Source organism: Lacerta agilis, chromosome 9 (assembly GCF_009819535.1).
Source record: "Lacerta agilis isolate rLacAgi1 chromosome 9, rLacAgi1.pri, whole genome shotgun sequence".
Classification (NCBI taxonomy): domain Eukaryota; kingdom Metazoa; phylum Chordata; class Lepidosauria; order Squamata; family Lacertidae; genus Lacerta; species Lacerta agilis.
In genome coordinates this window covers 21,639,356-21,778,674 of record NC_046320.1, presented here as the reverse complement: position 1 = coordinate 21,778,674, position 139,319 = coordinate 21,639,356, and the positions used below count along the sequence as shown (strand labels likewise).

At 44.2% G+C, this 139,319-nt stretch overlaps 2 protein-coding genes and 1 pseudogene across 2 annotated transcripts; 2 read left to right on the top strand and 1 right to left on the bottom strand.

Moving 5' to 3' along the window:
- Nucleotides 1–22,479: 22,479 nt before the first annotated feature.
- On the top strand, nt 22,480–26,772 carry GSX2 (GS homeobox 2). Its single transcript, XM_033159931.1, has 2 exons — nt 22,480–23,143; nt 26,405–26,772. The coding sequence occupies exons 1-2, from the start codon at nt 22,615–22,617 to the stop codon at nt 26,740–26,742; spliced, it is 867 nt and encodes a 288-aa protein (XP_033015822.1). The 5' UTR covers nt 22,480–22,614; the 3' UTR covers nt 26,743–26,772.
- A 45,528-nt stretch (nt 26,773–72,300) lies between these two features.
- Nucleotides 72,301–124,447, top strand: PDGFRA (platelet derived growth factor receptor alpha). Its single transcript, XM_033159933.1, is given in 24 exon segments — nt 72,301–72,500; nt 88,990–89,050; nt 89,795–90,109; nt 95,962–96,228; nt 98,021–98,151; nt 100,038–100,209; nt 100,302–100,491; nt 101,771–101,886; nt 104,951–105,074; nt 105,526–105,719; nt 107,302–107,396; nt 107,492–107,624; nt 110,535–110,639; nt 113,287–113,397; nt 114,101–114,157; nt 114,160–114,253; nt 115,221–115,396; nt 118,159–118,268; nt 118,539–118,661; nt 119,553–119,664; nt 120,389–120,488; nt 121,687–121,792; nt 122,379–122,614; nt 124,237–124,447. Coding segments are annotated over 23 exon segments (3,273 nt in total). The 5' UTR covers nt 72,301–72,500; nt 88,990–88,992; the 3' UTR covers nt 124,385–124,447.
- LOC117053525 lies at nt 85,131–85,249 on the bottom strand (annotated as a pseudogene).
- Nucleotides 124,448–139,319: the final 14,872 nt, after the last annotated feature.

Below are 139,319 nucleotides of genomic sequence, written 5' to 3'. Positions count from 1 at the left end.
GCCTGAAGTAGGATCGGTCGGCTTGTTTACTGTGGTCGGCCTCGGCTACGAAGCCTTGGGTGCTAGGGGGAAAGGAGGCCCAGGGGACTCTTTGGAACTTCTCATTGGTCAACAAATAAAACATATGCCTGAGCTGGCTGGCAAGTTAGTCTTAGCCTTGCAGCTGGAGGCCCATTCTTGTGGTGGGTCTCTAGGGTTGACACTTTTGTTCTGGAAAAATAAAGAGGTTTGGGGGCGGAGATTCCCCTCCCCCAAAAAGTGATTTCAAAGCAATACATGACAATCTATTGCAGCCTAACAGGATGGCCCCTCAGGAATTTGTCACACATGTACACATGAGTTTGTAGATCTCTGTTCTTGGTCACGACCTTCCACACATCCTTTCAAACACATGCATTTGGAGAGGATCCCTAACTTGGCATACAGAGAGAGAAAAGCTCAACAACTTTGGCTAACCCCCCTCCCCCAAAAAAGCTCAACAATTCTAGCAATAATTGATTTCTTAATTTTGAGTTCCAAGGAAATAGGGGTCATCTGATACATGGGCGCATCTTATATACAGAAAAATATGTCAGCTTAAGATTGAGCATGTTAAGGGTAATATGGCTGTATATGTAGTTGCTGTCGATAAGATTTACTTCCGAGTAGTTAGCTAGTTTAGGCTTACAACCTTACACTGCAATCACAGCTCCCTAACCAGGTTTGTCCAGAAGCTAGTAACATTGAGCTGAATGGGACTAAATGTCAAACAGCATTTAAGGTTGCTATCTAAACCATACTTGGTGGAGAGAAACCCACATTTGACACTGGGGCTTGTTTCTCAGCAGACATGTGCATAGAATCAGGTTGCACAGCTACAATGCTATGCACACTCATTGGAGAGCAAGTCACACAACAGCACAAAAGGTAAAGGGACCCCTGACCATTAGGTCCAGTCATGGACAACTCTGGCATTGAAGTGCTCATCTCACTTTACTGGCCGAGGGAACCGTTGTACAGCTTCCGTGTCATGTGGCCAGCATGACTAAGCCGCTTCTGGCGAACCAGAGCACCGCATGGAAGCACTGTTTACCTTCCCGCCGGAGCGGGGATTCAGCATGTTTTTACATGAGTAGAATGTGTGCTTTTATTTAAAATGCATCTCTGGGTTATTTGTGGGGCATAGGAATTTGTTCATTTCCCCCCCCCAAAAAAAAAAAATATAGTCCGGCCCACCACATGGTCTGAGGGACGGTAGACTGGCCCACAGCTGAAAAAGGTTGCTGCTGACCCCTGCCCTAGGCTTAGTGGTTTAGACCACAGCGCCACCCATGTCCCGCCACACAGCAGCATACTACAGAGTAAAAATGGGACTGCCAAGGTGGGTGCTTACTTCTTGGGAGTAAGACCAGCTGAATGCAGTAGAACTTGCTTTTGAATGAACATATATGGAAGCAAAGTGAAAACAAAGTGGTGTTTTCACTCCCAATCGAAGACATGCCTGTGCTTTCCTTAGCTGCTTGTGTGCCATGGGTAGCTTTCCCAACAATGCCTTTGGCTATTGCTATTGCATCAAACTGTATCTGTGATGTTACCAATGGTCACACAGTATCCACAGCCTAACTGCCCTCTCAAGTGGAAGTGGCCAGTTCTTCAGTGGTGTTTGATAATGTTGTTCCCTTTGTTTTCAGGAAGCATCACATTTCTTCCTGTTATGGAATAGCTGGCCTGCTTCAGACATCTTGATAATATTGCATGGGGTAAGGATGGAGGTAGCTGCAACGACAGCAGGTGGGTTGCTGTCAGTGGCATCACAGGGCTTACCTGTGCAGCTGCCATGGGTGCTGCATATGTTGTGCAAGGGAAAAAGGAGAGAGCAAAGAATTGTGTGCTTACATTTCCAGATTCAACAATACTCAGCAGTCCTAAGTATACAGCCTTGTGTTGTTTTATATGATAGTGCAGTCCAAAAACATTTAAACCAGGCATAGGCAACCTCGGCCCTCCAGATGTTTTGGGACTACAACTCCCATGATCCCTAGCTAACAGGACCAGTGGTCAGGGATGATGGGAATTGTAGTCCCAAAACATCTGGAGGGCCGAGGTTCCCTATGCCTGTTTAAACAAACAAAAAGTCTCCTTTTTATTTCAGTGGTTTGGATTTCATGATCAGTTTTTCCTTTGTGGCCTTTTGTTTGCAAGTATCATATGATTAATACCAATAGGAAATACATTATTTCCAATGAATCGGGGAGGGACAGAGCGAGAAAGCAAAGGATAAATAGCCCCTTCTCCAAACCATAATTATAAAAGCATTATAAAGAATCAGGCCTTCTAGCTTAATGACCGCTAAAACCATGGATGGCTGCAGCTGGATGCTACTCTGAAGGACCACATGATACAACTCATTATTGAGGGTAGAATCCCTTAATCCAGAAAGAATTTGTAACATGCCGGACTTAAGGAACTTCTTGTGTTCCGCATTCTACTCTGCCAAGAAAAACTCTTGGATGCTTTTGAGCATTTCATAGACTTTTCTCTTTCTCTCAACCCTTCATTAAAACAAGGTATGTATGTGGTCAATTGTTTTATACTTTCCTCCTAATATAAGACAACTGTAATCTTGCCTTCTTTGTTTGTGATCATCACTCCATAAATATTAGGCATTTACAGTTGGTTAAATAGAAATGCGGCTGGCGCTGTGGGTTAAACCACAGAGCCTAGGGCTTGCTGATCAGAAAGTCGGCGGTTCGAATCCCCGTGACGGGGTGAGCTCCTGTTGCTTGGTCCCAGCTCCTGCCCACCTAGCAGTTCGAAAGCACGTCAAAGTGCAAGTAGATAAATAGGTACCGCTCCAGCGGGAAGGTAAACGGCGTTTCTGTGCGCTGCTCTGGTTCACCAGAAGCGGCTTAGTCATGCTAGCCGCATGATCCGGAAGCTGTACGCCGGTTCCCTCGGCCAGTAACGCGAGATGAGTGCCGCAACCCCAGAGTCGGACACGACTGGACCTAATTAATGGTCAGGGGTCCCTTTACCTTTACCTAAATCAGGGGTCTGCAACCTTTAAGACCAAAAGAGCCACTTGGACCCGTTTCCGAAGGGGAAAAAAAACCTGGGAGCCGCAAAACCATTGCGACATTTAAAACAAATATAACACTGCATTTTATTTTTAAAAATCCTATTTAAATAAAAAAAAAATCCTATTTAAATAAAAAAAATCCTATTTAAATAAAAAAATCTGATTTAAATAAAAAAAAATCCTATTTAAATAAAAAAAATCTGAATTAAATAAAAAAAATCCATTAAAAAAATCATTCATTTTTATCCACCCTGGGGACCACTACCAGGTCACAGCCTGATCCAAGGTGGGTTGCAACAGCATACAAATATTTGATTTGTTGTTTTTTTTTTAAATGAGTCCTCAACTGCACACTTGTGTTAAATATTTGTCCCATGTCTAATTGAAGACTGCTGGCTTTTACAATAATCTTAGTGTCTTTTACTCTTAATATTTCAGACCAGAGGCTATGTTCACCTCTTCCAACCTCCTCTCTTGCTAAATAAAGCACAGAATTGCACCAGAGAAGCCTGTGATGTTTGTGCTGACTTGCATACAGGTGGCTGTAGTAGTTCGTAGTGTTCAAACCTTTTTAGGGGAGTTCCCTGCCCCCTTAATGACAATGGCAATAGATTTTGCACATGAACACAGATCCAAGTTAGGACTCCTCTCTTCCACGCCAACAGGTGCTTTGTCAAGGCTCCCCTAACACACACTCAGGACAGAGGAAAAACTGCAAAACGTCCCGGCCTTGCTCCGGGGCGGAGAGAGACGCGCGCCCGCAAGAGCGCGGTCTGATGCGAGCGGAACCAGGAGCGAAGGAGGCAGCGGCAGGGAAACAGGCGCCGCTTCCTCGACCATTTTTAAAAAGAGGGCTTCCCCCCTCGCACTCGCCTGCCACCCGCCGCCCCTGGCCCAGCCCACAGCTGCCTACCTCGTCGTCGCCTCAACGCAGCAGCCAGCAGCCTTCCGAGAGGAACCGCGGCCAGCCCGCCCCCGCGGTCCCACGACCCAGCCGAGGAGTCCTGGCCTCCAGTGCCCGTGCGGGCACGCGTCTGAAGGCCCCCTTCCTGCCCCCATCCTGTCCCGCCTCCCAGGTGCCTCTGGATGCCGCGGGGTCCCACATAGCTGCCGACCCCGGAGCTCCCCTGTCCGCCCCAAGGCCGCCTCCCACGCTAGGAAGACTCCTGGAGCTGGGCAGGGTTGGTCCCGCCAGGCAGGCTTGGGGGGGCGGCCTCTCCCATGGACGCCTGCTTCGGAGGCGGGGTCTTCAAAGTTCCCCCTCCCGCTCGCCCAGCTCCATCTCTTCCCGAAGGAGCGCGCGCGCCTCAGGTGCGCTCCCCGCCAGAGCCCTCAGCTGAGCTGCGCCACCTCTACTGCGTCCCCACCGCCTCCGAGCCCCGCTGCCCCGCTGTTCAAGGCCAGGTGATCCTGGGTACGCCCCTGAGCAGCGCCCTCAGCCTCCGGAGGGCGGGCCGCCAGCCAGCTGGAGGGCGGTCGCTTCTGCTGGCCAGCTGGAGAAGTGGGCGGGCGTATCTGCCCCGGAGACCCAGAGCCACGGCAGCCGTGTAAAAGAGCCGCATGCGGCTCCGGAGCCGCAGGTTGCTGACCCCCGACCTAAATAGAGAACACCTGTATAGGGTGCTTGTCTAAAATTCCATCTGTAACACCAAGGGAAGTCTATGGAGGGGGGTAGGGGATGTATGCTTATTTTCTTATGTGGTTTATGTTAATGGGTTATGCTGATTAAATTGTAAAATTCAATTTTAAAAATCTTTTAAAAATAAAAAATAAAATTCCATCTCTAACACTAACTAATACCGGTAAATCTTCAGGAGTGGCATTATATACCCCAATATACAGAGCAGCTTTTCCTTGTATAAATAGTATCCCTTTAATAAACCAACAATCTTAGTTAAAGTTCTTCCTGGTGTCCATCTCACACCATAGCCTACTGTACCAGCTATGAGGAGGTTTTGAAAGGATTCTGAGTAAACTGGTGGCAGCGGAAAATTAAAGAAGCACAGATACCTAAACTTGTGTTTATACAAGTGAAGCTGAGGGAACTGGTTTCCCCGACATTGAGGTTTGCCTGAAATGATTATAATTATAATTCATTTACTACATATTATGTTAAGTGCATGCTTTGATGTGCCTGCTTACAGCTGGCCACTGTTGTTGTTTATTAAGCAAAAGCAGCTGCAGGAGCGTGCACACACTCCTCCAAATGTAGATCCAAGACTGGGGAGAGATGTGTGCGTTTCCTTTACCTTCTCTGCACTGATTTTCTACCTCACCTGCAAAGCTAGCCCACAGGTGTGGGGAACCTTTGGCCCAGATGTTGCTGAACTACAACTCATCTGATCAACACTAGCAAGCATGATCAGGGGGGTGATGGTTGTTTTAGTTTGGCAATGTTTGGGTGGTTAAAGTTGAGGTAAACAGGCAGCTACTTCAGGTGGTAAATGACTGGGGGTAGGGAGAGGCAGCAAGGTGCTTTTTTCAGGGGGTACTCAATGGTACACAGTACCGGCACGTCCAGTGGTGTAGGAGGGGGGACAGGGCACCCCATGTTCCACCCTGGAGGGAGTGACACTCTGGGCGCCCCGCCACCCCTGGCACGACACCCAAGCCAGCGGCTCAGCGTGCGCTTTGCTATTTCCGGCTCGGGCGGAGGTGAGGGGCAGGTTCGCCCCTCGCCTCCACCCGAGCTGGAAATAGCAAAGCGTGCACCGAGCAGGTTAGCCATTGGTGCGCACTTTGCTGCTTGGGCTGTGGGCGCCGCTCTGCTCTTTTGCTTCATTCCTTCCCACTCAGGCTACGGGCGGAGGGGAGGGGCGGGCTTCTCTTGGGCTGCTGACGCCCCTCCCTGGCTCGCCTCTGCTCTGTAGCGCACATGCGCAGCGTCACTACACATGCGTCGAACGTAATGACATATGCGTCGTATGTAGCAACATTGGGCATGCGCGCTACAGAGTGACGCCGCCCCAGGTAGCGAAGCGGCTTCCTCCGCCCCTGGGCACGTCTTCTTCTGTTGTGACACTTACTGTAACAACTTCATGGTGAGTACCGGCACCTATTTTTCGGGGGAGGGAGCACTGCTATTGGACGATAACATTGTGTATAGTATACAACCTTCCCTTTCCTTGCCAAACTAGCCTGCTGCCCTCAAGTGCATTGGAGAAAGCTGTCCAATCACCAGCGTGGTTGGATTCTGTGCATGGAATAGAAGAAGAGTTTGGATTTGATATCCCGCTTTATCACTACCCTAAAGAGTCTCAAAGCGGCTAACAATCTCCTTTCCCTTCCTCCCCATCAACAAACACTCTGTGAGGTAAGTGAGGCTGAGAGACTTCAGAGAAGTGTGACTAGCCCAAGGTCATCCAGCAGCTGCATGTGGAGGAGCAGGGAATCAAACCCGGTTCGCCAGATTACGAGTCCACTGCTCTTAACCACTACACCACACTGGCATAGGAGTGTGGGAGCATCTTTCTTTCACCTCAGCAGCTGCTAGGTGCCCCCAGATGTCCTGTTTTTCCTGCATATAACAAAAAAAATATTTGCTTCTAGGTAACAAAGGCTGCCTAAATAGTTCAAAGAAAACTGTACTGATGTAGCACATGTCAATGTACTGAATGCCTTTTCTTAAAAAATAAAAGAAAAAGTTTGTTCATTTTAGCATACATAGCTCCTGTCAGCTGGAAAAGCCCAGAACTATGCATTCCCCCAATGAATTTGCCTGTCAAATCACTATGATAAGTTATAATATCCTAACATCTTTTCCTTTAATTATTGTGGCAGATTTTGATCAAGAGAAAATAACAAAAGACAGCTAGTTTCAAAACAGTCAAAACATTCCCATCTATTATGTTTTCATAGGCTTTCTTATTGTCTGTTAATGTTTGGAAATACAAACATACCTGCAGTCTGTTAATCTAATCCATTTTGGTTCACCAATGAACACCTTTCCAGAGACAGCAAATAAAATTATTCTACACATATGGAAATCTATATTTTTCCTATAGATTTGTTTTAATAAAAACTTTATTAATTTTCAAGCCAATGTTCCATAGTTAATCTACAACATACAGTACATCCAAATTACATGCACAAAGCCCAAACAGATGTGAGATAAATTAATTGGGTCTTTCTTTTTTATGTTCAGCTAGTACTCAATATACCACCGGCATACATTCTTGCATTTCACCATAGCGATCCATATAAATCCAGAGGTATCCAGTTGTTCCTTCTCCTGTTCACAAAATATTAAATTTCCTTCAAACTCTACTGCATTTTATTGTCCTTTAGCCTCTTGAAATTTTCAATACCAAGTTCTCTGGAATGCCTATATTTCATACTAGTTTCCATAATTTGAGATACAAAAAAGGCGAATGGAATGAAAATCTTTCCTTAATTACTACCAACAAGTAAATTAGCATCTTCTTTGTGCAAGATCTTCATTTTCTCCTTCAGAAATTGATAACAGTGCTGGTTTTGGGTTCTTCCTAAAAGTTTGAATAGTTCACATTTATTAAATATGGCACTCCCACTATAAGGGAAAGTACCATAAATCCCAACTGCTTCATAGCCTTTTCAATTAGACTTTCCCTCTGTATTCAGCCCTCTGGACTGAATAGGTTATGAAACCCACTGATGCTATCAGGGCAGGACTTGTGGGCAGAGTCCAAGGTCCTACACAACAGCAGTGTTGGCTGGTGCCCATTGGGGGACAAAGAGTAAGTGGAGTCATCCTCTCCTTTGATGAGGTCTACAAGGGCAACACTGAAACTAAGCAGGAGGAAGGTGCCCCCTCAACCCCTTGGACTGAGTTTAAGTAAGAAACAGTGGGGAGCTGGCTGAGGACAGGCAGAGCATTACCCTCAACTGCTAACAGAATGATGAAGAGGTGCCCCCCCCCCCGATGCAGCAAGACTTTTGAAGAACAACCACATTTTGAAGTAAGCAAAGTAATACACATTGCCACCTAAAGGAGGACAACCCTTTCTCCCTTTTATCACCTAGCCGCACCCTGAGTGATAATGTAGCACTTGGGATTTATCCTTATAGCTACCATAAGGTAAAGGTAAAGGAACCCCTGACCATTAGGTCCAGTCATGTCCAACTCTGGGGTTGCAGCACTCATCTCGCATTACTGGCCGAGGGAGCCGGCGTACAGCCTCCGGGTCATGTGGCCAGCATGACTAAGCTGCTTCTGGCGAACCAGAGCAGCGCACGGAAATGCCGTTTACCTTTCCACTGGAGCAGTACCTATTTATCTACTTGCACTTTGACATGCTTTCAAACTGCTAGGTTGGCAGGAGCTGGGACCGAGCAACGGGAGCTCACCCCGTCATGGAGATTTGAACCGCCGACCTGATTGGCAAGCCCTAGGCTTTGTGGTTTAACCCACAGCATCACCTGCTAACCATAATAGGGCTTAATTTCCATAAAGTAGAGGGTGGGAGAAGATAAGCTTTTTCAATCCTCATTTTGAAATGGGGGTTCACTGTGTGGCTATTCAAATGGACATTTTACACCAAGGTAGGCAACCTAAGGCCTGGGGGCTGGATGCAGCCCAATTGCATCCGGCCCTTGGACGGTCCAGGAATCAGCGTGTTTTTACATGAGTAGAATATGTCCTTTTATTTAAAATGCATCTCTGGGTTATTTGTGGGGCATAGGAATTCATTCATCCCCCCCAAAAAAATATAGTCTGGCCCACCACATGATCTGAGGGATGGTGGACTGGCCCACGGCTGAAAAAGGTTGCTGACCCCAAAGGCATTTTAAATTATTGCTCAAGCTGAAGTCTGGCGCTACTGGACACAAACAATTTCCCCATCCTTACTTATTTTCAAGAGGGGGAAATCACCCTACCTTTTTATGCTTTTGTATCATTCAAGGTAGCCTATATAAATCAAAATTACAATCACACAATAAAACCACACCCACCCATTGTGAAGACATTGTAATTTGGGGAAATGTTCCCCTTTAAATAGGAAAATGGGAGGTGCACATTCAAACAGATGTGCACACGCTAATGTGTACATGAGTTGTGCAGATCTCAGTTTTCCATGTGCATTCACACAAGTGCTTTCAGCTGAACTCTGTCTCAGTGTTTCCCATCCACACTAGGGGGTGGCGCTTGACAGGATGTGTTTGCACGTAAAGGACAAGATGGAACATTTCAGTACCTCAGCATGGGGCCAAATAGAAGCCCCCTAGCACCACCTTCTGAAAAGAGCCCTGTGAGGGAAACCACTATATGACTGTTCTCCCAGCTCACAGAGTGAGCCCAGAAAGATACCACAGCCAATGGGAATCGACATGGTCACACTTCCCTGCCCTCTTCCAATGGAGATCACCCATGAGGTTATTTCTGTGCCATAACCACAATGATTTGTTTTTAGATCATCTGCCTCATCCAAGTGAGTCCAGAATTGGACAGTCACTACTCACTTGAGTATGTCTGACTGAGTATATTTGAGATTGTGTGGTTCCATGGTGGCCATTTTAAGGAGCAACTGCACCACTCCTAGCTTCAGAAGGTAATTGGAACCACTCCCTTTCTAAATGGGGCATTAATTACTTCCATAAAGAGCTGGCCCATAAAGAAGGCTGATCGCCGAAGAATAGATGCGTTTGAATTATGGTGCTGGAGGAGACTTGAGAAGATCAAACCTATCCATTCTGAAGGAAATCAGGCCTGAGTGCTCACTGGAAGGACAGATCCTGAAGCTGAGGCTCCAATACTTTGGTCACCTCATGAGAAGAGAAGACTCCCTGAAAAAGACCCTGATGTTGAGAAAGATTGAGGGCACAAGAAGAAGAGGACGACAGAGGATGAGATGGTTGGACAGTGTTCTTGAAGCTACCAACATGAGTCTGACCAAACTACGGGAGGCAGTGGAAGACAGGAGTACCTGGCGTACTCTGGTCCATGGGGTCACAAAGAGTTGGACACGACTAAACGACTGAACAACAACAATTACTTCCTGGAGCTACCAAGTCAACAGGGCCAGCACTATAATGAGCCAAGAGGAGGAGGGTGCTTCAGTGGCAGAATGAGAAGGGCAGCAGATCTGGATCAGGGTCCTAGCTCACTTCCTTGCTGGAGAGGCAATCTGCTGCTACAAAATGTCTCACCAAACAGCACACCTTATCTCTCTGGCACCCATTGCCTCATGGAAGAGCAAGCTCTAAGTCTATCCCCATTGCAGCTGCTGACTTGGGAGTAGCCAGGATTTTTGTTAAGGAGGACAGGCCTTTGTTAGAGGGGGCAGACTCTCAGATTTGTATTGATTTTTATTGATTAGGGAGGCAGCCACTAGAAGGACAGATCCTGAGGTTGAGGCTCCAGTACTTTGGCCACCTCATGAGAAGAGAAGACCCCCTAGAAAAGACCCTGATGTTGGGAAAGATGGAGGGCACAAGGAGAAGGGGACGACAGAGGATGAGATGGTTGGACAATGTTCCCGAAGCTACTAACATGAGTTTGGCCAAATTGCGAGGGGCAGTGAAGGATAGGCGTGCCTGGCGTGCTCTGGTCCATGGGGTCACGAAGAGTAGGACACGACTGAACGACTGAACAACAACAACAACAACAACACGCCCCTCACTAGCATAGCCCCTCACTAGCATAGCTAGGGAGCTGCAGGGGGGCACGTACTAGGAGGCCACTCACAACAGGAGTAGCACTTGCCCGTGGGGGGGGGGCTGTAGTGCTCCTGAGCCACGGATCTCTCCTGGGAGTGACGCAGTGGCTCAGGTGCCTGCAGGCACCGCGCCACCCGAAAAGGAGGCCTGGGACTCGCGTCTACCCACCACCTCCCCCTCAGCCACCCTGCAGCTGATGGGGAGGCAGCAGGCAGAGCAGGCTCTATGCAGGCTCCGGCTCCGTGCAGTGTGCCCTGCCTGGTTCACTGTGCCCCATAGACAGCTTGCCCCGCCCCCTGGCTAGCTGCTCCCCCTTGGCTATGCCCATGGCTGCTGGTGCATTCTAAACTGCAAATAAATAAATTGAGTATGCATGCACAAAGCAGGACACCACTGGCTTTTCTTCCATCTCCCCTCTGTGCGCTTGTGCAAATGGCATTCTTGCACTGCCTATACTAGCATTTCCTCTTCTTTTGTTTTTGCTGTTGTATCACACTGTTTACTCATTAAGTTTGTGATCCACACAGACCCCTAGATCCTTTCCACGTGTACTATTAGTATGCCAGGTGCCCCACCGTCTTATATTTGTGCAGCTGGTTCTTCGGGCCTAAGTGCAGAACCTTACATTTGTCCCTATTGTTGTTAGTTTGGGCCCAGTTCTCCAGTTCCTTTTTCTGTAGCTATTTTCCCCAGGAGATAAGTGGATGGGGGTTGGGGAACCTGTGCCCCCCCCTTTTCCTCCATAACTTTTATTTAATTTTTCTGTTTTACATTTTAGAATATTCATTTAAACAACCTTAAAATATCAATGACTTCCCTTCTTCTCTTTCCATGGTTCATTTTGCATAACACAAATCCCTGCATATTTTATCTAAACTAAACCATTCAGTAATCCATTATTACAACCATCAATACTTATTTACACTGTTGAATTTCTCTTTATGCTGCCCACGTTTTCAAGTACACACAATTTCCCCCCCCCCCATATATTCAATAAACAGTTTTCAATCTTCTTTAAACATATGTTCTTCTTGTTCTCTTATTCTGTATGTTAAATCTGTAAAACTGTGCATATTCTGTCAACTTAAGCTGCTACTCTTCTTTGGTTGGGACCTTGCTCGTTTCCCATTTTGGGCTAACAAAACACAGGCCGCAGTAGTGGCATACATAAATAACCTTTTTTGACGCCTGGGAATTTCTGTCTGAATTATCTCCAACAAAAAGGACTCTGTGGTTTTTTTTGGGGGGGAAGTACTTTTTTCTAATTCATTATAAATTATTTCCCAATTCTCTTTTATCCCTTTTACAGGTTCACAACATATGATAGAATATACCCTCAGTCTCACTGTATATCCAGCACTCATCTGATTCAGTCTTATACATCTTAGCAAGGGGAACCTGTGGCCCGCTCAGTGATGTTGGACTACACCTCCCATCATCCCTGATCGTTGGCCATGCTGGCAGGGGATGATGGGAAATGGAGTCCGATAAGCTCTGGAAGGCCATACGTTTGCCATCGCTGTCCTAAATCATGTAGATTAAGTTTGGAAACCACTGGTGTGTGAGTGTGAATGGTGTGTGTGTGTGATTGAGAGAGAGAAATGTTGGTGCATGTTGTTTCTTTATGGTGTGGTGGGGAGAGAACTTGTTTTTCCACCCACCTCCAGCAACCCATCCTTACTAACAATCAGGATCTTTACAAAGTCTTTTTTGAAAATAATAATAGGGGGGGTGAGAGAGAGAGAGATGGGGGAGGAGGACCTCTTGCTCCGCTTTCTGCTGAATGAACTTCTTAGTTCCTCTAATGCAGTGGGCCTTTTGATGTGCTACAAAGCGCGTTACGCCCCAAGATTGTCTCTTCGGTCTGATCGACAAAACGCTGGGCTTCTGCATCAAGGGCTGCGAATGAAATGGACAGCGGGGCTGTCGAAACTCCCACGCTTGCTTGAACCCACTGGGACAATTCGCTACAATTTCCCCGTGTGTGTGTGTGTGTGTTTAAAGTTTCCAGAAGTGAACCAGGAGAAATGGAGGGCGGGGGGGGGGGTGGAGTGCAAAGGAAAATAAAAAGGGGGCAGAAATTAGGATTCCCCCCCCCCGCGCGCTGCCCCGACTCCCCGCCCAAATCCTTGGCAACATTAAACTAACCAACTCTTTCCTCTGGGATGACGGTCTTGTACCTTTCAGCCTCTAAAAATGTTGCTTCTCTATGAAGTCAAAATTTATGATTATTCAAATGTTGGGAGGTGGGGGCAGGTGGGGGGGGAAAAGAGAGTGAGAAGACTTTGAAAAGAGAGGAAGAAAGCGAGAAAATTAATATTGCAGCTGTTCTTCTGATTAATGAGAGATAATTGCTCTTGAAAAGTCACCCCTGTGGCATTTTGTTGTCTCCTGGATCTTTGTTCTTTTCCCCACTATTATTGAGGACTTTCTTGAAGACTAAGCGGTTCTTTTCAATTTTTGGTATTCAGAAAGTGTTGCTTGGTTACGGAGAATGGAGAGATCTGGGGCTATATTGGGTAAGATGTGCCACAGGCAGGAATATCACAATGCCACGCTCGGGAGAAAAAGGATGGATACAAGTTAACGATGCGCTTTCAATAAAACATTCATAGGCTTGTTCACGCTTTTAGAATGGCCTCATTAAGGGGAGCTGGGGCAAGCCCCGGCTTCTGTTTGCCTTTGCTTATGCACACACACACACACACACACACACACACACACCCCAGCGCTTGCTTTGGGAACTTTTCGAGGAAAGCGAAAGATAACGTGAAAAGGAAAGCTTACATTCTTCTGGCGCTCACGCGATGGTCCTCTTTGCCGTTCCAAACCAGCGAGCAATGGTGGGTAGGGCGCATCAGGTTTTGCCTAGAGAGCAGCTTGGGTTTCCGGGACTGAGATAAGCGCGCGCACTTTGCATTTGGAAACTGGAGAGTTTCGCAAAGTCACTGACTGAACTCATTCGGGTGACGTTAGAAAGCTCCCTCACCCTCAAACCAGTGAAGGACCCGAGGGCTTGACTTTCAAAAACTCCTCGCCAACTCTAAAAGGGAGACACCCACCCAGAGAGTCTTAAGTGCGCATAGTGTGGGAAGTTAAGTCCTATTCTGCATTCTGTGGGTTTTTTTCCTATGCAGAGTTAGATGCGCCTCTAAGGCGATGGAGAGCCTAACAGCTTTAGGTTGGGTTCAACGGGACCACAAGGGAACTTCTATAGCGAGGATCGATCCCACAAGTAGGACTTGGAAACTGAACAGAGGAAGAAGGGTATTTGGAAGTAAATTGGAACCGCGGTCAAGGGGGGAGCTATTAATCTATGCTCGCTCGAAACCCCATTGAATATTTATGCACAATACTGCCATCCTCTACAAATTTACCAGGGCAAGTAAGGCCTGTTGGATCTCAGATTATTTTACTTCTGAACAGGCATGATTCGGACCTCCAGCGTCGTGGGGAAGGGAGACACGGTTGCTCCAGTTTAATCCCATGAGCTTCGGGAATTCTTCTGGAAGACTAAATACAGGATCATGTTGGCTTGCCACTTAGACTCTTCAGCCCACGGACAGGAATCTCCTACGGATGTTTATTAATTCAGAAGTAAGCACCATTGAGTTCAATGGTCCTTAATCCGTGCGTTTAGGACTGTATACTTACTTCGAAAAAAAGCCTTGTTTCGTTCAAGTGAGCTACTAGCCCAGAGTTATGTTGTTGCTCCGATCGCTTTGCGAAACTCCGTGATAAGCAAACACGCCCGTAAACTGGGTTTCAGATTTCTTTATTTATGCATAGAGGCGGTATATTTTGGATACTTAAAAATAAAAAATAAAAAGCAAACCCAAACCAAGCTTCCATTGTTTGATAGCAAAACAAGACTAGGAATACACACGTCTCCAATCCTAAAAGTTGCAGGGAAGAAAGGCAGGGGTGGGTGGGTGTTGTCTCTGATGTTCTTTTTGAACAGCGCTGGCTTTAAAAAAAAAAGTTTTTTAAAAGGGGGGCAATTTTGTTACATTCCCATTTGTTACACTGTCTTGAACTAAAAGCAGACAAAGCTATACTCTGTCACCCCGAGCAGAATGAAGGGAATCAAAGGATTTTCCCTTAAAAGGACTAATTTTCTCCTTGAATTATGAAAGTAATGGCAAGGTAACAGCCCGCGCTCTGTACCCAACCGCTTAATACCTTCTAAATCCTTCCACGTGGCTCGACTAGTCGTGGCAATTAGAGCTCATTATAGGCTCATAAGAGCTCTCATTTCGGGGATTACTTAATGGACAATGAAATTTTATCGGACAGAATTATTGAAAAATAAAATTGTAACGAGGTCGATGTGATGCGGGCGCACGCCTTGCATTCATTCCGCCTGGGTTGGGATATCTTTGCTTTTCAAGTCGCTGTGTTTTTATTTGCTCTCTCGTCTCCCTTCTCGCTGCACTCGGTTTGTTAGAACAATTACAGGTTCAAATGCTGATCGGGATTCTTGCTGCCTCCAAGCAGGAGGGCATTTCCAGGCTGACAGGGCCAGCAGCCTGATCACACACCCTCGAATTCGCTTCTTACACGGACGTAGCTCCCATATTCAAGTTCCTCTCTAAAGGCTGCCCCAAAGGGGTCTGTTCCCAAGTGAGGTCCAGGGTAGAAGGAGGGTTGTCAGGCCCTTAGCTGGAGCTGCTCTTGTGCAGAAACGGAACAATCCAACCCGTCTCTCTACGTCGAGTTTTTGAGGCACAGTGCGTCGAAAGCGCAGGAGCTCAGCTAGGAGAGGGGGAAAGTTTGTTGCTTTATCTGGAATCAATGGGACCTGCTTTCAACTAAAACCAGAGCTGCAGGGAACCTGGTCCCCTGCATACTTTCAAATAATGTTCTCAATAATACTAAGTTTCTAGTCCACTCTTAGTCTTGGCTAATGGAGTCACTGAATCGGGTCGTATGCTGAAACGCGCAAGCGATATTTCCATCCAGAAGTTCACAAGCTCCAGTTTTCTAGCCAGTGAAGGAAGTTGTGCAAAAATGGCTTGCAGTCATTCATTCACGCAGGCATCCCCTAATTGGATACAGTTTTGAAAGGTTTACCTGAAAGAATTGGGGTTTCCTATAAAGCCTCCTAAATGCAGGTGTGTGTGCCTACTAAAAACAAGCTTACCTGTCTTGTACTATTCAGCCCTCCTATAGCTACTCTTAATTAACCCCCACTGGTTTCAAGGGAACTTGAGTGCGCCTGTGCATATAGCCTTGCTAGTTTCATGGCCCAACAATAAATTCTTTCACACAAGCCCCATTGAAACACCGCTGCCTTCTTTACCACATTGGAAGACAGTGAAGTGGCAAATCACATCCTCCGCTTCCCCTGTTAATGAGCAAAACATTGGAGAGACTTCACCTCTTCTCGGCTTACATATCAGACCGCCCAAGTTCCCTAAATATAATTAGTCGAGACTAATCCACAACATACTTTTAAAGCACTCTCATGCCATGGCCATGGAGAATTCTGGGAATTGTAGTTTGTTCAGGGCGCTGACCTCATAGAGCTGCAATTCCCAGCACCCTCAACTACAGTTCCCCGGGATTCTCCACAACTGTCAGAGAGGTATAATAGTGCTTTACATGTACAGTGTGGATGTGACATAAGACTGCGGGCACGCCACATTTAAAGTACACCATTACTCACAAAGAATTCTGAGATGAAGGGTGCTGGGAAATGTAGTTCTGTGTGGGGTTTGTGAACTAAAACTACAGTTCCCAGGGTTTTGCGGGGGTGAAGTCATGTGTATTAAATGTAAGGCGTGTTTGCAGCCTAAGACCCATTCAACTACTGTAGTTGGATTTCAGCTTCTCGTTGGAACGCCCTCCCATCAGATGTCAAGGAGATAAAGAACTACACAACTTTTAAAAGACATCTGAAGGCAGCCCTGTATAGGGAAGTTTTTAATGTTTTAAGTTTCATTATGTTTTTATATTTTGCTGGAGGCCCAGCCAGATGGGTGGGGTAATAACAACAACAACAACAACAACAACAACAACCAACCAACCAACCAACCAACCAACCAAGGCTATCCTTGTCATGTTTTCTGAGAGGTAAACCCCACTCCGCTCAAAGGAGTTGGTTCCACGGAATGCACTTCGCAGTCCAGGCCTACATTTGTGAAAGGGCACCATTCTTTGCATGTTTACTCGGAAGTATATATCCTACTGTGTTCAATGGGGCTTACTCACTACTAGGAAGGATGCTTAGGGTTGCATTGCAGCCTTCGTCCCTACAGAAAAGGTGTCTGAGATTATACGTAGTTTTAGCGATTTCCAAGCACAACTGTGCTTATGCAGAGGTCTGGACAGAGGGTGGTGAGCAACCTCAAGTTGTCGAGGTTAGTTAGCGTGTTGGACCAGAGTTCGAATCCCAACTTGTCCTCGAAACTCATCGGGTGACCTTGGGCCAGCCACCAGCTCTCCACCTCCCAGGGTTGTTGTGAGGGCGTTCTTGAGAAGGGGGAGTCGCCTGCAGCCGGCACATCCTTGGTGGAAAGGCTGGCTAGAAATGCAGGCATGCATAAATGAAAACAAAGAGTCCAGCAACATCCGGACAGCAGCAAGCACCCCTCCTTGAGCAATCCATTGCAAAGGTTCCTTAAAGGAGGACCAGGAACCTTGACCCAAGGACTAAAATCAGGTGGCAATCCGCTGTGCGCTGCTGGGAATAGAGCCCCCTTTTACCCAATGGACCTTCCTCCTAAGGATCGGACGACATCTCGAATGAAGCTTTGTCTGAGGCTTCTCTTTTTCGCCTTCTTTGGAAATGCGGCGTTCTTGTCCAGTCCACTCCTGTTTCCTTTTGCTCTTTCCACAACCACCACCACCACCAGCAGCAGGCAGCAGCAGCAAGGCCTCGGCAGCGCTGACCTGCCTCTCCCTTGGTTGCCTAATTGTTGTCACAAGACCTTGGATTAGCACATTTCTGGAATAGCTGCCTGTTTACCCTCCAGAGACCCCACCGTCCAGTAAACACTTTCTAATTGAATCCTAATCGCATTCGAATAGCGGCATCGCGGGTCTCAGCTGCAATTCATAAAACTTTAATTGCCACCCATAAATCCTCCTCAGACGAGGAAGGAGACTCCCGACGACCCGGCGATCCTTCCCTTTAGATGACGCGACGGCAAGCAAGCAAGCAAGCAAGGCACGCCGACGGCCGCAGAGGTGGCTATCGCAGCTTCCAGACAGGGACTAGCCTAATCTGTGGAGCTGCTGTCCCCAACGTGGCGCCCTCGGGATCTTTCGGAATACAGCTCCCATAATCCCTGATCCATCGGCCAGGCTGACTAGGGGTCCAAAAAAACCTGGCGGGCGCCACGTTGGGAAAGGGGGTAACCGGGGCAGCCTTTTGTTAGCCCTGTGCTGTACGGGGATATTACTTGAGGTTGGGGTGGTGGTGTTAAAATCCAGATAGCCCATATATAATTTGATCCCATTCACAGTAGCCAGACAGTAACGTGGTTTTAACAAAAATGGCGCACCTGAAAAATGAACCAAAGCATTATGGTGGCACAAACTTTTGTGGACTGCAGTCTACTTATTCAGATGTAGGCCTATGGACTGTTATTCCGAGCTACAGCTCTCTGTGTGTGTTTGTTTGTTCGTGTGTTTGTGTGTGTGTGTGTGTGTGTGTGTCGTCGTGTACTCACACACATAAGGGGACTGGCAGGGCAGAATAACATCTGCATGCAACTGATAAAAATGGACTATAGTCTTTAATCCACGAAAGCTTACACCATAATGCATTGGTTCGTTTTTAAGATGCTACAAGATTCTTCGCTGATTTTGCTGCAAATTTAAGAGATGGGTATAAAGAGAAATTTGAGAAGAGCTGAAGAAATCGACCTGCAGAAATGCCAGCTTTTTCCTCACCCAGTAAGCGCATCGTTTCTTCTCTTTCTGTCTTTCTGTCAAAGCAACTGGTCCCTTCATTGTACACGTCAATGTCATCGACGGACCTCATAGGTTCACATCCTATCTTTCTGTCCACTACTATACCTTCCAAGAGAGGATACAATCCCATGTACCTGAAGATGCAGACTCTAGTTCACGAAAACTCAATATGAATATGTTAGTGCCGCCCACAAGAATCTTTGTTGCGGGTTTTCTTCGCTGCTTGAGTTGCTATCCCACGCCTTGCTTGCATTGCCCATTGCATGTTGTACCTGTGGCTGCGAGTCGACGTTCATTTCTCTTCCTTAGGCTTGAATACAACCGAAGAATCCGTTATTGTCTGGAGTGGGAGGGAAGGTTGAGTATGGAAGATCCGCGAACCCACCTCGCAAGGGAGGAGGAATCGGCTGGTATGGATGCTGAGCTGCCATCGAACTTAATGGATCCACCACCACCAGTCCAGAACAAGGAACCCGATGGAAAAAAGACGGACCCTAAATTCGGTTAATTACGTCTTTGTCAACCCCTCTGAATAGCTCTCTGAGTCCCTGAAGCTGTAGTCCTTATAATACTTACTTGGGAGTAAGTCCCATTGTATATAGGTATGTACTGTATAGGAATGCGGTACTGAGTGAAATCCATACCAATTTTTAAGCGATGGGGTAGGAGAAAGGAATCAGTCTCCTTAAATTAGGAGACTGGTTGAGATTATACCTGTTTTTTCAATCCGTGTTAGTTTAAGTGTCTTGTGATTCACCTTTTAAAGCTACCGGTTGTCTCCAAAACACACACAGCTGATTTCTTCCTTCTCTCTCATAATATCCTTCCCTCTATGTACTCGGACAAATGGGCCACTGAATTCAGTGGAAGTGACTCCTGAGTAAGTGTGCACAGGATTGCAGCTCGATAGTTTCTCCTCCACTCCACTTCGGGTTGTGGGGGTTACATGTTCATGGTTTTATTGGTGCTTTCAATGGCAATTTGTCGACTTCTGCCGGCCCCAAGTTGAGTGGAACTGGATGGGCAGCTCTCGCCTCAAGAAGGCTGCAACAATCTCCCCTCCATTAACTCTATAAGCCGCTTCTTAAACTCCCATAAAACAGGTCATTGGGAAATCCCGTAATATGCTGCGAAGTGTCTCTGGCCGTCCTCTAATGAAATCTGAAATGCTCAGGAATCAGCGAGCGCGCCTTTTCGCCATTTAGCCAATTTCCCTCGGCCTGATCGCCTCGGCGAACTTGGTGGAGATCAAAGCATCCTTCGGGCCGGCGTTTTCTCTTTGCATTAAGGCTTCGGAGTGAAGCCCCGCAACGATCGCCAAAGTTTGACTTGAAAGTCTTCCGTTTTGGCCCAGAAGCATCCAGAGGAGTTTTAAGCCTTTGTGCCTTCAACTAATTGCCAATTTGACAAAATCCACCGCTTTCTTTCTTTTAAAAGGAAAGCTTCTAGAACCAACTCTGAGGTTTACTTTGAAGTAAGGCTGAAATCCTAAATGACTGGGGGAAATAAGTCGTCCCACTGAATTCACTGAGGATCCTTAGGCTACAGTCCTAGGCACACCTACCTGGGAATTACTACCAAAGTAAACTCGCATAGGATCGGACAGTTTAGGGTTGCACTGCAGGAAGCTTCAGTTTCAACAGGTCTCCTCCAGACAAGTAGGCTTGGTTTGCAATCATAGGCGCATTTGCCCGGACCTGAATTTCACAGGATCGTGCCGCAAGTCTGCCTCACTCTTCCAACCAATATCACGTCTGCACACTGTTGACCAAGTCCCACTGAGTTCAATGACACTTGGGCGCACTGAGTTAAGTGTGCTTTGGATTGCATCCTGACTTGGCTCTCGGGTTCCCAGTATCGCTTTACAGAGGATTTAAAGCAAAGCAATGGGGGGGGGGTAGTCTTCAAGGATATGTGGAATGTCAGCAAATGTATAGAATCAGCTCCCCACCACCACCACCTTTTAAATGCACCTAAAACAAGAAACAGACGTAAGTGGCTGGGGTGTAAATCGTAAGAAGAGCAGGTGGTGTCTGCAGCAAGAGTTGCGCTCCTCTTTAAAAGAGTGCTCTTTATTCTGTAATCTTCCTCCTCCCATTCGCGCTAAACTCGCTTCTCAAACTACTATCAATACATTATACGACCATTCTATGCAAGCTTATTCGGAGTCGTAGGGCTGTTCAGTGAGACTTACTCCGCAGCAAACGTGTTGCAGAGTAAGGATATTGCTATACACGTTTACTGGAAAGGAAATCGCACTGAATATTATGGGACAATGCGCATAGGACTGCAGTCAGAGGCACTCAGTCATGAATAGCATAGAAGTACTACCAAATGAAAGGTGGAGCACTGGCATTTTGGAGGACCTGGAAGTAAATTCAATTCATACTTATAGTAGGAGGGGATAAATGTACAAACAAGCACACATACACAGAGAGAGCGCGCAAGTGCGATCGTGACCTCGTTTAAAAATTAGAAAGCAAGGGTTTAAAATACTAAAACCAGCTTCATTTTATGCAGGGAGGAGCGCTATGTAATTCTGCAAGGCGGCGTTTTGAAGTTACATAGTTGGGGTTATGGCAGCAAAAAGTTATCGCTACATTTAACACAGTATTTTGTGTTCAGTGGAAACGCCAGAGCCGGTAACTGAGCAAGCAAACCCGATCCTATGCGGTTTAATAGGGAAGCAAATCCCTCGGAGCTCAGACGAGCTTTCTTCCACGTTAAGTATGGATCGTAAGACCAGAGATTTCTACTTAAGTATGGATCGTTAAGACGCGAAGCGAAGAACATGAAGCAACAGTTAGAAGCGCCTTCCATTAGGGTCCATGGGAGCCAATGCTCAGAGCAGAGCGCAGGAGAGGAGAGCTGCGCAGGAGCTGGGCTCTATGTTAAAACCCTAGAAAAGGCGGGCTCGTTGCCTCCCATTCTGCCCCCTCCAGTAGCGGAGCCTGGGCAGAACCCCAGAGCCCCACTCAGCAGAAGGAGCAGAACGGGCCCCAAACGAAGCAGGGCACCTGGCTAACATCTTTTGAACTAATAAAACATAAATCTCAAGGCAGGGTGGTCGTGGTGGTAGGCTGGACCACTAAGCCTAATGTCTAACATTTCCTAACTGCTCCCCTGGAAAAAAGAGACTCTTCTGGAGGAAGAGTCCCGTTGCACATGACAGTCGCAGCGGCAGGAGCTCTGCCTTGGACACCTGCGAGGGCTTACAGAGGCTGAAAGAGAACAAAACGAGAATGGAAGATGAAGGACGAGTGAAAATGGGAATCGAATGGATATAATGCTGGGTCCTATAAGGGAGCTAACGGTTGTTGTGTTGAAACAAAGTTGGCCCACCAAGACGCAGAGGTAATAGGACTTCTTTTTTTAGGGCTGCGAACTGGAAACTTGTAACCTGCGCCCAAGCAGTTTGTTGTTTTTGCCTGCCGACTGAATCTGGTGATGGAGGAGGACGAAGAAGAAAGAAGAAGAATAGCCGGCAGCTCTGGAGTCCCTATGAAATGAACGAAACGCACACGCGCTTCTTGCCAAGCAAGCTCCCCTCCTTTCTCTGCCTTCTTCCCCCCGCCCCCCAAGGCGGTGGTGGTGGTGGGGAGAGCTTCTCTTCTGAAAGGGCTCCCAAATAGGATGCCCGAGGAGCCTCAGATGCGCGTCGATTTCCAGGCATCACGTGTTAAATAGTTGCTATAAATCCCCCACACCCGCAGTAGAGGGGGCGGGGGAGAGATCCAGGGGAGGTCTAGAGAGAAGGAAAGGGGGGTTGGTTGGTGGTGGTTTTTTTGGTTTGTTTTTTTCAGACCAGCCCTCTCCAGAGCCCCCCTTTGTTCCGCTCTCAGACTTAAGCACCTTCCGGGCTCGCCCAAGGGCTTTTGCAGAGGCGACTCGGCCCCAGGAGGACCGGCTCCGCAGAGCGCACGGAGAGAGCGCACAGAGCGAGAGAGCGCCACCGGCAGTCACTGCCAGCCAGCCAGCCCGCTGGTCTCCGATCCTCAACCATGTCTCGCTCGTTCTATGTGGATTCGCTCATCATCAAGGACCCGGCTCGGCCGGCTCCCTCGTTGCCGGATCACCACCACCCGCCCCCCGGGCAGGACTTCCTCATCCCGCTGGGCGTGCCGTCGCCGCTGGTCATGTCGGTGGCGGGCGGGCCGGCGTGCCCGTCGCGCAAGAACGGCGCTTTCTGCGTGTGCCCGCTGTGTGTCACCTCGCACCTGCACGCCTCTTCCCGGGCGGGCGCGGCAGGAGGAGCCGGAGGAGGAGCGGGCGCCGCTGCCACCATCCCGCTCCTCAAGGGCCACTTCCCTCCCGCTGCTGCCGGCGAGGGCCAGTATTGCCCCCGCCTGAGCCATGCCCAGCAGCAGCCAGCCCCGCAGCAGCAGCAGCAGCAGCAGCAGCAAGCCGGCTCGGTGGCCTCCGCAGCGGCGGCGGCAGTAGCGGCAGCTCACGCCCTGGGCCACCCACCTGTCTGCGCAGCGGCCGCCTACAGCATGAGCGACCCCCGGCGATTCCACTGCCTCGGCATGGGTAGGAGCATCCTCCGCCACGTCCCGCCTTTGGGACTGGGAGGTGGTGGGATCCAGGGGGCTACGGGGAGGAGGTGGTTGAAAGGAAAGCTGGGACAGGTCCAGTAACAGGTCGGCTCTCCAGATAAGGCGGAGTCCAAAGCCGGTCCTTCTGCAGCCCTTCGTTTCCGGAGTGGCTCCGGATCGTGTTCGCACCGGTTGGTGCCGAAAGAGTTAAGCGGGGAGAGGAGACCCCTCTGGGGGTTTCACCTGTGTGAGTCCCCAACCTGAAGGAGTCGTTCTGTAATCAGTTCAACCGGTAGAGCATGAGATCTTTGCTCTCAAGCATAGCTGTCAACTTTTCCCTTTTCTTGAGAGGAATCCTATTCGGAATAAGGGAATTTCCCTTAAAAAGGGGGAAAAGTTGACAGCTATGCTCTCAAGGTCGTAGGTTCTAGCCCCACGTTGGGCAAAAGATTTCTGCATTGCAGGTGGTTGGGCTAGATGACCCTCGGGGTTCCTTCCAACTCTACAATTCTATGATTCTCTGGAGTCTTTCCGTTTGCTCCGACGGGGTTGTGCCGTAAACCAGCTCCACCCCAGTCCTCCGTCCTGTCACTTGCCTACTCCGACAGGGGGCATTTGATTCCGCCCCCCCCCCCCTGTTGGCAGGTCACGCGTTTCCAAGAGTGAGCCCCACTGACTTCCCAAAGGATCCTCAAATCCTTCCAAGGCAACCCTCGCCGCCGCCCCCCCCAATCCCAAGAAGAGCAAGGGCCTCCTAAAACGCCCCTCTGACTTCGTGGAGATCAGCCCATAATCAAGAGCACTAGGCTCTTAAACACACTCAACCTCTTCCCCTCCGGGGGACCTTCAGTGGGGAAATTCAGAAGCTAAGAAGTACGAGGACTGGCGCGTTAGTTTAGCGGGCTTCTTTTTTCCATCTTCCCTAGACGCGAAGGTGAGAAGTTGTTAAAGTGAGATCTGGATAGGTAATGTTGTGAGGCGGCGGTGCGCGGGGGGCACTAAAGTATTTCCGCACCCTATAGACAGTCCTCCGTTTCCTCCTGGCCAGATTTGACTTGAGTGGGATTATCTCTCAGAAAGCAATTTGGGGATTGGTATTCCACTTAATTGAGGATAAGTGGTCAGAAAGATGCGAAGATGGAGCTGCATGGCTCCCAGAGAACAGGTGCAGAGGCCGGGCTGGCTCCGACTCAGAACTACCCGAAAAGAGCCAGATGCGTGCCTTTGATTCTGAATCGAGCAGAGCATGTATGTCACAGGCTGAACCAGAATCAAGCTACGGGGTGCGTCTCTTCTTCTGAGAATAGCGGCAAACCCCAAGCCATTCTCTCGCTAGTAGTCCCATTGGCTTCAGGATCCCAGTCTGAGCCTACACCTTCAGACCGGATCAACGTTAAGTTCAGTGAAATGTGCTTTCTTCGGAGCAATAGGCTTGAAGGATACGAGTTAAATACACATTCAGTCTTAGAATGGACAGTTTCCTCAGAGACACGGATGTGAAGGATGGATCTGACCCACATTGCGATCCTTAGCAACCTCAACTAACCAAGGCTTGCAGCCAGTCAATGAAAAGAGCCAATAGCTCGAGGAAGATCCTATTCTGATCTTAGCTGAGCACCAGAGTTCAACAAGACTGCTCTGAGAATCTCAGTCTACACTTGCAATCCAGGATCAGGACACAGGGCTACTTTGAGTAGAATTTAGGTGCATGCAGCTCATTGAAATTGGCTTCTGCAATCCGCATAGATGATCCGGATCAATGTAGGCGTAAACTGGAACTTCTGAACGGCTTCTTCTAACTGGAGTTAATAATACCGAAGTTAGAATGAAGAGTTTGAAGGTACCCTTCTGCTCGAGACACTTTGACTTTGCTTCTCGAGTGCTTGTCAACGGTGTAAAAAAAAAAAAATACACTGTAAAGGTCTGCTGCCAAGAAGGGCATAAAAGAGTTCTTCCCTCTCGGATGAAACGAAGCAAGGACTGACCAGGTGTAGAACTGTAACCCCTGATTTCCAACTAGCGATACTTGAAAAGAAGTAGGCTGTTCTCTCTGAAAGCTTTGAGCCGGAGGAAGTCTAACAGTTGAAAGCAGGACTCGGCTATGGGCAATGCAGCAATTTGATTTTCATTTAAGGACAGTTGGAGGCGCAGATAGTTACTGCTTACCATTGAGTAACTACTACTTTCAGAAGAAGAAATTAGGATAGGAGGACTTCCAGTCCAGAGGCGTGGCTTGCAGGCAGCCTTGCCTTAACCCCTGAAAACTTCCTTTGAGTAAAATAACATGTGATATCAGTCAACAGCGGAGTGTTCAAGCTTCTGGAGTTTCTGTTTCACCTGGCAAAGGTGAAGAGGAAAGGCTGCATTGGCTTCCACCTGGTTTAGCTGCTTGGGCAGAAATAACTTGCAGCACACAAAATGCTAGAACTCTGAGCCTTCCAGCAGAATGGATGGACTGTCGTTCCATCACAGGGTCATTCTGCACACCTGCCTGATAAATTTGTGGGATTTGCTGCCACGTGGTGATGACCTTTGGTTAAGGTGGATTGAAAAGGGGTGTGAGACTGAGTCATGGAAGATAGCTCTGTCGGTGGCTACTGGTCACCATGGCTGCCTATGCCACTTCAAGGATCAAAGGCTCCATGTCTATGAACACCAGTCTCTGTGGAACAAAAATTGGGGGGGGGGGGTTATCGTCCTCATGCACTGCTGCAGTTTGCAGGCTTCCCATAGTCAACTGTGGAAAATCGGGTGCTGGTCTTGATGATTTTTTGGTATGATGATGATAATAATAATAATAATAATAATAATAATAATAATAATAATAATAATAATAATAATAATAATTTATTATTTATACCCCGCCCATCTGGCCGGGTCTCCCCAGCCACTCTGGTATGATCCAGAGGGGGTCTGCCTCTTACAGTATTATGTTCTGATGTTTCCTGTTTTGGGGGATCAAACTAGTCACTGTTCGGTGCCCCAGCGCTTCTAGTTAAAGACCTTGCTTGTGTTTCGTTTCCCTAAAACAAGTGACTCCAAATTCTCAGGGGGTTTCTGGGGGAGCCACCTTACTTGTGGTTCTTCAAGGCCCCCCTCTATGTTACACTTGGTTCTTTATTCCAGGACTCAGCCCGGGTTTTGGAAACATATTCCAGGGCTCAGGCCCAGCATTTAAGCCACTCCTTTTTTTCGGTTGCTAACTGGGTCTTTTTGTGTGTATGTTCTCCCCCCCGCCCCGCCCCCCGCCCTGCAGGAGGCTCGGATGCCAGCCAGTTGCAAAACGGCAAGAGGATGCGCACTGCCTTCACCAGTACGCAGCTGTTGGAGCTGGAGAGGGAGTTCTCGTCCAACATGTACCTGTCCCGGCTGCGTAGGATCGAGATCGCCACGTACCTCAACCTGTCCGAGAAGCAGGTGAAGATCTGGTTCCAGAACCGGAGGGTGAAGCACAAGAAGGAAGGAAAAGGCACTCAGAGGAACCCGCACGGAGGCTGCAGCTGCACCAGCAACCCGGGACGTTACTCCAGGTCCGAGGACGAAGAGTCGCTCTCGCCGGCCTCGGCTAACGAAGACAAGGTCTCCCCTTTATGAAAAGGCTCCCCCTTGGACTTCTTGACGGGTGATCGCAGGTAGAGGCAGCCAAGTTGAGCCAGCGGGGCCTTCTGCAAAGAAGAACAGACTCCTAAGGGCTCTGTCCACGGGCCTAGTGCTAGATTTTGTTGAATGTAAATGAACCATCAGTTGAAACGGTACAGTATTTATAATGTAACACAAACGGCTGCAAGGCTGTTCCCCGCCCTCCACTCTGAGTTAACACACAGTTCTGCCTTCCCCTCTTAAGTGGGTGGGACAGGAGAATCTCCTTTTCTCTTCCTTCCTTCCAGGGTTTGTGGGGAAAAGTTTAGAAACTGGAATTGGAAAAAAAAATACTGTCTGAGTCTCTCTTTCTTTTTTGGTACAGATCTTTATATGAAATGGAAAATAATAATGATAATAATAATCCGAATTAGAGTTGTTCGGTGCTCTCCTTTGTATGTGAATAGTTTTATATTAAATTTATATTTATATTTATTTAAATAAAGGAGTTCAGACAAGAAGTGCAGTGACTTTCACTTTTTAAAGGAATTGTTTCTCCTTCGCACCGTCTCTCTTGCCAGCACTGAACCTGAAGCTCTTTGTTGCTATATAGGGATGGTGAATTGTTTCTGGAGAGTGAGAAAGGGACAATTCAAGCCACCTTAGTCTGTCGCAGCAAAGGCAAGGAAGAGTCTTGTGCCAGCTTAAAGAGTATCCATTGCATTATGGCATAAACTCTTGTGGGTTATTTCATCAGATGCGCATAGCATTGGCTCAAGTGGGGAAACTAGACACAAAATGTTGTGTATGTGTGTGTGAGGGTTGCGAACAGTGTTAGAAGGAGATGCAAAATGCCAGGAAAATGCCATATAGTATTTCTAAACTCATGGTACATGCCTTTCTAACCAGAGTCTCTCTCTAGGATTGGGGGTGGGCAGTGTATGTGCTTCTGAAGAGGAAAATGTATCCTTTTCACTTTCCTCCTACTTTTTATTATTATTAAAAAACCTCCAAGAACTGCAATTTTCTTCCTCTAGTTCTGAGATGATTACTACATTCTCACACACTTGATTTTATGTGCTGTGTGGAAGCTCAGAATACACAGATCTGCGGGGGTGGGGTGGGGGGAGGAAACACCAATTACCACTGCAGGGTTGTGTTGTTGCTTTAAAGAACTGGTGTTTCCCTTTGCTTTTGATGGAGAATGAAGCAAGCAGCCTTGCCAAAGTTTTTCTTCAGTTTGCATGAAGCAGCTTGAGGAACGATAGCCAACCAAACAAGCTGTCTCCTCTTGCCCTTCTCCCCGTGTCCATTAAGGTGGTGAGCAGTCAGAGCCATATGGGAGCTGCTTTTCTATAGAGCCTGATCCCACATGGCTAAGGGATACATCGGAAAGAGACAACCTACATAAGAATTTCCCTATTTCTCTGTGCTTGAAATCTATAGTTGTGCAGCAGACACAGGCAGTACCATATAGGGAAACTATTATTGCCCCCCATTATACATTTTGCAGTATTCTACTTAGAATTCAAGCTTTCTACTCAGCCTAGTGATCTTGGTATTTGAAGAGAGTTGAACATCATCTTCTCTTTTCTAGATCCCCCACCTTTACCACTACTTCCAGGTTAAGCAGGTCAATTCCCTCTCCTGAACTCTGTTTCCCTTTTCTCATCATTGCATTGCTCACCTGCTCTTCCCCATTTTGAAGGTCCTGGAAGCTCACAGTTCCTGGCTAGAACATTGTGTGCGTGTGTTTCAATTTCCTTTCCTTTTCAAATTACAAACTACTGGGTGGTATTCAACCAAGCGTACGTTAGTCATCTGGGTTTACTCTGAGTAGGGACTAGCACTGAATACTATCTAACATATTCTGGCCACTTACAGAATCCAACAGCTACATAGAAAACCATGGCTTTATTTAGGGTTTTGCTCCCAGATTGATAGGGATGGAATCACTCAGGTTTGGTATTGGGGTGGGGACCTGCAACAATATATTGCAGCAGATCCCCTGTCCTTAACAATAATGTTCCTGTTCAGGACTCCAACCAGTCTGGAACATAAGCTTTGAAACCAATGGTGTTTGGAACTCAAGGGGAAGAAGTAAAGCATCACAAGGAAGGAAGAGAAGAAAGGTCATTCCTTTCCTTTCCACCACCTTTGTGAGACTTTGTCATACAGCAATACAGGACACAGGTTGCATTCCCTGCCCCAACCCTAATCTCCACCTTCATTCTAGGCTGTTGGGAGCTTAAGCAGACCAATTCTGCCTCCCCCCCCTTTCCAGCTGACTCTCTAAGCATTGTGTAGAATTATAAGCATTTTCAAATGCACTGTAAATGAGAGGCGTTATGGTAGCTCTGCAGTGCCCAGTGTTTATATTGCCGATTGTGGCCTAAGGCTGGTTTGGGTTTCCACTCGGAAATCGCCTGTGCAAGGTGCTCCTGGGGTTACCACAAAAATCAAGTTGCTTAAATTCCTCCTCAGGATGACAACCCAACCCTCAATCAAAATCCAATGCTTGGTTCCAGTAGAACATGCCTTGTGAATAGCATGAGGTCATGTTGCATTATTAAAGCTATCCAATCTATCTAATTTCCTTTCCCTTTTTACTCTCTCAGGAATTCTGACCAAATTGAATGGGCTGAGAAGGAGGAACATGAAAGTGCTTAATACACAATGGGGCTAAAGGGTTTCATCAGTGCCCATGGGTTTGGGATGAAAACTGTCTCTGCCCAAAACTGTACTGGCTCGCACCGCTGAGACATTAGTTTCCTTGCTTTCAGCCCCTGCATTGCATGCGATTGCCACACATTTGCTTCCAGCCAGGCTCGTGGCTGACTCAAGTCAAGGAAATAGGCCTCACCTTCTCCCAACATCTCATTCCCTACGTTCTATCTATCACCAGGGACACTAGTTGAGAAGACCTCAGGGTCTCACCAGATCTGCTTCTGGAGCTTTAGTCAAAGATTGGGATAGGGTACTAGCCAACTAGTTTTTGGGAACAGCCAGTTTGAGCAGCACGCAAATGCTGATGGCATAGACATCACACACACACACCCCACACACACCCCCCCCGCTATATTTTGCCTTTGGGCTGTCAATCCAAAAGCCACTTGGAATTCCAGAGAAAGTCAGGCTTTTGTTAGGGAGGGGGCAGAAACTCAGATTTGCATTGATTTTTATTCAATTTTACTTATGGGGGGGGCAGCTGCCCTCCTGCCCTCTGGCTATGCCCATGGTGGGGCCACAGGAAGGAAACAAGGTTGAAAGAGGGCTATGGACAGAAAAATGTTGGGAAACACTGATTTAACTTGTGCTGATACTCTTAAGAGTTGTTCCTTCTTCTTTCATCTGTACCATGGGAGAAAACACATATTTGTGTGCTTCTCCTGCTGAGATCAAAGAGCAAGCATGGCTCTTCGTATCTCCACCTTAGGTAGATAGGTCTTTCCTATCAAGTATGCATACCCTTAAATAAACTTACCATAGCTTTCTTATTTTCCAAACTCAGAGTTTCAGTGTGATTATATCCAGGTTAAAGTGTGCGCCTCCAGCAGGGATCCAGTATTCAGTTCAGTTCCTCTGTGTGTGTATTGACACCAAAGACCATCATGTATAAGGACAAACTTTTTGAAATTTCCTCCTGGAAACAAAAATACAACTAAAGAGCTCATTCTTTGAGGTTACCTTTGATGCAAACACCTCTCTTGCGAAGATAGCGTAATTTAGTCTGGTACAAAATCTTTGTACCTCACCCCTTCTACACTTGAATACCCTCAAGTTTAAAGACAATAGGATTTGCTTGGAAGTAAATGAGATCAGAATTCTGGTTCCCCCACCTCCAAAAAGCTATTGGATTTGATGACCCACAGTTTTATATTCAAATAACAATTGGCACCAGGCAGCCACAACCAAACACTTTTCAGCCCCCACATTTTTTTTAATGGAAGACATTTAAGGACTTAATTAACTCCCACTTTGGCATCAGTAGGGCTTGGAAGTATCCATTTGGCTTGCTCATGAGCATCTTGCTCATAGGTTTTCCACAGGCAGTTTATATTATGAACTGCACATGAAAACAAGCCGGTAATAGAAGACAGTTTCGAAGTTCAAGCTGAATGTAATTACGAGTTGCAAAATGCCTGGTCAAAAGATAGGAATGGTAAACTTTGCTGCAAGCATTTCTACTCAGGCTTAGGAGGAAGTAGGTCTCATTCAACTCATTGGGCTTGACTTCAGAGTAAATATGGTTAGGAAGACTGGGCTGGGAAAGCCCGATCCACTAAAACTCAAAAGATGGTGCCTCAGTACCTTCATTCCACAGATTCTAGTCAATTTTCTGATTTCACTGGGAATAAATGAGAGCCATTGTGGTGTAGTGGTTAAGAGCGGTAGACTCATAATCTGAGGAACTGGGTTCGCGTCTCCGCTCCTCCACATGCAGCTGCTGGGTGACCTTGGGCTAGTCACACTTCTTTGAAGTCTCTCAGCCCCACTCACCTCACAGAGAGTTTGTTGTGGGGAAGGGAGGGAAAGGAGAATGTTAGCCGCTTTGAGACTCCTTAGGGTAATGATAAAGCGGGATATCAAATCCAAACTCTTCTTAAATCCAAGTATGTTAACTGGTTTGGGATTGACCTGAAATGAAACATTTTTTTACATTGGTCAGAGTTTGCCCATAGATTTTGGATTATTATTGTTGTTTTAAAGAGGAGCTTGCTCGACTAAGCAAATATAGGCTATTTTATTTGTAGATCTTCAAAAAACACCAGGACAGAGCCAAACGTGATTTTAATGAGGAATATTTACTGCCAGATTTTATGTACATTTCTCAGAAACAAGCCTCTTTGAGTTAAAGTTGTGCTACTTTGAAGTAAAGATACACACAGGATTGCATCCTTAAACCCTACAATCACCGTTGAAATAACTGAGGACGCAGGGCTGTCCCAAGCACGGTTACTTGGAAATGGCTCCCTAAGCCATAAAAAGTGCTTAACCATTTGCCATGGCGATCTTATGGGTTTGTCCTCATACTAAAAATAACGTCCTTGGGTGTCCAGCTGCCAACAGATTAGATATACATAATATGAAAGTGGTTCCAGGAGGCATTAAGGCACCCCTTAGGGTTATCTCTGTGTTACTTAACCTGACTGCAAGAATATACCCCACATATGCATTTCAAAGAGGAGCAGCAAATAAATATCTAAGCAGGCACCCCATCCCCCCCTCACACACTTCCCCATGTGGAACATAACTAGTTCCAGATTAATTAAGGAGTGACAATTTCAATCTGCTGTGAGGCCGCAGTTGGCACTGCCCAAGGCTGAGAGTGGGGAGCTTGCCAGGCTTTGCTTTTTATTGTCCGCCTTCTTCTCTGAAGGACAGACAAAGATGGATAGAGGGACCCTGAAAAAAAGGAGGCGTATTTCAAGCAGCCCAATAAAGGAGGCCTGTCACTCCAAGACAAGAACCAGAGGGCTTTGATGACTTTGTATTGAGCATCACCGTTTCCAATAAGTGACTCCAGAGTCCCGACTCCCTTGAGACTGGAAGCTGAAAGGAAATTTAAGGGGATGACACTTCAAGTGAAGCTACTTTAGCCAGGCCACTCCAGGGCGAAAATCCGCTTAAGGGAAAAGAAAGATACTGGGTGGACGACTTGACCTGGGGTGTGCGCGTGTGCTATTTTGTTTTGCTTGCCAAAGTCGAACAAAATGTAGGGATTCAGAGTTGCAGAAAAGTGGGATGCAGACTCTTAAGCCGCGAATGACTTTTAGGGACTGCTCTGGAGAAAATGGAGCAAAGCCGTCTGGGATCAGTTAGGAAGGAATCCTTAATTCCTCATTTGAGGAGAATAATTTGGCTGCGTGGAGCACATGTTTTAAAGGGGTCTTAATGAAGGTTTGGGGCTACTATTGGTGCTTGGGTTCCCCCGAATTCTCTTTTGTTTCTGACTCTTCGTACCTCTTAGAGATCAGACCAGACTAGACTCAACCCCTCAGAAACATTGGCAGCATTATAACCACATATGCATATATGGGTCAGGGTGTTGCGTTTTAAGTCAAAACACCTGAAAAATCTTGACAAAGTTAAACTGGCCGGGGTATTCTCACACACAAAGGCGCTGTTGTCTTTCCTTTCTACACGAGGCCATGTTCACAAACAACATTCCACTCTGTACAGACTACTTTGGACCTACTTCTTTACACGGCTTTCCCCATTCCCACATGCTTGGACAGAATTTGGAGTCCCACCCTGTGAAGCGAAGTGGCCTTTGGGAGAGTTGTGTTGGTGTGTGTGTGTGTGGGGGGGGGAAGCTACATTAACCACCGCATGAGCCCGGAATGGGGACACTTTTTCCATGGGAGAAAAGTGGAGCCCAAATCCAGGGGGCTGCTGAGGAAAAGGAAGGTTTTCCTGAGTACTTGAGGGAGCGGGCAAAAGAAGTGGAAGGAAGTGGGCTTTCAAGGAAAAGAAAGAGGACTGTTTGTGCGTCAGAAATGACTGCATGCGAGAAAGAGAGAGAAGAAGGGTCTTAGGGACGAATGAATGGATGCCAGGCTGAGTGTAGCTGAGAGAGCACGTGTGAATGTGAGGGAAACACAGTCGTGCCTTCGTATCCGTGCGAGTGGATGCGTGGGAACTGGGAGAGTGAGGGACAGCTGTGTGACAGGAAGCCTGTACTTGGGAGTGAGGGGGAGACGCTTGGAGGAAAGAAAGAAAGAAAGAAAGAAAGAAAGAAAGAAAGAAAGAAAGAAAGAAAGAAAGAAATTAAGTTAATGTGAGAATGGGGCAAGGGGACGTAGGCGAGAGTCAGTCAGAATGGTGCGAGTAAATAGCTATCTGTGGCAGAGGAAAAAATGCGCGTGGAAATGAATGGTCCTTTGCGCGCGAGAGAGTTGTGTGACAGAAAATCTGCATTAAGGTGTGTGAGGAAAAAGAGGAGTCAACAAGAAAGCACTGGGGCAAGAGGGACGTGATTGCTCAAGTAAATGAGGGCTAGGCAGGCGCAGCCATTTGGAGTTTGGGCTTTTCTGCCCAAGCTCTTTTCCCGCCCTTTTCCTAAGGGCTCCTCTGAGCGAGGCGGCGCTGACTGGCCACTTCGCCATCTCGCTACCGACGTGTGGTCATTCCTGAGGGCCAAACGGACCCGAGGGGCGAGAGGGAGGGTTTGGGATGGCGGCCGAGGGGAGCCGGCGAAGAGATTAGCGCTCTCTTAATTTATCGCGGGGTTGTTGTTGTTTTCTTCTGTTCGCATTTTCGCCACCTTCCGAGGCAGGTGAAAGCGGAGCCCTCATGCGGGCTCATTCACGGCCGGGAATCAATGGCTCTTTTTTCAACTCCCACGTCCACTCACACAATATTTCACCGGGGGGGAAAAGGCAGGCCATGAATATGTTGGTTTGAATCTCTCTCTCTCTTCACCCCTCACCCAAACACACCAAATAGTCATATTCTTAATGGAGTTACATCCAGGAGAGGAGGCTATATCGAAATGAAATCAGAAGAACCATGACAGGAGGGTGGATTCAAAGCACAAAAAATATAAAAAAAGAGGGGAACAGGGAGATTAATGGATTCCCACCCCCAGGAGACAGAGGCTCCAGAAAGGAGAGGAGGAACTCGCTAATTAATAATTAGATAACATGATAATTAACAGCAATTATCAAGCAAAAACCGGAGGACTTACTCCCAAGGAACCGTGTCTACTATGACTGGGCTGCGAGGCAAGGAGCATCTCGCTTGGAGCCAGTCGTTGCCCTAATACAGGGGGTTGGACTGGATGACTCATGGGGGTCCCTTCCATAGAATCTACAGTTCTGTGATCATCATCATTTTTGAAAACCCTCCTGGCCACAAGGGATCCAAGGCATAAAAGGCATAGAATTGTAAGAGTTGGAAGGGACCCCAAGTGTCATCTAGTCCAACCCCCTGCAATGCAGGAATCTTTCGCCCAAGGTGGGACTCGAACCCACGACGCTGAGATCATGAGTCTCATGCTGGACCGACTGATCCATCCATCCATTCATTCATTCATTGCATTTACATCCCACCTTTTCTCCAAAGAGCTCAAGGTGGCATATACATCGTTCACCCTCTCCTTATTTAATCCGCACGACAACCCTGCGAGGAAGGTTAGGTTGAGAGATTTGTGACTGGCCCAAGATCACCCAGTGAGCTTCGTGACTGAGCCGGGATTTGAACCCTGGTCTCCCAGGTCCTAAGCCAGCACTCAAAAGCAAGTTGTTGGTTTTTTTGTTTTTTGTTTATAAAAACAACAACAACAACGAGGGTATTAATAAAATGGAACTTAATGGAAGAAGAATTGAGTCGTTGATGGTATTTTTTTAAAAAATAAAGTATTGTAAGGAACCAGAAAGCGTGTGACATGGTGTTTAATCCAAGGGCAAGAAGAGGCTCTAGGGGTGGGGGTGGGGTGCTACCTGGGTCTGGCAGGCGAAGAGGTGACCCATGCAAATGAGCTCGTGCTAGCCGAGAAAGAAATACACTCCAAATCTTCCAAAAGCTGTTTCTCTTTTCTCCCCCTTCCCCTTCGCAGCGTTTCCCCTCCTATAGAAAAAGGAGGTATTCTGCATGACAAAACACAATTAAGCTTGCTATTCAGGAGTTTTGCAGCTGGTAGCCCATTGGGAAAGTGGGAGGAAACGCGAATATATTAATTGTTGTGTGCAAATTTCTCTTTTTTGTTTTTGGAGGAGGAGGAGGGGGGGGGGGAGAAAACGCTCCGACTCTTTGGAGCCCTGCCCCCTGAACAATGTCGCCTCTTCCCACGTTAAAAGGCACGCTTGTCACGGATCAAGGACCTTTCGGAGTGAACCCTGCGACCTTTTTTTTTTTGCTACAAAGGCTAAACGCAGGAGGGAAATCCCTCCGAGTTGGGGGAGGGAGAAAACGGCACACGTGTACCATCAGTTGCAAATTCAGAGGTTGGGTGAGTAAAAAGATCCAGGTAGGTGAGCGCGCGTGCACGCACATACCCAATTCCGCCCCAAGAAGCAACAGATCACTCGACTCCTGCTTGTAAAAAATATTCATTGCACTCCAGCTGAAAAGCCAGGGATGTGAGCCATTAAACAGAAGGCGAAGAAGCGCAGCTTTGCACAAGGGGTCCTGCTGCAAAGAGCCCTGGAAACACGGGGCAAGGGGAGGGCTGCAGCTGGTCAGGTGATTTATGGTCTGCAGATTGCGGTAGGCTACCTTGAAAAAACAACAACAACCAAAGTCTGCAGCCTGCGTCGGAATGAATCTTGTTCTGATCAAGGAGAGGGAGGTTTCCTGTGTTGTCACCTAGCTCCTTTCAGGCCTTGGAATAATCAAAATAGCCAAAGGCGCTTTTCACAGTTTCCCCTTTCTTCTCCCTTCTTTTTCAAACGGTTGAAAAACAACAACAATCAACTTTCCTAGATACCACGATGAACAACATCATGGTTCTAGACCTCATGATAAATGTTCGGTAATCCATCTGGTACCATAAAGGCTGCAGAAGGCACTTCACAGCAATCCAAGGTATTCTGTGCGGTGGAAATGTGTCTGAAAGCGGAGAAGAGCCTTATACTTACTTAAAAACCACAAAAAGTAGATAATTATGCAGTTAAGGCCTCTGTGCCTGTTTGCTGCTGAATCTAACCCTGTGCTATTAGTACTACTGAAGAAGTGGGTGAATCACTAGTCAACAGCCCTTCTAACTAAATAAGATAATAAAATTAAGAAATTTTACAATATAAAACTGTGAAACATTTGGTTTACTATAAACAGCAAATAGTTCTATAGCAAGTAACTTCGTATTTACTCTTTTTTGTAGAAATATAATTGGAGACCCTTTTCCGGTCATTTATTGTGGACATCAATATCTAGAAATGGTAGTGCTAATCTCACAAGTACCTACCTACATGCTAGCCCCAAATTTTCATAATTTCTATCTGTCATTCTGATTATTATTTTTCTAAACTGAAACAGACATTTTAGCAGAGGGAGGTATCGTTATGTTATATTTTTGTATAATGAAGTCATTCCGCACAGTGAGATATTATTCTGGTTTCACTTTCCTTGTCATCACACTGCGATCTGCTAACTTCCAACAATTTACTGTATTTACGCAAATCTAATGCGCCTTCGAATCTACTGAGCACCTCAATTTTCAAAACCTTGAAACAAAAAGGTATTTTCTGGTGCCATCAAATCTAATGCACACCCTAATTTTCATGATGTAACTTGGCCAAAAATGTTGTGTGTTACGACTGAGTAAATAACAGTAAATACAGCTGTGCATAACCTTTCCAGTTTTGTGTAGTAACAAGTCTGGTTATAACCAATATAAAGTGTACAAGCACTTTTGGTTTCAAATGTGTGCTGACTTCTTCAAATGCAGAAAGCGATATTGGTTTTGGAGTTTTCCCTGTCATGAGCCTTGCAGTGATATCAATATCTGGATTGAGTTGGGAGGTGCTGATGCATAAGGAAGAAATTGGGGGGAGGTCCTGAATGATGGGGACCTAGATTAGAGGAAGGGGGCTCTCCCATTTCTGCCCTGACTTCCAATTTGAAAGGGGGAGCAGGGATGTTGGCTTCTCCCCCTTGAGTTTCCTGTGGAGTGCAGAATCTTAGTTGAGGTTGGGGAGACCTTGGAGCAGCCATGGGGGGAGGCAGAACTGGAGGCTGCAGTGAGTGACTGAATAGGAGCAAGAACAGAAGGGTTCAGTCTTGGCACCTAAAACCAGACACAGCTTTTTCAGATGGGAGCAGACTTACCCACCCAAGGAAATACGAGTTTGCAATCCCAACATTCCTTGTGTCTGCTGCTGAGTTTGTACAGTTATTTGCCTGAATAAATATCTCTTTCTTACGTAAAAGTAAGAGCCTCTACTTGTGTGTTTTGTGGCAAGAACTAGGACATTCACAATCATTTGTCCTATAATTCTAGATAGCACTCTATTCCAGATAATATCTACCTGTAGACATTGCCACCAAAGATGTGTATAAATTCCCTTTCCCCCACATCCTTTCTAACAGTTTGGGAGGAACTTTCACTGCCTTTGTCTGAACCACACAGTTTTTAACTGTCTTTAATTGCCTTCAGACTGTTGTTTAGAAGGCAATTAAGAAATCATTGGTAATAATAATAATAATAATAATAATAATAATAATAATAATATATTTATACCCCGCCAATCCAGCTGGGTTTCCCCAGTCACTCTGGGTGACTCCCAGAAGATTAAAAACAGAATAAAACATGAAACATAAAAAACTTCCCTAAACAGCGCTGCCTTCATAGTCTTCTAAAAGTCAGATAGTTGTTTATTTCCTTGACATCTGATGGAAGGGCATTTCACAGAGTGGGTGCCACCACCGAGAAGGCCCTCTGCCTTGTTCCCTGTAACCTCACATCTCACAGTGACGGAACCACCAGAAGGCTCTCAGAGTTGGACCTCAGTGTCCGGGCAGAACAATGGGGGTGGGGATTCTCCTTCATGAATACAAGAATAAGATCAGTGGTGACACATTTTCATTCTGAGGAAAAAAACTCATTAAAATAAACTAGACTTACTTTGAAGGAAGATGGTTAGCAGTGGAATAAGGCCTTATAGCTTGATGCAGTTGAATGTAAGGTCTATGTGTGTTGACTTGGAAGTATACCCCACTGAACTGACTGGAACTAGCTCCTAAGCTAAGTGTGCATATATGATTTCAGCTTTAGAAAGATACTAGCCTTATATTAAATGGCAACTCATCCCAATAAGATAATATCTAACAACTTCATTCCCTCCTTGGTGGATTCAACAAGAAAGGTGTTAATCTATGTGACATTGATATGCTTTAAACATTAATAATAATTAAGGAGGGACCTTTTAGCAGATTGATTTTAATTAACTAAAAATATGTTTGAATATGTTGGCAACATATTTTTGAAAAATAAAAATTATTAATGCAAATACTTTCTTAAAAAGAGCCATTCCCCATTTCACCACCTCACACGGGATCTTGCAAGATGATGCCTGCTGTTACACACAGTTTAAAATCAATGTATGCAAATATATATACAAATGTAATCGCATAATTGACTACAATGGCAAGGAGTGGGTGATACGACAGACTAGACTAGTAGACAGAGCTACTGCCTGTCATAGTTGACAGTTCTAGACTAGATGAACAAATACTGTGACCCTCCGCATAGTGTCAGATCAGATACTTGTGAATTGATGAAGGTTCTGGGCAGTGACAGCCTGGTCATGGTTATCTAGGGTCTCATTAAGATTAGACTGCTGCATGCCTGGGGCTGCCTTTATTGCCTTCAAAGAAACTTCATTTATTTGGAATGTAAGTGAATAACTGGGATCAGTGATAGGAAACATTTCTCACCAGTTCTTAGACTACTACACTGGCTACCGGTCCGTTTCTGGTAGCACCAATTTAAAGTGCGGGTGCTAACATTTAGAGGTCTAAACTGCTTGGGAGCCACTTATGGACCTGCCCAAATAATAAGTTAAACATTTTTTTTTGAAGGCTGTGTTTTAAACTGTCAGCTGTGTTTGCTTGTGTTTTTCTTGCTGCTGTGTTTTTCTGTTGTTCCTTAAAGTGTCTTAAGCAATGCATGTGTATGGATAGGAAGGGATATAAATCTTTAAAATCAATGGATTACTCAATCTTCTTTCGCTGAACTGAGTCAAGTGGTAACTGGAATGTGGCTCTTTTATAACCAACCAACATGTAGAATACCCTCCCTAGGGAGGCTTCCTTTTCTGGCACCAGTTTGATGTCCTTCAGGAGCTGGGAGAATATATTTTTGTTTACCTGGCCTTTCCAGAATACTAGCTGGTTTTTATCACTCGGCTCTGTTTTTGCTTGTTCTGCCATAGTTGTTGTTTTCATATCACTTGACTGTTGTGAGCAACAGGATGAAAGGTGGTAGAGAAACACAAATAAAAATAGTGACAGTGCTACTAGCAATAGATGGGTCTTTTGGGGGGGGAGCCTATATGTTGCAGGGACCCTGAGTGGGGTGCAAGGCATGCTCCTTGTGGAGCTGTATTGCAACCATGGAGTCTGTTGCATGGAAGCAGGGCCACCCAGTGGCAGGGGTCATGGTTTGTCCCAGTAGCAACCCCAAGTACCTTACATTGGCTTTCCCCATAAGATGGAATAATACCGTATTTTTCCATCTATAAGAAGCCCCCATGTATAAGATGCCCCCTATTTTAGGGGACTCAGATTTAAGAAAATGGAGGGAGATAGCCCCATGTATGGTGCCCCCTAATTCTTGACATTGTTTTTTTTTTGGGGGGGGGAACCTAGTCTTATACACAGAAAAATAAGGTAACTGTTCTTTTATGCAGACAAAGTAAAGGGATACCATTAGAGTGGAGGTTCCACACATGTCTGGGTCAAAGCCTGTCTCTGATTATCTCAGTTTCTTAGAGGGAACAAGATTTGTTCCCTTCCCAACTGCCTTGCTGGCCACAGTCATCCTGGTGAACTCAGTAGGACCCACTGGGAACCAAACTTGAACCTGTCTATGAAGTGCACAGATGTTGTGTTTGATTATATTGAGGTTCATCCACTCCAGCATTGTACTTCCAAACATGTCCACCCAGGGCATGAAGATGATGGTCATTCATTTTTGCTTTCCCCTAGCAGTTGGCAATCAGAAATAGGCTGCCTCTGAACATGAAGTGTCCATTAGCTGTTACGGCTAAGAATCATGAATTTATTTACCATATTTACTCAAGTCTAATGTGGCATTGAATCTAGTGCACACCTCAGTTTTCAGAACGTTGGGGGAAATAAAGTATTTGCGAATGTAAATGTGCTGTCAAATCTAATGCATACCTTAATTTTCTCAATGTAATTTGGCCAAAAAAGGTGAGCATTAGATTCGAGTAAATACGGTGATCCTTTTATAAAGTAATCTAAGCTTGTGGCCATCTTTCTGTCACATCTTTCTGTTCTTAGCTTGGTAAGTTAATGATGCATTGTGGGGGAAAGTGCTTTCATTTGCTTTTATCAACCAAGCCTACTGCAATCAATTCCATTACTTTGCACCAAATTAGATCGAATCAAGGAGCTGTGCTTATATTATATAAAAATCAGGGTACAATTTTACATATTTATGGAAGTTCAAGAAGGGAAGCGACACCCTCAATGACCCTTCTCTTTTTTAAAATTTAAATTGGTTGGCTTTTGACTGAACTACAAGAAAGGGAAAGAGGGATTCAGATATTGATTTTCACCTTGGTATTCAGCGGACTGCCTGAATAAAAATCTGAATCCCTGAACACATTATTATCCCAGTCATGTATTTACAAAAGTGGCTCCGACTGCGAAGAAAAAGTAAGCAAGCAAACAAAACAAGCAAACTTGCACTGGAAGGGATGATAGATCATGTTGGATTAATATATTTGCCATATCAGCTTTGTTTAATGCAACGAAGATCACAGAGAAGTGCATAGCATCCCGTTCATGAAGGAGCAAAGACTCTCTAAGTCTGTGGGGAAGGGTTATGGCTTAGTAACTGGGCATATGTTCTGCACGTAGAAACTTCTGGGTTCAATCTATGTAAGGCTGAGAAAGACTTATCTGAAATCTGGGGAAACACTGACACTCGGTGTAGTGCTCTTCAGACATTGTTGGACTCCAACTCCCTTCAGCCCCAGGTAACAAGAATTATAGGGGCTGTAGTAAACAACATCTGGAGGGCTCCACAATGTCCACCTCAATGTAGATGAAACTGAGTCTGATTCAGTGTATAGAGGTCTCGTGCACAAAGCGATAAGAAAGCAAAAGAAATAACACATTGAGAATAGCACAAACCTGCCAGGCTACGGTTGACAAGATGCAATCAGTAGCATTCAGGACAAAACATCTGGGCCCATGAATGATAGTGATTGACACAAAGCCCTTAGAGAACTGTGCAGTGACTGACATGTTCTGGGACCTTTGAGTGAACAACCCTGTTGCAGTCTGGTTGAGCTTTACCTGGATGAAGCTAATAAAATACCAGCAAAGATACATTTAGGGCTGCCCCAGATATTCACCCATTTCCAGGTTTTTTCAGGTTAAAAGGTTTTTTTTGTGTGTGAAACATTTCCCCTTAAATATAATCTTTTTGGAACCTGCTAGCTGCTGGCTTTAACACCCATTTTTTTTATTTTCCAAGTTACTGCAACCTCTTCTTGATGTAATCACATGGGAGATCCCAGATATTTGGGAACCACAAAGAGAACAAGGTGGTGTCATTGAACACTTAGCCAATCAGAACTGGAGACACACTGACATCACTGAGCTTGAGGTAGCTTTCCCTCACTCTTAATGAATGAAAACTTTCAACCTATCTCAAATCAATGCCTAAAAAACTCTTGAAGTGTGTGTGTGCATGGTGGGGAGGTTTTTTTTAAGCTACCCAAAAGCTTCATGAAAAGTTTCTTCTTTGGGTTCATCTCTACAAGAAACAAAGCAGGGTACTGTGGCTGGATGGGCACAAGGAACAAGCTGCTAACTTCCTTTCTGGATCTGGGGCCATCTAGTGGCCTGAAAAAAATGATTATACATACCATGCAATGTGTAAACAGGTTTTGTTTTTTTTGAAACTGTAAGAAGTACTAAAGTTAATACAATTGGGGGGTTGTTGTCTTTTGTTCGCTTATTTCTCAGAGTCATTAGAGGTACTGTGAATGGGAAAGGTAAAAGGGAAAAAAGTAGGAGAAGGGAAAGAACAGAAATCAAAGGACAAAACTTTCCTTTCCAAAAGTGCATTTTGACCCTCTGACAATTTCACTATTTCAGGTTGCCAGGGCTTCATGAAAGGGAGTACAGGAGGAGTGATCAACCAATCAAAGATTGTATGTGGATTTAAATGCTTCATTCTTAGTGCAACTAGAGCAGAAAATGGCACAACGTGAATCCATTCTAGTGGCACTGATTGTAATGAGAATGGGAATGGCACAAAGGTAACCCATTACAGTCTCAATAAAGTAATCTTGTGTGGTCTTCCTTGGATGGCCTAACACCCTTGTGCTCTTTATTTTGTGCAACCTTCAAGTTTCTTTTGCAGAATAACTGCATGCTACATAGCCATGGAACTGCACTTTCGCGAAGCCTTATTCATCCTTAAAGGCTATCAGCTCCCACTTTAATCAAATGGATGTTGACCAGTAAACTTCTTGCAGCCGTATTATTACAGCATCATGAAAGTGATATCAGAGTTACTAAGGGGGCACTCATCATTGCAGACCTATTTCTAGGTACTTAGGGCTCTGCAAAATGTAGACTATTTGTCCGGGGAGAGAAAATGGCTCATTGCTCTGTGTCTGATTTGGCCATGTGCAAGCTCCATTGATTACAGAAGCAAACCCTAATGCAATAGTGAAGAGACATAATGCTTTCATGGGACTTGTGTCTGTGCACTAACGTTTGCTTATTTGCAAATCTACGAATACAGCTCATGGCATGCAATTAATTCAAAGGAAAAGAAGGCTTTGCTTTTTGAGGAAAATTAAACCACAATGGGCTGCAGGTTCAGAAAATGGATTTTTAAAATAGTGGATATAGCTTAAAATGGAAAGATATTTAATGAGTAAGGATGCAATATAAAAGCATAATTATTTAGGAGAAACCCCAACTGAATCAGCTTGGGCTGAGAAAGAAGAAAGAGATAAACACACAATTATGACAATATTCTGTACAGGCAAGACTCAAAGTTTCAGCACATCTCAGAAAACGAAGATGTTAGAACGTACGCATGTCTTTTGGCACTGTTAAAAATATAACTTTGAGGATTTCACCCCTAAAAGTAGTTTTCTTTGGGTGGTATTCAACTAAGTTTTACCCAGAGTAGACTCATTGCAATTGATGAACATGAGTAATTTAGCTCCACTAATTTCAGCAGGTTTACTCCGAGTAAAATTTAATTGAATACACACCTTCATTTATCAGTTCACTGTTACTGAACAAATGTTCTAAATCATTTACTTGCAGGCTCGGTGCTGGCAGGAAATGCTTATTTCCAAACCCAGGGACTACCGGCACCTTTAATTCCAGTCTGCAACACACACACACACACACACACACACACACACAATGTACTATTTGCATTCCATCCTCTCTCCATTCTTCTATCTCCATCTTCTTTTCCCCTCTGTTTGCCCCTCTCTCCGAAACCTTTTCTCTGGTATTAATAATATTAGGCAGTTTGATACCCAACTGTAGATTCAGAGTGAACAGCCAAACACCAGCAGTTAAAGAAGTATTTGCTGCAGTGCCAAATAATCATTAGTTTGGGTTTACGCAATTGCTAGTCACAAGCAGTTTTGTTATAAGTGGTTCTTATCAGCATCACATCTTCATTCTTATGGAAGAGAGAGGTGGTAATGATAATAAGGTACTGAGCCCAGAGTCAATATACTCCAGTTCCGATCTCTTAATTGCCATCAACTCAATTGGTGGCTTGAAGCAGCCCTAAATTTGCAACCTTACACTGTTGTTGTAATTAGTGAGATAAAAGAGGTGAAGTGTTTTGAACATTCTAAAGTGTGGCAAAAAATGCCAAGTAGTATTTAGTGCTCAGGCTTATTACAAAAAACAAAAGCAGATATACTCCAGATTTCAAACAGCTTCTAGTTGAAAGCTCTTGTCTGCATTGTTATGTGTTACTTGGGTTTTCAGTTTTAGGATGTGATAACAGACAATTAAATTTACTTGGCACGATAAAAAGAATATGCACGGTTTCTTTCCAAATGTAAGTGTGCATTTCAAAAGGATGGCTGACTCTCCTTTAAATGTCTGGTGGAGGAATACAGTTTTTTCAATGTTCTGTGCCATATTGTGCAACTCATCCTCTGGTTTCCCCCATCATTTCTTCACTGTAGTCTTTTTAAAAAATGAGCCAGTCATTCATTACAGAACAGAGAACCATTACACAGCACTTTTTCTTTCGTGGAGATAACTTTAAAAGGTGTATTGCACAAAGGAAGTGTTATCATTAATAGTCAGCTGGCTAGCATCCCCCCCCCCCCAGTGTAAGATAGGCAGTTTCAAAAAGCTTCTGGATCTGTTTTCTAAAATGGCATAAATACCTAGCTGAGCTTAATGCAAAACCAAAAAAACTTGAAGTTCAATCCAGAATTAAGTCTTCTTCATCTTCAATGGAACAGAGATAAGCAATTGATGGGCTTTAACTTTGACTAGATTTCAACATTTTATTATGGCAATTCTAAATGGAATTAGCCTGGGCTAGGTCCATCAAGAAGGCTGATCGCCGAAGAATTGATGCTTTTGAATTATGGTGCTGGAGGAGACTCTTGAGAGTCCCATGGACTGCAAGAAGATCAAACCTATCCATTCTCAAGGAAATCGGCCCTGAGTGCTCACTAGAAGGACAGATCCTGAAGTTGAGGCTCCAGTACTTTGGCCACCTCGTGAGAAGAGAAGACTCCCTGGAAAAGACCCTGGTGTTGGGAAAGATGGAGGGCACAAGGAGAAGGGGACGACAGAGGATGAGATGGTTGGACAGTGTTCTCGAAGCTACTAACATGAGTTTGGCCAAACTGCGGAAGGCAGTGAAGGATAGGCGTGCCTGGCGTGCTCTGGTCCATGGGGTCATGAAGAGTCGGACACGACTGAATGACTGAACAACAACACAAGGTCACTGGTATTAAGTAAATGTGGTAAATGTTTATACTTTGGGGGGGGGGGAGTGGTAAATCAGGTGGAGGAACTTCAGATAAATTCCAATAAGTAGGTGGAGCTATATTGGGCATGCTTTGGACTACAAGCCAAGCTCAAGCATTGCATGCAACTGTGGCAGATGTTTGCTCCAGTTGTAAGAAAGAAAATGATAGACCGATTTTGGCTGTGCCCCGTTGCCTTAAGAACACAATAGCACAAGTCAAAACAAAATGAAAAATAAAAAAATTCCTTCCAGTAGCACCTTAAAGACCAACCAAGTTTGTTCTTGGTATGAGCTTTCGTGTGAATGCACACTTCTTCAGATACCTGAAGTGTGCAAGTATCTGAAGAAGTGTGCATGCACACGAAAGCTCATACCGAGAACAAACTTAGTTGGTCTCTAAGGTGCTACTGGAAGGATTTTTTTTTATTTTTCATTTTGTTTTGACTATGGCAGACCAACACTTCTACCTACCTGTAACTGGAACAATAGCATAAGAATAGCCTTGTTGGATTAGGTAGTCTAGCCCAGCATCTGGATCTCACAGAAGCCAGCCAGATGCCTACAAGAAGGATGAAGCACAAGAGCACTCTTCCAACCTGTGGTTTCCAGCAACTGGTATTCAGATGTATACTGCCTCTGACTGCAGAGGCAGAGGATAGCCATCATGACTAGTAGCCACAAAGGAGTCAGACTCACTGGAAGTCTTATCGTCCATGAATTTGTCTAATGCTCTTTTGAAGCCATCCAAGTTGGTGGCCGTCACTGCCTGTTGTGGGAGCAAATTCCAAAGTTTAAATATGGATTGTTTAAAGAAGTACTTTCTTCTGTCTGTCCTGGGATCTCCCGACATTCAGCTTCATTGGATGTCCTCAAGTTTTAGTGTTATGAGCAAAGAAAAAAACCTTCTCCACACCATGCAAATGTATATAAGCTATCATGTAGATGCCCCAATGCTTAGCGGAATTTCTCCATACCCTTTATCATTTTGGTTGCCCTTTTTGAAACCTTTCCCAACTCTACAATATCCTTTTTGAGGCGAGCTGGCCAGAATTGCACAGAGGATTCCAAATGCAACCACAAGGTAGTTTTGTATGATGGCATTATGGTGTTGGCAGTTTTGTTTTCAATTCCTTTCCTAATAATCCCTAGCATGCAATTTGTTTTTTTTCCCACAGCGGTCACATACTTGGTCAACATCTACGCTGAGCTATCTGCCATGACCCCAAGGTCTTTCTCCTGGTCATTCGCCACCAGTTCAGACCCCACGAGCTTATGTGTGAAATTAAGATTTGTTGCCCCTATATGCATTGCTTTGCACTGTTTACATGGAATTACATTTGCCATCTCAACAACCATTCACTCAGTCCGGAGAAGTCCTTTGGGAGCTCTTTGCAATCCCCTTTTCCTGTTTTAATGATCCTGAGCTGCTTTCAAAATGCATCAGATGTGTAAAAAAAAAAAAAAAAGCAGTTTCAAATGGGGGGGGGAATTTGTTGTCAGAATCCCCACTATCACCATGTAGGCATGTGTACTTTGTATTTTGTATGAAATTTGCAAAGCATTTCTTTGTATCTTTCCAGCTTGAAATAATTCTAGTATTTTCCCCAGACCTTTTCATGAGAATGTAGTTTGGGCAAGGGTGGGTCTTGTTATTCCTTTAAAAAAACACACAACAACCATGCATCCATATGACACAATATCTCAGCCTCGGATACTTTATTGAGACTAGCAAGATAGTATCAAATCTAGCGTGCTGAAGGATTATATCCATAAAGACCAAGCAGGTTTTTTTTACCAGGAAGACAAATAAGTAATAATACGAGAATTATTGTGGACATTTTAGAGAAACTGGAAAAAAACATAAATATGGATGCAGCATTAATGTTTATAGATGCAGAAAAAGCCTTTGACAATATATCTTGGACTTTTATGAAGAAAAATTTAGAAAAGATGGCAGTTGGGCAACGATTTCTTAATGGCATTAATGCCATTTATTCAGAACAAAAAGCAAAAATTATAATTAACAGTGTGATATCGGAGGAAATTAGAGTAGAGAAAGGAACAAGACAAGGGTGCCCTATCTCCCCTTTATTGTTTTTCATGGTCCTGGAGGTCCTTTTAAATATGATAAGAGCGGAGAAACAGATTAAAGGAATAAAGGTGGGGGAGAAGGAATATAAACTATGAGCCTACGTGGACGATTTGATGTTATCCCTACAAGAACCTGAAAGCAGTGTCCCCAAAGCTTTAGAAACAATTGAACTTTTTGGACGTGTAGCCGGCTTTAAATAAGGTGAAGACCAAAGTATTGACTAAAAACTTGAATCCTGTGCAGATACAGAAATTACAGGACCGTACTGGCCTTAATTTTGTTAAGAAAGTAAAAAATCTAGGAATTAATTTAACTGCAAAAAATCTAAACCTGTATAAGGACAATTATGAAAAAGTGTGGGCCGAGATAAAAAGAGACTTTGAGATATGGACAAGATTGAAACTTTCATTGATGGGCAGAATAGCTGCTGTTAAAATGAACGTATTACCAAGGATGCTGTTTTTATTCCAAGTGATACCAATTTTAGATAAACTAGACTGTTTTAAGACATGGCAAAAGGATTTGACGAAGTTTATCTGGCAGGGGAAGAAGCCAAGAATTAAATTTAAGATATTAACGGACTCCAAGGAGAGAGGAGGCTTCGTCCTGCCAGATTTAAGGATTTATTTTGAAGCAGCGGCCTTTTGCTGGTTGAAGGACTGGTTTAAACTAGATAATACTGATGTATTAGACTTGGAAGGTTTTGACAATGTGTGTGGATGGCACGCGTATCTTTGGTATGATAAGGTAAAGGCCCACAGAGCTTTTAAGAACCATATAGTTAGAAAAGCCCTTTATCAGGTTTGGATGAGAAACAAAGATTTACTGGAGAAAAAGACTCCTAGATGGATTTCACCTGTAGAGGCCAAGGCGTATAAAAGACCTAATATGTCTTCAAGATGGCCAAGATATATGGATATACTGCAGCAAGAAGGTGAAAATTTCAAGTTGAAAAGCTATGATTAAATGAAAGAAGAGGTCACCGACTGGCTGCAGTATCATCAAATTCATGAGACTTTTAGATTAGACAAAAAAATTGGTTTTCAAATAGAAAAATCAAAGCTAGAAACAGAGTTAATCGAACCGAACTCTAAAAACCTTTCCAGGATGTACAATTTGTTGCTAGAGTGGCATACAAAAGATGAATTAGTTAAATCCGCAAAAGATAGATTGGGCAAAAGATGTTGGTCATAATATTATGATGGATGACTGGGAGAAATTGTGGAAGGAAGGTATCAAATTTACTGCTTGTAATGTATTAAGAGAAAACGTTATGAAAATGATATACAGATGTTATTTGACACCAGTGAAGTTAGCTAAGATGTACCATGTTACAAGTAATATGTGTTGGAAATGTAAAACTGTAGAAGGTACCTTTTATCATATGTGGTGGACATGCCCAAAGGTTAAGGCTTTCTGGGAGAAGATTTATAATGAACTTAAGAAGGTAATGAAAATTACTTTTAGTAAGAAACCAGAGGCCTGCCTTTTGAGCATGACCAATCATGAGATACCCAGTCAGGATAGAGTGTTTTTTATGTATGCCACAACAGCCGCTAGAATTTTACTTGCAAGAAACTGGAAAGGTGAAGAGATCCCAACAGTGGAAAAATGGCAGATGAAGCTTATGGACTTTATGGAACTCGCCGAACTGACCGCGAGCCTCCGAGACCAGAGGGAGGAGAAGGTGCAACAGGATTGGAAGAAATTTAAGGACTATTTAAAGAATCGTGAAAAGCTAGATATTTGAAGCAGAACTGGCTTGTTTAATTGGCTTTAGCTAGTTGATGTTAGTTGAAAATAGTACATAAGAAGTAATGTTATGAATGGTTTATAATATTTAGAAATGTCTAAGGATATGTTGTTTAAGTAATGAATTATATACGGTTAGTTAGTATCTTTATGATTATTAAGAATAGTTGTGAATGTTAAGAAAATAGTTACAAAGTTACCAAAGTATATTGATATTGAACGCAGTTGAGAGAACGGGGGAAGTCCCCCCCAAAGAAGATTGAAATTAGAATTAAACAATGATTTTCGTTTGGTGTTTCTGTTTAGGTATGTATAGGTTTTCTTTTGTTATTCTCATGTTGCTTTAATGTGTTTGATGTGTTTCTTTGTTTTATTTTTTGTTAATTGTTTTTGTTTATTTGTTTGATGTATTTGTTGTTTAATATAGAAAATAATAAAATCTTTTAAAAAATAAATAAATAGCAAGATAGTATCAAATCTCAAGGATGCTCATGTAGTAAAAGCCGGTTATGCCTAATAAAGGTTATTGAATTGAATTTAATTGAATAGTAAAAGCCGGAAGAGATACAGATTATCTTACAGAAAGCTGCTAGCATTTCTCGGTTGACATGAAGCCTAAATAGTAGATAAGGTGTCATTGATTCTTTGGACTACATTGCAACAAGTTATGAATACCACTTACAGACAAATCTTGGCAGCTATCATGAGCTCACAGCCTTCTATATAGAGTGGTCTCTAGAGCTGCTTCCTCCAACCTTGTGCCCTCCAGCTCAGTATGTCCAGTGGCCAAGGGTGATGGGAATTGCAGTCAGCATTACCCGGAGAGCAGAAAATAAAGATGCAACAGGATGGCACTCTGCTAAACTCACAAATATGAAGAAGGAAGGAAAATATCTAACAAATATATCTTCTCCTAGTATGTAATCAATTAGCAACAGAGAGATGCTGCCAGTCACTGTTGAAATACAGAGCTAAATGAACCAATGATATGACTTGATTTAGGACAGCTTCCTGTGTCCTAAATCAATGGCTTGGATCAAAACTTTCCTTCTGTGACAGGAACATGGTCCACATTCACGGAACAGGACTTTCCTGACTTCTTTTCCCTTCACCCTACAAAAATATGTTTGCGGAGATTGGGGGACCCTCAGGAATGCTGTGCAGGAGAGCTGCAGATGGAAGCTGGACTTGGCAGAAGCTGACCCTCCCTTATGAGAATGGAAGAACAGCTTCAGTTCAAAGCCAGTGTTTTTCAGTCAGGCCAGTTCACATAGCTGGCTGAGAGTTAGGTGCTGAAAAATCATATGCGTGTGTTAGCCAAGAAAAATGAGCTTGCTCCTCTGTTAGAAACCTGTATGATCCTCAAATTGTATTACCTTATATTGGTAAAAGTTGATTCTCTTAATCATGCACAAGCTAAGGCACTTGTATCCCAAGCCACAAGGCTGGGGAAGAAGCTCTAGAGTCTACTCTATACATGTACACACTACCCCAATCTCTGAGCAGTGAGAGATTCCAGGGGTTCCAGGCACTTACCAATAGTTTAGTTTCCTTGGAACGAGGGACAGCAGAGACTGTGGTGTCTTTAGGATATATGGTTTATGTGCACACATATACAACCCAAGCCTAAGATGGAGTGGCTCACAGTATTAACACCTCAGCAGATGTTGATTCTCCTATAGTCATAGCTTGGATTCAGCCCCAAATCAAGCATACCTCTGTCCCTCAGCTTCTCAGCCTGTAGTCTGCCTCCAGCTGAGCTCTCACACACTACACACCTGTTCTTCTCTATGTACTATCCTGATGAGGAGGGGAGAAGGCCCACCCATTTGTCCAGAGGGCACCATCACTGTTGCCACCCAACTCATTCTATTGGGAGGCTGATGAGAACACTTAAGTGGCCAGCTAGGTCCTTATCTTGCAAAGAATCTTGCCTGACTAGTCAGACAATAGAATGCTCCATTAGATTTTTACCCTCACTGGATACAAGACCCCAAGAATTGGAAGCGATTCAGAGCCGACTGACCTTCCAAACCTGCAATGTCCAGACATTGAAAATGTATAAGCATACATACCAATGAACCTTGACTCACATTTAGCCCTGATCACATAATGCTTCTTCGTGGTTGAAACTGCCATTTGGTTTAACTATATGGTGCAACAGTTTCCCCCACCACTAACCCCAGCATACTGGATATACATTGCTTGACTATGCAGTCAGTTCGTCTTTGAGATCACAACAGAAGAGACACAATCTTGTTAAAACAAATAATTATCATCAGAGCCTGACGGGAATGATATGTTTCACTTCCTGGAATTTGGGACTGTGTAGTTTTATGTTTTGCACATTCTTGTTGTGGAAGGCACTTGAAACAGGGCAAGATTAAATCATTTGCTCGTAGCTTTCCCAGACAAAGCCATCTGTTTTTCAGTAATATTAACACATGAGCCTGATAGTTCCATGACTAGCAATTCTGTAAACATGACTTTTGGAAACACTATCAACTCTGAAACCGCTATCTTACTCTGAAACCGCTCCAAGGATATTGTGAATGTCTGTTTGTTATGCTAAAAATGTCTCCGGAATTTTCCCTCACAATTTTGAATAACTGGATTTAAAAGTGAACAATCTGAGGTAACTGGAGAGCAAAAACAAGGATTTGCATACTGGATCCCTATTCTCCTCTCTATTCCACAGTAGTAGCTTGTGGTTGTGTTGTAACTGCTGAGACTTCCAACATGGTTGTTCCATTGTTTCATCAGTACAGAAAAGGAAAGCCTACAGCCAACTATATTATATACATATATACATATACATGTACCCACTTCGACCATTTGATATTTTGTACTGAATATTGTACATAGCGTTTCCGTGCGCTGCTCTGGTTTGCCAGAAGCGACTTAGTCATGCTGGCCACATGACCCGGAAGTTGTACGCCAGCTTCCTTGGCCAATAAAGCGAGATGAGCGCCGCAACCCCAGAGTCAACTGCAACTGGACCTAATGGTCAGGGGTCCCTTTACCTTACTGAATACATACAACAACATCTTAAAAAATTTCTGGCTACACTTCTCCCTGAACTGTTTTCTCCGTGAAATGTGTATGTGTGCCTAGAGAGAGAAAACTAGCTATTCTCAGAAGTCTTAAGTGACAGGCTTCATCAAAACAGCTTAGAAAATCTATTCTACAAAACTACAGTGCTATAGCAGTCTAGTGGACCCAGAAACCAAATATATGGCTAAAAAGGGGCAGGACACAGAATCTCTCCCCTTCCCAAAACAGGGCACACTACAAATGTTTAAAAACCCACCCAGCCATAAAATATAAAAAGCTCATAACTTCCTCCAGTTATTAAAATTATTATTTTAAAAAGGCCACCAAATTTCTTAATAAAGAAAAGAGCAACATACAGATGGACATATAACATCTATGTCATTCCAAAATGCAACAAAACAAACCCATTCTGCATAACCACTCTGTATACAAATATAATAATAATAATAATAATAATAATAATAATAATAATAATAATAATAATTCCAAATGATTATTTTGGACAACATTTCTCTTAGCTCCCTTGATTTATTTTTGTTAAATTTCTTTTAGGTTGATTACCTCCTCTGGCAAGGAGGCTAATTTTAGGGATATGTTACGTATCTTAATACAGTGTTTTTCAACCTTTTCTGGGCAAAGGCACACTTGTTTCATGAAAAAAATCACGAGGCACACCACCATTAGAAAATGTTTAAAAAATTAACTCTGTGCCTATATTGACTATATATAAAGTAATTTTTCAATTTTTCCCACGGCACACCAGGCAACATCTCGTGGCACACTAGTGTGCCGCGGAACAGTGGTTGAAAAACACTGTCTTAATATGTAACCATTTCAGCTATGTATTGTTTATGAACTTTGGAGGGAATGCTATATGGCACAAGGGGGGCCTGAGACATTTTGGCACCTGAGGCAAATGACAAAATGCCCCCCCCCACCAGGGAAGAAGGGATGAGTAAAGATCTAGATCAGAAGGGGGGGGTAAAGATCCTACATTGGAATTTGCTGCCCCTGTTGATCCTGCCGCCTGCTTCACCTTGCCACATGGGTGGGCCAGCCTTGTCTGGCACCAACAACATGTTACTTTCAACATTTTGAAATATTTATTCTACCAACTAAAACTTCATCCTGGGACACCTCTGTCTGATACAGTTCTTAACGAGCATTGCCCTAAAACAATGGTTTCACAAGAGCAGCAAAGACAGAAATCATTTAAGCACCTCTGCAATTTCCTTACTTTTTTTTTACACCTGCCCTGCCCTGACTAGGGGAGGCTGAACTTCATAAATGAGAGGCATTTTCTCCCTGTATCGGACCTTGCCACAGCTGGTATCATCAGCCAGCTAGAAACAGGATGCTTACAGTGTTCTCTCCTTGATTGCGTTAATCAAGACCATTCAGGTCATACGAGGAGTACAAATGATGCTGAACTGAATCATCTATTTTAGTGAAAAGGTCAGTGTGACTAACAGTAATCCTGAGCTCCCTACTAAGGAAGTACATTCACCCCCAAATCAATAGGACTTGCTTCTAAGCAAATATGTTTAGAATCAGGGAGTAATGAGACAGCAAAGTTTTGGGCTTTCCCATAATTACTTTCTGAATGTAATGGCAGTGTACGAACTCCAGTAACCAGAGGTTTCTGAATATCAGTTGTTGGAAATCACAACAACTGATTGCACTCATGTGTTGCTTATGGGCTTCCTATAGGGATATCGTTAGCCATCGTGAGAATAAGACGCTGAACTAGGTCGTTCTTTGGCCCGATCCAGCAGGTCTTATATTTTACTTTATTAATGCAAAAATAAAAAATAAAAGCAAAACATTTTAACACATTTGTCAGCATAACTTAAAATGCGCCTTACTTATGTTTGATTGTTGTCACACTGCTCTTTTCTAATTGACACAGTTTGGTCCTTTCATGGGTGTGTCTGTTGACAATTCCAGATTTAGTATATTCGGTGATTAGAAGTCTTTTCTGAGCGATTCCAGCTGCCAAACTCACACGCACTCGTGTTCTTACAGAACCGTCAAGTTCATTTCAAAAGGAATTATTCCTTCCTATGTGCTAGCTGTTTCCCACTGCCCCTTGAATCCCAACACATCTCAGGATCTATTAACTACAGCCTTCTTTTTTCAGAAAGTGAAATAGCGCGATGCAGGCCTTGCATCACCCCAGCCTCGCAAAGTGGTTCGGGGCTGGCATGGCGGCGTGAGGAGGACACAACAGCCATGTGCCTTTTGGTCCCAGCCCTGCAAAGCGAAAACGAGACTGGGATCGAAGGGCGCATGGCTGTTGTGTCCTTCTCATGCCGTCCTGCCAGCCGCGAGCCTCTTTGTGATGCTGAGATGCTGGGGACTCCTTTGCCTGCAAATTCCATCCACTTCTGTGGAAAGAAAATACATGTAGCCATTTTTAGGTTCCCCATGGGCTCAGTTTTAACAGAATCGATCTGTGCCCAAATAACAGGTTCCTTCCCAACACAACAGACATATATACAAGGCAAAACTTGTGACTGGCGCACATCCTTGACATTTCCGGCCCTAAAGCATTTATTTCTGTTGGAGCAATCAAAAATTGCTTAAACTGATGTTACTATTCTCAAAGCTAGGCCAGGCAGTGGGTCTGCCAGAGTACAGGACATAACAGAGCAAGTTATTTTAAACTTTCTTCTTTCTATGTCAATATTGGGGTAGACTGAAATGAAAACCAAAAAAGAAAAAGAAAAAAGAAAAGAATAAGGAAAAAAGAGTAACACATGGAAAAGAACTTAGGAGGCATTTTAGAAGCAGTGACCACACAGGGCAAAGAGCAATTAAAGGACACCAACAGGTGTAACTGGGCTGTAGGACCTCATATTTATAATAGCTTGTATCCATTAGATTTTTCTCATACTTTTATACTTTGCACAAGCACAATTCTATTCCTGTGACACGCCTGGTGTTATATGGCACTTACACTCATAACAACAGCGCTGTTTCTGCCATTCTACATGGAAATGGTTTAAAATAAGGTCACTGTTGCATTTATTTGTATTAATTAGAGTTTATGAACCAGATATTTCCTTCAGTTAGTTTTAATCCAGCAACAATATGATGCAAGTTCCCATAGTCTTATGTAGGACACTGAACAACCTGTGATGCATCAAGGCAGATAGAGCACATCAACAATGTATTTTGGTTGCTTGATTATCCTTTTTGTCTCCCTGCGGCTCACATTCTCCTTTCCCTTCCTCCCCCACAACAAACACTCTGTGAGGTGAGTGGGGCTGAGAGACTTCAGAGAAGTGTGACTAGCCCAAGGTCACCCAGCAGCTGCATGTGGAGGAGCGGGGACGCGAACCCAGTTCACCAGATTATGAGCCTACCACTCTTAACCACTACACCACACTGGCTGCTGGGTGACCTTGGGCTAGTCCCTGCTTTGAGACTCCTTCGGGTAGTGATAAAGCGGGATATCATATCCAAACTCTTGTCTCCTTCTCCTTCTCAAGTGTTTGCAGTCCATAGCATCAAAACAATGAAGTTTATCAAACCTCTGCTAGGATGCCTTTGGGTTGACACGTCATATGCTACTCAGGCTTGTTCTTTAGTTATATATGTGCAAGCAACTCCTTGTTATTTGCACTTTACAGGGCATTTAAAAAAAATAAAAATAAAAAAGCACAATAAGCTCTATAATGGTGTGCTAAGTCGGACTGGGACAGACAAGGCCACATTTGGAAGTAATTGTTTCTAGTTCTCCCCAGAGACATTGTCCTATTCACAATACTTACATAACAGAGGATAGCTAAAACCAACAGTGTTCTTTGGGACAGTAAATAGAACATGTTCATAAAATGGAATTGGCTGAAGATGAGAGATTTTTTCCATTGTAGGGTTGTTTGAGTGATTTTTTTTTTTTTTTTTAAAGCAAGAGTCAAATCTTGTTCATTGTATAAAGTTAACAGAAGTGGCATGCACACAAATACTCCATTTACCCCGAGTGGGGCGTGTAGTTTTGTCCAGAGGTGAAATATGAATACCTCATCCACAATTCAACTGATTTCCCTTGGACTCCTGCCAAGCTGTCTTGAACTAATTTTGTTGTGCTCTCCTGGACTCGAGTGCCCCCTAGTGGCTCTGCCAAAGGCCACTGGGGAATCATACTGCTCTGCGACTGTTTACACCCTGCCACATTTTACTTCTTATTAACTCTTGCACGCTACTAAGGCAATGGGATGCTGCTGTGGTGGGGGTGGAAGTACCGGTTCAAGTGTGTGCGTGTGTGTGTTTAATGAAACTGCAGACAAGCCTTTTCAAAGTTGCTGGAAACCAGCGCCACAGCAAACCAAACTATTTCAACAACAACTAAACCCAGCCCACATTGTGCAATATTATATAGCCAGCAGCGCAGTCTGCAGAGGAAGTCTCTCCTCCCTCCCCCTGCCCTCCATCGTCTAACAGATGTTTGTGCAGTGACATTTGGAAATCCTTGCAGCACAAAGGATATTAATAATCCTGTAGTTGACTAACAATCCATCTCAGATCATTAGGATTTAATGCCCCATGCGCAAAACCACCTGGAGGGTTTTTGTATCCAATACCTCTCTGTTTACCTTGGGGGACATTGTTTGGCTGTTATTGCTATACATGTGCAGTGTGCTGGCCCACATCTTTCTATCTGATGCAATTGCAGAACATTTAACTCTCTGGCCTAAACTTCACCTCTGCCACAGATTTCCTGCCAGGGCCCTGAGCAAGTGACTTAAGCATAATTAACAAGTTAACACTGAAGGCATGGCCCTTTCTAGGCAAGAGATGGTGATTCCACAAAACAACAGGATCTGGAATTAATTAGTATTTGGGGAGAAAGTTGCCATTCTCACATTCCCTTGCTCAGCTCCACAAATTTGACAGGAGGAGTTCATTTGTGCTGGCAACAAGAATTAGTTACACTTGGGGAAGGGCACGTAGGGCATTCTAAAACTGGCCAAACGTAGGAACAAACCCTAGCGAGCACGTATTATCGCATTTGCTTACTTTTGTAGCAGTCTTCAGGGACTATCAGAAACTAGTCCAAATGTTCTCTCCCTAACAGGCCGCTCAGCAGCACATCGTTCAGTAGTAATGAACAGGCGCACAGGCGCACATCATTTCTCTCCCCACCCCACCCCACGCAGATCGGTGATTAGCTGAGCCCTGCTGCTTGTCAGGGTAATGCAGTTTCCCCTTTATAGAAGCCAGGAGTGCCAACTTGGCCTGGCGACCATGAGTGCCCTGGATTGTGGATGCTATGCAGCATGCATGGTCCTGGTACTGAAATTTGTGGGTGCCCAGCCCCTTCATGGGGAATTTTGTGGGTGCTCGGGCACCCAGGGAGTTGGCACCTATGGTAGAAGCCTTTCTGCCAGTTGTCGCTCAAGAGATATGTCTATTCGACTTGTAAGCCCTACTCAAATAGTACAAACTGCTGGACTCTGCCTGCCAAGGCTTGTTTAGAAATTTTCTCTATGTCAAAAATCAGTGAAACGTGGTGCTTCCTTTTTGCTGCCAGAAGAAAAGCATCCTTAGAGCTTCCTTCTTAGTGGCCATAGGTTAGGCTGATATGCACAACCAAATTGTAAGACTGGATTGAGCAGGCAAATGGTGGAAGAGCTTTCTGAGCGCTCTGCGTAGCCTCCCAAATAAAGCCGGACTCAAAGCTTCTGAAATCTACTACATTGTGGCCTGCAAAATCAAATCCTTGTTCATATAAAGCTGGACTCAAAGCTTCTGAAATCTACTACATTGTGGCCTGCAAAATCAAATCCTTGTTCATTGTGATACAATGTTCAAACAAGATCTGCATAAGTCAAGCCAAGGGTGTTTGACTAGGACTGTGTTTTAGATGTTTTAATTTTGTATGGATAAATGTATTTTTTTCTGACTGATGGTCGAATAAAGAATGATGATGATGACTAGGACTGGGAAAAAACCTAGATTCAAATCGCCACTGAGGTATGAAGGTCACTGGGTGGCCAAGTTTGTTGTGAGTACAAATCTTATTATTGCTAGCTGTCAGACTGCAAGAAACAAAAGTTATAAGCGCCAGGTAGACCACTGAACATGGCTGGTAACTTCCATTCAACTTCACAGATGAAAAAACTGTGCTTCATGACTTCCTTGCTATGATTATGACTTAAGATGCAATCCTAAGGTGTGTGGGAGGGCATTCCAGGGCCCATAGGATTATATTTGCCCCAATGATAGGGAGAGCTAATGTCAGAGCCTCCCTTCCCATGCCTTAAGCAGTGGGCATGCTGGGGACATGCCAGGGTTGAGCCAGAAAGCAGCTTAGACCCAAAGCCATTTTGGTCCCCCAACGTGCCCCAAACTGTGGGAAAGGTAGACACACTTTTATTATTGTCCAATGAGATAATAAAATACTAAATAGGAAATGAATGAAGGAACACAAGAGGAACACATCCACTTGCACTTCTGCCTTACCAGTTTGAGCCTTTCAGAACTTTGAATCAAGTGGTAGAACTAACTTCATATTTCTCTGCCTCCTACAATTATACTCTAAGATGATAGTCCTATGCCCAATCACTTAGGAGCAAGTCCCATGAAGCTCTGTGGGACTTAGAGAAAACATGGATAGGATTGCACTTTAAATCCTCTCCCAACTTAAAACATGCCCATACTGAGGTCAAGTAATTATTTTATTCCTTTTATTTCAATTCCTTTTATTATTATTATTGATGTGCATGTGCCTATGATGATGTATGGAGAACTGGCTTTGGATCTGGTCTTCAAAACTTGAAGTTCTCAAAAGCTGAATATTTCAATCATAGTTGTAAAATTGAGAAGACTGGGTGTATTAGTCTTTTAATTGCTGTGCCGGTGTTCATAATGTGTTTGCTTTTGTAATCTGAAAGTATTTTATTTTATTTTACTCCTGTTGTGGGCTTATAGCCGAATAAAGACATCTTCTTCTTCAATCAAAGTTAAGTACTATTTTTTATTTGTTTGGCCATAAGGCAAAACAAAACTTTGAATTTTTACAAATTAATTTTTGTTTGCAAATTTAACAGGAAGCAAAAGAAAAAAGAAAAAAGATGAAATGAAATTAATGAAGAAAAAGAGAGAAGGGGAAAAAGATAATAAATAATACTATTGATGGTAGGTCACCTTCAGTACACCCTGCATACATAGTGACAATCAACACATGAATCTTACGTTAAACTTGTAAGTTCATATAGGCCCTCCAGATGTGCCAAACTAAGATGTTTATACAAAATTAAACACAAGAACAGTATTTAGATTCAGAGAAGCAGCACAAGCTCTGCCCTGGTCATCCTTTTCAACCCATATTTTTATAGATATTTTTGGGACCTGCATACGCAATGAAATTATTGACAGTGCTGAGTGCCAAACACTGACAATATCTTATTTGTCATGGACTTCTTGCTTTTTTTGTGATTCCTTCCTTTGGGTATTTTAAGCGAAGTTAGCAGTGGCCTCCACTAGATCTCCCCCTTTTCTCCTTTGATCTTCATGGCCCTGGGCTGGGGACATTATCAATCAAGTGGTCCATCTTCATTTTGTGACATGTTCAGAGGCCCAAATTGTGTTTTTCTTACAGTGAAACAATATTAAGAATCCCTGCTCCAAACACATTACTTGTACCCAAGGGCCTTGTCTATCTTTCTTCTTGCCTCTTAATTAACTGGCTAAATAACCTTCTTTTACAATTATACAGAGCAGGTGACTCAAAATGTCAGGATGCTCAATAAAGCTCTAAGTGTTAGTAAGTGTTAAGACACACAGAATTAAACACTCAGATTCGTGAGAAAGTTGAACAACCTGGTGCTGTTCTTGCATACCAAGTCTGCTAGTGGATGGTGGATGTTAAACATATCTTTAATGGTCCATTAGGACAATTTTGATCGAATATGACTGGACGTTATCTTAAAACCCATTGTAGAAGGCAGCTGAAGCCACAGATGACTCTACTCCAGTATTTAGTGTAGCCAGAGTAGGAAGGGGAAAAAAACAAGCTTAGACCAGGCTGGCTTTTTAGGATCATAGGAACTGATTGTGCTTTGGAATCTCCACTTCTGCCTGTATGCCCGCTTGCTTCCAATCTGCTCAACCTGCATATTGCTAAATAAACAAATACTTACAAAAACACAACAAGCCTCCAGTAAATTTAACTCTCTTGCTGCTTTAAAGGTAATTGACTCTTCACAGGTTCTTGGAACTTCCTATCACATAGGGAACAGGGATTGCCAAGCAATATAATGAAAGTACAATGTATTATTGTATTTTACCAATATATTTTTTACAGCTTGCCAGTTACATAAGGCAAAATGGTTGAGGGAAGTAAACGAGCCCCCCCCCCTTTTGAAGCACAACCCCCAAACTTCCACTTGCACAAACTCCACACATGCACACATGTGTGCACACTGAAAGCCACAGCAATAACATAAAGCTTTTGGCTCCATGACCTCATTCCAAAGTACTGTAGAGATGCTAAGTCTGCCTAAGGGCCAGAGGCAGCCTGACTGCCAGAAGAGTCAAACCCCAGGACTATAGAAGAAAATGGAACTTGTTTCCAGGAAAAATATATATGCCATATTTAACTTCTTTGGAGGGTTGCTGGGGGAAAGGGAGGAAGAAACCAACATTTTACATTAAAAGCCAAAGAAAGCAACGACGACAATAACAACAGCAAAGAAAATATACTGAGACTGCAACAGCAACCACAGTGAAACAAGCAAAGAACACAATCAATTATCTTAAGTTAAACAGCCATGTTTGAGTAAAACAAAGGTAGGGGGAGTGAAGGGGTGGGAACAACTAGTCTTTAACTTCTTTTGTCTCTAGCTTAGTTCTCTCTTCCTTCCCGCCCCTCACTGGAGCCGTGCTATTCAGAGCCAAATTCTGTTGAGCAAACAGAATGAGTAGGCTGGTGCTGTAGAAGAAAAACAAGAAGCCAAAGAAACCATCCATGTGAGCATGTCAGCAAAAGAGCTGCCTAACCTTGTCAGGCTTAGTGCAGATGATGGTTGAGATCTAGTGCTCTTTCCTCTCTGTTCTTTTGTCCCCTCAGTGGAGGGAGTCTTTAGGGTCTCTGGGAAGAGAAAGGTTTGGAGCTTCACTTACATGCTCTTCCCATTGTTTATCCCGACAGAAAAAACATTCCCTGTACGTATCTGCCTTGTCAAAATATGGTGCCAAAAGAAAAATGGAGATCACGATCTCTCTAATTCTCCTCGGACTGTGCCTGAGACTTCCAGACACTCTTTGGAAGGATCGTTGTGTCATCAAAATAACTATGGCACCTACTGCATTGGACTGCACAAAATTGCCCCTGCTCTGCTCAAGGCTGGCCCTGCCATTAGCATGCCTCAGGAGCAGAAGCTGAGGTGTAGTGTGCAGTGGCAAAGTACTATAGGACAGAGCTGAGAACACCAAGTGCCCTGTCTTGCACTCCTTAAGTTAACCTACTGCCCAGCTTCAGGTACAATGGAAGATGCCTGTTGCCACTTGTTATGGTTGTCTCTAATCTTTTTAACTTCTGTGTTCTATCACTGTTTGGTTCAGACAGTGGGACAAACACTAGTAGACTCCAGGAACACAGGGGGGGTGAGATTCCTTTTGAGGAATGTTAGGGCCATATCTGGGAAATAATTTTTAGACAGTCTTGAAGTGTGTGATTCAGCTGTCTTAGGTTGGCATTGGCACTTCTGCAGTAGTTGCTTCTAACCTCACTCCTCTGGTAACTTCAATGGGAACTATTATGGGCCTGTCTCACACCCATGCTGTCTCATAACTGTTCAGAGAGTAGCAATGATACAATGTTCCTTGGCCCACTTATTGAGGTGCAGTATAGACTGTTGCAGCCACACCATTTTAGCCCCATGGACAAATGCACAGAATGACATCAGGTTCTACCTTTTATTAGACCAAGTGGTGGCACAAACCCAGGATACCTGATTCCAGCATTTCCCCCCCCCACCCCAATACCCCAGTTTTTGGGAGTAGTGGTGAAAAGCAAAAAAATAATTAGTCACGGTGCTGATGTGAGTGGCAAGATTTACACCTCTTTGACCAGCCCAGCAGCCCAATGGGTGTGCAAATCAACCCCTCACTGGTCATCAGATCAATCATTTGATGATAAACCTTAGTTGACCTGCAAGGATCAGCTGAGAAGCAGGGTTGTGTGGGTGGGAGCATGGGTGGCCACACCCTGTGGTGTCATGTGGCCCCTGCAGGGTTGGCCAAGGGTGAATGTGGCCCTTGGGACCAAAAAGGTTAGCTTTCCTTACTAGATATACAAAAAGAAACCCGCTATTGGATCATGTCTGATCTTTCACATGAGTGAAAGTTGCAGAACAGATCTGACCAGGCTATTGATTATTTAAATAATTATTGTAAAAATATGACAACACCTACAGGTTTTGATATAATACTTGCAATGTAATAATGGAGCATAAAAGAGAAAATACTTTAATTATGTAAAAGCAAACATGGTTTTAGCAAAGTGAAGGAATGAAGAGAAAGTGGAAACCCAGGGATGGAAAGGAGGGAAGTCACAATACTCGGCGGAGTGTATGTATGAAAATTTGACTGATTAATGTATTACTTTGAGAGTGTTTTTATTGTCTGTTATATTAAAAGCAAAATAAAAATATATTAAAAAAAAAAAGATCTGACCAGGCTAACTAGGAACAACCTTGCATAAGACCCCTTCTCCCCTCCCTCAGCTGCTAACACTGTTTGGAGTGCCTGCCTGGTTTCTTCTAATTGCAGGGTATAAAACGGTGGAAACATTCGCATAAGTGAACTAGTTTTGCTGATGCCATTGACTAGAGGTTGTTGTTGTTTTTTACATGTGCACACACATTGCCCCAGGACTGTTTTGCAGTTGCAAAATAAAGAAGGAACACATGGATGAGAGAGGGAGTGCTTGTGGACCTAATTCTACCTATGTAATCCCTGGGACTCAAGGGACTGGATGGGAAAGTGAAGTTTGCATGCCCTGTGTCACTGAATAGTTACCACTTCCCACCCACCTACTTGAGCAATGACAGCCTCCTCCTGTATGTGTGGCTCCTCAGGTTAACAACCTCAGGTAAACCAGCCTCTGTTTCTAAAAATGTGTCTATGCGCCAATCTTCAGTTGCTAGCTGGAATGGAAACCATAGGGAAAGAAACAGAATGAGATCGGTGCTGTGCGTGTTTTTCTCCACCCAGCCCCCTTTCCCTTCGGAGCAAGCGTTTGCCTCTGGTCTGGATCAAAGAAGAAATCTCCAAGCCATTTCCTGCTGCTAGGAAAAGGATGGACGTGCTGCTCCGTCGGTTCTCTGAGATCGCAAGAGAAGAAATCGCTTGGGGAAGACTTTGATGTTTGCAGAGAGAGATTGAGAGAGAGTGGGGAAGACTTTCACACCTTCCCGAAAGACCACTTGGCTCCAGAGAACTGATGGTGCCTTTTTGTAAACGTCAGGGGGGTGTTTCGAAAGCGTGCGCCCACTTTTCTCTTCTAGCCAGTTTTGAGGCAGTTTTGAATAAGGGATTTTTTTTGGTTTTTTTTTTTTGGTGGGGGGAAGGGAATCCAAAGAAGAGGCTCTAAAAATGGTTTGTAGGGCTGGGCAGAAAGAGAAGGAGCTCGAGGTCGCTGCCCCAGACTTTTAAAAAGCCCGCCTCTTTGGAGGGAGACATTCCATAAGGTGGGACACAGAGGGGCAGCCGAGAAGGGTTTCAGATGAAACCAGCGAGTCTATTTGCTGCGCGAAAAGGCATAAACACACGGACCACCATAATTGAAGCCAGACCTTCCTTCCATCGAGCAAGACAAAAGACTCCAGCTCGCCTCAGGGACTCGTCTGCAGAGTTTTCCCCTCCCCACAGCCGGCTCCCTCCTCCTCCTCCTCCTCCTGCAAGTTCCAGCACACACCCACCATTTACGAAGTTAATAAAATAAAATAAAATAAAATAAAGATAATCGACCATGTCAGGGAAGAGGGCCAGGGAAGGACTCTGAACCAAAGGCCAGCCCAAGAGCAACACCTCCTCTTGGCTGCAGTCAAAACAAAAGGGGGCGAAATAAACGAAGAGGCCGCCTCGGCTGGGTTTTTGACCCCCCCCCCATTGGGATGAGGCGGGAGAAAAGGGAGCGAGGGGCGAGGAAACACGTCTGCCTCTGCGTCCATGGAGGGCGAATGGTGCGCAGCTTGAAGGAGGCGGGGGGCGTTGGAAAAGCCTGCCTTCCCAGACCCTCGACTCAATAAATGGCAGAAAACTTAACGAGCAGCTCTGGAAAGGAAGCCCCCGCCGCTCGCCTCCCTTCTCCCCTCCTCCCTCAGAGTGAATCCCTCGGCCTCCACTGCTTCGCCACTAGTCAACGTGGACCAGCGCGGTCTCCGTCGTGGTACATGGACGCTGAGTGGGGCGAGGGAGGAGTGTTTAATGTATCTGGGCGTCTGTTGTGGGACAGAAGAAACTACATTCGCCTCCTAGGGGAAATCCTTCCGCCAGTCAGAGAGCCCGGAGCTCGCCTGAGGGAGCTCGGCTTCCCAATGGCTTGCGAGCGCTTCTTCCCTCACGCGTCGCCACAGCACCACACGAGGCAATAAAGGCGGGAACTGGAAAAGCTGAGAGTAGAGACGCGGGCAGTGGTCGAGGGCTATCATTCCTTTAGTTGGGGGGGGGGGCTAGATTTGGGTAAAACTCGGGAAAGGGAGAGGGGCGGACTCTGGAGCCACGTCGGGGCAGGCTTATAACTGCCCTCAATAAGCTTATTTGAAGCTGCAAATCGCGCGTTATTGCATCCATTGCCGCTGTGGGTTTTGTTATTATTATTATTATTATTATTATTATTATTAGTAGTAGTAGTAGTAGTACCCCGCCCATCTGGCCGGGTCCCCCCCAGGCTCCAGCCACTCTGGGCGGCTTCCAACAAATATCAAATACATTAAAACAGTTTTGACTGTTGCTTGTGGGGTTCTGCTTCAAGTGCCGGAAGAAATGGGCTGGAGTTGGCTGGATTACTGCTTTGAGGGGGGACGGGAGCCATTTGCAGCGCAAACGCCTCGAGTCCTCGTCCTCCCCTTTTCCTTTCCCTCTGGACTCCTTCACTTCAAACGAGGAATATTTGTTTAGCCCTTATTCACGGGAGGGGGGGAAGGAGAGGCATGAAATGGCGGGGAAGAAGCTCTTTTTGAGAGGTCTGAAGAGATACTAGGCTGGGATGGATGAGCTGAGAAAGCCATCCCGCCATCCCTTCATGCTGTGGCGAGAACCAAGAGAGGCACTTTTACAACGCGCCAGAAGCAGAAAATAAGCCATAGAAAAGAAGAAGAGTTTGGATTTGATATCCTGCTTTATCACTACCCGAAGGAGTCTCAAAGCGGCTAACATTCTCCTTTCCCTTCCTCCCCCCACAACAAACACACTGTGAGGTGAGTGGGGCTGAGAGACTTCAAAGAAGTGTGACTAGCCCAAAGTCACTCAGCAGCTGCACATGGAGGAGCCAGCGGAGACCCGAACCCAGTTCACCAGATTATGAGTCTACTGCTCTTAACCACATTCGCTGCAGACTTGAGACTTGAAATATGTTAAGAGCCGATCTTCATTTTTTGCCCCAAGACCTTAAAGAGCCACAGCTTTAAGGGACACTATACTAACACCTCGAAGAAATGAGACACGATATATTATTATTATTATTATTATTATTATCATCATCATCATTATCATTTGTAGAAGATGAGACATCCCTCTCTATAAGTGACCAGCCAATCAGGTTTGAGAGGGTGTGTGGCAATCGCATGGCTGCCCAATGCAGCGAGCGCACAAGGAAAACCCAATTTATCTCTTTTATATTCTTCAAAAGAATTATTCCTGCCCCGCCTGTCCTATCTCCATTAGATCCATCCATTAGCTTTTGCTGTGAGCACCGCGGATGCCTCAGATCTGTTCCCATCGGTCCCAGCGGGATGTTCAATGTTTGGCTGCTTACTTTTGGAACCCTGATCTCTGGACTAGATCATGGATCTTTGATTTGATACAGCAAGGCAATTTTTTTTAGTGTTTCTGTTTCAAAAGAAAAAACTGCTGCCAAAAATCTATATAACTGAGAAATCAGATTTGAAACGCATCCTAAAAAACCCCAAAACCTTACAAAAATATGGATCTAGCTCAGTCTACTAAAACCTAGTGTATGTTTTAGCCCTCACTCAACGCTTTCTTTTTTTAAAAAAAAGATATAAAAATAACTGGGACACGGAAAGAACAGGAAGCTTGCCATAAAACAGGCACTTATGGGAAATAATATGAATTTGTCAAGCTATTGTTGTAAGAATTAGGAACTATATAAGGCTGGGAGAGTCTCGTTGAAGTCAATGTAGATTCCTCCCGAGTAGACATAATATTTTGCAATGAACAGTGTTTTACGCTGCGAACCCAAGTATATTTGCCTGGCTGTGCCGCGAATGGACCTTAGGGTCAGGGGTCCTTTTACCTTTACCTTTAAGCGTATGTGCCAAGCAAGTTCTGTTTCAAAATGTCCAAGTTCCTCCTCTTTGTATTTGGGAGGAGGTGTTAATCCATTCTTTGCTTTTACTCGACTGATGTATTGATTAACCGATTGGAACCCAGAGGTGCGATGTCTTAATAAAGGCAACGGACAGGGGCACTTCCTTTATCTGCATTAAATACGACGCTTATGGGAAAGTAATTTTTAATGGAACATAAAAACAAAAACAAAAAATAGGCTATATATATATATATATATATATATATATATATATATATATATATATATATATATATATACAAGCTGTATATATAGGCTGTATAGGCTGTATATAGACTGTTTAGACAATACTAGCAGAAGTACACTACCTTCCATCAAGGAACAGGACTGATTGAGATGTATTCAACATTAGATTCTTTAATCAATCAATCAATCAATCAATTATCACGAAGAATGTATCAATCCTAATTTAGCGGCAGTCGGACAGAGAGGGATTAAAGAAGGGCAGTTTCAAATATAACAAAATGCATTCCCTCAGGGAAAAGTGCAGAGATTTAATGCAGGATGTGCACATATGTTTTACACACTGATACCCCATCACCTTGATGACTGCATCAATGCTTGCACGTGTGAATCAGCCATCCTGTGAATGAGCCATTTGCAGATCCAACACACCTCCTCAGCAATGATTTTCTTTCAGACACCAGCCCGCCCCCATACACCAATAGTCTCCCTTGAAGTCAGGCCACCAATGTGACAAGCACGCACGTGTGAAACAGCCCTCAGGGTGTAACGATCCTGCATTCCTGTAATCCACTGTCTATACACACTTCGGGAAGCTGTGGAGTGGCCCCTTCCGCTGGTTTTCACAAAGTATGGCAATCCCGACAACAACAGTGGTTCCCGATCAGTGGTCCATAGACCCACAAAAGGAGTCCCACATTTATCTGGGAATAAGTCCCATTAATATTTACTCTTGAGCAGCTTCCTAGAGAATGCGCTGTAAGGCTAACTTTCTGGTAAGAGTCTAATTCTCTGTTAGGATCTGATAGCTTCCCAAAAAAGGATAACTGAAGCAGGACAGACACTCTTCTTCACAGATTGATGCCTAACAGAGGAATACACAACAGAGGAATTCACACAACAAAAACTACCATAAAGATATATATATTTAAAAAAATCGAATTTCATGACTTGGCTTTTGAACAACGGTTCTTAGCTAATTGGGAACCACTGGACTAACATTAATGAAAACTACGCTGGTGCTGTATTCATAGACACATTTATCTGGGAATAAGTCCCATTAATATTTACTCTTGAGCAGCTTCCTAGAGAATGCGCTGTAAGGCTAACTTTCTGGTAAGAGTCTAATTCTCTGTTAGGATCTGATAGCTTCCCAAAAAAGGATAACTGAAGCAGGACAGACACTCTTCTTCACAGATTGATGCCTAACAGAGGAATACACATTCGCCCCTCCTCTAACACGCCGGCTACAGTTTGCTCTGTCTGCATGTATATGAAGAATGTGGTGGTTGAAGAAGACGTTGGAAATCGCACGAAGCTTAAAAAGGACTAGCTCAGGGAAAAACAAATGTCCTTCAGACTACTTTGGGGAAAAGAGGGAGATGATGCTTCTGAAAACCCCCAACACGCACACGCACACGCACGAACAGATTCTGCAGGCGAAGCTCGTTTCCTCATCCCCCACTGTCCCCCTCAAGGCAATGCTCCCATTACTCTTCCCTGGAGCATCCTGGCTTCCCAGTGGCCACACAGTGCCACACAGTCGACACGCAGGATGGAAAGGGCTCCGGGTGGCACTTTCCCCTTTGGGCCAATATAGCCACAGTTCATCGATCACAGCACACCCCTGCCATTAACGAGAGCTGGCTGGCTCCTGAGCACAATAGGATAGAGAAGGAGGCGAGGGATGAGAGAGAGAGAGAGAGAGAGAGAGAGAGAGAGAGAGAGAGAGAGAGGGCTGTTGACTTCAGCCCAGTGGGGCTCCCTTCCCAGCAAATGGCGGGGAGACAGCTGAGGGCTGGCGAGAGGGGGCCAGGGCAACAGTCTGCTTACCCAAGGGCACATATGGTGTGAATATTCTCTGCTTTCTATCAACCCCCAGCTACCTAGATAAGGGGGGGAAATAAACACCCAGGCTTTAGAGGAAGGGGGTTGGAGGCGGGGAAAGCGAGGATTTCTCGCCCTGTTCCCAAGCGCAGGAGGACCACACAGGGACGGCACCTCTGCTCCTCTCCGTCCAACTATCTTGTAGGATCTTAGAATAACATCGCGGGATCAAAGGCCTCTCTTGGCCTCTCTTTAGCGCTCGCTCCCTGCAAAGTCGAAGAAAGGGTGCTGCTGCGTCTGCGTGTGTGTGTGTGTGTGTCAGTAATACCTCCCCCTCTCCTATTATTGATGGCCATATTAAGCTGGCCAATGTCAATCCGTTATCCATCCATAGATCTGTCGCATCTATGAACTGTAGCATCAGAAGAAGGGATGTGTGACGATGCCCTCTGTCCCGATCTCACTTGCAAACCCTCCGTTTCTCCTGGCTTACAATCCTAACAAAGGCATTATTCAAATCAGGCACCTAATTACAAACAGAGTGTGCTTTTCTCTTCCCTTGTCCCCCACTCGCTCTTCCCGCCTCCCCTTATCTTTCTTCCTTTCTTTTCTGTTTTCCAGAGCAGTTGCTCCGTCTTCACATCTGGTCCGGGCTATACGTCCTGCAACAAAAGTACCCTTTATCAGTTCTCCAGGCTTTTTATCTCGCACAGAGAAACCCCAACCCCCGCTTTCCCGCCCTCTCCTCTTCTTCCCTGCGCGCTGACGACGCACGGGCAGATCCAGCGGACTCCGGTTAGACTGTAGCAACTTGCATAGGAGCAGACTGAAGCCCACCGACAACAATGAGACCTGATCGGCTTAAATTCAAAGGATTTTACACATCTGGTCGTGTGACCTCCCCACCCCCCACCCCATGCAGGAGGGATATTGCCAATGGAGCATCTCTGCCACTGATCATTGTTATTTACTGTGCACTGTATTGCTTCACACTCCTTTTCTATTATTAAGCTGCTGGTTATTATTCCCCTCCGTTCTCTCCATAGAGCTTAGCTGAGGCTTGCAACCCACAAACCAGGTTACACCCAAGCGCTCTTGTTGGAGTCCAAACTCAACCCCCAGCACCGGGAGCCTCTGAAGCAATTGGCTGGTGAGTTCTTTGCAACCGGTCAGTTTCGGGAGATTTCTCTCCCCCCTCCCCCCTCCCAATCCATAACATAAACCTGTATTTCCTGTATTAGCCTTTCAGCCATAATCAACTCCGAGAAGGTAAATTACACATAGGATTTTTCTTCCCTGGCGCTGAGCTGCAGATTGCAGAGTGCCGTTCCTCTCCAGGCAATACGGTATCCTGTTAGCATTCCGAACAAGGGGCTGTTCATAGGTTTGCCTCCAATGATTTCCTGAAGGAACATGTGGAAGTAATAGGCCAGGGCTGCGCATTCACCCCAGTTGACGATGCAGTCGTGGAAAGAGACCGTGCTAAGGGGGCTGCAGGCAATATGAGCCCAGAGAAACGCGAGCTGGAAACACAACCAGAGGGGATCCTTGACATGAGCAGGGAAATTCTGCCCTGGCAGCAAGGCAGCCAATTCCTCTGCCTCCACCAGGCCCCATTTCGCCCATAGAATTGCCAGATACCCTTCAGCCAGCTGCTCCTGATTTCAGCCCCAGAAACAAACACACGGTGGATGGACACGTGTCATGGACGGAGAGCAGGGAGGGGAAACAGCCCTTCCCAACCAACTTATAGCTCGAGCAATCATTTCTCTGGACTATATTTCTTCTTCCAAGCAGCATCTGGAATGGTGATGACCCACCATGGCTCTACAGAGAGAAGGATAAGGGGTGGCAGCAACCCGCTCCCTATAGAGATAGAGGCAGTGCGTTTTCAAGGATGGCCAGAGAACAGCTCTGCACAGGCAGATTTGGCAACCGAGTGATGAACTGAGCTGAAAAACCCCTGCAGGAATTTTCCATTGGGAGGAAGGGAGAAAGAGAGCAAAAACAGTTTGCGGGGAAAAGGAAAAGAGTTTACGCCAGAGGACCCTCGGTTTTTTTGTTGCTGTTGTTGTTGCTGCTGCTGCTTCTGTTTCTTTCTTTTTTTACTTTTCTTTCCAAATTTATTATTCTAACGCGCGCCTTGAAATGGAGATGATCAACGCCTCCCCGCGCTCTTTCCTGGAGCTGCAGTGCCCCCTTGGCCACCAAAGCGGAACAGCTCCGAAGTTGCAAGAAGCGGCGCGTTCTGATGCTTCATTTCCTACGAGCTAGACGGAAAATAAATATTCTAACTCCCACGATGATAGCGCCCAGATCTCCTTGCCCCACCAACATTTCCCCGCCCCCCTCTCTCACACACATACATGCAACACTCCTACGAAAGCTCACAGCATCCCTTCCTTATCCCAGTCACCAAACTCCAACCTGACCGGGCTATTCTGGCACTCCAGTTCAAAACAGTCTTTCGAGTGACACTTGATGCGCTTAGGATTGTCGTAAAATCACAGAATTGTAGGGTCATCTACTGTATAGCCCAACCTCCTGGAATCTTTTGCCCACGTGAGGCTCGAACCGACGACCCTAAGCTTAAGAGTCTCATAGGTCTACCAACTGAGTTATTCACAGATCATTGTAGCCCTCCTGCAGTTTCACGCTCCTAAAGGAATATCTTCCCAGATAGAAACCTAAACTCCCTGGTTATCTACCTTGGGAAGAAGAAGACCTTTACATGGTTCCCGTGACTGTGCCCTCAGCAAAAAAATCACGAAGCAGTAGAATGCCACCATTGTGGAGAAGGGATGGATGGGTATATTCTCCCCCCCCCCCTCCTCGCCAAACCTCCCACTCTCATTTTTCCGTTTCATTCACAAATACTCCGTAGCAACATGGGCTTCGCTAGCGCTCCCGGAGCCGCGGTCTGATCAGTCCGCAACAACCCATCTCAGCTTTCCCTCCACACAGACTGGCTGCAGGGCTGGGGCCAGTCTGTGAAACGACCAGTATCATAAATAAACCACCAAGTCAGGACGATCGCGATTGCTCCTCCATCAACTTACATGGCGAGCGTGAACCCAAGTCTACGCAGCTGACCGACCCACCGTCCCTGGGACTGTGTGAGGAGGGGAAACCTGTGCTCGTTCATGAAATTGGGACCATTTGGGAAGAAGGGGAAATAAAGTCACCCCCCTGTCGTGCAAATGTCCCCCTCCCACCCCCAGCCTCTACCATATGGTCAAGCTCTCCCCATCGCCAACACACACACAGGCACGCACGCACTTCTCCGCCCCCGTCCCAAATGAAGCCCGAAAGCCCTTCCCTCCCCCCGCCAGCGTAAGAGGCGGGCAGAGGAGCTCAGGCTCCCAACAAACCAGGGAGGCTCTTATTATGAAGGAGCGCGGGGGGGGGGCCTTCATTTCCTGACAGCTATTTACTTGAAGCAAATGATTAGTTTGGGCAGGATGGTCTCTAGCATTGAATCAATTACAGGACTCTGTTTCTGAGGCCATCAGAGAAAGGGAAATAGCAGCAGGGGGACTGGGACCTTACTTGGGGGGGACGGACAAAAACAAAGTTTTCGTTCTCCTCGTACTATTTTTATGGATTATTAACACAAGAAGGTAAGCGAAGGGATTTCTTCCTTCTCTCTCTCTTTCTCTCTTTTTCCTTCGGGACGTTTTCGAGGTGGGATTCTAGCAGACGGAGAGCTCGGTGTGTCTGGGTGGTATAAGAAAGCTCCTTTGGGGACTCAGGCGCGCGGTGGGAGGGAGACTTTGCCACGCGATTTACCCCCCCCCCCCCCGTCGATCAAGTAGGGAGCTGAATCCCAAGGCAGTGTGTCCAAGACCGCAGCCTTCTCCTGAAACAACAGTGAGCAGCAGGAAAGTTTTTGGATTTGCGGGACAGCTTGTCGCAAAGAGGCGAGGGGGGGCGGTGGTGGAAAAGGAGCTTTCGCCTCCTGCCAAGGTGAGACGCTCTCTTTCTTCCTGGCGCGGAGCTGCAAAGAGGCAGCGCTCCGGAGCAGAGGGGAAGATGGAGAGGTGGGAAATCTCCGAGGATCGGGTCTGGGGATGAGCTGGATGGGATCTTGGGGGAAGATACAGGAGTGGACAGAGAAACGCCTCAGTTCGGAGGAGCAAACACCTCAATTCGGAGTCAAGCTCCAATTCAGATTCCTGCCCGTAAGGCAAGTGTCCCCAGCCAGTCGCCAAGTGATCGCTTCTCCGCGATCGGGCGTTGCTCTCCAGGGAGCTGTGAACTCGGGTCTGAAGGGAGGCTGTGGCGCTGGCGGAAAAGAAAAAACTGCCTGCTTCTTGGCAGCGTTAATGACAACCAGATTCGGAGGAGCGCGCAGGGGCCACCGCGCCGCATTCCTGCAGCTGGGCTGGGAGGAGGGACTGGGGAAGGGGGGAGCAGCAGCAGAAGGGGGGCTCCTGGAGGGGAGAGGAAAGAGGGGCGCGAGTGTGTGTGTGTGTGCGCGCGCGCCTGCCCTAAACTGGAGTGAAGCCCCTTTTGAGTGTATGCCGGTTTAAACAGCGGGGATAATCTGCAGATGAATCACGGTGCAGGAAGAGGACTGCGGAGCTAGCCATGCACCCGTGGCTTCTCCGTCCTGCCTGTGCTCTGCAGTTGCAGGGAGGTCGGGGAACAGCTTAGCGCCTGTTGAGGAAGGTAAGAGGCAAGAAACCGTGGCAGTCCTAAAATCCAGGTCTCTCTGTCTCTTTCTCCTTTCTTTCTTTCCGATAACCACTAGAACTCTTCGTTCCTTGCCCTTTTCTTTCCCCTCTAAACCGAAGCCCCTCCGAATCTGGTGATCCCAGTGTACCAGACCCAGAGGGAGATCCCCACCCCCCCGTCCCTGTTTATCTGCTCTCTTAATTCGAAGAGCTCCCAGACTGTGGCACTCTAAATGTGGCCAGAATATCCTTTCAAAAGCAGATATACTTTCGCCCTTTGGGGTGACTGGCTGCCACTACACCCCCTTCCGTGCCCTCCCCACAGCTTCCCTCAAGACGCGCATTTACGCCGACCCATCCTAGCCTTGCGCGCAAGCTGGACCCGAGAAGCAGGCGAGGAAGAGGAAACTTTTGGTTCGGGGATTGCAGACGCCGCTTATGGAAAACCCGACGGGGCTGTTTGTCTGGCGCTGCCAACGCTGCAAGGCGAGCCGAGTCGCCTTGGAAAAAAAAAAAGTTCTTGGGCGGGCGCACCAGGAAATGGCTCTCTCCTCGCTCGCTTGCTCAACGTTTTCTTTGGACCGGGATCGTCCATCCAGCAGCTCGTGGGCGACCCAAAGAACACGGCCGGCCGGGACAACCCGCTGGAGCGGACAGAAACGGATCTGGGACCAGGCGGAGGTGGGGGAGGGCGAGCACACAACCCCCAAGCGGGAGAGGCGGGATGAAACTCTGGATTAGCCTCCACAAACACACTCCTGCGCAGAGGTTTTTTTTTCCTTCCTTGCTTGCTTTGGAGAAAAAAAGTCCCTGAAGTCCTTTGCAACTCCGCTTTGGCTCCGGAAGGGCCACAGAACTGGGATGTATCTCTCACACCTCTTTGGAGCCTAAGAAAAGGCATTTGTCTTCTCCATTTCTGTGGACATTTCATCCCCCCTCCCCCCCAAAAGGTAAAGCGACTTGGAGCACCTTGATTTTGTTAACGAAGCGGACGACCCTGACGCTCTCTTTTTGCCTCGTTTCTTGACCCAACGGGGCGGACCTGGAGTTCCACTTGCAGCACCTTTTCTGCGGCACTTTGTTCCGAGGTGAGATACCATTTGTGAAATCTGGAGTTTGCCGGAGAGGGAAACAAAAGCGCAGCACCCGCGCGCCCTTCTGCCAGCTCCCCCCTATTTACCCCACCCCAGCCCCGCCTAACTGGAATCCCTTCCATAGGCCACCGTTGATTCGAGTGGCTTTTATATGAGATTGTTTTTTGTTTTTGTTTTTGTTTCCTGATGCTTTGACTTTTGGCAGACACGGGTCTATCCTTGCCTTCCGATCCTAAAGGGCTGCATCACAAGGATTAACTAATTTTCATCTACAGAAAGGGTGCCATCCCAAAACCCACATAAATCAACTCTGAAACATCGCTCGGCTGGAACACCCTGGAATCTACTCCACACAAAGAATCCGGAGCAGGAGCCGGGAGTCCCTGAAACCTGGAGGGATCCTTTTCACTAGGTGATCTGATAGCAAATCCTCCAGGAAGACCATAACCCCTCTCGGCCAAAAACTCACGGGAGGAGGAGAACAGAAGAATAGGCTCCCCATTCGCTTCACCCCGCCCCCAAATTTTTGTTTCTTGAATTTGGTCCAGACAATCCTATTGTTTTCTCGCAGGGAAGGAGTAAAAGCGTAAGGGTGATCTTCTCTTAGTCTAAGCTTTTCTTTCTCTGCTGTCTTTCCTCATTCACTCTTCTTTTTTAAACGAGAGTCCCAATGTGAAGTCCTTGGCCTCTGAGAGGAAACAGATCCTCGAACCAGTTAAGCCGCAGCGCTGCTTTCTAAGGCGCTTTCCTTCAATGGACTTTCGAGGCCAGCGACTCCGGCTTAACAAGGTGTGTGGACAGAGACCCACCAAGTCCTGGCGGGCATTAAATGGGCAGGCTATGAAAAGCGTGAGAACGTAAGCAGTTTCCAAGCTAAACAATGAGATAAGGTCGAGGCGTCTCTTTACAATGCGCAGTGGTTCTGGATTGGAAGCTGGCTCGCGCCGCTTATTCTGGAAAGGATCCCTTAAGTCGAGTCAGGCTGGTTGATGCCTGACTTTTCCCCTTTGCTCCATGGGTTTATGGAATATGGGTGAAGTCCGAGGGCCCATTCATACGTGCATGGTTATCATCTGATCACACGCGTTGGTGACTCGCAGTTGAACGTGTGAACAGACCGGGGCTGCAAAGCATAGCTTTTGAAGCGGCATGTCTTTATGGTCTGTGGTGTCTCATTCACAAATGGTTCTGTCTTCTGTAAGCGAGGAAACGGACACAAACCAGCGTCCAGATGTTGTTCTTCAGCGATCATCTCAAAATCCAGGCCTCATGCTAAGACACTGAAACGCGGGTCAGAGTGCATAGCAAGGAGATGGGGAAGCAGGCAACTCGATTTTTTGGGAGGTTTTTGCATTGACGTGGTTAGAATGTCGCTTCACAAGTTACGTTTTGCCCTAGAAATCTTATTGCTAATACGTGAAAGGCGCGCCTGGTAGCAAATCGAAGTTATTGCACGATGCCAGATATAATCGGGATTCGAACCCGCGCCTGAGTTTCCTTCCCTCTTGCCGAGAAGGCCACAATGGCTGTCGAGTCTATGTCTCAATATTGCCGCTTTTAAAAACACGGAGAAAGGAAAGAGCGTGGATTTGAAACGAGAGGCATCTGTTATGTGCTGGCTTTAGGAAGGAGGGTGGTGACTTTTAAAATACATGGGACCCCTCAGGAGAAGAGGGGAGAGAGGGCGGGGCGGAGGAACCTTGGAAGACTCGAGCTTGCAAACTTCGCTTTGTTTTGCTTTCCCAGGCAAGACCTTGCTGATTCCTATACGGATGGAAAACAGCGGTCTCCAAATCGCTGACTAGGGCTGGGGCTGGCGAGAAGTCATGAATGTGGTTTGCTGCTCGGCTACAGAATCATATTCCCCCTCCCTTTACTAAAACTGTCGAGTCTGCAGGTCGCCCCCCCCCCCGCAAAGACTTCTCACGATAAAGTTGAGCAAGGGCGGGAGGGGAGACAACTAGCGAGGAGTCACCATACCCCTTATCTTGACACGCGACGTGCATTGCAGGGGGTCAGACTAGATGACCCTCGGGTCCCGATTCCACCTCTACAATTCTACAATTCCGTGTGATCTGCCAAGAAGAGCACGGGGTGGTGAACTCCTTAACTACCGGGAAATAGCAAAGTCCATGATCAGCACCACACCAGGAGTTGGGGGTGGGTGGGGGAAGGCGGGGGATATGAAAGAGAAAGAGAAGAAGAAAGTCTAGAGTTTAAGACTAGGCACTAGAAACGCTGGACTCGTGTGTGTGTGTGTGTGTGTGTGTGTGAGAGAGAGAGAGAGAGAGAGAGAGAGAGAGAGAAGTGGTGGAGGAATCGCGCAGATTTCTTGAAGGCTGCTGTGTTGACTGTGTGATGTGGCGGGGTGGGTCGGCTTGGACCGTGCCAGATACTCTGATTTCCCAAGGGAAGAGGCAGCCAGTAAATTATAGCCGCGAGGTCAGATTGGTCCTCTGCTCCGTTTTGCAACAACGCACAACAGCAGCGAGGCGCTGAGGTTGGCGGTGCTCTGCTGCCCCCCAGCGATTATTTTGGCGAATTGCGAGCGCCTTGTGCCAGAGAGCGAGGGGGACGTGGACAGGAGACCCCATTCATCACTACAGTAGTAGTGAATCTGCTTTTGAGCACTCTCCCTTCCTCACAATAGGGAACTTCCTGCGGGGACGCATGACGGACTGAATGGAAAGCCCTCTTGCTTACAAGATATGTGGGGACCCTCAGCTGCTGCTACTCTAACTCCTGGGCTTTTCTGGCCACGCTGCAAGTAGTACCCTACAATGAGCGAAGCCTTAAGATCCATTCATTCACCTAATAGTTGAGCATGATTTAAGTTTGGAGAGTCCTGCGTTGGTTGGTGCCCTTGGTTTCAGAGGAACTTGATCTTGTAGCCAGGAGTTTGGAACAGAAGGCTCTTCCAGCGCTCTAATTTAACACATATACATTATTATAATTTGTTATCCCTCCCTCTAATTTTGAACTCATTGTCCCTGAAATGAAGCTGAAGTGGAGTCTCTGAGAAACAAGTGGGAGTTGTTTATATGCTTGGGGGAGCTTGGAATGTTTGCAGAAGTACAAAAACCCCAACCTTAAAAACAACAACAACACAAGACCACAAAGTGGACAAAGAATACCTCTGAACATGTGCAGAGTAGATTTCTTTCAACATCGGAGTGGTCACAGGTCCACAAACAGTCCCAGGGTTTTCAGAGCAGGGAATGTGGCATCTCAACCCAGACACCTCTTGCTTTAAATATTAAGAACTAGCAGAATACCCTGCCCCTAAAAAGACACACAATTTACTACTTCTTATCCCTGTAAATTCTACTTACTCTGGTTGAATCAAATTCTGACCCTAGAGAAGTCAATGTGGGCACTGTTATTTTTGCTTAAAGTGAGAATAACAGGAGCAATAAATCCTGCTTCAAGAGGTTTATAGCGCAGTGGTGAATTCATATGATGTATTTCTTTCAACGGAGTTGATAACTGCGGTCAGTTTTGATAGTGTGTGGATATGTGATTCTGGTTTTGTGAGTGGACCATTCTAAATACTTGGTGGGTCAGTCTATATAAGAAGTTCTGAAAGATCTCCAATGTGGTTCTCCAATGAGCTGGACAGAATGGTGTGTGTGTGGGAATCTAAGTGAGTCATGAGCATATTCTCATGACCATTTCTTCCATGTTGAGTATAAGCAGATGTTTTTGAATTTTTCTGCATGTTCTAATCATCCTGCCTTTGCCTGCTCCAAGTCATTTCCAGGGGAACAGCCCAAATCTTTCTGGTTAAACTGTTTTTTTGGGGGTGGGGATATTTTCCAGGTTGTGTTGTGTGGCCAGATTCCAAAGTCAAGTCGTGTGGATTTAGCTAGTCAAAACAATTGCTGTGACAACCTGCCTGACATGCAGCGAACGAACTAGCCTGAACGAGGAAAACCTTTTAAAAAGTGGTTGTGCGAATTTATTATCAGACTCTGAACCCTGTGATTTTCAGTTTTATCTCCCATGCAGAATCTGACGGAAATCAATATTGCCAATTAAAAAATACAATTCCACCACAAGTAACTGACACACACACGGAAAGGGACTGAAGATAAAGCAGGAAAAGTTTGAACCCAGTTTAAATAGCCCGGAGTTCACTTTTCAAGTATTCTGAACAGAACTTCATTTATATATAATAAAAACCACTCAGTTGAGAAGTAACGTTGAAGTCCCACCTCTCCTGCTAGATCTGTTGTGGCTCCTTGAGAACAGACCTCATGGCTTGACCTTGTGACTTTCCATTGACCCTAATAAAGGCATCATGTTACGGCTACTACCTCTGAGATCAGTAAGGCATGGTGAATATTAAGCTGGTGTCTAGAAATAATAATTTTTAAAGGCATTGAGACTCCAAGTAAATAGCTCAGTTGGTCAGAGCGTGGTGCTGATAATGCCAAGGTGCATATGGGACACCTGCATATTCCTGCGTTGCAGGAGTCTAGATGATCCTCAGGATCCCTTCCGACTCTACAATCCTATGATCTCCTTTTCTTACGGGGTTGCTGTTACACGGCTATTAAGAAATGAGGTGGCTTGCCCCAAGCAAAAATCCATTTTTGTGACATTGCGGGTTTTACTCAACTTTAAGGATTCCATGTGCTGAATTGAGAGAGGCTGGTTCTCCCCAGTTCAGAGTGGATTGTGACTCCAGAATCCCTTTGCTTCACCATATAGCTAGCAAAACAGCAACGGTTTGCTTGCTTAAGGCACCTGGAAGTGCTCACCAAACGTATTCCATTTCTGGCATGTTGTACCTGTGCTTCTGGCACTCTTTGACTGGAGGGTGTGTACGAAATGTGCAATGGATGATGGGAACTGATGCTCTTGCCTCAACACTGGATTAGTTTGCAATACTGGAAACGCTTTATACTGCACAATGAGCATAGAATTCATTTTATATTTTTGTAACCCATTCCTAGGCACGTTTACTACTCCTGAATTCAGTGGGGCACATTTTATTTTATTTACATTGATACCTCACCTTTCCTCCAAGGAGCTCAAGGTAGTGTTCATGGTTCTCCCCCTACCCGTTTTATCCTCTCAACAACCCTGTGAGGTAGGCTGGACTGAGAGATAGAGACTGGCCCAAGGCCACCCAGTGAAGTTCATGGCTAAGTGGGGACTTCAAATCCCTGTCTCGCAGGTCCCAGTCATCTCTCTAACCTCTGTAGCAAACGGGTTAAGTATCCTCCAGCTTCCTCCAGCTGCTTTAAGGGTCAAAAGGATTCCTGAATGGTTGGCTTACATATGGAGGGTGTGGGTGGCGCTGTGGTGTAAACTACAGAGCCTAGGGCTTGCCGATCAGAAGGTCGGTGGTTCGAATCCCTGCGACGGGGTGAGCTTCCGTTGTTCGGTCCCAGCTCCTGCCCACCTAGCAGTTCGGAAGCACATCAAAGTGCAAGTAGATAAATAGGTACCGCTCCGGCGGGAAGGCAAAAGGCATTTCCGTGCGCTGCTCTGGTTCGCCAGAAGCGGCTTAGTCATGCTGGCCACATGACCTGGAAGCTGTACGCCGGCTCCCTTGGCCAGTAAAGCGAGATGAGTGCCGCAACCCCAGAGTCGTCCATGACTGGACGTAATGGTCAGGGGTCCCTTTACCTTTACCCTTTACATATGCGCAGCTTCACATTCTCTTTCCTCACTGTGTAAGTAGCTAGAAATCCTGGCTGCCCTGACATTAGCGACCTACAGCTTGGCGTTTATGTTCAGAGAATCCGAAACCTTTTTTGAGTTAATACTCCTGTGTTACACCAGTGAGGCACACATACCATCCTGGAATCTCAGTCAAGCAAAAGGCAACAGATGTTATCATGCGAAGATCCAGTAATCCTTTAGTGATATAACATATTAATGAGAAAAGGAAGTCTAGATGCCAAGATAGGAGAGTCGTAAGTGCACATATTTGGGTTTCTTTGGCAGAAAGGGTGGGATAGAATTAGAGTTAGTTTATAGTAGTAGTAGTAGTAGTAGTAGTAGTAGTAGTAGTAATTTATTTATATGCTGCCCATCTGACTGGCTTGCCCCCCAACTACTCTGGGCAGCTTCCAGCAAATTAAAAACATTAAAAACATTAAGCACAGTAAAACATCAAACACTAAAAACTTCCCTATACAGGGCTGCCTTCAGATGTCTTCTAAAAGTTATATCATTACTTATCTCCTTGACATCTGATGGGAGGGTGTTCTACAGGGAGGGTGCCACTACCGAGAAGGCCCTCTGCCTCGTTCCCTATAACCTCACTTCTTTCAGTGAGGAGACCGCCAGTGTCTGGGCTGAACGATGGGGGTGGAGACACTCCTTCAGGTATACAGGTCCGAGGCTGTTTAGGGCTTTAAAGGTCAGCACCAATACTTTGATTGTGCTCGGAAACGTACGTGGTAGTAGTATTTTTACATTGGTAGGGAAATAAAGGACCAGTTCACACATGCGTATTCATCACCCATGGACTGCTGCTCAAGCATGGGCATAGCTGCCCCCCCAGTAAATAAATAAAAATAACTAACTGAGCAATTGCATTGAAGATAACTTGGTTCTGCCTCACCCCAGCATAAAACCTGTCCCTCCCCCCAAAAAATAAATAAATCATGGCTATGCCCATGGCTTCACTTAGCAATTTGCACGTGCCGATGACCTATCACAGATTGGGCACAGCAGACAGAATCTTTTTATCACAGGTTAGCTGAAACTTAAAAAACCCTTCCCTTTAGTAGGTGAACAAGACTTCTCACTACACGGGTTGATATTTCACTCCAGCCAGTGACGCTTATCCAAAAACAAGAGGCCACACTTAGAGCGAGTAGATTACATGGTAGCTTGTCGCTCCAGAATGCCAACCCTTTTGGGGCACTGATCCAGCAGGTTCCCCATATTCTCACTTAATCAACAGTTTGCTGCTTTACAATGATAACAGCAACACAGGACTCCAAATGCATATATGTTTAGAGATGTTTTATTCAAGGTGGCGGAACCCTCCACCACATGAAGTTTCAACTTGGGCCAATATGAAGCTCACTGGGGTTTTCAAACCACGCCAAGCATACTTTACCACAAATGGGAGGCTGGCACTCATTAGTAGACCTGTAACTTAAATGGCCCCGGGTCACATCTGCATCACTCAATGTATTTGATGCAAGGTTGTGGCAAGGTGGAGCAGCAAACTAGGGAGGCACTGGGAAAAGACCCTTCTCTTCTTTCTTCTCCTCTGCTCTTTCAGCATTTCCTTGGCTGGGAAACAGTCCAGGAAATGAAATACTTGCAGCGGGTAATGGGCCAAAAGGGGGAAGTGATATCCATCAAACCAAGGAGGAATTGACATTTTTTGGAAAGCAATCTTGGACACGGCTCTTGGACGGAGAATTTGATCCTGTAACTCATTCAGGTTTTACGCCTGTGAATTCATCATCTTTAAAATGGATCTAGGAAGCCAATTTTTTATTGCCTGCTCCTCTCTCCCCTGGAGTCACTGAAAGCAGCAGAATCCCCTGCTATTCCTTGCACTGGGAATTTCTGCTTTCGGTAGAACTCTGCTAGGAAAAAAGCCAGCAACCGTGAAAAGTTGCAGGTGGCCCCGTGAACATGTTTAAATGAAGCTTGCAAAATATAAAGCTTTCTTCAAAATGCGTTTCTTTTTATTGGGCTTCCTTGATGCTTTCTTGGAAAAGTGCAACATCTCCTTGGGGGAGACTATAGGCTGATTAGCATCTGATGACCCACAAGGAGGTTTTCAATCCTTGCAAATGTTGGACAACCTTGCGATTATGTAACTGGTTCCTTACCTGGTTCTAATAATGCATGGGCAGTTTGTAGGACTATGGGGTCATGGCATTTAGCAAAAGCAGAGCAGAAATAGATTTTTTCCCCCATTTTAAAATCAAGGTTTTCCAGCAGATGTTATTTAGGTAATCTGGATTCATTCCAAAATTGATCTGTCGCCTCTGAGGCTAAAGTTTGCATCAGTCAAAAGTAATAGAACAGTTGCTGTATCAGCGTGAATCAACAGTGCCGCCAACTGGCCTGTTGGAGTAATGCAGCCAATTTACACCGCAGGAACTTCATTGCAGGGATCAACCGTGTTTTAGGAGGAGGTATGGGTGAATTTTCTTTCTCTTGCTCCGTTCGCTCTTCTAAAGCTGGTCCCCTGACTTCTGCTTATCCATCAACCATACTTTAACATGCCATTGCTTGTGAGAGGCAGACAGAATTTTGTGAACTGGCTATTTTAGAGCAATACAGTGAAAGACTGTACTTTAGAAACCAACACCTAAGAACTTGTGTAGCCCACTCCTATGCATGGTTACTTCCAGGTAAGCCCCATTCTGTTCAATGTGGCTTCCTCCCAAGCACGTTTGCATAAGATTTTGCAGCGATAGGCAGCAATTTTATGCACATTTTAGCTGGGAATAAACCATGACGCGAACAGTTTGCTTGTATTTTGTATTTTTTTTTAAATAAACATGAATACAATTGAGCTGCTACTTTGCTTCCCTTCTGAGGAACTGCAGAATGGCTGGCTTGGTGTTGTTTATTTTAATGCCCACTTACTAGTGTTTTTGGTCTTAACTTTTCTAACAAAGAAGGGAGTAGCTCAAATTTCCATTTGCTCTACAAACCAACATGCCATCTTTTCTCTCTCTGCCCCCCCTTGTATTTTCCAATTTGATGATCACCAAAATCAGGAACTTGTGGAGCAGCTCTCTACCCTGCCCCAAGCTGAATCGGCGCAAACAACAATTCCAGGGAAACCAGAATTTGCTCCAATTGAGTGCTAGAGAGTGCATTTACACTGAGAAACCTCCAGGTTAAAAACAGAGCAAAACTTATTGGACACAGAGCTTTAAATGTGAACCCGTGTCAGGAAAGAACACAGCAAAAGTGTGGATAAGCCCTGATGTGGTTTATTTTAAATATGAACACTTTATCGTAGAATGTTTCTAAGCACACTGATTTGGAGTATTTTTCACTGAACTCAGTGCATTTTCTTTGTAAATAAATGGGAGTTGGTTGCAAGAATAGACACCACAGGCAGCTTGAAGCACAAGAGATTAGCTAATCAGAGAAGATTATGGGATTTTTTAAAAAAGATGTATGTACTGTGGATTCTTTATCTAGGAAAAATACAGGCTAGAACTGTGATTTTAAAAAAAAGGCGAGGGGAGAAGAAGGCTGGAAGGGAAGACGTCTTTGATGTCCAAGAGTCTCTTATCAGAGGGAGGCGGTTTACATAAACACATGGCCATTATTGCTAATTGAAAAACCAAGGCAGATGACTTGTTTCTGCAGGAATGCCATCTGCTGAATTTCTGGAGTTGTTGTGCATGTTCTGGTCATCTGTCAGTCCTGGTGGGGGAATGCAGGCTGCGGCTCACCCCTCTACTTACAGAAGGGCAGCCAGATCGAGATTGCACCATTTCAGTGGTCAGTAAATCACTCCTTTGGTTTTTCCTTGGTATTGGTTTAATGCTCCTCCCTGATATGCTGTTACAGTCCCAATGCATGTCACAAGTACAGTCTGTATTTAGGAACACAGAGAGCTTACCTTATACAGAGTCAGATAATTGGCCCATCTAGCACAATACAGTGGTACCTTGGGTTACAGACGCTTCAGGTTACAGACGCTTCAGGTTACAGACTCTGCTAACCCAGAAATAGTTGTTGTTGTTCAGTCATTCAGTTGTGTCCAACTCTTCGTGACCCCATGGACCAGAGCACGCCAGGCACGCCTATCCTTCACTGCCTCTCACAGTTTGGCCAAACTCATGTTAGTAGCTTCAAGAACACTGTCCAACCATCTCATGCTCTGTCGTCCCCTTCTCCTTGTGCCCTCCATCTTTCCCAACATCAGGGTCTTTTCTAGGGAGTCTTCTCTTCTCATGAGGTGGCCAAAGTACTGGAGCCTCAACTTCAGGATCTGCCCTTCTAGTGAGCACTCAGGGCTGATTTCTTTAAGAATGGATAGGTTTGATCTTCTTGCAGTCCATGGGAAATAGTACCTCGGGTTAAGAACTGTGCTTCAGGATGAGAACAGAAATCAGGCAGCGGCGGTGTGGCAGCAGTGGGAGGCCCCATTAGCTAAAGTGGAGCTTCAGGTTAAGAACGGACCTCCGGAACGAATTAAGTACGTAACCAGAGGTACCACTGTATTGTCAATTCTGACTGACAGAGGTTCTCCATGGTTTCAGACAGGAGCTTTCCCTACCTCTGTCTGGAAATGTCGGGGATTAAACATGCAAGCCCAATGCTGTACCACAGAGCTCTGGTTCTGTCCCAAGGAAGGACCTTATTCATAGAATAATAGCACCTCAAAGTAGGAAAGGGTTCCTGAGTATCATCTAGTCCAACCCTCTGCAATGCAGGAATATGCACCTGTCCCATGTGGGGATCAAACCTGCAACCTTGGTGTTATCAGCACCATGCTCTAACCAGCTGAGCTATCCAGGCTCTAAGCCTATGGAACCCGGTATACCCAGGCGGGCTCCCATCCAAGTATTAACCAGGCCTGACCCTGCTTAGCTTCCAAGATCAGATGGGATGAGGCGTGTTCAGGATAGTATGGCTGTAAGCTATTCATTTTCTATCATACATGGAAAAGGAGTTTTGGTTGAAGTTGCTTAAAGCTAATTCACTTTTTTTCTACAGATGGCGACAAATAATAGTTTAGTAGGGATGGATAAGAATGCGACTGGCAGTTCTATGGATGGTCTTTTGGGAGCATCTATGCTTGTGTTGTACCTTCGTCCAGTAGAAGAGGTGGATGCTATAAACAGCAGAATCCTAAATATCTTTATTAAGTCTTTTGAGTAAACATGCTTAGGGTCATGCTGTAAATTTGCTGTTGACAGAACCCACTTCTTCAGCTGGGCAAAGGGAAAACACAAGATAACATCTGGTGTAAAAGCAGCGTGCGCTGTCGCTTGTGTTTAACTGTGCATGTTGCGTAAGGAAAGAGGTACCGAGTTGTCATTTATAAGACAATATTTCTTGGCCTGTCAAAGTCTGGCTGCTATATTGTTTCAGGACCATCTGTTATGTGAGTTGATCTAGCATAGTGCATCATAGGCTATGGCCAAGATCCAAAAAGCAACTTTTGTACACTCAGGACCATGTGCACTGGAGTGTTTTGCCGTGTGTGTTGGTTTGTGTGTGTGTGTTAAATTGCTGTTTAACCCCACCCTTAAACTGCTATTTGGAATAGCTGTGTGGATTTCATGGTGACTGCATTTGCAAGTTTGTATCAATGCTGATACAGAATAGACAGTGTGCTACAGAATGCTTTTTTAAAGAGAGAGAGAGAGAGAGAGAGAGAGAGAGAGAGAGAGAGAGAGAGAGAGAGGAAGAAACTGCATCTTAGGGCCTGACCCAGCAGCAACACCACTTCCAACACACTACTGCAGGGGTCAGCAAACTTTTTCAGCAGGGGGCCGGTCCACTATCCCTCAGACCTTGTGTGGAGCCAGACTATATATTTGGGGGGGGGGGATGAACAAATTCCTATGCCCCACAAATAACCCAGAGATGCGTTTTAAATAAAAGCACACATTCTTCTCATGTAAAAACACACTGATTCCTGGACCGTCTGTGGGCCGGTTTTAGAAGGCGATTGGGCCAGATCCAGCCCCCAGGCCTTAGTTTGCCTACCGATGCACTACAGACACCACCACAGCAACCGTGCCAGGATTTATACCTGTGCATTAATTAAAAACTACCTCTTTTTCTTTCTTTTTTTCAAAGATGCAATAGCCAGCCCTGTGTGTGTTTGTCTGCAATTTGCAGCAGTGCAGGGGGAGGAAAGGTTTAACCCCCTTTTTCCCGCTGAAATTCTGACAAAAATCAAAATGTGATGATGTGAAGTGTTTTGAACACTCTAAATACAAAGGTAGGTGTGTGTGTGTGTGTGTGCTTTTTAAAAGAACCTCAGCATTTGCAATGCACATATTTTTAGACTTGGGAACATTTGTCAGTGATGCTGATTATGGCTGGTGTCAAATATGAAATCTCCCATGCTGTCAGCTGTCAAACATGAAATGCCATTTCATGTCATCTATTCAATGCTGTCTGTAAATATACTAAAATGAAATATCTTTGGATACCAAATAAAGTGCATCAAATAGTCAGGAAGTAACTGGTGCATGCCTGACATTAGAATTTGCAGAGGACTGTTTGGGGGAGCAGATATACCGGCTCAGACGATTTGCCTACCTAGTCCATTACTGATGACTCTGATTTGCAGTAACTCTCCAAGGTCTTGGGCAGAGGTCTTTGATGTCACGTGCTACTTGATCATTTTAGCCAGAGATCCCAGGGACTGAACACAGGACCTCCTGAATGCAAAACTACAAGAAATTATAATTTCCTCATAAAATGCAAAAATGTTTCTGATCAAGTTTGTTTCAGCCACCGGCAATTGCATACTGACATGTACAGGTGAAACTTGAAAAATTAGAATATCGTGGAAAAGTCCATTTTTGTAAGCAATTGTTTTCATTAGCTACTGGAGTTTAATATATGAGATAGACTCATGACATGCAAAGCGAGATATGTCAAGCATTTGCTTGTTATAATTGTGATGATTATGGTGTACAGCTGATGAAAACCCCAAAGCTGAAATTGTTAATTTGGGGTTCTCATCAGCTGTACACCATAATCACCACAATTATAACAAATAAAGGCTTGACGTATCTCGCTTTGCATGCCATGAGTCTATCTCATATATTAGTTTCACCTTTTAAGTTGAATTACTGAAAGAAATGAACCTTTCCACGATATTCTAATTTTTCGAGTTTCACCTGTATTTTGTGTATGCAGCTTAGCACAGATTGAGACCAGCTTGCTAAACCAGACAGTACCTCAATGGTCCTGCTGAATGTTCCTAATGACTTCACCCATGTTTTCTTTGTAGAGCCTTCACCAAATCCCAGAGTCAGGCAGGCCCATCTAATCCCAGAGTCAGTTCCAAGACTTCCATTGGGTTCAAAGGCAACTCCACTTGAAAAGAGAGCTCGGTGTTTGCCTTTTAGATATGAGCAGGTGGGCAGCTTGATTACCCAAGACTGTAAATTACACATGGCACATAGAGAAAAAGCTTGTTAGTTGTTGTCCTTGAGAGATTAGCCATCGATTTACGACCATTCGCTCTGCCAAACTTAAAGGAGAATGCAATGATAGTAGTAATGTATTGCTTGTCTTGCTCTTCAAGAAACAAAATACAACATGAACATGGACCCAGTCTTATATCCCTTTTCGTGTATAGCAAGAGAGTTTCGTCATACATTTAGAATCTAGTTTTTAAATGATCAAGGATATTTATTTTACAAGAAAAATACATGTCATATATTTATATAAAATGGAAATCCTGGCATACTAAAAACCCAGCAAACTATGATAACCATTCCCCCCACCCCACTGTCAGTGTAGTAATCTGTATCCTGATCTTCTGCATATTTACCTTTGGAGTGTGTTCATTGTACCAACTCCCCAGATATGTGTGCAGAGGATTGCAGCCTCGCTTGTTGCGAATGGTGAAGATCTTTGAAATCTGTGTATTTCTGAACAGAGATGGGCCAAAGTGGAGCCTGTGTTTCTCTGGGGCTGTTTTTATAAGAAATTCCTGCAGCTTGAGGAAAATGTTTTCAATGAGCCAAAGGAATTTGGAGAAGAGCATAACTAAATGGATGCTGTCTTTGGAATTGGCTAATGAAGATCAGGCTTTCCCCTTCTGCTCTCTCCTTCCCAATACTGATGGTTTTGAGAACTGCATATAACATTTATTACTCTATCCTCAAGATCTTGCTTCAAACATTGAATGTAGGAGACTGAAATTTTGCAAGATCTACTTGGCAGATTTTTGAAAAGATCATGTCTGGTTTCAGTAGTTGGAGAAAGAAATAGGGGGCAAAATTTGCAGCAATGCGCTTTTAAATATACCCAAGATTTAAGACTCCAGCCTCATGCACCTGGGCAAGTCCCACTGAAGCCTGCAGAACTTCTGAGAAAATATGAAAGGGATTGTGCTGTGTGCTGTTAGCAACATTTGTCGTGGTTATCTTTTTTTTCAGTTCGCAATAAACAGATATGTATGTGCTAATCTGCCAAATGGTACCCCTGGTGAATTTAACATGGATTTGAATGTAGCGGTCCAAAATTGGTGCTTCGAGGACTATTTGTCATTTTTGACAGTACAGAATGATTAATGCCACCGTTGCACATTTCCAAGGTGCTAATGCTCATTGCAGATGTAGCGTTGTCATTTCCTATACCCTCACTAACTAATCATGCCTTGCCTTTGTTTCCTGTTCTTGTTTCAGTTGATGATCACCATGGGTCCTTCCCAAAGAACAATCCTGATTGTGGGCTGCTTCTTGACAGGTAACAACAGTTGAAATTGTTTGTCAAGCTCAATATTCTTCAGCAGAGAGCTGATAGTTAAATCAAAATGATCTAAGCCTAGACTCAAAGACAAAAATAAACACAACAGCTGAACTACTTGGAATTTCACATTTTTTTCTGACCTGGGCTGGAGAGGGATCATCAGAAAGCTTGGAGAAAGGAGAGGCTAATAGCACGAGTTTGGTCTATACAGGAGACCAACAAAATTGCCTGATTTGTGCAAGGACTTCCTCTTGCACAATGGATCTTCTTCTTCTTCTTCTTCTTCTTCTTCTTCTTCTTCTTCTTCTTCTTTTCTCCTCCTCCTCCCTCAGTGTACCCACAAATCTGTTCTGGGGGTTCCTCCAATCCTCTGGAGCAGAGTGGTCAGGGAGAGGAGAGAAGGGGAAGTTCTGCTGCACAAGCAGAAGTCCTTGCATGAATGGAATGACTTCATTGGATATGTGTGTGGCTTCATAAAAAAGGATGCTACAGAAACAATCACCTTAAAATGAGTCAATCATGCTTGAAATAAGGTCTCTTCCTGGCCCCCCAGCTAGGTTCCCCATCTCTGGTGTTCTGGTATTCTGAACTAAAGATGTAGCCTGCTGTACTAAAGTGTGTGCTCTGTGTCCCACAGAACTATGCCCCCCCCCAATAGAAATGGCCATTGTTCAGAAATGAGCAGGTGATCATTTCCTCCCAAAATTCCAATGAGAAAATGTTATACTTTTATTTTCACAGGGCCATGGCTAGCCTCTTGCCAGTCTTTGCTTCCAAATATTCTGCCGAACAATGATGAAATGATTGTGCAGCTGAATTCCCCTTTCACCCTGAAATGTTCTGGAGACAGTGAAGTCAGCTGGCAACATCCCATACCTGATGGCAACCATACCATAGACCTCAAAAGCGAGGAGAACAACAGCGGCCTGTTTGTGACTGTGCTTGATGTGGCAAATGCTTCTGCTTCTCACACTGGATTGTACACTTGCTACTACAACCATTCTCAAGAGGAAGATGGTGAGGTGGAGGGGAAGGACATCTATGTCTTTGTGCCAGGTGAGTTGATTCCTTTCATTGTATCTATGATAAAGCCTCCATGATAGCGAAACCTCTTTGACAGAGAAGGTTGTGGAGCAACTGAACATTACCATGCTGGTTCTTTCTATAGATCAAAACACACAATGTTAGAAGTTGCATATAAATCCAGTTCAGAGCCTTTCCTATGTTTAGATTTTCAAACCTGAACTGGCCAAAGGTCACAATCAAAGAGCATGCCACACTAACCAAATGGGGATGAATTTTGTGGGATTAGTCCAAACTTGACTTGTTCCAATGCAAAGTAACTTCACACTGTTCTAACATCAGGGAACCCTTTCCATATCAACTTTTCTGCTGGTAATTCCTGCGTGCAAATTCCCGTGTGCACTGTAAAAGGAACCAAACTATGCTCAGTTTGCAGTTCCCAGAATCTGCTGGGCTTTATTTGTACCCTACAGAATTCTTCTTTGGCGATAGCTAGTAGCCGAGTAATAATACTCAGTTTCCCCAGCCACTCTGGGTGGCTTCCAACAGAATATTAAAATACAATAGTCTATTAAACATTAAAAACTTCCCTAAACTTCCCTGTAAGATTGTCTTCCATAAGCATGGTCTTAACAACAAATCCGTAAGTGACTATGGAGGCCAATTCTGGATCCACATGTCCTTCCACAGTTGGGACATTGGTTTCCGGGCGGGAGTTGATCATGGTGTGGATTTGCCATCCAACAGTCCTCTGTAGCTGTGCATAACGTGTGAAACAAATGACCTTCCAAGTAAGCTTGATGATATTAAAGTACTACTAACATTCTCATCCATTGAGGAGCCTTTAATAAAGCTTCCTAGGAACCCCAAGATTTTCTGAACCCCAGTGCAAAAAACCTTCCCTTAGATAGCTTAGATAGCTTTAGAATTAGTGAATGCATCTTGAATCTTTTCAAAACTATTTAGGGTGTGCGCTTGAAAATGCTTAATTTACTTTCACTTTCTGAAGGCCAGGGTTTACAGTGGTACCTTGGTTTAAGAACAGCCCTGTTTACGAATTATACGGTTTATGAACTCTGCAAAACCGGAAGTAGTGTCCCAGTTTGTGAACTTTGCCTCGTTCTAAGAATGGAAGCCGCACGGTGGAAGGGCACCGGCAGTGGGAGGCCTCATTCGGGAAAGCGTGCCTCGGGTTAAGAATGGTTTCGGTTTAAGAATGGACATCCGGAACGGATTGAGTTCGTAAACCAAGGTACCACTGAAGTTTCATTTTCATTTCATTTACATTCGTCTCACTCCACATTGGTTATTCTCAGTTTTAATTTCACCTCCGTTTTTACATTGATTTCAGCCAAGATGCATCCTCTATTCTCCTACCTATGACATTGGTGTGTTCGATCCAAATGGCAGAACATTCACAGGCATTCTGCTACACCCCTGCCTACAGCATCATACTTACTGGATTTGTTACAGATTGGCCAAAGGGGAATCCATTTTATAGGCAATAGAGAGATACAACTGCTTTTCTCTTGTTCCCCCCCCTGCAAATACCATGACAGTTGTGAACATTCTGTCCCCCAAGCCACCAGACAAAGGACAGTTTGGAAAGGGGGTTCTGTTTGATCATTGGAGACTTCTTGTAAGATATGGAACTTATGTTTCTAAGCTTCAGGTTGGAGAGTTGGCATGTCTTTTCAGTTCCACAGTTTTCTCCTTCCTCTTGTCCCTTGTACCATTTCAGGAATGTTTTCATTTTCAATGCAATACAATGCCTTCTAGGTAAAACTAACATGTGAAACTTTTTATATATATGGTACTCTTGTTAGTTTCTCACATTTAAGTTTTTGCATTGAAAAGTAATGTGGGGTAATTAGTCTCACATTACTTTCTGAAACTAAGGTGCACCCCAAGGATCTATATAAACAGGGGACTTAGCAGTAGTTTGAGAACCACAAAGCACATGCATTGCATTCCAAAGTTTGTCTTCCATGAGCAGAACAACCAATGAATGAATTACGATTGATTGGCCTGATAGACAGAGATACCCAGGGCTTCATCCTGTCGAGTTTAGAGCAGCCTTCTTGCCTTTACGAAACCAACCGGCAAATATATGCTACAGTTTTGCCATTGTTTAATGGGGTAGTTACAGCGGGACTGCTTGTGGCATTTCTCCTTGCCCAGAGAAGTGATTACTGCTTGACTGAGATTTTCCCCATGGACTAAAAAAAACAAGCTGCCAGTGTTGAAGATCTTAAACTTCTTCTTTCTCTATTATTCAAATTAAAATGTCTCTTTCCATCACGAACAGTATATTTTTTCAAGGAACCCATATATTCCCTCCCCCCACATAAGAATTTTGAAAGCACAGGTGGAAGCCATTTTCTTTATTAGAAGCAGAAAGCATTTAAAGTCTGTGCACTGGATCAGTCCCAAGGCAATTGGGGCGGGGGAAGCTGTGAGAATACCATTTGCGGGGGGAAAGCAAATGCATTACTTTTGTGGAATGCAAGTTTATGTGCTGCTAGGTTTGAATGATTGCTAGAAGGTCTCACAGTGCACATTACAAATTCCTTTGTCAGCTGGGTTCGGACTTCTATATAGTCAATTGCCTGCCCCCCCAAAAAAAAAAACTTGATACAAGACATCCCATGCTTGTAGTACAATTTTCTTTATTTTTACAAGATAGATTTCAATAAGAACTGGATTTCTAAGCATAATACCGTATTATGGTAAAATGTGAAACACTAGGAGATGTGGTTTCTTTCTCTTTAGACCAAAGGGTGCTTTAAAAGTTAATGGGCTATAAACCGGGCTATACATACACTGCACTAAGGGCCAGTTCTGTCACCCCCATTTCTGTGGCAAGAAAAAACTGGATTCTGATTTGCATAATTTCTCGTACATTGCATTCTTCATTCTGAATTTTTTTTTTTACCATGTGTTATTTCTGAGAATAGTATGCAGCTATCCAGAGAGGTGTGGGAGCTTTCAGCTAGTATTTCAGGGTTTCGGTGTGTGTGTGTGTGATAGGGCAACCGAACCCCCTCTTTCCAATTTGAGAGAAGGGAAAATCCAGAGGTGAAACTCATCACTGCCACCCAGAGTTCCTCCTTGCTCCTACCGTTTTCTTTCCCCCAAAGTCCCCAAGAGTGACACTATAAAGGCCAAGTTTGCACATCATACTAAACAGTGGTTGGTGCAGCTTTCGTTTTGGACTCCAGACATTTCAGACTACATTTCCCATCGTTCATTGCCTTGATTATGGTTGTAATGTGATTGGTTCTGGTTTTGTTTTTGTTTTTGTTTAAAAAATGTTGTTGTTGTTGTTGTTGTTCAGTCATTCAGTCGTGTCCGACTCTTCGTGACCCCATGGACCAGAGCATGCCAGGCACGCCTATCCTTCACTGCTTCTCGCAGTTTGGCCAAACTCATGTTAGTAGTTTTGAGAACACTGTCCAACCATCTCATCCTCTGTCGTCCCCTTCTCCTTGTGCCCTCCATCTTTCCCAACATCAGGGTCTTTTCTAGGGAGACTTCTCTTCTCATGAGGTGGCCAAAGTACTGGAGCCTCAACTTCAGGATCTGTCCTTCTAGTGAGCACTCAGGGCTGATTTCTTTGAGAATGGATATGTTTGATCCATGGGACTCTCAAGAGTCTCCTCCAGCACCATAATTCAAAAGCATCAATTCTTCTTGATGAAAGCGATCAGCCTTCTTTATGGTCCAGCTCTCACTTCCGTACATTACTACTGGGAAAACCATAGCTTTAACTATATGGACCTTTGTCGGCAAGGTGATGTCTTTGCTTTTTAAGATGCTGTCTAGGTTTGTCATTGCTTTTCTCCCAAGAAGCAGGCGTCTTCTAATTTCATGACTGCTGTCACGAAATGACATGTGATTGGTTCTGGTTTTGTTTTTGGTTTTTTTTTTTTTTTAATGTTGTTAGCTACCTTCAACTCCTTCGGGAGAAAGGTTGGGATTGGAATTTAAATCGTCACCCTGAACGCTGGCAATGGCAGCTGGGGCTGAAGGAAGTTGTAGTCCAAAACATCTGGAAAGCACCCGTTTGGAGAAGACTGGTATAGCATTATGAGAACAAGCCTCAATGTGCCTGAGCAAAGCATCAGACTCTCACACTCCCCTCTCCATCTAAGATTACCTTCACTTCCAAAGAATATTGGCTTAGTGTTACATACGGACTAGGGATCTAGCTTTGAAACAAACTCTGGGTTGTTTTAACAAGCCAGCTTCATGACTCACGGTTTGAGTTCATTGTGGTTCATTGTGACCACTGTTTTGCTCAGCCTTAATACAGGGCACTACAGCTCCACCCTCTGGCAGCTGCAAATCTTATTCAGCAATTCTCTGGCTTTTGAAGTATTTTCCAACTGCTTTCAACCATGCCTCAAAAATAAAAAGAAACCTATTAAAAGTCATTGGCTGGCTGTTATGGAAAACAGGATGCTGGACTAGATAGACTTTGATCTGATCTAGAAAAACAGTTCCTAATGGCTTCAAGTTCCTTCCTTACAGCTGCTTGCCTCTGTCCGTGACTGAAAGAAACTGTATTATTTAAATAGGAAAAAATGTTTTGCAAAATAAACACTTTGCAAAAGGAAGGAAGGAAGGAAGGAAGGAAGGAAGGAAGGAAGGAAGGAAGGAAGGAAACTTTGCACACTAGCAATCAAAAGGGCTAGAAACCTGCTTGTGGAAAAGAAAAGAAATAAAGCTGTGATTCTTTGGAATCTAAATTCAGTAACCTCTACCACATCTGCAGTGTTTCTGTGGAATTGCAGCATGCAGGCACGCATGCACACACACACGCGCGCACACACACACTTTACAATCTGGAATGGAAAACTTTGGTTGCTACTGAATTTGGACATGTTTAGCAAATAAATACAGTGGTACCTCTAGTTATGAACTTAATTCGTTCCGGAGGTCCGTTCTTAACCTGAAAGTGTTCTTAACTAGAGGCGTGCTTTTGCTAATGGGGCTTCTTGCTGCCGCTGTGCCATCGGCACACGATTTCCGTTCTCATCCTGGGGCAAAGTTCTCAACTCAAGGTAACTCCTCCAGGTTAGCGGAGTTTGTAACCTGAAGCGTTTGTAACCTGAGGTGTTTGTAACTCGAGGTACCACTGTACATCCTTTCCCCAATCCTTTCCCGACCTGAAGGAAGGTTTGCACTGCCATGTTACAACATGAAGGCTTTTGCCCTCTTAGCAACTGTTCTTCATGGTAGCAGAGGTCCCATTCCCGCTCAGCCATTGATGATGTGCATTTTAAAGATTGCATCAGTTTGCATGAACATGATAATGACGATTTACGAGACCGCCTTAGATTGTTGCTGGTGTTGTTGTTTAAGCTGGCATATTTATAGGAGCTATCACTTGAATTTTAAAGCGACACTTCACCATGTTATGCGTGCCGTTTCCAACCACATTCTGAAGATGACTGAATGACCATAGCTCAGTAGCAGAACATCTCCTTTGCACATAGGAGGGAGGGCTGGGAGGACTGCCTCTCTGAAATCCTGGAGAGACACTACCAGCCTGTGTAGACAGTATGTAGCTAGATGGCCTGATTCCAGCAGAGCATGAGACTCTTAATCTCAGGGTTGTGGGTTCAAGCCCCATGTTGGGCAAAAGATTCCTGCATTGTAGGTGGTAGGACTAGCTGACCCTTGTGCTCTCTTCCAGCTCTAAAATTCTATGGTTCTAGCCTCCTATGTCCCTATGTTGCCAGTGTAAGGGAGGGTTTTAACAGAGATCTGTGGGAGCTGCTGAGCTTCACACACAGAGGGTACAGGATTGAGTCACCAGATATTAAAGTCACTTACTCCTCTAGCCTGGTTGATGGTTCAACATATCTCCCTCTTCACAGATCCAGCTGTTCCCTTTGTTCCGACATTCCCAGAAGAGGAGTTCATTGTCATCACTGAAGAAGAAGAGTCCTCCACCATCCCTTGCCGGACAAGTGACCCCAACGCCCAAGTAACTTTGATGACCAGCGAAGGGAAAATCGTGTATGCCTTTTATGACAACAGACAGGGCTTCATTGGAAACTTCTCTGCAGGCTCCTATCTGTGCAAGACTACCGTTAAGGGAGTGGAGTTCCTGTCCGGTGAATTTGTCATCTATATTTACAAAGGTATTTCTTATCACCTTTTCTGTATGGAAAGGACAAATGAGCTTTTCACTCATGCCCTTGAAGCATGAGTGAAAAACTCATTTGTCCTTTCCATAGATCTCTGCAATGCATTTTATGTGGGGCTGCCTCTAAAGATGTGGGGTGTAATCCACTGAGAGCAGTCAAACACAACATTCCTTGTTTTCCTAGAGAAGACATGCAGGGGAATGTTTGGTCCAGCCAGTCGAAAACTTCCTGTTTCATCCTGGCTGGAACACCCTTCCTTTGCATGTGACTAGAGGTGGCCATGACCTTTACCTGTCCAGGTAACAAAAGGACAAGTCATGCTGCCACACTCTCTGTTTTTCACTTCCTCCTTCATTGGACCAGCTTCTTAGCTAAAAATGCACTGCTAACTTCTCAGCTAGCAGAGGCATTGGGATCAAGTCTCCCATATGGGGTAGATCCACATGTATATATTTGTATCTAAGTCTGCCTTCAGGGATCCAACTGTGAACTGACGTGAGTAAACAACTTTTATTGACTTTAAATAAGATGGTCATGTGTTTATTCTTTTAAGAGGGATAAAAGGGAACTTACCAGAAACATACAATCCAATACTGAATTGTATGATAGTGAGAGGCTTACACAAGCCTGCAACCAGCTATCTGCTGTGCGTTTAAAAGGGGAATGTAAAACTCTGCTAAATTATAGAACTTGCTAATGCAAGTTAGGAAGGATATTAATAAACAATATATCCTCTCCTGCCTCCCTGAACATTCCCACAAAAGATAGACCAGAAACTTCAGCTTTTGCAGAATTCAGCGGTCAGGTTGCTCACTGGGACAGGATGGTTTGGGCACACAAGGGCAATCCTAGCTGGAGTGCACCAGTTCCCAATTAGTTTCTGGACCCAATGCAAAGTGCTGTTTTTGACCTATAAAGCATTAAACAGCTCAGGACCACAATATCTCAAGGACCGCCTCTCCCCATTTGAACTGACCTGAACCCCGCCCCACCCCCTGCCCCAAGGGAGGTGTCTCCTCATGCTGCCCCACAGGGGCCTGGAAAGATGATGCCCCCCAGATTTAGCAGTCTGACGGAGACTGGCCAAAGGTGAATGTGAGGCCAGCAAATTACTTACCTTGGGAGGCAGCAGTGACAGCAGCGGGCACTGCTGGGCCTGCATGGTGGAAAGGCTCTCCTTCAGTGCTGGGCACTCAGCTCCTAGGCAGGCATTGCACACAAGAAAGGCCAGCGTATCGCCTGCCTGCCCGGCCTCCTGCTTGTCTGTCCATTCCCAACAGCAAAGGCTGGTAGGCTGGCTGGCTGGCTGGGCTCCCTCACGCACTTGCTTGCTTACTTTGAGGCCACCTCAGCTCCTGGCAACCAGCACCCTCTGGCCAACCCCAGAGGCACCATTCGCCTGCGGAGCTTGTAGCCAGGGCTGCTGCAACAAACAGCTTTGCAATCCTTTGGGAGGCAGAGACGCAATAGGGCATGGGGGGGGGGAGGAAAGAGGTACAGAGGGCAGTGTTGCCCGCAGCACCCCTGACTATCATTCAAGGCACCCCAGGGTGCCACAGCACACTGGTTGAAAGCCACTGCCTTACATTGTGGAACACCTGACAAGAATCATGTCAATTGTTGAATGCTGGTTTCTGAAAGCACCGTGGCTTATTTTAACGGACTTATCCCTGTGCCTTAGTGCAAAGGCCCCCCTCAACAAGTACTCAGACCAAATTGTTCAAAAGAACCTCTGTGATGTGCAAAACATTTCTTAAATGTGCTAATTCTCTTTTTCCTCTTCCAGCTACATCACATCTTCATGTTGAGATCGAATCCCCTAAGACCGTGTATAAGACAGGAGAAACCATTGTTGTAACGTGTGTGGTCTTGGATAACGAAGTTGTGAACTTACAGTGGAATTATCCAGGGAAAGTGGTAAATATCTCCCCCCCCCCCCAATGCTTGTTGTTGAATAAGTGACCGAAGAAAACTGTGGGTGGGGTTTCAGGGGGATTTTTTTTGGGGGGGGTAAAAAATAAAAATAACAAATAGAATAATGACAGATGAGAGAGCATTTTCTTGTTGCATAAGCTGGGTATCATGAACCAAGACTTTATTGTTAGTAAACCTGCAGAACTTTACAAGATGTTAGGAGGAGATGAGTAACATATGAGGTTGACAGGAAGTGGGACAGTGGTTGTAGAGTAATAGCACTCCCCTCAAACCTGGAAAACATAATAGAACAAAAAACAGAGTGTTTCTGGAGCTGCCCACATGTTACACTTCTGTAGATGTGAGAATATGGCTCTCTACAAATGACTTCAAGTCGTAATCAGATGGGCTGATTCTTCTCTGAAGCACAGCACACCAGAGTTCACTGGGAGCTAGTGCAGTGGAGGATCTTAAAGTGCTGGATTGGGACTAATCCTGCTTCAGAAAGTTATTGCAGAGATAAAAAGGAAGAGTGGATAATTAATCACAATGGCTTGGAGCCAGACGACGGTCGTCACACTTAGGTCCCATTGATATCGATGTGAACAGTTAGTCATGACTACCTTAAATCCCATTGGTTTTGATGGGAACCAAGTGTGACCTACATCATTTGGATCCAACTTAGTGTTTATCACAGCTACCTCAGCAGAAAGACAAGAGAATGATAAATCTCATAAATTGTCATATTGGGCCAAAGTGAACTGAGAATAGATCCCATGCATAGATTTATGATAGTGTATTCCTAGTCCCATTCATTCTGATTCTGCTGCTAAGATTTTCTTTTCTCCATGTCCATAATGTGCCATGTGATTAAGTAGATAAACGAGCAATACCATAAATAAGATTTTGGTTTTTATAAAAAATGTTTTGACCTCATTCTTGGCTTCTATCAGACCCGCCAACTGGCCTGTTTTAACCTGGACATCATGGATCACAGAAACCAAACCCGGCGTCTGTTTTGATCCCAGATGTCCCTTTTTTGGTCTGGCACTCTCGCGATTTCAGAAAATAAAAAGTTGGACAGTGTGCTTCTACTTAACATCAATTTTAGTTCTCAGAAAAAGTATTTTTGTGTAGGCCCCAATTTTGTTAGTTTCCATATTCATCAAGAGATCTAGCTATTCCCACTGCTTCCGATTTTTTTCACCACCTTTGAGGAAGGCTGTGCTGTAGTTTGATCTATTAGATCAAAGAATCCTTCCTTTGACAATTGCCTAAATCACAGAAACTGAGGTGTTTGGGATGGGGTTTTTTGTGGCGGGGGAGGTATTATGAATTAATTTTGCTTCCTGAAAACCTGAATAAGTAATTGGAACAAAAATCAGTAGCATTGCCACTTGAATGGAAATAAATTACTGTGATCCCAGTTAGCTGTCTTCCTTTTCAACCTCATTAGCATTCAGCACTGTGGACATGCTGTGGATTTTCAAATGTACTAATTCTAGGTTTGGGCCTAATTTTTTAATATTCACAGTATAAAAAATAATTTGTAATTGAATTCCTTTGGCTGTTATAGACAGCGTGTATGACTGCAGTCTTTCACATGCAAGCAAGGTACTGTGTGCATGATTATTCCCAATCTGCAAAGAAGAGGTGTATATGCCTCCTGTGATACAGATATGGAGCCACCACCTAAAGTGCCCTGTCTACTAGTGAAGAAGTCTTTGACTCTTTGCCCATTTGACCTTGAGATGAAGATGGGATCTACTATAGGGCTTTCTCTGAGGGTCTTTGTGAAACATGGAAACTGATGATGGATCTTAAGGGTGCCAAGTTGTTTTCTGTGGCCATGTTGTTTGACCAAGTTTTTCGATCCTTTAACTATGCAGAAGAACAAAGGTACAATTTCACTTGAGGACATCAAAATTCCAACCCAGAAGCTGGTTTACAACCTGACCATTCCAGATGCTTCAGTGAAGGACAGTGGAGATTATGAATGTGCTGCTCTTCATGTGACCAAAGATTTTAAGAAAACAAAAAGAGTCGTGATCACAGTTCATGGTACAGTCTGTTTCTAGTTTCCTTTGTTGTTCTCAATTGAGCATGCCAACTATCATTGAGAGATACTCATGGAAACCTTTGTCCTCCTACAGATAAAGGGTTCATTCATCTGGAACCCCATTTTAACCCCATGGAAGCTGTCAATCTTCATGAAGTTAAAAAATTTGTAGTTGATGTGCATGCATACCCAGAGCCAAAAATGTTTTGGCTGAAGGACAATGTGACTCTGATGGAGAATCTCACGGAGATTGTCACTAAGTCCAAGCAGATCCAGGAGACGAGGTAAAGAAAATGCTTGCCAAGGAATTTGTAGGTTTTAGTTGTCCAGTTCTCCATTTGCAAACCAGAGTATCTCTTTGGAAATAGATTGGTCTCTCCTCTAGAGAATCTGCAGCCTGTTCTGTATCTCTCTCAAAATTCCACTTGGCAGATTCTTGGTTCTCCAGTTCCTCTACTATTCCTATCTTTGCACATTTTTCAAACCTTTATTTGGCTTCATACAGGTTTTAAGAAGTATTGCTTGCTTCTCCTTCTGATTTATTATAAGATGTGCAGGATGATTCTATGCATGTTTACTCAGACATATCTCCAGGTGACTTCAGTAGGGTTTACTCCTAGGGCTGCATGCTTACAGTTTGTTGTGTCCTTGTCTACTCAAAAGCCAAATCTCCTTGGGTTGTGTCCAACAGTGTCACTCAGCTGACAGTACAGGTGAGTGTATCCTCATATCTGCTCTGGAGACTCTCCCACCCCTCCAAGGGACGGCATGGGGAGGGGGAAATTGCTTACCTCCCTATTCCATTGTCACAATCCTTAATTGTCAGCTTTTGCAACTTTGTTGGATACAACCCACTAAGTGCGCTGGGCTTACTCTCAGGTAGGTATAATAAAATAAGGCTACAATTCCATGCATAGAACCAGGCTGTTAGAGAAATAGGGTGTGACTCAAGAGAAATTTGAAGATTACCATGTAAAGTGTAGCATACATTTTTTTTCTCCCAGAGTACTTTTGCTTTATCTACTTAAGTTCTACTAAAATATATTCCATAACATGGTAGATTGTCTTACATTAAACATTGGTTTAAAGCATTCATCTCATTCTGAAAGAGATAATATTTCATACATTTTTTTCAGTCCTCCCTCCAAAAAGCCCGCAGAAGAAAATGGAAAAAATAATTTCTCCTGTTAAATTTTACTATACCCCTCGCAAGGCCTTCACTTCACTAATCAGATCACCTCATAAATGTAAAATGTTATGGGTTTTTGTTTTGTTTATGTGTTGCTTCAGAGTATTACAGGCGCACGCGCGCACACGCACGCACACACACACACACACACACACCCCTTCTCAGGCAAGCAAAAAGGGGACAGAACTACCCTTGCATTGATAATGTGTGAAATTAACACAGGCCAAATTTAGTCTGATCCGTTTGTCCTTACCATATACTGAGCCTGTCTTTTACACACAGAGAATTGATTTCCAACAAAGCTATCAGTTTGTTTTGCTTATATTTGTACTGTTCCTCTTGTGGGAAATGATCACAATGTCCTCTTTCAATAGGTACCAGAGTGTATTAAAATTAATTCGTGCCAAGGAAGAAGACAGCGGATATTATACTTTTGTAGCACAGAATGAGGATGAAACTCAAAGATATATTTTCTCCCTGCTCATACAAGGTAAACCTGTAAGATCAGTATAAAACTAGTGGAGTTAGGTAGATGTGGAAGAGACACTAAGAGACTGGTGACAGTTGAACATGTCATGATCCATGGGCCAACAAGCAAATATGAACTACTGAGGGTTTAGTAGAAAGTTTAGAAAGCTAGAAAAACTAAACTTGGAAATGGGGGTGAGGGGAATCCAGGAATCAGCTGTGAAGCTTGCTGGGTAACTGTGGGCTAGTCATTTCTCAGCCTAATCCTCCTCATGGTGTTGTTGTGATGATAAAATGGCAGGAGGAACATGTGTGCGCTGCAGATGAGGAGGAATTTGAACTGTGGTCTCCCAGTTGTTTAACCATATTGGCTTTCAGGGAGATTTAAGTAGCCTAAGGCCTGGTGTACACAGACAAAAACAGATGAGAGGATAAGATTGTTCCTAGCTTGAACCACTCAGACTGCAGGTGGTAGTGCAAGTTGAGACACACACAGAGAGATGGAAGATAATCACCGCACACAGAAATCAAGCATGGTGGGGGAAAGGCAAAACTGCAGTTATTCTCCCTGCCATGCAGGGGGGGAGGGCGTTTAGTCATGTGATTCCCACCCATCAATCTGAAATGATGCAGCCCAGGAACAGTTTGGCCACCTCATTTGCTGTTTGTGTAGGTCACATTTGGGAACCTTTGGCTGTCTACTATGGTCAGTGGTCAATGGTCAGGGATGATGGGTGCTATAGTGACTGGACAGTCACAGTTTCCCAAGCCCTGGTGTAGACCAAGCCTAAATGTGCAGGACTGCAGCCTAGATGGCTAGGACCAGGTTACTTCTTTCATGTGACCCAAGCCATATTATAGGCCCCTGGGACAAATAACAATTTGTACATTGAGTTCTTGTTCCTAGAAGTAAAGTTCTCTTGCCATTAGTGTATCTAGCATTTGCAAGAAACAGCATATGGTACGAATAAAACTTCTGAAAATAGGAGTCAATAATAAGGCAAATTATCTAGGAACAAACTCGCTTGCTTGCCGCTGTCCATGGAAGATACTTTGGAGATTAGTTCAGCCCCAGATGCCGACAAACTTGAACATCTGCTGTGCCTGGCTGAGAGTCAGAAATGGTCCCTTCCACATGGATTTGATTTGGAGAGAGGAAGGGGTACATAAAAGGGATGAGGAATCGCAGCACAAAATGTGCATTTAGTGTAGAACTCATCATGGTGACCGTTGCTCAGAGATGTTTTGAAGGAAGAGTTTTGGAAAGAGTTCATATGGATGTCTACTCCACCCACCCCCATCTATCAATCACCTATCCTAGTTTAGGTACCATACTTGTGTGTGACTTTTCTCCTGAGCTGTTTACATATGTCTCCCAAACAGACCCTTATCCAGACCTGCTTAGCTGCAGCAGCAGAATGGCTGTCACGTCACCTGCCTTTAAACCATTCGCTCGTAGCTGGGACAGTAGCTCTGTGTTAGAGAACATGCTTTGCTTGCAAAAGGTCTCAAGGACAATCCCTGACACCCAGACATAAAAGGATCGGGTAGCAGGTGACGTCTAACACCTCTGCCTGGAACCTTGGAGAGCCACTAAAAGTCAGAGTGGACAATACTGAGCTAGATGGATAATCAATCTGACCCAACATATAGAAAGGCCATGTCTCCTACTGTACAGAGGACAGTACTCTATTGGAAGGGCTTCCAAGAACCATAAGAAGGGACAGTAGGGACCTTGGTGTTGCCTGTCAGTAGCATGTTAGACTGAGCAGGCACACCAGTTCCTTGGTCACTGTCTTCCCCACTATGGTGAAGACACAGTGTATTTCTGTTTTAGTTAATTATTTCTAAATTTGCATGCATCAATACATATAAATCAGCATATTCATATTGTATCCAAAACACTTGGTGGACATCAGGTTGGCAAAAGATGAATGATCCAAGTAACAGTCAAAGCAGGGCTTAAATTAGTCAATCAATCAACTCAACCTTCAATTGATTAATCAGTGAGAGTCAACTTACTAAGTGCAGGCCATTTTGGTCTGTGGGATGACTAACTAAGGGCATGCTACTGTTGGGCTTTTAAAGGCTGTTTGGGTTGTGATATGTTGCTGTAACAGAATGAAAAATTATCTTGGAAATAATCTTAGATATTTTCAACTAAAAATGCTTCAGCCAATTGACATACTTAAAGATGAGTTCTGAAATGAGCAACTGATGAGTTCCTTCTTCTCTTGACCATGCACCTACAGCTAGCTGTGTAGCTGCCTTGTTGTGCCTGGAATCTTTTATTCCACGTCTTAGTATGTTGTTCTCAAAGTACAGTGGTTACAGATGCTTCAGGTAACAGGCGCTTCAGGTTACAGACTCCGCTAACCCAGAAATAGTACCTTGGGTTAAGAACTTTGCTTCAGGATGAGAACAGAAATTGTGTGGTGGCAGTGGGAGGCCCCATTAGCTAAAGTGGTACCTCAGGTTAAGAACAGTTTCAGGTTAAGAACGGACCTCCAGAACGAATTAAGTTCTTAACCCGAGGTACCACTGTACTGCCATATGTTCTTCTCTTGAAGCCAGGACCCTGCTAAGGCCCTACAGGATACAAGTCCCGATTAAAGTCGGTGAACTAGTAATTCCCACTGACTACTAACCTTCCGTCTGATCCTATGCATGTTTATTCACAAGTTAATTGGGACTTTCCTCAAGAAAGTGTGCAAGGTTTTGCAGTAGAATGACCCAATACTATGCGTCTTTACTCAGAAATAAGTCAACTTACTCCAAGGAAAGTGTTCTTAGGATTGCAGCTAACAGCCTAATCTTACCTATGTTTAGTAAAAAGTAAGTTCTACTGAGTTGGATGGTGCTTGCTTCCAGTAAGTAAGTACAGGTAATCTATATACAGGAGAGGATCATGTGTTGGTGAAAGCAAGCAAAGAACTCCAGAAACTCTGAATCTAGATTTCCCCAAGGAATGACTGAGTTTGCCAGGCAGATGGGAGTTCAAAACTTCTGCTGCTTCTTTTCAATAAACAGAATTTCTTCAGCACTGTAAGGATCTGACATGCTCTTCCCAAATTATCCCTTTTCAGTTCCAGCTTTAATCCGAGATCTGGTGGATAGTCATCACGACTCTGCGGGGCAAACAGTGAAATGCTTGGCAGAAGGGACACCACTCCCTGATGTGGAATGGCTGGTTTGCAAGGACATTAAAAAGTAAGGAAAGTTGATTCTGACCATCTTAGAATATCATCAGTGTAATTATAAATGGATAACATGATTATAGATCAATAAGCTTATAAATTCTTTATAATACATAGGGACTTGCATTTTTGGAGATGTGTGGAAAGAGAGAGAGAGAGAGAGAGAGAGAGAGAGAGAGAGAGAGAGAGAGAGAGAGATTGCAAGAGGTTAGGGGGTCGAGAGCTTGGTTGGTTGTGCCCAGTTGACATTTCTAAGGCAATGTGTCTTTATACAAGGGGTTGCCAATATTTTGGACTTCATTTCACCACATCCCTGATAATTGGTCATGCTGGCAAGGGCTGATGTGAGCTTGAGTCTGAAACAACACACTGATGTATGTATATAAAGTTATTTGCTCATTGAGCAATTCTCAATAAAAGGGAAGTGTTTGGCAATCCCTATTTATATCTATACTTCTCTTCAGGTGCAGTAATGACACCTCGTGGACCCTCCTGACGAACAATATCTCTGATATCACCATGAAGACTCACCTTGATCAGAAAAACATGGTAGAAAGCCAGGTGACCTTTCAGAAGGTGGAAGAAACACTGGCTGTTCGATGTATGGCGAGGAATGACCTTGGCACTGTGGCACGGGAACTGAAGCTTGTGGCTCCCAGTGAGTAAACGGCTGGCACAGCTGCTATTGCCTCCATCTCCTTAAAAGGGACCCAAGGAGTCATGAAACAATTTAATGCTGTGTGGATGTGATCTCAAACCTTTTAACATGGTGGTGCCCTCAGGGCAGCACTTTAGGCCAGAAGCCCAGGGCTCCACTCTGCAATGAGCAGGAAGGTCCTCAAATGCAGTGAGACCAGATTCACACATTTTAAAGTACATGAATGGATACACATTGCCATCTAAGGACCACATGATAGGACGATTAAGTCCAGAGTGTAAAATTGCCTAGCTGCACCACTGTTTTAACAACCAGATAGTATTGAAAACCACAGTCATGCATGGTTTACTGCATCTTTTGCATTTACCATCCTGGTGCCTCCAATCTATATTCTGATGGCTTGGGCAAGATATGCAATATTGTTTGTCTGGTGTGAAGCTGTTTAGAATATTTTCCATGTTGCCATACACGAGATCACAGAAACCACTCCAAATAATTCCTCTTAGTTATTCGCATTTTTGCACTCGAGGGCCTCCAAGTGACTGGCACGGTAAAAATAAAATAAAAAGGGCATTAAAATCAGGTAAAAGCAGCAATGAACAAAAAAATCTAAAATACTCATATGACAATATATTTAAAAGGAAGAAGTCGTACCCATTTAAGGAACATGCCTATTCAGTATATATAAGTATAATGGTATGTATATTAATATCCTGAGTGGGGCTAACCTGTATTTGCTTAAATAATTCTTAGAATATTGAAAACAGGAGTTGACGGAGAGTTGTGTGGAATATTGAGCCTTCTCTTCTCCGTCACACTTATGGCCCCCTCCAACTTAACTATAGCTGAACCCACAAAGAAAGGGTGTGTGAGAGGAATTTACAGAGGAAATAGTGGTATCATATGGATCTTTAATCTCAAGGAAGACAGGAAACAGCAACAAGTAATTAAAAGATGGATGCATACAAATCAAAAGGAGGGGGCATAATTCAGCTAGGGTTAAGGGGTTTTAATTTCCTTTGATTTCAGTGGGAAAGACTTAAGGCATGCACAAAACTGTGATTTATCAGAAGTCCATTGAGTTGAAAGGGATTTACTTTGAGATAACTGTGTATAAGGAAATCCCATTGAACACAGCTGGGCTTACTTTTGAGTAAGCATGCGTAGGGTTGCACTTCACTGCTCATGCTTAACTCTCTCACTAGGGTTAGGACCAAACTACACACTAAGTTAATTTCACATGGTTTGCCCTTGGCAGCAAGATTTTTCTTTCTTGGAAAAGGGTTTAGGAGGCCTGCTTAAGACTCTAGTGTGGGGGATCTTCTTGGGGGCATACAATTGTTAGTTATTGAAATCATTATAGCTTTAATGCTGGGGAAAGGCAGCTATGGGGTTTTCTGCCTGTTATGCCAAAATAACTAGGCCAGGCTTGGATACTATACACCTTGAATGAGGAAGAAGCACAATTTACTGTACTGTCCCAGGCCAGCCTGGGATCATGGCCACCATGACTGCTTTTGAAAGTGAGCTCCTGCTGGCGAGAGGAAAAAACCCTGAACCACACATTTCCTTTCTCCTACAGCTTTACGATCTGAATTGACGGTGGCTGCTGCGGTCCTAGTGTTGCTCGTAATTGTAATAATTTCGCTGATTGTCCTGGTGATCATATGGAAGCAGGTAATGTAGAAACACACTTCTTTAAAACTGTCTCCATTCACGTGTTCGGTAGGGGTGAGTCTAACATGCTGCGTTCCATTCCTTGTGCGCTGCAGAAACCAAGATATGAAATAAGATGGAGAGTCATCGAGTCCATCAGCCCGGATGGACATGAATACATTTATGTGGACCCTATGCAGCTGCCATATGACTCACGATGGGAATTTCCACGAGATGGATTAGTACTAGGTAAGGCCCTCTTGCTGCTACAGAGATAGCAGCATTCATTTCATGTAGCATGCTAGTATTTGAGCCATTGAGAAAGGAAATGCTTTGTCTGTGCGGCTAATAGCAAGCTCCTTCTCTACATGCAAATCTTTAATGTAGCCAAAATCGCACCATCCACATGCAAGAGGGAGCCAACAGCAGGCTTGGGAGAGCCCCAAGTTTTTCAGAAGTGCGGGAAGAAAACCCAGATTTGTGGGGGAACAAAAAAATAAATAAAAATGGCCCAGTGCAAAACTAAGCATGTTCAGTGGCCACAGAATGCTGCTGACAGCTGAAGCGAGAATGGAATGGCATATTCTGCAAAAGGGCACAGCTGGCTGGAACCCTGAACAGGAGCAGTCCACACTGCAGTGGACATTTTGGATTCTGCGATCTTGCATGCTGTCAGGCCATGTCTAGACCCCAAAAAGTGATGGGGGGGCCTAGAGTGTGGCACAGGCAATGCAACTTGCCCAGAAGTGTGTCCCTGAAGACATGGGTCCCAGTTTCCGATCCGCAAAAGTTAGACAGTATGACGTGATCATTTACTGGAAAGCCACAACCAAATAATTTGTTTCAACCCTTTAACTTTGTTTCAACCTCTGATTTGCTTACAATGTGTTGTGTATGCAGGCATTGTGGGCCGAAGCCAGTCTGTATGCAAGCAATACAGGCCTAGGCGTTCAGGTCTCCTGGAGTTTAGGAGCTTCATCTGCATAACAAAAGACAGAGAAGATTCTAAACCCCTCCAATGACATGGTTAGTAGTTGGCAGGCAGCCAATCCCTGCTGAGATAGGGCCAGTGTTGTGATTCGCTAATTGCAGCATTAAGGCGATCTATCACAGGTGGTGTGTGTGTTTTGCCTGGGCTGGCTTAAGGTATATATACCGGGCCAAGAACCCTGTTCATCATTCCTTCTCCTGATGTTCCAATAAATCCTTTCTGAGCTGAATCTTGGTCTTGGGTCATGCCCAAACCACTGAGGGTGGAGGAACGCTTGTAGTTAATTATGAGCTTTTGCATATGAAGGAGGTTGGTTTAATCCTAGCCAGGCATCACCAGAGGCCAACCCTGGAGATGGCTTTCAGTGCAAGGAGTTCAGCCATGGGACATGTAAAATAGTACCTCTCATCATGTGCAAAGGGCTTTCCCTTCCAAAAGATAAACTATGGCCTGCAGAGACAAGCTGTGGATGGAATCATCTGATTCCAGACATTCATGCTGTAAACACCTGGTAAACAAGTCTTTTATCCAAATGAATGCGCACGAGTGCAAACAGGAGACCTACTAATAAATCCCTGACATCCAGGAAGTTCTCCCACCTACACCACATATACGGGGCAGAGGTGTGGGCAGAGCAGGAAGTTTTTCTCATGTTGAATATACAGTCACGACACTGAGTAGAGTGGGCACTGGATGATGACTATATCGAGCCACGCCAGCAAATGTTTATGAGAGGCTGCATCCTGCCATGTGGTCCACAGATCTCAAGTCACAAAAGGCCTTTGGGGGTTTGGTGGAAGCTCAACATGTTGGCGTGGGTTTGACATGTCATAGGAAGCTTTCTTCATCCTGGCTATATCGCAAGAAGCCAGATCAAAGTTTTGTTGAACTGTGAGAACTTCCCAGTGGGATTTTCAGAAATGGACCTGACCACGCTTGCACTTTAATGGGGGGAAATGTTAGGTCACGCTTCTCTCCGAATCATCTCTGAATTTTCACACAGGTTCTAAGAGTTGCATTAAAATCTCTGAATTGTGACACAGATTTGAAGAGCCTTGAGTATACATGCACACTGGACAGTTTTAATAACTCCCATAATCTCATCTGGCTGTACAAGTGTGGGACTAGTGTTGAGACTGATTAAAGTTCTCATGGAACACAGAAAGCCAGAAGGGGAAATAGGTTGCAGGTGGTATATTAATTGGGAAGGACCACAACTTTTGCTAAGTGAGAAAGCCCCAATCTGTCAGTCTGAAAAAGCTTCCCACCTATTTTCAGAGGTTTCTCTGTAACCACGAGGTGCAGAAGCTTGCCCTTTTAAATGAAAGTGGAGGTGTTGAGGACCCTGTAGAAACTGCTAGGACAGATCTTTCTTGCAAATACAAAGTATTACGAAATCAGTTTAAACCTCCATGTTTTCAGCAAGACTGAATTGTCAGCTAACTCTGGAAGTTGTAGCTGTTCAGAGTGCTACCATGTCTTTGTTATAGACTAGAAGTCAAAAATTAAAGAATCCAAGAACTCTGGCCAGGCAGGAGATCAATTTTAAGTCTTCAAACAGTTTTATTAATATAGAAGCAAATTCCAGTCGAAATAAATTCCAGGACAAGGCCCTGTTTCACTACTTATTTCGCACTTATTCAGATATAGATTGTTAGACTAATCTCCTCATTGAGGGATCCCTGATCTGCTTCATTTCTTGGGGCATATTTTGAAAACCACTGCTCTTAAGACTCAAATGCACCCCAGTTTAAGCAAAGCATTTAATGCAATATTGCTGGCATGAGATAAACCAAACTGCATTTGATTAACCAAAACTGTTTGCTTACAAATGATTTACTCTAGAACAATGCTATTCATGTCAATGGAGTTGTCTTGGAATCATGATGTTGTAAGGCTGCAGAAGAAATGGGTTCAGTCTAAGAAATGGGTGTCAGAACTCTGATACATGCTCAGATTTCTCTTGTGAGTAGGTATCTCCTGTTCATTCAGCTGGAGGAACTGGCTCATCATGTGTTAATGGGTTTTTAGAAATCAAACGGACGAAGGAAGACATGCCTTTCACTCTCAAATGCATGCCAGCAGCAGGATCTCAAGAATTCTAGAAGCTGTGAAATAAGATATGATAGGTTGCCTCTCAGTAATGAGCAGTTCTCTGTTGTTTACAGGACGAATCCTTGGTTCTGGAGCTTTTGGGAAAGTAGTTGAAGGAACTGCTTATGGATTAAGCCGGTCACAGCCTGTGATGAAGGTGGCTGTGAAAATGTTGAAGCGTAAGTGTTTCTTCAGGTTGTAAGTACAGTGGTACCTCGACTTACGAATTTAATCCATTCCGAATGCACATTCGTAGGTCAAAAAATTCGTAAGTCGAAAAAAGCGATTTCCCTATAGGAATGCATTGGAAACGAAAAATTCGGAAAAATTCGTAAGTCGCGTAAACCACATCTAAAATTCGTAAGTCGAGTAAACCCCATCTAAAACCGCCAACGGATGTCCTTCGGATGTCAAAAAATTCGTAGGAGTGCGGGCACTTTTTTCATTTGTAAGTCGAAAAATTCGTATGTCGAGTAATTCGTAAGTCGAGGTACCACTATACTCTAATACATCTCTCGGCTCATCTCAAATCATGGCTGAATTAGAAACTTAAAAGCAAAATTAACAGGCATGGATACTTTTGATTCCATCGAGTTGTGTCTGCTTTTACACCTTGATTACCACTGTGCCCATATAGCTGCTCAATCTGTGGAGGTGGCACTGTGAGAAATTATATTTTAGTGTGGTGGCACTTTGGAGCTCCCCTCCTAATGACATTTCATTGTACACTTTGGGGCACCTGCTTAAAACATTTTTGTTTAGGGAAGCCTACCCAAACATGTTCGTACTGATGTGCTTTAATATTTTAAACACTTATAATTGTTTTTTAACTGTTTTATTGATAATTTTAATACTTCTTGTAAACGACTTGGACGTTTTACTACAATCAAGTGTTGTGTAAACCTGGTTAAGGCCCGGTTCTGGCACAGAAACTGTTTTGGTCAGCCTGCAAGCATCACATGAGGCCCTCCATGAGATGTCTGGAGGGTGGCAACATAAGAACGGGCCTTTTCTGCAGTGGCTCCCCAGTTGCAGAATTCTCTCCTCAGGGAGGCTCACCTGGTGCCTTCGTTACATATCTTTAGGCACCAGGTGATAACATTTCTCAGAAACCAGGCCTTGGGCTGATTAAACATTCCATGACCAAAGAACCAGTTGCCCTCCATCTGTTGTTGGATTCCAACTCCCACCAGGAATTATGGGATGTGCAGCAGAATCTGGAGGGCCGCTTGTTCCCTTGCCCTGACATATTCTGCAAGACTTAGCATGATAATGTTATTCATTGCTTCAAAGCAATGCTTCAATTCTGAGCATATTTGCTTGGAATGGAAGTAGAATCAATTGGTTTTCAACAGAACTAACCCCAAAGTGAATGGGTAGAATTCAAAGCATCCCCTGATGCATTTGTAAGAAAGTCATGCATGCTACTGGAGTGGGTGTCGCTGTCTTGAAACTCCCGTAACAAGTGATCAGAAGCTACCCTTCACTGCGGGGGGTGTACTCAGTCAAGACTACAAAGCACACTTCTGTCTTCATGCATGACTTACTTATACACACATGAGCAGCGCCTTTAGAACTTGTCCACGGTGCTTAGAATCATCAGAAGCTGTGGTCCTCAGAGACCTTAATGCTAGAAGTTGCCAGTAATAAAGCCAATGGGTCTACTTCAAAGGTATGCTTTTATAGGATCAGAATAGAAGCTACTATCCACGGTGGCTATATGCCGCCCTGAAGATCCAGCAGTAAGTCTCCGAATATCAGATTCTGGAGCTCAAGGGCAGGAGAGTACAGAGGTTTCCCAAAGGCATGTGGTTGACTAGGTGAAACTAGGCTTTATTTCACCTGGTCAAAGACCCGGTTTGGCATCCCCCTCACACACTTTGCGTGTACACACACACACACACAGGATGGGAACCTCAATGGCATCCCCCTGGAGGCTTCACCTGCGGCAAAAAAACCTGGCTAGCCCCTTTCCCTGTAGCTACAGCACTGTGAGAAACAGGACCATGGTCTAGATAGGCCTTCAGTTTGATCCAACAGGGCTCTTCTCGTGTTCTTAAGACTTTTACTTAGTTGACATTTCTTTAAGTTAATAGTAAATAACATGTTTCACCACCTGTGCCCACTTCTTGTGCAAGTGAATCCTATAAACAAATGGAAGCGTTTGTTGTGGGCTGCTGCTGCGCACTCTGGCTAAGGTAGAGGCAGGAGCTTTGACAGAAATGAAAAAAAATAAATTAGCGTTCAGTGTGATTTTGAGTTCTGTGCTGTTCCTCTCAACCCCAAAACATTTTAACGGAACCCTGAGTTTGCAATGTAATAGGTTTGACACGGGTAGTAGCAGAACAATCTGTAACTAAAAAAATGTGAAGCTGGCGTAAACGGTGCCAAGTAAACCAAACCAGACTGATCTCAAGCAAGTTCAAATTGGTTTATCTTGAAACATAAGCTGATTCAGAAATTGACCCAGTTTGATGAATTAAAAATGAATCTTCATCATACAAATGCACCCTTGTTTGTCTGTTATACAATACATGCCTTCTAGTTGAGAAACCAATCCTTTTAGACAGCAATGCTATACTCACTTACCTGAGAGTAAGTCTCATTGAACTGAGTACAAGATCCTTAGGTTCTACTGTCGATGTATAATTATTTTACTTCCCAGCAGCATTTACCCCTGATAATACTTGTTCCTCACAAAAACTCAATCATAAGACCATAATTAACGGCATGTTAATTATGTATAATCTTATCACTTTATTATCATCTGTATCTTATCTGTTCAATACAAATTCTAATTAGCTGCTCTATTCAATTTTCCAACAGCCACTGCGAGATCCAGCGAAAAGCAGGCTCTTATGTCTGAATTAAAGATAATGACCCATCTTGGACCCCACTTGAACATAGTGAACTTGTTAGGAGCTTGTACAAAGTCAGGTAGGTTTGGTTAAGAGTCTCCTCACACCATTGAAATAAGGAACTGAGCGGCTCCTTGATGTTCTGTTTGCTTGATCTCACTGACCTAGTATTCAGACAGGGAGGCAGACTCCATAATTTGCCAGGTCAAAAGGTAGCTACTAGACTAGATGGCTGCTGAGAGTCATTCCACCATAATTGATCTATAATTATTTGCCCACATCGTATAAACATCTGCCTGCTGTAGCCATCACAGCATCTAGGTTATCAGGCCTACACAATCTGTGACCCACCAAGCCAAACACAGAACGTTTAGCCCTTGATGGAAGCCCACCTGGGCCTTTAAAACAGCAGGGTTCTTGTGCATATGGCGGGTCACAATTCACAGCTGATAGGCCACGAATTGCAAAGGCCTTATTCAGGTTGTCAACCCTTCAGGACAGGGTTTTCAATGCAGGAAAGCTCAGACCATAGCTGGGAATTAATTAAAATGCATTTCTTGGCTCCAGGGTTTGGAAGGTCCTCAGGCAAGGACCCCCCAGCTGCCTGCTTTAATCTCAAAAGGTGGGGCATGCATACCAGGAATTCTCTCAGGCCATCTCTGAGACAGTGGGAGAGTGAGTGTCTTTCTGATTTTAGACTGGACCTCACCATTCTGTGGAGATGACTCTGGCAAGAGGCTAAGCGTTTTGATTAATTTTTTTGCCCTTTTTACCTCCATCAGGTCCAATTTATATCATAACGGAATATTGCTTTTATGGAGACCTGGTGAACTACCTGCATAAAACAGGGACAACTATCTGAATCGACATCCTGAAAAGCCCAAGAAGGACTTAGACATCTTTGGGATGAACTCAGCTGATGAAAGTACTAGGAGGTAGGGTTTATTTTTCAGGTCTGGAAATTGTTGTTTCTTTGGGTAAGTTGTATAGAATTGGGAAGTAGGGCACAATAGGTCATGTACCTTTTGTAATGGCAAGAAAGTTGAATCTGATGTGAAATGGGGGGGTTGCCAAATATTAATGGGGGCAGTAAAATTGTCCAGCAGTTTTTCTAAGAATTCCTTCCCCCTGGAAAATGTTGGTTTGTTTAATGTTGAATGAAACACTATTGTGGGTTTATGTTGGAGGATGAAATGGGCTGAGGAGAACTGGAAGGTGTAGACATCGAAACCACTTAGTATTCAACTAAGTTTTACTCATAATAGATCTATTGAAATTAACTAATATGGCAAAATTAGGTCTATTAATTTCAGTAGGTCTGCTCTGAGTAAATACCAATTTCCCGACAACAGTATTAAAGTAGATTCACCTTTGCACCCAGAATTCATGGGTGGCAAAATTTGCCTTTCTCACTAAATATGCTCCAGAAGAAAGACTGAAATTTTCCAACAATTCAGGGGGAACTTAGTTGAATACTACTGGAAAAGTTTATAAATTTGATAGGAAATTTCTTTTCTGAGAAATTCCAGGTCATCTTTAATTTTGAGGGAAAGGATCGTATTATAACTACAGTTGCACCTTGGAAGTCGAACGGAATCCATTCTGGAAGTCCATTCGACTTTCAAACCAAAGCACGGCTTCTGATTGGCTGCAGGAAGCTGCTGCAGCCAATCGGAAGCTGCGGAAGCCCCGTCGGACATTCGGCTTCCAAAAGAATGTTTGAAAACTGGAACACTCACTTCCGGGTTTTGATCATCCAGGAGCCGATTTGTTCAGGAGCCAAGGCATTTGAGATCCAAGGTACGACTGTATATGTACTCTGTTTTGTGAGTTGAGATGAGTGTGGCACAAATCCCCACTGTAAACTTATTTCTCTGTATCGCTGTTGCGCTTTCATTCCAGCTATGTAATCCTATCCTTTGAAAACAATGGTGAATATATGGATATGAAACAAGCAGAGACAATGCAGTATGTGCCAATGCTAGAAAGGAAAGACAGATCGAAATATTCCGACATCCAAAGGTCGTTGTATGATAGGCCTGCTTCGTATAAGAAAAATATGTGTCAGGTAAGTTAAGGTGCATTTCTAATATAAGGCTAATATTCTGCCTTAATCCCAAGTAGTATTGGAAGGCTTCCCACGTGAAACACCACTTATTTTTATCTGCTTTTTAAGTGAGATGCTGAGCTGAGCTTGGTTATTTAATGGTTTCCTGCTGCTAGTTTTTACATTGTTTCCCTCTTCACTGTTTTTTTAATGGGAGTGTGGAGCTAGTCCATGCCATATTTTAGGCTGCTGGTTTAGTTCTATTGTAATGAGGTGTTTCTGTTTTATGCTTTTACTATGTATGCGAGCTCCCATGGGGAAGCTTTGCCCTGAAAGACAGCACAGAGGGGCAAGGGGAGGAAATAAATAAATAAATAATAATCCTCTCAAAGTAGAATGCCCTTGTAACGTTTCTGTGACAACTGCATTTAGCCAGTACTGCTATTTTATTGATTCCTCTTGCATAAAATTGTAGCTCACGCTTATCCTGTTGCGAAAGGCGTCTTTATTCAGACTTTGGTTTGGTTCCTCAAAACTGAAAACTCTGACACGGAAAAAAATCATTAGATTATTATTTCCATTATTCTAAATAAGCAGAGTCCAAAAGTAAACTGAGTTGTTGTGGGTAGTGATGGAGGAGAGATTTGGTTTGGTTCACGTTGAAAGGTGGATTTTTGTACCCAGTATAAAATTACAAGTTCACAAGATAGATAACACTGGGGGGAAATTGTTAAGATACACCCGTGTAAAAACTAAAAAAATTAAAAAAACTTACAAACATTACATGATTGTTATTGTACTTTAACAATATTTGGAAATCATTTTTATAAACACTGCATTAGGTTAAGTTTAGCATAAGTACAATAACAATCACAGCCAACCTTCCAGATTCACACTTCTCTGAATTTTGCAGTGGAATTCTCCCACCAAGTAATGCACACAATGCATACTGGGGTAAAATGTGCATATAATGCATATATTACTGAAAATAACATAAACAATGCATTATGTTAAGGAGAATAGCTGTGCAAAAATATGTATATTGGGCACGATTTCTTTAAAAAATGTGTATATTGGGAGAAATTTGCACTAAAGTTGATGGGTTTTCATGAGGCCCTTTGAAAAATAAAATCACAAACTGATGTGGAATTGGAAAAACGAGAAATTGCAATTGATATATTTGCCTGGCCCTAGTTGTGAGGCCCTTGGTACTCACACCCAGCAATGCAACTCTCCCTGCCAAATATACTTGAAAACCTGAAAGAAGATAGGTTTTACAAGGAGAAGAAAACTTGAACTATGGGTTTCTGCAAGCGGAATCAATGAATGGGCCTATATCTAAGTTGCGGGAGTGGATGACAGGGCAGCGCAGCAGGGCTTACCTGACCTCCAGTTGGTTAAGTTGCTATTGCTTCCATAAGAGGTAGGCAGTTGGTTCTCTGTACCTGTGTCCAAAAACATTGGTGAAGATCCATAAATAAAAATGCTGCAGGAATTCAGAGATCCTCTGAAAGTAGACATTCCTTTCGCCTTGCCACCACCACGCAGCACCATAATGACCATTCTTGCATATGGGAAGGAAGTTGGTCAGCGGAATGGTACCAAATTATTATTATACCTAGTGAGAGCCAGTGTCATACGTGGCACTTGTAGTAACTTTGCTACCTTTCTGGATTCAGCAGAATTTTGAGCCATTTGGCTGGGCTATTTGTTAGGGATTCATTTCCAGCAGCCTCACTGCCCTCATATAGAACACTCCCAAATGATTTGTAGAGTATTAAATTGAGGGTTAGGAAAGGCCCATATGGCTAACTCATCCCTTTTACTGTCCTTTGACTAAGAAATCTGATCTGCGGCATTCAAAACAGGTTGGGTCACCCCTGGCTTGTGGTCTCAGAACCTGATTCTTTTCCAGACCCAGGCTTAAGAGGCTAGTCAACTCTAGTATTTGACTGAGCCAACAGGGTAATTGAATAGCTAGGTTTTAGACAGTTTGCTGCCATCATTTCCCAGGACAAAAATAAGGATAACTGCCCATAGAATCACTGGTCCTTGGATGGCATTGAATGGTCCCCATCAAATAGTTAACCAAGGAACATGAGAATTCTGTGGGGCTAGAAGAGACAAAAATGGATGTATATATGAAAAAAGTTGACAAGACTATGCCATCTCTAAATCATTGCTTTGGGTATAAACCACAACTGGAATAAAGTACAAAAACAAGCTGTATAATATGTAGGTGGCACTTTTTTAATCCTACAATTTCTTGGAAAAAGTCTATAATCAGTGGAGAAAGGACGCTATATTTGGTATTTGTACTTTTTTATGGCAGTGTCTATCGCTGATTGATGTAAATGTACAAGTGAGCCACTTGTTTTGAAGAAATGTTTTGGAAGGAGATATTGTAGCGCTGGTACCAGGGAAAGCAAGAAGAATGCCGTTGGCTATGTGTAGGAAGACAGCAGCAGTGCTAGAAAATACAGTATCTGTTTATTCTCTGATGTCAGGGTGGTCAGTATGATGCCCTCCAGATGTTGTTGGACTTCAGCTCCTATGATCCTTGACCACTGGCTGATGGAAACTGCAGTTCAGCAACATCTGGATGGCACCACAATGGCTGCCCTTGCTCTGTGTTGTTTAAAAACTAACTTTTCCTCAATTCAAGTGAGTTCCTTGTGAACAGATATGTTCTGGAAAGATGATAGACTGAAACAGATCTGTTCAATGTATGCTTTCAATGCACCTTCATGTTTCAGGTGGTTTTTTCTTTTCATCTTCCCTTCTCAGAACTAGATGTGAAGAACCTCCTCTCTGATGGCCATTCAGAAGGCCTCACTTTGTTGGACCTGCTCAGCTTTACTTACCAAGTTGCACGGGGAATGGAATTCTTAGCTTCTAAAAATGTGAGTGTCTAAAAGGAAACTGGGAAGGGATTGCCTAGTTTTAAACGATGTTTGTTTTGTTTGGGGAACTTTAAAATGTGTTTTATAAAAGAGCAGCCTACAAGGTTTTAGGGTTTAGAGTTTTAGGGTTGCAGTACTGAACGAATCTATCCCAGGATCCCAATTAATCTTTTTTGTTACACATCCTTTCTAAAGTTCCTTCCAACATGAAATATTACATGTTCGTATTCTATGCCTACATTCTACTCATGTAATTTATGCACCCCACAGTGTGTTCATCGTGATTTGGCAGCTCGGAATGTCCTTCTGGCTCAAGGAAAAATTGTGAAGATCTGTGACTTTGGTCTGGCTAGAGACATCATGCATGATTCAAACTATGTATCTAAAGGCAGTGTATGTACCTTTACATTTATTACCGTAGACTACATCATTAGAAAACATAAACTAATGCAAGCAGTGCTTTGGGATCTTGTGGTGTGTGTGTGTGTGTGTGTGTGTGTGTGTAAAATGAAATTAACTGACTTTCAGATAACAAACACCCATCCGTTCTCTCCAACCAACCTATTCATGCCAAACACAACCAGCATCAAAGCACCCTTTACACATTATGGAAAAGTTTGGTTTTGCTGCACAGAATTCCCTACCTTCTCTGCAGGCAAATTATAGTAATGTATGGTGTGTCTTGTCAGAGCTGCAATTAGAATGGGCAAGATTTGCACAGGACTCCACATTTTATTAGCGTAAGAAGCATATAGATTGATGATTATCTCTCTCCCCACCCCCACTTACTTGTCCAGCTCATACAAGCTTTCTCAAAACAATTGGAGCATTTTTCAGTATTTGCAAAATTATTTATCAAACCAGTTATTCCTGGATTAGTTTCTACTCAGAGTCAACAAAAACATTTGGGAGTCATTCAGCGGAAGTCAATAGGTTGCATTGCCACTGGCCTCCATAATGACAAAATGCCACGCAAGGCTCCTAATCACACTATTTTAAATAATTTACTGGAAATTATTTGAATAAATACCACAATATGGAAAATTGTATCACCTTTTCAGACAATACTATTGATATGTGGTACTGTAAGCCATTTTAAAGTCTCAGTGGTGTTTGGGTGGCGAGGGACAATGTAGGATGCATTTTAATATCTCCATGGATTTGTAAAATGTTGTTACGTATCCCAAGCTTTTGAGATATGCTAAAAAATTAAAATATACGTGGTGAACATCTCTTTTATGATTGTTTTGTAACCACTCTTATTGATTTTTCGTATTCTTGCAGACCTTCCTTCCAGTGAAATGGATGCACCTGAAAGCATTTTTGACAACCTGTAACATAGCATTAAGTGATGTCTGGTCTTATGGCATTCTGCTGTGGGAAATATTTTCTCTTGGTAGGCATCCTCATTACTTTGGAACATAAAGAATGGAACTTCAGTGAATAACTGGAGACCTGCCAGTTGTGTTGTGTAGGCATGTGGCTAGAGGCTAGTCGAACCCCTTCAAAATCTTTAAATCCAATGAGAAGACTGATTAAAAGATAAATGTAAAAAAGCATGTCATATCCCTAATGAGGCAGAAAGGAACACCATGTTCTCCTGACTAGATGATACCATGCATATCCTGATTCTTATCCAAACTACAAATGATATAATCCCCCACTAGACAATGCTTCTTCTAAGAGAAGTTTAAGGGCAGTTCTTGGCTTAAACCAAATTTCACCACAGGAAAAGAATATATTTGGTGCCCCCATTTGTTCAGTATTGGTTTTTTAAATTACATTTGTACCCCCCATTTTATAACTTGCATGCATGGTTTGCAAACACGATTTATCCCTGTTTTTTAAGGTGATCCTGGAACGTAACCCCCATGTAGGTTGCAGGCTTTCTGTGCTTAATTCTTACATCTCACTCAGTAACTGACTGACTGGCTGCCTCACCCTTATGTACATCTAAAAGCTTGACTGAGAATATTCTAGAAGGTTTGAGGAACATGCAGTTCTCATAAAATCTGGAAAGGTTCTATATGGTCCTAAACATTCGAAAAACGTATCCATGCCTAGAATTTATTTTACTTCAACAAACATTACAATGACATCTATTTCCCCTTGACTTTCAGGTGGCACTCCATATCCTGGCATGATGGTTGATTCTATGTTCTATAATAAAATTAAAAGTGGCTACCGAATGGCAAAACCGGACCATGCTACTAGTGAAGTGTATGTATTCTTTTCATCTCATTCTTCTACAACACCTCAGGGAAATTATGCACAGAGCACTTGGACTGATCTAGAAGTGCCCTCACAGCATTCAATCCAAACATATCTGAACCTCTCCAGGTTAAACTTGGGAAGCAGGGAGGCACAGCCCTGCAAGTTTGCAGCAGAACCTGGCTGTGTATGATGCTGATTAATTTTCCTCCTACAATGCATTCTTTCCCAAGTGATGGGTCTCAGCCAGATGGGGATCTAGCTTGTGAGCAGGGTGGTCAGATGCTAGGCTTCCATGAAAGGGAATCAAGACAAACTCAAGCACATCCAAATTCAGGTTCTGGTAAGGCAACAACTAGCAGGACAAGATTTAGGCAATGCCAAACAGAGGTCAGGTTCCATTAAGGCAGGAGTGGGGAACATGTGGCTCTGCAGAGGCTGCCCTGACCGTTGACCATACTGGCTGGGTCTGACGGTGTCTAACTACATCTGGAGGGTCCCAGAGATCTGGTTTCTGGTGAAGCAATATCCAAACTCTTCTGGTGAGGGAAGACCAGGGACATAGGAGGAGGCTCAAACATGGCTTCAGTCGCAAGCAAATACAGACTGAGGTTTAAATATTTGAGTATCTAGCTCCAGTGGGTTTGAAGGGCTTAGCCAGCTTCGGAAGCTGTCGATTCTGGTGACACTGGGGAGGCAATGGGTTCTGCCAAGGGCTGGAGTAATCGGAGCTCACAGATGGCAACACAGCCTCCTCAGGCTGGAGGGTGTTGAAGGCATGGCTCTGGCTTGGATATTCCTTGGCAATGGGGACATGAGGCAAGTCTATTTCCCACTCCAATACTTCTTCTGAATCTCCAGCATTGGACACCAAGACCCACAACGTCACTCAAAAAACACTTTAAAAAAAAGTTTCCTTTCTTAAAAAATGGTGACAAACACGCAGATAAATGCATGGCTGGTCTATGTGGCACTTTTAAGAGTAAAAAAAGATAGACAGCCCGTCTGAAGCATGGGGAACGGAGTAAGACTGATGGCTGAGCCAATCTCCAGTTCATCAGTTTGCACATTTGTCACTGCACCTGCAAAGCTAGGCTTCCTCTACAGCTCTCTTCCCCCGCATTATGTCTGTCTTTATACTGCCATCAATTTGCTTAAACGCCACAAATCATTAAGCTATTCCCTCCCGCCTCAATACTGTTCACAGGTATGACATCATGGTGAAATGCTGGAACAGTGAACCCGAGAAAAGACCTTCTTTTTACCACTTGAGCGAAATAGTTGAGAACCTGTTGCCTGGAGAATACAAGAAGGTTTGTCCTTTTGGAAACTGGGTTGCTTCTAGGATTTCAGAAGAAGACATTGCTTGGTTGTGCCATTGACTCTTGGCTCTTAAGTGGGGTAAATAAAATGCTGTTTCATGATGACACTGCAGAGAATGGTGAAAATGTGGAGATAGAAAAACCCCACCATAAGACCCTACTTATCTTAAGATCCTGACCTATCTCAAGCAGCAGATTTTGAAGGTAGCATAAGAGGGAGACAAATTGTCAGTCCTATTCCCCCTCTTTTGAGTTTGGGCCTGTAGCTTTCTCTGTCCTGCGCCTGATGTCATGTGATGTCAGGACAGGTGTGTGGGTTTGGGCCTAACCATGCCAGAGGGCAAATGGAGAAGCCTAGTGGTTTAATTAGGCTCACGAAGGTCAGAAGTCCCACCCCACTGCCTTAAAAGACACTTCTGACCCTATGTGACACAAAACACTACTCATGTGCAAAAAAATTCATTGAAAGGAAATCTTACTAGGTTTTATAGAGAAGATCTATAAAGATCCTATTTTGGGGAAGTGTGGATGGAGAGCCTTAAACAAATCCAACCAATTTTGTTATATATATATTCAGAGCTATGAGAGAATTCACTTGGACTTCTTGAAGAGTGACCATCCCGCTGTCACACGCATGAGAGCGGACTGTGACAACACCTACATTGGAGTCACTTACAAGAATGAAGACAAACTGAAGGACAGGGAGAGTGGATTTGATGAACAAAGACTCAGCGCCGACAGTGGCTATATAATCCCCCTGCCAGATATTGACCCTGTTTCAGAAGACGAGCTCAGCAAAAGGAACAGGCACAGGTACACCTGATTAAAGTTCACTGTGACCTAAATCCCGACTTCATTAACCACTAGGCCTAGATTGACCAGTCTTTCTGTGCCATTGTTAATTTTATGTCTGTCACTGTTTTCACATTGACCCGCAACTTAAAAGAATGTCTACAACAACGTAAATATTTAAATAATGGTTCCCACAAAGGATGACAGAGCAGTGTAGTCAGCATCACGTTTGTAACCCCAAATACCAGTTGGGGCAGAGGATGGAGGGGAGCTATGCAATGCCACTGATTGCAGTGGGGCTGGCTTGTGACCTGTACCTCTCTGCTCCCCTGAGTGCCCGATTTGGGTCTTCTGGTCCTATCAATGGTGGAATCCTTCTGACTGTGTTTCCACCTGCTCACAAGATTGGCACAAGTGGAACAGGGAGCTCTGTGCCAGAGGATTATTGCTGGTACCACTCTGCTGATGGAACTGTTTCGGCTGGTAAGATCTCTACCCCACCTACATAATCCCCCACCCAGCACAGCAGACTAGGAGTCTGGATTGAAGCCTTGATGTATTTTTTCTTCAAAGGATGCATTTCTAAATGTACTTTTAATAATAAAACGTCAACATTTTTGTTGAAACAAAATAGGAAATTCTTTCCAGTAGCACCTTAGAGACCAACTGAGTTTGTTCTTGGTATGAGCTTTCGTGTGCATGCACACTTCTTCAGTTGGTCTCTAAGGTGCTACTGGAAAGAATTTCCTATTTTGTTTCGACTATGGCAGACCAACACGGCTACCCACCTGTAACTGGAACATTTTTGTTGACATTTTGGTAGCCTTGGTTGAACCAAAAACTCTGCAAAATTCAGAGAAGTGTGAACTCTGCAAAATTCAGAGAAGTGAACTCTGAAGGGTAATCACATTGAAAACCTGAGAAATGCAGATCAGGTCACTATTGCAAAGAAGAAGCCCCTCAAATATCCCTGTTGCCTACTCAAGGCAGCATATCCAGAATGTTGATTTAAAACGTGTTAAGTAATTTGTCCTTGATTAGTGATTTCATATAGGCAGCTTTTTACCATTATAATTTATCATTATGTGCACAGAACTAGTGGCTGAGCTGATCTTCAGTATTGTCCAGCGAGTGGTGGAGTCCAGATAGTATTTACTACTCTCATGCTTCCTCAGATTTATGATTTGGGGTTCTATGTGTTCTATGCATCCCTTGTTTCCTGAGATTTGTCATCAGGTGTAGACCTGTGCTAGAACTCCCTTTAGTCCCACACATGGTAATGGTGAAGCTCAGCAAGGCTGACCAGGGCCCTGCATGAATTTAATGTGCTACCTGGGATATGCTCCCAGAATCCTCTGCAATGAGCAGTGGTTTGGTGACAAATGCACAGGGATTCTTCAGCAAGCAAGCTGATGTGGAGAAGTTTCCCCAAAGGTAGAGAGCTTGAAAACTGCAGCATTAAAGCATTTCATGTAAGGTGAGTCTCTTTGGGGAACTTTTCTTTTGGACTCCAAAATTATGTGGCACGTGCCTTCTGATGAATTCCTAAGGAGGACTTCTGTTGCCCCAAGACAATTGAAGAATGTGTCCTTCACAGTGTTTTTAAGTTCCTAAATGTTTTCCCCTGTGGTCTTCTTACACAGTTCCCAGACTTCCGAAGAAAGTGCCATCGAAACTGGCTCCAGCAGCTCCACATTCGTAAAGCGAGAGGATGAGACCATTGAGGATATTGACATGATCGATGACATTGGAATGGATTCCTCAGAACTGGTTGAGGACAGTTTCCTGTAATTCCCGAAGGAAGTAGTGGACATCTTTTGAGGGGTGCGAGACAAGAAGAAAGAAAGAAAGAAAGAAAGAAAGAAGAAGAAAAAGGAAAGAAAGAAAGAAAGAAAGAAAAAGAAAGAAAGAAAGAAAAGAAAAGAAAGAAAGAAAAAGAAAAGAAAAAAAAAAAAAAGAAAGAGAAAGAAAGAAAGAAGAAAGAAAGAAAGAAAATCTCAACACATAACTCATGGATTTTTGACTCCCTAAGGAAAACCACTTTAACATAGATGGTCGAGACCTGCAATCCCAAGTGTCCCAACAAGGGACGTAAAGATCTCACCCGGAATTGTGAAACAAGAAGACATTTAGAAACCAGCTTTTAAGCACTTCCATAGCATCTCAGTACCATCTGCTATTCTGATAGGTGAGTGGATAAAGGAAAAGGCCATGGACAGTCCATTTGTGTTTCAAGGGCATTCACAACTCAGATGAATAACATTTCCACTATGGTGAAACATCACCCATGTAATTATGTAAATACCTTACCAGGATGTTTTGTGGCATATGTGGAATAGGCATTTTTTTTAGAAGACCACTCAAGACTTCTGTGTATTTTCTTCCTTCAGTCTCATCATAAGCTGCTGTTGAACTATCATGAGTGAAGTACATGCAAAAAAGAGAAAGAAAACCACTTTTGAAACTCAAACTAATTGGTACTAGGAAACCTTTTTACCTTTTTGCAGCTAATACAAATAAAACGGAATTACAATAATTTCTAACCTTATACGATAGCTTAGTAAATCAAGTGAGACTCTTCATAACCATAGAAGAATAATTGTTTACCTACTGCTGTTTCAGTATCACTAAGTATAGTTTATAACTACTCCTTGTCCTTCCTAAAAAACACAGTACTGAAAAAAAACACTAATGAACTAAAGCATTTTAGCATTTATACATTTACAAGAAACAACTTTTCTATTTGATTGTTAATGGCTTTGGTAAATTAAAACTAGTTTAGGAAGTAGGGAAAGCTAATGTATTCTACGGCATCCACCCTTAGCGGAGTAGCTATCCTAATACAATGAATTTATGTGCTGGTGAATCCTCCTTTGATTCAGTGGAACTCTTCAGAAATTGAAGTTTATTTTTAAACCTTCGTTTGCAACCAGGTTTCTCAAGTTATTGCACAAAATATGTGTGGCTAATCAATCAATAGTAAGGCTGCTTGGAGCGGTCGAGAAATAGAGCACACGGGAAGTTTGTTTTGGGTTTGCGACAAATGGATTGGATGCACCAAATGCTCTTTCTGAAAACGCTTCTTTCCGAGCCTGAGATTTCCAATTAAGTATGTAGCCACTTTGGAAAGAAAGAAAGTTCTACTTCTGGTATAACAAAATGGAACCGGATCCTCTTGCCCTTGTCAAGTTTTTAGCTATAACATTGGACGTTAACAAGTAAAGAGTCTTTTTCCCATCCACACCAATGGGCACTGAATTGGGAGTAAAGCAATTGATTCTAAACAATGTTGCATTTTTGAAGGAAATACATTTAAAATATAGGATTGGCTGTGACCTCTGTGGTGTGTATATTCAAGTGGCACATCTGTCTCTGTAATGTGTAAAATAGCCCCAAGCAGTTGCTGATCCTTCTTTTAGTCATTCTCACACAATAGTTTGAGACCAGTCCTTCCTTCATCTGAATATAATGTGTCTGATAGCGTTTCTGTGATGATTTACAATGTATTCCTGGATAAGCCTCATTCAGTTCTATGGGACTTTTTTGCAGCTAAGTGGGCACAGAGTTGCAGCCCTAGGCTGTGATTTTGTCACAATCTATGGAAATCATGAACTGGAATCAGTCTACAGGGAGCATGAAAGTATGGTGCACAAAAAGAAATCCCGTGTTTTTCATAAATCCAGAGCTTGAGTTTCATTAAAGAGAAATGTCACAGGGTAAACGTGCGAAAGAGCTGTGCCATTAGCTCAAAAATCCCTGTTCCTTAATCCTAGACATGTACGTGGCAGGCAACAGTTGCTCACGGGTGAGGAAAAAGAAACTTGACATATTATTGGCATATTATGTGTAGTTTTAATAAAACATACTAAGACTCAGACCTGGGTGGAATCTACACACATATAAAAAACAGTTCTGAAAATGCTTTTTTAAAAGCGTTTTTAAAAATACAATGAATTTTCCATAAGGCTCACCATCCCCATCTAGTGTCACATTGTATATTACACTTAAAACACACTTAAAACATTTTATTTGCAGCTGTATAGCTGAGTCCCTGGTATTGAAACCAGATGGTAGAGCATTAATTGATCTGGCATTTCCTTCATGCAAATGTAGCCCAATGTGGAGGCTTGCTGGATTTCCTATGATGTCACTAAGAGCAGCATAGGGTAGCAATTGGCCAGTGGTGAGCAACCATTTTGAGGAATACAACTTTCTCTGTGCCAAACTCGCGGGCTTACCTATGATTACAGCTATGGCTCCATACTTTACTGATGTTATAGTTAAAGGACAAACAGATGAAGGCAGCTTGTGCTAGAGACAGTGCTGTGTTGGAACTAAGCTCCACAGCAGTTGATGAGCACCTGGCAGGATTAAAATGCAGTGTAAATCAATGCTTTGAGCCAGACTCAGAACTACACAGCCATCTCTTTTGATGCTAAAAACTAACTACAACTTAAACATGAAGCATCAAGGATGCTTCAGTGGAACGAGTGAAAAAGACCTCAGTTTGATCTCCCAAAATAAGCGGAACCATATCCCATTAAAATTAATGGGACTTAAATGTGCATAATTATTTGAGGTTCGAATGCCAAAGCGTGATGGGCCCAGTATAAATCTGTGCAAATACTTGGATGAGTAAGTCCAAGCCTTGAGATATTCTTCTCTGCTAGATCCAACTTATTACAAATGTGCCGGTGCAATGGATGGAAATTGCAAACACCTTACTTGCGTGTGTGTTTTGCATTACTGCACATGGATCAGGTCTTCTCATGTTTTGCAGGCTTTCCTGTTTCACTGGCCACTAAAGAATAAGCTACAATAATTCGTACCTTGGTTTTTCTTTTTCTTATTGTAGTTTTATTATGTATCTCACCAAACAAACTCATCCTATCCCATATCTTGTTCAGGTGAACACAGATCCATTGCAACACATGCCCATACTGCATGTCATAGATGGGGATCCAATTTAATTTCCTGTCTACGTTGCAACGTGGATGAGCACATTTATTGCCTCCTACTCTCATGTTAGTTATGCCCAACATGTTTTTGGCAATGTAACTATAGCTGGATTGGGACCAAGTTCTAGTTGTGGACCAAACTATGCAGTATATATTTTTTTAGATTTATAATCCTATGAAAAGTTCCGACACTGCAATGGACTGCACATCAGAAAACTTTACGAAGGCAACACATTAATGCAAGAGCTACCTGTTAGACTAAGGCTTGCAATCTTATTCACTTACCCAAGAGTAAGCCCTATTGAATTCAATGGGACTTACTTCTGAGTAGACATATGAGATTGCAATGTTAGTCTTTCAATACTATACTAGCCTGGGGAAAAACCCTGGATTTGTTACTGTCTTGATGATTTGTTTTAGGAGAAGCTTCCTCAACCTCGGCCCTCCAGATGTTTTGAGACTACAATTCCCATCATCCCTGACCACTGGTCCTGCTAGCTAGGGATCATGGGAGTTGTAGGCCAAAAACATCTGGAGGGCCGGGGTTGAGGAAGCCTGTTTTAGGCTTCTATTGTGACATTTCTCTGTGGCTCAGTTCTGAGAAGCTTTCAGAAAAAGAAATACCCAGCTTTTGTCTGTTCTGTATTTGTATCATGACAATCGAACCTTGCCTGTGAAACACAACTTTCTCATTTTGAATGGCCCTGTTCCTTACAAGTGGTCTGCAAATGTACAAACAGTCCTATGATATAATGAGGGACATGAGATAAGGTGATGTTATACATCATATGTATATATGTATTTTTATATCGACTTTGAGAGTACTGCCAAAACATTTATGACAAGCTGTATCACTGCCTTTGTTTATAATTTTTTGTTTTTTGTTTGTTTTTTACTGTGATATACTCCACAGGCACGCTAACTGTTGCACTTTTAAATGTCCGAAATTTATATTTTAGAATGATAAAGAAAAGCGCGGAAGAGTTTCCATAAAGGTGGTATTGTGAAGTGTTTGAGAAGAACCATTTGGAATGAGTGACCATAGGTACAAAATGTAATACAAGTGCCCCTGTTCTTATTTTTGTCTTTAAAAAAAAACACCATGTAAATTAAGATCTTTATATTTCAATAAATGATATATAATTTAAAGATACCTAAGAGGGTTTTTACTCTTGGCTCAGAGCAGGGCCTTTCCTTTCAAGCAGGTCTCTCCCATGCATGTCTCAGTTCAGTTTGTCTCTTTTAAACAAATGGTAACTGGCAGCATCACTGTTTGATCCTACATGTCTACTCGGGAGTAACTCCTATATTTGAGCTCAGTGAGATTTACTCCTAGTTAAGTGTGTCCAGGATTGCAGCTTCAGAGTACAATCCTAAACCTTCATGCCTATTTTTTGGGGGGGGGGAGTTTGGATACTGCATAGATTTCTGTCTTGCTGATTTTGCTGGTGGAAATAGGGGGTCCAATGTGTCAGAGGCCCTGAACCGAGGTAGGAGGTAAGATGCTGGGACATTTCTCCCACCGGAGACTGAACAAGGAAAGCCTCAGAATGAGGAGTTGCAGGATACAGATACTTTGGATCCACTGGATCTAAGGTCCTTTGGATCCGCTGAAGGGTGGAATCCTTGAGACCCTCAGCCCCACCAGCCCAGGTAACAAATACGACAAAAGAGCTAAAAGCAATAGAATTTTATTTACACAGACACAAAACTTTAAAAACTGCAGAAGAGTAAGAACCCAAAATCCTAGCTTCAGCAGAACCAAATGGGTTTCAGCCAAGTGCTTAAAAGGCCTGGGAGAGAAAATAAAAATATCTTAGACAGACCAGAAGAAGAAGAAGAAGAAGAATAAGAAGAAGAAGAAGAAGAAGAAGAAGAAGAAGAAGAAGAAGAAAGAAGAGTTTGGATTTGATATCCTGCTTTATCACTACCCGAAGGAGTCTCAAAGCGGCTAACAATCTCCTTTCCCTTCCTCCCCCACAACAAACACTCTGTGAGGTGAATGGGGCTGAGAGACTTCAGAGAAGTGTGACTAGCCCAAGGTCACCCAGCAGCTGCATGTGGAGGAGCGGAGACGCGAACCCGGTTCACCAGATTACGAGTCCACCGCTCTTAACCACTACACCACACTGGCTAAGAGGAGAAGCCAAGCGAGCCTTCATGGGGACCACATTCCAAAGCCAAAACTAAAAAAGGATCCCTCCTCTCCAGCAGCCATCAACACCTAGAGAGGGGTCTGCAAAGATGATCTCAGTGTGCAGGCAGGTATGTGTGGAAAGCGCCAATCCCTTTGTTGCAAAGCATGCTAGAGCTTTGAAGGCAAGTAGTAGCAGTTTGAATTGTGCTTGAAAATGAGCCAGTGATAGGGCGGCCAAGTGTCCTCTTTTACAGAGGACACTCTTCTGTTTGATGGTATCCTCCATTTGAAAGGGCTGGTCTAAGTTCCATTTTGAAGAAGAAAAGGTGGAGGTGGGGAAACCTTGCCACTGTGCTAGCAGAAGCCCCTTTGTGAATTAGTACAACTCTCTCTCTTCAATCCAGATTGTAGTTTAGAAAATCCCTCCGTTTTTCTTAAACACACTTTCCCCACTTCCATCACTCTTCCATATCCAGAGGGATTTATTATACACATTCCTAGGGTTGGGTTCCCAATTTGAGCAAGGGGGCAGAAAGAATTATTATTTTCTTCCGCCTCCAAGGCTGCTCCCAACCTGTTCCCTGAAATGACCCATCTCATCTCCACTTCAAATGAAGTGAGATTCAACTGCCGGTCCAATTGTCTTCTTTACAAAGAAGGGAGGGAAACATCTTGTCTTCTGCCTCAGGAAGCAAAATAGCTTTGGCTGGCCCGGTCCATGTCCTTAAAAATCTCAAATGGAAGCAAACCTTGGTTAGTCCGATATAATGTTATCTCCGCTGCTTGTAGTATGTGCCTCTGAATGCCCATTGATTCCCAGATGGAGAGAAAGCTGCTGAGCTTAGGTCCTGCTTGCAAGCTTCCCATGAGCCTCTGCTTGGCCACTTTGAGAAGAGGTGCTGAACTAGACAACCCATTGGCCTGATCAGCAGGGCTCTTCTTAGGATCTTATGTTGTTGTTGTTTAGTCATTTAGTCGTGTCCGACTCTTTGTGACCCCATGGACCAGAGCACACCAGGCATTCTGTCTTCCACTGCCTCCCGCAGTTTGCTCATACTCATGTTGGTAGCTCCGAGAACACTGTCCAACCATCTCATCCTCTGTCGCCCCCTTCTCCTTGTCCCCCCATCTTTCCCAACATCAGGGTCTTTTCCAGGGAGTCTTCTCTTCTCAGTGGTGGCCAAAGTATTGGAGCCTCTGCTTCAGGTTCTGTCCTTCCAGTGAGCACTCAGGCCTGATTTCCTTCAGAATGGATAGGTTTGATCTTCTTGCAGTCTATGGGACTCTCAAGAGTCTCCTCCAGCACCAGAATTCAAAAGCATCAATTCTTCGGCAATCAGCCTTCTTTATGGTCCAGCTCTCACTTCCATACATCACTACTGGGAAAACCATAGCTTTAACTATATGGACCTTTGTCGGCAAGGTGATGTCTCTGTTTTTTAAGATAGTATGATCTATACTTAGCTTTTCTCAGAGTCGGCCACAAGGTGGAAGTATTGTTCAAGAATCAATTAAGCCTAAGTCACAAATCCAGTTTTTCACCGCATCTTCTTCTGTACGGCAAAGAATTCTCTGGAAAACAACTGATGGTCTTCTTGGGGGGGGGGGGGTCAAACTCAAGACTGCAATTTATTTCCTATTACAAAGTATTTCCTGGCTTGCTCAGCGTTCTGAAACCATTATTCATCCAGACTCATCATTTTGATGCGATAAAAAAGAATGGTGTGTGCTTGTTTTTGTCGTTTTGCTAAGAGGAATTCAAGGTATTGTAAATGGGGAAAGAGCAGAAATGGGGGAAAAGATAATTAATTCAAAAGTTCTTCAAGTTTCACATTTTCATGTAAAAATATATGTTTAGCTTCTGAATTTGTACTTGAGGTCAAACCCACCTGATTTAGACAGAATGAAATGCCTCTCAAAAACTCAGACTTATGGGTTGGGGGTTCCTCATGGGCCCAGCTTTGAGCTAAAATTTTTGGGTGACAGCAGTGATACAAATCGGTGCTGGATTTACGTATGAGCTAAACAAGCTATAGCTTAGGGCCCCACTCTCTAGGGGGCCCCAAAAATTTAAAGGAAAAAAAACCTGATGTACATTTCCAAAATATAAGATAATAAAAAACTACCTACAGCAACAGTGTTTTGTGTTGTGTAGGCTCCTATGATGTAAGTAATGGGCCCCGCCTGCTCCCTAAAATATCACTGGTTTGCTCATTTCTGTATATAGGGTGCCTACATTCTTCATGTGCAAATGGCTTTAGATACCTATTAGGTCCATAAATTACCATATAGCATATATTCAACACAAAAACCAGCGACAATTTGTTGTTGACAAAGGACAGCTGGACATGTAAAGGGCCCTATTACCTTCAGTAGCTTAGGGCCTCATCAAACCTAAATCCGGACCTGATACAAATACAAGCCCGCACCCCAGTAAGCCAGTTGAGACCTTCCCACCACATGGCATGAATATGCATGCTTTTTCCACACAGCTATGGTTCTACCTCACTGTTTGTACTCCTGACCTGAGGTATTGGCCTCAGAAGAGTCATGTTGTGGACAGTCAGCTCTTGCAGCTGTTTCAGTTTTCTTCTCACTGTTCCCTTGTTTTTCTCCTGCCACCTTTCTGGCATCTCGTCAGCTTTCTTGAATCTTCTCTCGCAACACCTTCCAGCAACAGCCTTCTACTTTGTCATGCAGAGAGACACTTCTCTTTAGAACTAATGGCTCTTGGCCTTCTGCATCTACCACCATCTTATTTCACTTCCCCTTGAGTCACACCCGTTTCGAGAAATTCTCCCAACATGCAAAACCAGTAGCTCTTCTCTCATCACTGAGCCTTCTTCAGAAAGCGCATGCTCATCTCAACCTCTCGTTCGATCACACACCTTCGGACCTTTCAGATTCTCAGTTTAAATTGTAATACGTTTGCCAACCCGGTTCATTGTTGTAGGGAAATCATGGCGCAGTAGTTATACTACAACTCTTTTAAAAGCTGTTTTCTCTTGTCAGGGAACCCTGAGGATGGCAATTTTCTTAAGTGTTGGGAAAGGGATCGCAAGAGAAAACCGTAACTGCTAGGATTCTTTCAGAGAAGCCACGGCAGTTAAACTGGCGTGAAACTGATAGAAGCTTGTAAGATAAGTATGTTGTCCTCAGATCCTGCCCGCCCCCCCCCAGCAAAAGTGACAATAGAGGCTGTGGCACCTTTAAATTCTAAGGCATTTGCGTGTCAAGGTCCCCAAACACCCCTCAAGTAAAACACACTTCACACCATATACAAGTTTAAGGTTTTTGGCATTAATTTGGCCACAACTTTATTGAATAGAAAATAAGTGAGTGGTTGCTTAGGCATTGGTTAAGACTATCTGTCCCGCTGGGGACAGAACTGACATCCACCCGCCTGTGGAGTCAGTATAGGGGAAAACGCTTTGGGGAGAGAATGTGCGCCCGTTCTCCCCAAATGCTCCCAGGGGCTCTTGCGTGGGCCCTGTCCCCCTGCCGGGGGAAACGGACAAGCATGGTGAGCCCCTGGATTCCTTTAACGGAATTCCCCTTGCAGCAGCAGCCTTGAAGGGGCAACCACAGCCAACCTGCCCCTTTGCAGCATAGGAGGGGCAACCACAGCCAACTCTGCCCCTCCTCAACCAATTTATAACCAATGCCTAACTGCCAACCTTACAAGTTGTGACTAATTGCTACGCAGTAGGCGAAAACCAAATGGCACCAGCCAATCAGCCAAATGGAAAAAAATTCCTACCAGGCCCCTGCTCCAACGCAGACGACCCCATGACAGGCATAGCAAGGTCAATGAAGAGGCCTAATAACAAGGCGGGAGGGCGGGCGATCCGATGCACGAAGCCAGGAGGGCTCCGACGCTGAGTGCAGGGTCATTTATAGGCTCTGGACTGTCCATCAACAAGTTGCAACATATGAAATCCCCAACGACAGCCAGAGCCCAAACGCAGTAGTGGCCATCCAAACAAACCCGCCCAGCAGCAGAGGGTGACTTGCTAGCCCCCACCGCAACACGTGCTCTCCATAAAGGAGAACACGCTTTATCCTCAGAGCTGCTGCTGTTGCTGCTGCTGCTGCTGCTGTTGTTGTTGCTGCTACTACTACCAATAATAATTCTTCCCTGAAATTCTACAAGTTTTGCAACTCAAACAAATTGACACGATCTCTGCTGTTTCTGCAATTAATGAAGAAGAAGAACAACAAAGCCTGACACAAAAGCACCGCCCCCTTCCTACTAAATCCTGCACAAGCGCCCACCTGACTTCTGAGATTTAGCTAGACAGTTGACCAAAGTTACCACAACTTAGGGCTAGAAACTGGATTTAAAAATGAAAACCTGAGATTCTCATAATGCAGAATTCTAGATCCCACACTTATGGAATGTGCACATCCCTGATTGGCTGAGATTTCCACTCGCAAGTTACATTTCAGAACTGGGAAGGGACTGCGTGACGGAGCTTTAAAGACTGGGATGAGCATCTCTTAATACCATATCCCTTAAAAAACACCCCACCCTATTGCATTTCAGTTCCATGGCATTAATCTCATATAGCATTCATTCATAATTGTCCTTACTGGAAATGAACAGTTTGAAGAGCACAGACAGTCTTCTTATATGTAACCTGACACAACTGCCAATAATTAATGGCCCTAATAGCAACATATTGTCCCTTGAGTGACAGAAAGAAGTGTGGTCACTGTGCTGTGTCTTTCAATCAGAAAGAAAATTAATAATTAGAGGTGCTGCAAAGCTGCTCTAGTGTCACAGGCCATTTGCCGGCTCTCAACGTGTATTTTAATATCCGTGTTCCTAAGTGTTCAACAAAAGAAAAACACATTATAGTCCCAATCATTTCCCTGGCATGAAATGTCCGAGGCAGAGGTGATCGTACCTTAACAGGGCTAACCTAGGCATGTCTACTCAGAAGCAAGTCCCACTGAGTTAATTGGTGCTTACTCCAAGGTAAGTGAATAATGAATCTCAGCCTAAGTGGCCTTGGACCAGAATGGAAGTTGTCTCTTTGTACCGGTTCAGCCAAGGAATGGGTACAGTCGTACCTTGGTACTCAGACATTTTGGCTCCTAAACGTCGCAAACCCAGAAGTGAGTGGAACCTGAACGTCTGACGGGGCTTCTGCAGCTTCCGATTGGCTGCAGGAGCTTCCTGCTGCTAATCAGAAGCCATGCTTTGGTTTCCAAACGTTTTGGAAGTCGAACGGACTTCCGGAACGGATTCCGTTCGACTTTCAAGGTGCAACTGTATCAGTATGAGGAATGGGTAAGGCTACAATCGGTATTCATACAGTGGTACCCCGCTAGACTAATGCCTCGCTAGACGAAAAACTTGCTAGACGAACGGCACTCGCTAGCGGAAGGCTGCCCCGCAAGACGAAAAAGTCAATGGGGCTGCCTCACAAGACGAAAAAAAATTTTGTGCGCGAAAACCTCCGCGCTGCATTGCCGCTTCGCTAGACGAAAAATCGCTCTACAAAAAACTCGTAGAACGAATTCTTTTCGTCTAGCGGGGCACCACTGTACTTGGAAGGAAGTCCTATTGAGCTCATTGGGACACACTTCTGAGTAGACATGTTTAGGGTTGCCACCGTAAGATTGCGTTCCTAAGCATGCTTCTTAGGGAGTAAGTCCTAATGAACTCAGTAAAGTCAGGATTTATTATGTGCTGTTCTTCAGCTAGGCAATTTGCGTGAGGAATAGGGCCTAATCTCCAACAGATTGCCAGAAAAACACTTTCTAACACAAAAAAATGTTGAGCAAGATGTGTTCTGTTTGCAAAGCTCCCTCTTATCCCCTTGACTACTTCCCAGCATCTCAAAAGTCTCCCGGAAAGACACCCTGTGGAAAGCCCCCTCCCCATCCTTTTTTGTCAGTCATCCTGTTCTCCCACTTATGTCTTATATTTAATAACATAAGGGGCCTTTCCTTTTTGGAAGGATTTGAAACTGGGATGATGTGGCATTACTTGAAAAGATGCTCCATTTAATATTAATTCAGAGGGAGTTTTGTGGCATTTTTTCCCTGATGATTTATTGGTTTTATAACCCCACTGGGGCTATGCGTTTACAGAAAAATGAGGAAGAAATATACTAAATTTCTGCCTCCACCTCCCTCTTTCTCCTGAAAGATTCCTTGTACTCACAGAGGTAAGGAGAAAAAGGTTTGTTATTCTTAGCCCCTTTTACCTGCATAAGCAGCGGGAGAGAGCAGGATAAGAACTGTGGCATAGCATAGTGGGTCTTAATCCTTTGTCCATACCATCTCCTGAATAAGAATCACTCTGTGGGAGTAAAGCTTTCCTCCCATTGACAGCAGTTGGCATCAGACAGGCCTGATTCCAGTCAGAACCGCATTTGCAGTGGAAGGAAAGCCTCTCAGGTGTTGAAATGAGGACAGTATATTTCCCTGATATTCTCCAAGTGGCCAACAATTTGGGACAAGGGGCCCCTGGAGAAAAAAAGAACAAAACACCTCAGCAAATTCTCTTATAAGAAACTTCAGTTCACTAAATACTGAATAAAACTATGTTGTTGGTTAAGACTAATGGATTAAGGAAGCTAAGAAATGGCTAAAAGTGGAAGCTATGATTCCATTGATTGATTCCATCAACAATTATATTAAAATATGTTGTGCTGGATCCCCCATCATGAGGCAGCCTCCTCGGGTGGCATCTACTGTGGGGCAGGGAGTATGTCATACATGGCCTGCCCTGCATCCCCTAACATATTGCTGCCCTCAGGGAGCAGGGAGGGGCAGGGAGTATGTCATACATGGCCTGCCCTGCATCCCCTAACATATTGCTGCCCTCAGGAATAGTGTAGCCCCCCCCCATTGCCTATGTTGAAATAAGACTCAACTGCTGGTCCGACTGGCTTTTGTATGTGGAATTTTGTACATCTTGCCTGTCGCCTCAGGCAGCAAAATGTCTTGAGCCAGCCCTGCTGTGATTCTTTCTGTCTCTCTGGGTTTTGGAAGGATGTTGCTTCTGAACTTGGCTGTTAATTACATGTATTGATCATGGATAATAGTCGCTGGCAGGTCACGTTTCTCCCTGTATTTGTCTAATCCCTTTTTTAGAGACATCGAAACCCATAACCATCTTGTGGCAGCGAATCTCATAATTAATTGCATGCTATCTGAAGTATTTTCTTTTGTCTGTCCTGAATAGGCTGCCAATCAGTTCCGCCAGATTATTAATCAGAATACTCATACCAGAATCTTTTTTTTTTAAGCATTCATGTGGTGTTTGTTGTGTGTGTGTGTGTGTGTGTGTGTAAAATCCCAACTGTTTTCTCCTGCACCACCATCTCCTCATCCTCTTTCATAGATAGCAGCTCTAGATGGCAATTCAGCTTTTGTAGAGGTATTTTGGATGAAAGCAGCTGCCACTCGCTGCAGAATGTGACCTCCTCAGGGACATCTGCTGTCCTTCAGACCAAACTTGATTCAACAGAGTGCAGCTCTCCTCTTCCGTTGATGTTTGGCAGAGCCCTCAGCCTCTCTGAGACCACATTGCAGTTACGCTGCAAGAGGACAGTGGCCCACTGCTTACCTAGGCAGAAAGAGGCAGGTGTCCTCTCTCCTAGAGGAGGCTGATCCATCAGGACAAGTGGGCGCTGCCCCACCAAGCTCAGTCTATCTTCAGCTGGTCCCCACCTGCATCTTCTCTCATTACCTCCTTCCTTACAGCTATGGATAGGGAGAAACTTGATTCAGTTCGCATTTAAAAGCGAACCTACCTAAATGGCATTTTCCGAAACAGTACAAAAACCCAAACACAGCCACTCTTCACAATTTGCACTTCTCCGAATTCTCCAGTGCAGTTCGCCAGCCAAGGGACGTATACCAAAAAAAAAAAAAAAAAGTGTTTACTAGGGTAAAGCGGGCATAAGAACACGTATGTTGGTGAAAATGCCGTACAAAAATGCATTGGCTTTGTTTTGAATAACAGCCAATAAACAAGTCTGGACACAAGGATCCAGTGATAAGCATCAGAAAAGGGGTTGTGTGTGTACCTCCTTCCCCCAACTCTGGAAGCAACCAAACTAAGCTGCTCTCAGCTGACTCCCAGCAAATATTTCCAGCTGATGCTCCCCCTCACAAATCAAATCCCATGCAGGGCTTCTTGGTTTGGTTCCCATTCTCCCCCACCCCTGTTTTTGATGGCAACAATTTGTCCTGATCAGATTGCTCAAATTGGGGCAAAGTGTCCATGTGGGTGGTCCTCATTCTTCTTCTCTACTGAACTATTGCTGGCGATCTCTCGAAGCCTTGTTTACAGTCATCACATTATTTGTCTTGCTTTCCAGGCGAACTAGAAAATAAACTGGGTGAAACTAGTCAGACATGTTGTCAAAATCAAAAGCCAAGGCTGCAGTTGGGCTTCATTCTGGCTGTGCATTTGCAGCACAGATATGTAGGGATGGGGAAGGCTCACTCAGTTGCAGATCTACCTGTGCCACAGCTTTTGCAGACCTACCTGTTCTGCAGTTCAGTGGCAGAGCTCGTGCTCTGCATGCGGAAAGACCCAGGTTCGATCCCCGGCATCTCCTCTGTCCCCCCCCCCATTTTTAAAAAAACTTATTTTCATTCAATTTAATAAATTCAATTTAGTTTCAATACAATATTCCCTTAACATTTGATTTACCAACCTTACCTCCATGGCGTTTCTGTTCAAACCCTTTATCCACTGCCTTAAATGTAATACTTATTTCTATAACAGTACATTCCTTTATCATTCTCATTCCTTTGCTTATATTTCCAGTCCTGCCTGCGATTTCATTTGACTATAATATTCTTTCAGATTGTCTGAAAAGGATCTCCACTCTTCCACAAACATTTTGTGCTTTTGGTCTCTTATTCTTTGGCCACCATTTTCACCATCTCTGTATATAGTCCAATATTTTTAAAGTCCACTCCTCTTTCATTGGAACTTTTCCTTTCCATTTCTGCACATGCAAAATTCTGCCTGTGGTGGTAGCAGCATACATGAACAATTTAACCAACTTTTTCGGGATCCCTGCACCTATTCCCCAAAGAAATGCTTCCGACTTTTTGGGGTTGGCTATTTTAAACAGGCTCTTTATATTTCTACAGATCCTACATACTGTGTTCTCTCTCTCTCTCTCTCTCTCTCTCTCTCTGTCTCTCTCTCTCTATATATATATATATATATATACACACACATATACATATAAACCCCACCCTTGCTTTCCCCCAGAATGACCCTCACAAAGCTACGTGAAAGAATTGGCTGCACCATCTCATCTCTGGGTTGTAAAGAGGGGTAATTTTATTTAAATGGGCTGGGAGAGAGGTTTGATAAGAGGGTGCTGCCTGGCACTTCAGCTGCTCGGAACGAAACTGGGTTGCCAACACAAATAACAGTAGTGAAATGGACATCCTTTACCATCTGTCAGCTGTTCAACCTATGGGGAGTGAATCATTGTCTACGTCGATATTTTTAGAGCACCCATCACTGTTGTTAGTGTGCAGATGTCTCCGTCTCAAAGTTGTTTTCACTTCCAGGTAGGTAGCAAAACCCCTTGTTTGCCACCTCGGCGTTCACAGTGATGGGAATGAGTCTTTGTTTAGCGTC

What these genes read in the sequence shown, in the direction of transcription:
- GSX2 (XM_033159931.1), top strand. Translation starts at nt 22,615, where the DNA reads ATGTCTCGCTCGTTCTATGTGGATTCGCTCATCATCAAGGACCCGGCT. An exon ending in ATTCCACTGCCTCGGCATGG is followed by an intron (nt 23,144 to 26,404) that starts GTAGGAGCATCC and finishes CCCGCCCTGCAG; the next exon opens with GAGGCTCGGATGCCAGCCAG.